Raw genomic sequence first — 144179 nt, forward strand, 5'->3', positions numbered from 1 at the left:
CAGCGAGCTCACTGGTGTTAGCGAGCGCAGTGTCTTCCGGATTAAGCTCGACGTTACGTGCAAAATGGTACGTGCATGATGAGTTGTGTAACCATTACATGAATAATTGAATGTATCATTCACCCAGCAACCTGGGTCCACACGTCAGTAAATCACGTCACAATATTATTAAAAATTGCTCTCGAGTTCCCAAAGATGCGACTCGCGTTTCCTGCAGCGAAACGCGAGCAAACGCGAGCCGACGCGGACTGCGCTGGTGAAATCGAAACCGAAACACCCGTCGAAGCGGTCGGACTACATGGCGCAGTAGCACATGTGCATAGGCTCCGCCCACGTAGCCTTGGCCGTGCTGCCACAGAAAGTTGTCTCGCCGGGTATAGGCCCTTTATGATCCACTCGCGGCTGTTTCGTTAGCTCCACCAACGCCTCCTCTAGGAAGATGCCTGCCACATGAGAAAAAAAAAAAAACAGCTGCCACACCCTTTCTCTTCTTCATTTTGAAAATGTTCTCGGTCGCCAGCGTCACCTGTGGCGGAGGGTGCAACAACGCAACATTTTGCATAGCCTCGAAAATAGTGGTGCACAGTTGCAGGTCTCAAACAACTCTCGACTGACACGCCCCTATGGGCCGCTGACGAAAAACGCTAAGCCGGTACCGTCCGTCGCCGTGATGATAGTGTCGGTCGCGAGCGCCACCGCGCGGAGCTTGTTTAAAACAGAAGGCAGGCCAACTTCGCTGGGAGCGCGAGCCATTTCTCAGGCATCTTTCTAGAGGAGGCGTTGGCACCAAATATACTGAATTTGGTATCACGCGACGTGAATAGAGGACGAAGGTAATCGACACATCCAAACATAATATTCATGACACGGAAGTCATGTGCGGCATCGTTTACCTCCACCTCGTAACGTAGTGTTGATTTTAAAGTTGGCTAACCTCCCTGTCCTTCCTCATTTATTCCTCCTCCTCCTCCTCTGATTTTAAAGTGACATATCAAGATTTCTCAATAGTGCTTCGCATATCATCGATTCTCTCTGTACTTAAGATCTGGCAGTCTTCTTCAACGTTTTTTTTTTGCGCCTATAGAATTAATTTCCAACAAAATTGCATGCCTACTAGCTTAACAATTATCAACTAAAATTTTGTAATAATAAATATGGTAATAATACAGCCCCGTCACTCCCATAGGACATGTGAAGGGGGCCTATAGAAATGTTACATTGTGTTATACAAACACAGAGCACGTAAGAAAGAAAGAACAACTGACAAGACTACCGGCGTCGTTTACAAAATCCCATGCACCGAAGGCCCTTCTCCGTAAATTGGCGAGACAAAAAAACGTATCGGAACGACTCTGACAACGCGCCAAGGATGTCCTGAAGCTGGAGGAAGAGTGCAGAGCAATCGCCAAATATTGCGAGACGTTCGACAAGATAAGTGTCAACCATACAACCATCGTGGAAAGAGGGACTAACTGGAGTGGAGAGTACTACTGAGTCGTGGCATATACAGAGAATGGCCCAAAACATTTAGTGTTCCCTCGGTACCCTTACCCAGTGTATGACTCTGCTCAAATGCAAAACATCGTTAACCGCCGCGCAGTGCTTTCAAGACGCCGCTGCAGCATTCCCGTGGTCCCCCTCTCGGAAGAACCAAGTCGGTTCCGATGCGTCCGGTTTTTACGTGGTTTCACGTATTTTACATTCGTTGGAGTTAAAATATTTTTTTCTCAGTTCACCTACCTTCTGTCTAATGCCTACATTTAAAGGCTCCCTTTGCTCAGTCCCAGAATAATCAAAGCGAGCCGGGGCTTGAGGGGGCAGGTGCTCGCTCGCCCTCAAAACACGTTTTCCGAGTGGCACGTGAAGCCCTTTCTTGGACTATGTCTCCAAGTGCAGGGATCGTTGAACACATTCGAGTATTTCGGTGACGGGACCGCAAGCAGCACGCGCAAGTTCTTGGGGCCTTGTGTTATTTGTATACCTTTCGGGGAGGCTGAGATTACAAAGGAACACTTGACTTCTTAATTCAAAAATTCTCCACCATTGTAACTTCTTGCCTATTCGATAACAATATAGCCCAAAAATAGGCACATAGCCAAAGAGGAAGTTTCAACGCCCCCTCGAACAAAAAGTAGCCCAATTTGGCTATTATTAGCTTGATCTGGTAACGCTGGACATGACTTTTTTTTTTTTCGATTTTCGTAATTCCTTTCTCAACTCGTGCAATGTAGCCTGCATTGACTTCGAGGTTTTCGCACAGCGTTCTGTCGTCATTGATTATTTTAACAAACTGAAAAAATTACTAGTTGTAATAAAAATAAAATTTAAATTTGGCTCAATTGCTATTGAAAGTGTTGTGCATGGCATTGGAAACTACTTTCAAAGGTTAGATTTGGGCACGACTTGACAACACCCTCGCCATCGCTACTTTCAATCCAACGCGAGCCGGTCCGGTTTGTATCCGCTTTCCGCGAGCCACAAAATCTACGAACGCGCGCTTGGCGCGAGCGTTCTTGAGAAAGAAGAAATGATCCTTTGAGTCGCGTCGCTCGTTTTTGTACTCCTGCTGCTGCAGCCTTCGCCTGTGTCAATGGACGAAAACTCTTTTTTGAACGATACCAACCTGTCATCGCTGCACACTTCTGAACCACAAGCAACGTCGACAGTTCTCCCTGAACAACGGTAAAGTGACCACTGAAAGTACACCTTGCGTTTAGACTGTCGTCAGCCACCCATTGTGTAAAGCCTGAAACTGTTATGTAACTGTGCCGAAAAGCGTTAACAAGCAGATTGTCTTTAAAATACGTCCTGGAAAGTGTAAACGAGAGGTCATGCTTCTTATAACACTGTGTGGTAAAACCTGAGTTAGGTCGTTTAGAGGAGAGATGTGTGAAAGTCCCAAGCGGTAAACGTCAGTGCACTCTCTTGCAGTGATGCTTATGCGGGTGACACCTCACAATTTTTCACGAGTATGAAAGGGACTGAGACGCTAGGGTTCATATATACCGCTACACATTTTTACAACTACAGGGGTAACGTTCAGCACGTCAGCCTGGCACTGTCAATATCAAACCAGTTGCTTATATTGCTGCAGTGGACTAGAGCTTGCTGTGCTCGCCGCTGTCCCGTTCGCTTTCTGGGTTCCCGATTATCTCGCTTTAGTGAATAAAAATAGGCCGATATTTAACTCCCAAAAATGCAGGGCATGTTTTCTCGCTTCGCACGGCAGCAGGGTCATATTTGTGCGCTACTTTTGAATAATGGTCTTCGGTGATGCCTTTGAATGTTGACCGACTCTTCCCCGCATGTTTAACTCACCCCGGCACACAGAAACGCTTCTTGACTCACCGCCGCCTTCAATGCAGCGCAAACGCGCTGCCTTGAGGTGATGACAAGACGTTCAAGTCAAGGAGCACTTCTGAATACACGGGTTAGGCTTATAATTAGCCCGGCACGGGCGACCAAGCCAGCGTCTTCCTTGGTTAGGGCCGTGTGCTCAGATTTGGGTGCACGTTAAAGAACCCCAGGTGGTCTAAATTTCCGGAGCCCTCCACTACGGCGTCTCTCATAATCATATAGTGGTTTTGGGACGTTAAACCCCACATATCAATCAGCGTCTTCCTTGGTAGGGCGAAAGAGTGAAACCGGACTTACTGTCCATTGAGTAAAATACACAATGGAAATTTTCCCCTGTTGTGATCGCAATTTGTAATCGTGCTTATGTTAGGCTCACTCCATCAGCATGCTACATATTTTGAGCCAAATGTAGCCTCTAATTTGATCTGCTTAGGTAGGCCACTCAAGGCAGTAGTGCCTGTTGTCGGAAGGTACAAGCAAATATATGCAATTCAGAGGGTGGCTTGCTAGGCTTGTTGGTTTTGCATCTTAGAACGGTTACAGGTGTGTGATACGAGGATAGAGTTAACTAGAAACAAGACCGAGGGCTGTCTTTGTTTCTTCACTCTGTCCCTTGCCTTTGTTTCTTCACTGTGTTCCTGTCTGTGTGTGCTCTAACCCTTTCAGATGCTTTGTACACAATTGGGTACATTACTTGTTTGTGCTAGTTGTGTCAACTAGGGGCTAAGAAAATGCAAGATACACTGAGGTATAGGTGAAATTAACCTCCTCCTTAATAAACATATCTTCATTTAACTGTAGTTTTTGCCGTATTATTGCATATAACTTTTTTGAAGGCACTATCATAGTCGATGAGTCGTGTTCTTGTCTGTGTGCGTAACCTTTGTAAGATAAGTGCAGTGATTAAATCGCCATGCCAATTGTGCCAAGAGGCGAGGCCTGTTACATTCTGGCAAAAATATCAGCACTGAGTATGTGCCAATGCATGTCTTTTGTAGTCTTTCACAGAAAAAGCGTCTGGCACCTAAAATTCATATTTTAAACATTCCTTTGCGAACTGCAAGCACCTTTGGCGTCTGTCTGCGTATCTATAATCTATCTAGCCGCTTACGTCCAAGTGCTCTCGTGATCACCTCCATCGCTTGGCGTGAACTAAAACTGGTATCGGTGGGTAAGCTTGGTCGAGGAATATTATGCTCTGGTTAAGACATGAAGAATATTCAATCCCGTCGCGTATGTTGTCAAACACCTCCGGGCAGACAGGAGCACCCGCGGCTGGGTATGTGTCACTGGTATGTGCCACAGGAGATTGACACTTGGTATCTACCCAGAAACGACAAAAGCACACATGGGCAATTTCAAAGCCTGAGTGTTAAGAAAAAGCTGACAAATTTAAAGAATGAATGTCAGGGTCCCAGCATGAATCGAATACCAGCACTCTGCGTGGCAATCGAGTATCCTACCACAGAGGCACGCCAGGTCTCAGAACTACTTTTCAAATAAATCATAATGTTCATAAAATGTCAATTGCTGTTGCAGTGTAGGCTATTCAGTTTTATAAACGTTTCATATGCCCTCATTATACAGCCGTCATGTCGCGCTAGCGTCAATTGTAGTCAGGTGCCATGTGCTGAAGTTGATTTATGTAGCAATGTCTAGGGCTACCACCTTTGCGAGCTCCAGCGCTTCATGTCAGGTTATCGCTTCTGGTGTTGCTAGTACTCATGTTCCTATTGGCATCGCTGTGCATGTGGGAAGAACTGGTTATATACATGTGCATGTGTGTAGAACTTGTCCTATATAAACGTTGGTAACTGTTCAACATATGTCTGTGCATGCAGCATTCATACATATATTTAGCATGATTTCATGACGTGTTGCTCAATAAAAAACTGAAACACTGTGCCTTTCCCTCTGCATGATTCGCATAATGTTGATTGCCAAGGTACGTGGGATATGTTGAATTTTTCAAGTAACCACTGTAATTTTGAGTGGTCATGCAAGCAGACAGGTGAGAGCTACGTTGTTGAAGAAATCCTAAAGGGCAATAACCGCATTCTCAGATTATTTGATTGAGTGTATAATGATGAGTAAATGAGTTGTCATCTCTTATGGATTGAGCTTCACATAATATTCATACGTAGTTACCATTCACGCTCTGATACTGCCTTCTGCAAGCAACTTGCTCAGCTACAAGACAATGCTCACAGCATCTCGTAGATGGTGACCTAAGCATCCTAGCGCATGCCCTGATGTAAATTGAGCTGACATTATTTTAAGGATAAAGAGTGCTCGGGGAGCATTTGCTTTGCACAAATAGCTCGCAGCATACAAAACCATGTGCGCTTGCAGCTTTGCATGACAGTTTTGATAAAAGAGCAAATGTTTCTGGCTTGTAGTGACCAAGGAGATGATGGTGCCTTGGATGTGAGAGATGTGAGCTGAAGTTGCCATGTATTGAGAGAGTCATGCAGTATTAATATTGGCGTTGTGTCTATACATGGAAGCTTTATTTCAGCAGTCTACAAAATTTACATGGTTCAGTCGGCTGAAGTGGGGTACGAGGAGCCGTCCAGATGCACCCATGCTAAACAAATTCAAGTACTTCATAATGTGTAAATAAAGTTTTCTACTGTTACAATACCACACTGCAAATATACATTAGGTCAGTGAAATAGCTTGCAATTTCTATGGAGTCGCACAGAAGTAATACTAGTGTAGTGGAGCACACGCACCAACGCGTATGCGCCTTCGGAAGATAACGAAAAGCCCCGTGCTCTGATTAAGCGACAGCCTGTGCCGCCTTTGCCAGACTTGCCGTACGGCCATTTTTTTGTTGCAACCTTTTTGCAACTTCTCTGCTCGAATAAACATCATCACACTTGGTGGAGGCTGCTGAGATCCCCAAGCAGACCTGGAACTACGCTTTTGCAAGTTGGCCGAGAGACCACCGTGAAACACAGTCGCCAACCAGCCCAGCCAGCACCATCGGCTGCCTCGGCGCTACCCGCCAATGGGACCCACCAATCTTCAGCGGCAGTGGTGAGCAAGACGTCAAAGACTGGTGCTCCTTGTACGAACGCGTAAGTGCCAGCAACAAGTGGGACGACAACTCTAAGCTCGCCTACGTTATCTTTTACTTGGAAGACGTAGCTAAGCTTTGGTATACCAACCGCCATCGCCAACTGGTCCTCCTTTAAGACCCTCGTGATTGAAGCGTTCGGCCGACCAGAGGTCCGCAAGCTCCGCGCTGACCAGCGTCTACACCACCGAGCCCAGCAACCTGGCGAGACGTTTACTAGTTACATTGAGGATGTGCTCGACCTCTGCAGGCGTGTTAACCTATCTATGCCTGAAGAAGAGAAAATTCGGCAGATTCTCAAGGGCATAGAGGATGGCGCATTCCAGATGTTGCTAGTGAAAAGTTGCTTGCCCGACCACGGTGGCAATCCTCGTAAGCCTGTGCCAGAGCTTCGATGAATTGCGCCGTCAGCGTTCCATCGCCCGACAGAGTGTCCCACCACCAGATTCGATCTCGGCCGTCGCACTCGCAAATGCCAACGTTCGCCAAGAAAGTCTGCCCAACCAGATCAAAGACTTCATCAGAGAGGAAGTCGCCCGACAGCTCTCCCTGCTGCCGTATAGCGACGTGCCCACCGCAAGCCTGCCTTCGACACTTCAGCAGGCCATGCACTGAAATTTGCAATGTCCTCCCTACAGTGCCGGCCCCTTACCCATGCACTTCAGTAGCACCTGATCTCTCAACTGTCGGCTACGCACCACCTGTGCCATCTTCATCTCTCAGCTACGCAGTTGTAGTCGCGCGGCCCCCACCGCATACAGTCTCCTTATCGGCTCCACCTCCTCCGGCCTTGCCTTCGGTATACAGGCCCCCACCTCGCTTTTTCCGTCCTTCTAATGAGTGGCGCACCCGTGACAGCCGTCCTATCTGGTTCGCGTGTGGAATCGCTGGCCACGTTGCACGCTGCTGCCGCGCCGTCCCACACCTGCGTGCGCTTCCTTTGGAACTCCTACCTACGCGTCGCAGCAGGCCAGCGTGTCTGCATATGAACAGAGGCACTCCGACTCGGATCGTCGCACATCAACTGCTCGTTTCCCATCCCCTCGTCGCCGATCGCTATTGCCTATGCGTTGTCGACCACCTCTTGAAGAGGGAAACTAATCAGTGCTTTTCCGGAGGCAAGAACTGCAACTTAAGCGCAATTATCAAGGCCTCCATTTTCGCCGCAAAATGTTGTTGATGTCGATGTAGAGGGAGTCGCCACACTAGCGTTTATTGATACTGGGGCCGCCGTTTCTGTGATGAACGCAAAATTTTGTCGCAAACTGAAGAAAGTGACCACATCTCTTTGTGGCATGGTACTGTCAACGGCTAGCACGCAACGCATTCATCTCTCAGCTGTGTGTACGGCGCGCGTCATCATCCAAGACATTTTGTATATGGTCCAATTTTTTGTTCTACCATCTTGCTCTCATGGCCTGATCCTGGGTTGGGATTTCTTATCACGTCATGAAGCTATCATCGATTGTTCCCATGCGGAAGTGTCCCTTGTGCCAATATGTGAATTTCTATTGCCCGACCGTTCTCCTCTGCTCTGCAAACTCATCGCTGACTACATCACCTTGCCCCCGGAAGCTTCAGTCCCTATTAGCCTTTCATGTGTAGCACAACTTGACGCCACGGTGATGTTCATGCCATCTCCGGTTTTTACTGAACGCAAGGGCATCGTTCTCCCATTTGCCATTCTTACAATTGTGTCTGGTTTAACTGTAATGCTGGTTACCAACCACCGCAACTAACCCATTGGCTTACTCCGTGGTGAAACCTTGGGATATATACAACCTGTCTACCGTATCGATGATATTATTCTTCCCGACGAAACCCCATGTCACATTGCCACAATCACTCATGCGTCTGAGTCATCAAGTTCGTTAGCCTTTGACAATGCTATTGACGCAGACCTTCCCCCCTCGCATCGCCGCCAACTTGTTGCTCTCCTTAACAAGTTTCGCTCTTCTTTCGACTTTCAAGAACCTGCTTTGGGCCGCACCATGACTGTCACTCATACTATTGACACCGGCTCACATTCGCCTCTGCGACAGCGTGCTTACCGTGTTTCCGCCGAAGAGCGCCGCGTCATTACGGAGCAAGTAGATCACATGCTTAACGTGGAGTCATACAGCCTTCTCAAACCGCTTGGTCATCACCTGTGGTTCTAGTAAAGAAAAAAGATAACACAATTCGATTTTGCATGGACTATCTCTGCTTAAACAAGATTACGAAGAAAGATGCCTACCCGCTACCATCAATAGACGATGCTCTTGACTGTTTACAAGGCACCGAGTACTTTACATCATTGGATCTGCGTTCTGGGTATTGGCAGGTGCCAATGGCTGAATGTGATCACCCTAAAACAGCCTTTGTAACGCCGGATGGCCTATATGAGTTTAAAGTCATGCCATTTGGGCTCTGTAACGCGCCTGCGACATTTGAGCACATGATCGATACCATCTTGCGCCGCGCTCACAAGTGGAAAACTTGCTTGTGTTACGTGGACGACATCGTAGTCTTTTCATCTGATTTCCCGACACATCTTGGTCGTCTCCAAGAGATTCTGACGGGTCCAACTTCTGCAGGCCTACAACTTAACAAAGAAGTGCCACTTCACAGCACGAAAACTAACCATCTTGGGACATATCATCACAAGAGATGGTGTTCTTCTGGATCCTGATAAGCTTCGAGCTGTCGCTGACTTCCCAATGCCCACATCACTGAAAGCCCTAAGAAGTTTCATTGGTCTCTGCTCCTACTTTCGTTGCTTCGTGCGCAACTTTGCGTCCATCATTGCACCTCTGACAAGTCTGCTTTCCAACAGCAAAGGTATATCTGCATGGTCACCAGCATGTGACGACGCATTTCGCCAGCTGCGCCACCTGCTGACCACACCACCTATTCTTCACCACTGCGGCCCCACTGCTGCCACAGAAATTCACACCAATGCAAGTGGCGTTGGTCTTGGTGCAGTTTTGGCACAACAAAAGGCACCCAAACCGATTACGTAGTCGCTTATGCAAGTCACGCTCTCAAGAAGGCTGAATTGAATTACTCCGTGACAGAGAAGGAGTGTTTGGCCATAATCTGGGCGCTGACGAAGTTACGGCCGTCCTTTCGACGTGGTCACAGACCACCACGCTCTATGTTGGCTGTCCACCTTGAAAGACCCGTCCGGACGCCTGGGGCGTTGGGCACTTCGATTGCTGGAATACGACATCCGTGTTGTATATCGTTCCGGTCGCAAGCATGCGGATGCCGATGCACTTTCCCGATCGCCATTAGCACCAGATGTGGCTTCTTTGTCACCCCTTTTTACCACCTTGACACCACTGACATGCTTTCAGAGCAGCGTAAAGACCCATACCTTGCCTTGTTAGTCGACTACCTTACCGATCCGTCTGCTGTCCCTTCCACGAGAGGGCTACGCCGGCAAGCAGCCCACTTTTCCTTACGAGACAACATTCTGTACCGCCGCAACTACATGCCTGGTGGTCGGAAGGGGCTCCTTGCTGTCCCAACTCATATGCGCTCTGACATCTGCATGAATTTCCATGCAGATCCCCAAAGTGCTCACGCAGGTGTCCTGAAAACCTACGAAAGGCTGCGCCAACGATATAACTGGCGAGGAATGTATCGCTTTGTGCAGAAATACGTTCAGTCTTGCACAACTTGCCAACAAAACAAGACACCTCAACGGCACTTTACTGGCACGTTACAGCCGCTCCCATGCCCGTCTTGTCCATTCGACCGCGTGGGTATTGACTTCTATGGCCCCCTCCCATATAGTGGCTCTGGAAATCGGTCTATTATTGTCAGCGTCGATCATCTGACACGCTACGCTGAGACTGCAGCTCTACCGGCAGCGACCGCCCACGAAGTTGCACTCTCCATTCTCCACAGCTTCATTCTACGCCATGGTGCTCAGCGGGAATTACTCAGTGATAGGGGTCGAGTGTTCCTGTCGGAGGTCATCCAAGCTATCCTCGCTGAATGCAACATCATCCACCCGAAATCTACCGCATACCATCCACAGACAAATGGTCTCACTGAGCGCTTCAACCGCACACTTGGCGACATGCTGAGGATGTACACCTCCTCCGACCACACTAACTGGGACGCTGTATTACCTTTTGTTATCTTCGCTTATAACACCGCGACGCAAGCGACTACCGGTTTTTCCCAGTTCCTTCTGATGTACGGCCGCGAACCTCCTTACCCACTCGACCCTATACTTCCGTACCGCCCTGATGCAACTGAGTGCTCCCCGCTTTCGGAAGTCGTCAGATATGCTGAAGACTGCCGTCAGTTGGCTCGGTCTTTGGCAAGTGAGGCTCAAGGTCTACAAAAGACTCGACATGACAACGTTCACCACATAGCTCCTACGTTTCGTGCTGGCTCCCTTGTGTGGCTTTGGGTGCCCCCGCATGTTCCTGGCCTGTCTGGTACCATGGTCCGTACCGTGTCATTGACGCGACCTCCCCGGTGAATTACATCATCGAGCCACTAACACAATCACCAGATTTGCGTCGTCGAGGGCGCGAGACCGTACACGTCTACCGTTTCAAGCCCTACTACGACCCCCTCATTGTGCCTACTCCCTGAATCGCCAGGATGGCTACTCTTCACCCCGGGGGGTATTGTAGTGGAGCATACGCACCAACGCGTATGCACCTTCGGAAGATAACGAAAAGCCCCGTGCTCTGATTGCGCGAGAGCCTGTGCCGCCTTTGCCAGACTTGCCATACGGCCATTTTTTTGTTGCAACCTCGTTGCGACTTCTCTGCTCGAATAAACATCATCACACTAGGTGCGGTTGCATGTTTTCGTAGGATGGCAGTCTTACTTGAATGATTGCAATGATTAGGGAGTGTATGTACTTAAACAGACCATATCGTTTTAGCTAAGTTGTTTAACAAAAGTTTCCAGCACTCTAATGGACTTCTATAAATGTTGAGTCAGGGTGCTTAGGCATAATGCCAAACGTTGGTCAGAATTTATTGCCGATTCTGAAGTAAAAAACGAGCAATAAAGCAGGCTAATGTCTTTGGGAATATCATCAAAAATTGCTATCCATCTGTGGATGATGCCACGTGTTTCAATGACCACCTAGGATTTCTCTGAGAATGCATCACATCGCTATATTCTGGTATCTCTGCTGTGCTACTCAACAGAGGGAAAACCTCTTGTTGAAATAACTTGTCCAAGCTAATTATGGAGTCTCCATTACAGTAGATTTCAGGCATAAAGCACCAGTTAGTTATTGCTATGTATTTAATTAACTGCCCATGAACCAGGATTCTTGTTAATCTGCCAATTAAGGAAAACAGCGAGCACTTCACCTCAAACAAAAGGCTTGGGTTGTACTGGAGCCAGGCATCAATAAACTTTTTTTTGTTAGTTATAAACATGCACAGAAAATTTATGCCGCCTGCCCTTTTATTGCTAGTGCTGCACTTACAGTGTTGGGGAAAGGCTCAATGAATTATCGAGCTTTTAAGCTCTGAGAAAGGCTGGTTAAACTTCAAAAGAGCAGTAATTGTCTTTTGCGATATTGTATTGAAAAGTACTTGCATGTGTGCATACTAATATATAAATTTTATTTAAGAGGCTACAACTGCATTAGCTTAGACACTAAATATTCACGTTTGGAAATGTTAGACTGATAACTGCTTCAAAAAGCGGAATTGCTGCCTCAGTGTGAGGTTCTAGCAGCTTTGGAAGCTACACTACTATGGCTTTGGTCGATTGCATCACTGCAAATTCAAGAATCATTTCATACAACCATCTAAATTTGAGGTTCACACCTAAAAAGCAGGTATCAGAAAGGAAATGGAATGCAAAAGAACTCTGGAGAAGTAGAAGCAGTAGAATATTGTGAGGTTATAGAAATATAATAAGACTGCATGTAGTTAACTTCTGTCGTGGCAGATTTTTATGCTTACAAGCCAACCCCACGTTCATTAAGAGGTTCATAGAGCATCAAGGGCAATAGTTGCTGCAGTTTCGTGTGTTTGCAAAATTTTAAGTGAGCCTTATCCTTTGTGTGCAAAATGTTACAGGAGTGTTAATACTCATGTCCTGTGCCAAATGACAGCATCAGGTGTTACTATGCACTAGTTAAAAGAGATAATGCAGGCACATTAGTTTGGTACTTGGATATTCTTTCTTTCAGCTAGAAGGTGAACCTTAGGCAGGTGTGCTTACACCACCAAAATCCATTTGGTCTCTTTGGGTCATTCTGTCAAAATGTCATAGCACCGAATCGCCCTGCATGTGTTTTGGAAGTTGGAATCTTCTAAGCTAACTCTAGCAACCCGTACTTCGCTAGTTTTCCTCCCTGAAACTGCCTTCTCCTGCTGTCATTACTGTATTGTAGGATTCGCCGTTCACGCCCAGCATGCACCGACATTGCCACGGACCTCTTTCGCAAAACCAGGGATGACGACTCATCTCTGGGCATCTTAGCCAGCAATGATTGTCTAGGTAGGACTGCGCTTTCTGCTTTTATCTCCTTGATTTGTTCGTCGCCCTCTTTCCCTCATTTGTACCAAGGCACACCTTGGAAATTTTCACATTATCGGTAAGCATGCATGGAATACATAGGCAGACGAGAAAATGATTACTTGCTAATAAGTTTGACAAGGTCATATATTTGATGTAATACTTGTCCTTTGACGATTCCACAAAAGTATTATCAGGTGAGAATCTTACTGTTAATAGAGAGTACTGACCCGAAATTCTGAAGGTGAAATAACTTGTGGAAAAGGTCTAATAAGAATTTTGCTGTTAACAAACACTTAAAGGAGTACTGACACAAAATTTTGAAGACGAGATAACTTGCAGAACAGATTTGTGTTGACACACATGAATGACCTACAAAATATCAACGGCTATAATAGCTTAGAACAGATTTAAAATGAAATTCGCTATTCATGTCATCCAAAAGCACACGAAGCGCCTCACCTCACGACAGTGACAGAAACTAAGTTTTAATATAAACACCCACCAGCATTATTAGTCTGCGCCGGCTACCGTGATCCTTGCCAGCTCTCTCTTATAACAGATCTTTGCAATGAAAAGATGGGGTAGCTTCTTTATGGAGTTATACAGAAGTATGAAAGCTTGGAGCTTCTTGCCTCAGCAGTGCATTTTTTAAGGGTCACACATATTTACAACATCTTTGAAGAAATAGCACCACCCAGTGTACCTTAGTTGAAAAGTAGTCAAAGAGGGGCTCGTGCGAACGGGGTTTTTTGTGCACGCACGGCCAATATATGAAAACTATTCTGGGCCCTGCTTTGAAAAGAAACTGGGACTGCGTGCTGTAAAACAATCTCCAGGTAATTGACCGTCGTGTGCTCAAGCAAGCAAGTTTTCCAGCCATGTAAAGTGTCATTATCTACTTATTCCGACAGAAAAAATTAGATGTAAAATTATGTCATCACTTCTTTCTAAAAAAAGAAAACTTGCTTCATTTATATATGCGTTTAGTGTACTCGTGGCATGCTCATAGTGTTAAAAAGTTTGGATTTAAGGTTTAGGATAAGCACCTAGCAAACATGGTTTTAGCAACATTGTGTAATATTTCTTAGAAAGATATTGGTAGACAATGCTACATCAAAAGGAGAGTGAGTCGGCTTAGAAGATGTGAGATGGGCCTAGAAAGTCAGAGGAACATATAAAATTTTCCTTAAAAAAAAAGAAGCATTTTTACTGCATTGGCATGGTTCGCTATTGCTGATGGCTAACACTTTCTAGCATTTGAGATAAAGTGCTGTTTTGTATTTAAAAAAACATGATGAAGTATTTGTGACCACCGGTTCCTAAGGCTCCTTGGCAGTGCCCTTACTTTAATAGTCAGCTTACAGAAAGCACCGTGATTATAGTCAGCAATAAAGGCTTTTTATTTAGTTATCTTTTAAACTATCATAGTCATTTATGTATATAAAAAAGAAACCACGTGGGGTTACTTCAGACTGCTAGCCTAGTCAAGGAGGTTATGAGGCACCTTCTAAATTAGGATTCAAAAATTCTTACCCCGGCCTGTAATGCAATGAATGTATTAATGCAAACTTTGCTTCATTGCAAAAAGAGAATGGCGCGAGAATAGTTAGTGTTGTGAAATCTGAACTGAACGGAAAGAAAAAAAAAAGAAACAGAACAACACATTCTCTTTTCGTGTCGAAGAGTTAATGTGTGGGGTGTTAAACTAGTTCTTTTTGCAAAGTGTGAATGGGGAACCTGTCGAGTGTTTTCATACTGTTCTGTGTAGCGAAACGTTATGCTGTCACTGCTTGCCACTGGGCTGCTAGGCTTTCTTTTTTAAACAACTTTCTTGAGAACTGATTTTAGGTTATGTCAATGCTTCCTTGTGTTGGATTGGGTGTGCCTGCTCGAGGGATTCCTGGGAGGTTGGATGTTCTAAGGAGACATTAAAGTGCAATTTCTGTCAACAGAAATTTGAGTGCATTTTTTTTTCATGCATTTTCAGATTTCAGCCTTCTCGGTACATCGGCAAGGTCGCCAGCTGCTGAACAGGCCGTGATGGAGGTGACTTGTGTTTTTGTTAGTTTTTAATAGTTGCGTAGGTCATAAAATGAGGCGGCAATAAATTTTTTTCATAGTGTCTGTAAAATGTTCATGCCATCATGATGCACATTTTGACTCCTATGCTGTTTGAAGCTATGTAAATAGTGTTATTTATTTTACTGTATGCTTCTAGATACTATCGCCAAAAAATCCTAATCATACAGCAAAGCGTGCAGTTTAATAGGAGGAAAGCAAGTCTAGTGCTGCTCTATGAATGCCTAATTATATTAATTACAATTCGTGAAAATGTTTCATTAACAGCAGTCTGAGGTTCAAAAATGACATTGTGTTTATTATTGCTAATAAAACTCATCTCTGTGATTTTGCTTTGCATGTTCTAATTTCGTAGGACATTATACAAAGTGATCAAAATGGAATTTATGATTTTCTCAAAATTAGCCACTGAACAGTAATTAAAACAATCTGTTAATAAGTTGCATGGTTAGGGGCATACAGAGTGATATAATTGTCATTGCTGTAGGCCCAATGAACTAACATTGAGTGGTGAACTTCTTAGTGACTGCATCTAGTGGGCATGTTTGTATTTTAAAGTCAGAGGCCATTATGTTTCCACACAGTTTTACTTGGAAGGATTCTTTTAGCATGCATGTCTGTGCTCCAAGATATCTGGCTGCAAAGATTAATAGGAGTTTGCATGATTAGGCATGAAAGACAGTGAGGGTCCATGCACGATTCCTCCCTAATGTGACATGCAGTCATTCCTTGACATTCTCAGCCAGTAGTAGAAAGTTAACTGCTGTCTTCTTTTACTATGCCTTCGACTCCTCAGATTAAATGGTGGACGAAACAGCTGTGGGGCATTTGGGAGGAGCTTTGTGCCGATCATCACTTTCTCGATTGCGAAATCATGCGAGCCACTGTTAAACTTTGCAGCCAGAGATCTTTGACCATGGACATGCTAGAAGAATTCTCCCAAGGGAAACTGTTCAGAAACATAGCTGTTTTCAACTTTTCAGTACAGGCATGCCTGCTGACTGCATATTTTACAAAGTTCATCATTTAATCTTAGTTTATTTGACAGCTGGCAGAGATAATCATCATCTCGGTCTGTGTCCTCATGGATACACGGCTTACTTGAAAAAGTTTTTTTCATGTTCCTTAAAGTTCTCTATTTCGAGATCATAATTTTGATCACACTGTATGGGCAAGCAAGACGGTATAAGTACACCTAGCGTGTACTTGGAGCAAAATCAATCAAAAGAAAGCAATGAGGTGCATGCCATTTTTCGATAGTCAAGGAGTCAATAGGATCAGTGATGCCTTGTAATAGTGGCTGGGCTCTAGGCGCAGGTCTCCAACTACCTGGCATAAGGTGGCTGGTCACCACCATGAGTTAACAGCTTGGTCTACGAATGAAGTCCATTCAAGTTAATCCAGCTGGCTTTGCAGGACGACGGGACTTTTAGCACCACAGTGGGTTGGTGGGCTAGTTAGTGTTATTTTATAGTGATATCTTTAGGGTTACACGTCTACCTAAGACAGATAGGATGACAACACTTTCACCTGTCATCTGTCTTATGCTGTAGTTTTGCGCCACAAAAGCACCGTGGAAGTTTGGCAAACAGAAATACAGTCATCAGCAAGCTTAAAGGAGCACTGACGTCCAATTTCAAGATTGAGAGATCGAGATGTGCCCATCATTCGATTACATGGTATGCATAGGTCTTCTTGGCCAAGTTTGAATGGTGTCTGTTGCGTCAAGCTATTTTATTTTGATGTCAAACAGCGTAGAAAAACTAAGGAGAAAAAACGAAAAATAGACTGCCATGCGACATCGACACTAGTACTATGTGTTGGGTGTGATGCATTCCGCAATTACCATCCTGAGTGATGATACGCTAGTAACGATGACGTCGACAATCTCTGAGTGTGTTTGGAGCCGACTCCCAGCCATGCTTTCACTAGTGGCGCTCGTTGCTGTGTTGAAGCTTGCATGCGATTCATCGTGTCGCATCGACTGATTTGCGCTGTGCTCCACTGCATGTGAGTAGGACCATCCAGAGTGACAATACGTGCCAGAATGTCGGGGAACCGCTGCGTAGTGTAAACCTGCGTGTCGAGGTGCAGAAAAAGCGGGAATAGCGTGGCGTTTCATGCCTTTCCAAGCCACGAACCTCAACGCAGCCAGTGGGTTGACTTCGTACGCGCTGGTGGACAGAGGGACTGAGTGCCTAAGAAAAACAGCCACATTCGCTCGCTTCACTTTGCGCCGAGCTGCTACTGGGTAAATCATGTGTTGGGGAACCAGTTTTGTTTCACTGGCAGTACGAGGCCTCTTCTCGAGGCCGGGGCTATTCCTACCGTGTGCCCTGCTGAAGCTGAAAGAATTAAATCACTCGCCAAATGTTTGCGACATGAGGTGCATAGTTGGTGTTCCTTAGCTCGTACAGTACGGCTGGGACTGATAAATGCATTGCATCTAACGCAGAGCTTGTCAAGCAAGGATCGTCGCAAATCGCGGTGATACCCAATTCCAGATCGCTGTCATTGTCACTTGCCAGTGTTGACGACGGCGAGGACGACGATGTTGGCAACAGAGGCATGTCTATGCCTTCAGAGACACAGCTGGACTGACTGTACATGCGCTCCTAGCAGACGGAACGCTAGTGTGACGTCACCATTTCTTGTGAAAGTGGCATCAGCTGTGCAGTGGCCTCGACGTGGCCGCGAGGTAGCGCTGCCAGCAGTATAATTTGGCGGGCTTTGCACCCATTTTGAACAATGTTCTATAGCGAATATATTAATCATTATTACAGATACTCATTCATCACTCAGATGCATTTTAGGTCGCGAATCGCTACTAGGGGGTTGATAGCTACTCGTTGACGCAAAAATCTTGACATGAGCAAATTTGATGTCAATGTTCCTTTAACACGAATGCTTCAACGCGTGACATGGACTACCTTGACTGATGCCAGCTGCGAAGTGCTAGGCGCTGTTGCCAAGTTGACACTTCGGTATGCTTGGATAGTATGTCTGCATGCATGGGTAACATCTCAGGAAGAGAACCCAAAGCTACGCGGAACTAGCATCAATCAAACTATAGTTTAGACCACTTTTGACGTAACCACCTATAGGGGAGAACTGGTTACAATGTGGTCTTTTTCAACTCCCATTCACCCTCCCATAAAACCTAATGTATATGCATACCATTTATTGGGCAGTCCCCCAAGATGAGATGCCGATTATAATGCAGTTGCCAGAAAATATTTGTGACAATCGCGGTAACGAGCGCGCGTCTGAAAGGAGGGGCTCTGGGTACACCTCTGGAGAGCGAGCGACGAGGTTGTTTTGGAGGAGGGACGATGGAGTGAACGAACGAAGGCCGGAGGGAAGAAAAAGAAAAGGAAAAAATGCCTTGACACGCTGTGCGGGCTCGGGGAGGAGGATGGTTTCCTCGGCGACAGATAAGCTATATTGCTAGCATGGCTCTGGCCGCATGCAGCTCGAAATGGCACATGCGATGCTGTCCCTATCAACTGCGCTTGATAGTTTAATGTCGGGAAATGGCTCGTTGTAATCTTGCTTGCTACAGATATCACGTTTGCTGCCTCGTACGTAAGTTTAAAACCTTTTACAGATTAACGACGTGAACTTTGTCTCTTTGTCGTCGTTCTGTTCTCGCGCTATAACTATCGTCATGTATTTTGAGTGTTCGTGTTAAGCTTGCTGACAACTTTTCATGCAGGTGTGTTGTCTACTTTGCACTCGTGTGTTTTTGTTTTTGCTCAGAGTTTATTCATTCACCACGATAGAGGATGCGTAAGAACGCTTGGGGTATAGCATCGTTTAGTAGTGGAGAGCAAGCATGTACTAGCTGGGCCAAATATTGGAAAGAGTGCGAGTGATCTGGCTGTGTGGTATTCTGAGGGGATTAGAATAGCAGACAAAGGGTGGACACATATGGTGGAGTACAGCACTCGTCTACATCATGCCTCTTATCCTATCTCCTGTTGTGCTGTATCATGAGCTGTTTGAAGCTGGTTGCAGCCATCAAAATGCAGGGAAAAGTGAAAAGAAGAGAAGCCAAGTCATTTTATGCTCATGTTGCTTTTATGAAATAGCTGGCTGACTGCTTTTCTGAATAATGGATTGGTCAGTGTGAGTACAATACTGGTGGATTGTGATGCAAAAATTTATGGCAAAGTAATGCATGTAATGATGTTTGCAGTTGGTGACATAGCGTAATTTTGACTCAAACCCTTATATGAGATCCAACATTAATGTTAGCGATCAGATTTGTTGTAACATGATATGGCAGTCACAAGCAGTTGCTCATTAGTGCGTGCATTTAAAAAATCATTTAAATCTGTGAATTATGCTGCTTCAGCATGTATTTTCTTTCTAGCTTTCTTTTTAAATGTAACATTGGAGTTCAACATTGAGAAAAGCTCATCTCTTGTGCATAGTGCTAAGGGCAAAATAATGGGTTGATTTTCAGTGATATTGGATAGAATTGTGGCATAATTTCACATTCACTTTATGCTTTATAGGAGGCACCTTTGATGAGTTCAAGCGCATACCTGAAGGAACGCTTTGATGTATCTGATGCAGGTGAGTGGTGAAGTTGTGGAAATGAAATGACTACAAAGTGCTGATGGTGCAAACATGGTAGATCCCAAGTAGATGTTTTACTGTAATAGTGACATATGTAAATAGCCTCTTCGGATTTGACATAAAAGAGTTGGCTTCACTAATTTGTAATTAATTACCATGGCCGCTGGATAAAAAGAAGGCGTGGCCTGTAGCGTCGCAGTTAATGGTCAAGCGCGTCTATGCCAAGTTGACAGTTGCGGCCGCTTTTTTGGTAAGGGCGCTGACACTCCACCCATTAAAGCGGACGATACTTCGCATTACAGTGGGATTGCGTGAAGATTTGTGCGCGTCCATGTGCTTTTTCATTCTTTATTTGTATGTGATCGTGTGTGGGGGGGGGTAGGTTGCCTCATGTTTCCTGCGCTCGAGTACGATTCCTTGGTGTGCGCGTGTGTGCAGACTGGTTTTTCAGTGGTGTGGCGCCGCAAAGCTGTTGTGTGCCGCTGAGCATCTCGAACGCGAAAAAGATGCTACAGAGAAGTACAACTTATTCCCCTGGGATCTACAGTGTTGAGAAGCATATTGGGGTGTGTATTATTCATAACAGAGCACTTATTTTTATCACATGCGAGGGCTGTTGCTGCCGCTGCCTCCGGACGACAGCATCAGATCACTGTGCCAACTTCTCCCTTCCCTGGCGCGCACAATGAAACAAGAAAACAAGAATCAAAAGGCGTCCAGGGCATGCCCTTTCTCTCTAAACGTGACAGCCCACACAGATCGGGAGAAGTCGAGACATCGAAGCGGGGACTCTTTTGGGGGCAGCCGTTTTTGCAGACAAATTAGCGAGACGAAGCCCCTTCCCCAGGCTGTCGCCATGTCACCGTGCAATTACTTGAAATGTTTGGGAAACCGAGAAGGATCTAAACTAAAGGTGACGGAGGGTAGGATGGTTGGTGAACTCAGCCAAGAAGTTGTGATCTTTGAGCAGTTCAAGTGAGTTGTGTAGTGCGGTCAGTTGATATTGAAGAATCGAGTGATGCTGCCATGGAATTACTGTTTTGAAGATTGTCGCCGGGACAACGCTCCAAGTCGGAGTTGGTTTCATTGTTTCGATGAAGAGAAATATTCGAGAAATGTTTCTCCTATAGAGGAGAAGAGTTTCTCCTAGAGGGTAGTGTTGACGTCGGAGAGGGAGAGAGGTGAATCAAGTTCAAGATGCCGCTTCGGCGGCACGGAACAGGCCTCACCTTCTTTATTCAGCGGCCATGGAATCACACTCAAACCTCAATTTAGAGGATCTGAATATAATGAAGTATCGGTTATAACAAAGTAAGTGAACGGTCTTGCAATAAATGTAGTGGTAGAGTATACATTTATAACAAATTTTTGGTTATAATGAACTTATTTTCATGTAAAATACAACTCTAGTTATAATGAGGTTTGAGTGTATGCCTTCACAACTTGTTACTGCTGAAGGTTTCCAGAACTTGCTAGCATAAGAAGCAGTTTCATTACTTCCAAAGCTGTGCTGTTCTTTGCCCTGCAACATGGCTGCAAATGTCTTGAAAACATGTCATTCTACTAAATTCTGCCTATTCGCATCGAGAACTCCTTGAGGAGAGACAGGGTTGCCAGGTTTGGCTACTTTGCGCCAATTCGGCTACCTTTCTTTAGGCCGGTGGTGGAAGGAAAATTGTCTACTTGACTCCTTTTTGGCTATTTTCTCGTCCCCTAATCTTTAGCATAATTATCAATATCTGGTCACGTCGCAGCCTGTAGTGTTCGAGTACGGTGACAAAATGCGGTAGTCAAAGCGTCCTTCTAGCTCCAAAAATAGAATTTCGCACTTTGAATAAAAATGGCAGGGTGCAGTGGCCTAAACGGGAGTGAGGGTCAACGGTCGATTATTACATTACATATGGAAACTACACATTTACAACCTCTTAGTGAAGCAGGCCTCGCACACACAAATACAGAAAAAAACGCGTTTGAGTGGCTCTTTGCTGAGAACGATTGCATGTGGTCTTGTTTTGCGGATTACTCATTGCTGAAAGCAGCTTTAAACCACAATTTCAAGGGAACAGGAATCGACAGCAATCCACACCCAGGGCTCTGTGCACTCATTGACATGAGAGATCGGATATTCGATAGTTCTCAAGTGAGCACTGAATGCAGCGTATATTTACGTTTTCACGGATACGCTTCTTAGTCATGTAAATAATAGTGTGGAACTCGTTTTCACAGATGTGCGCCTACTTTTGACTATTTTTACTGCTGTTGGCTCAAGTTGGCTGCATTTTGCCGAGTTTTTCCAATTTCGCGTTGATTTTTTGTCTTTTCAACATGGCAATTATGACAAGCAATCATTTGACATCAGTAGTCTGTTGTATGTAGGCTTATCAGTGTGTAACTCGGGTAATGCATTTTTCAATTGATGCCATGTAGTGCCATGCCCAACACAAACGAAACCCTTATATATTTTTTTACTACTCTTTAGATGTTATACAGACAGTGTGTAATCAATGTGTGCATAATATACAATCAGGTGTCTGTTACGTAATGGATTTTTTATTATTTATCTACTATAATTTTGCTCATTGGCACTGTCATTTCAGATATTGAGGCTCAGGCTGCCCTAGGTTTCGAGGAAAGCTTCACAGGTGAGTTTCAGGTTATTTATAGGTGCATTATTATTTATATTCATAAACTATCAATTTCCTATTAGTTTCTTATATTACATTCGTGTGACAAGTGTGGGTGGCTGATATCTTAAGTTTTCATGAAGAGGATGAAGTGGATTTGACGGGTCCACGTAATGTGTTTGATGTATAATTGGTGGCCCGTTGTGGTTGAAGGCATTTGGACTACTAGGTAGTCTGAAGAAGGGACAAAATGACCATACATAAGATGTGACCAGCAAAAGCTGTAGGGGGCCAAATGGAAGTACAGGGCCTGTCAAAAGCTCCCAAGTCACTGTGCCGTGTACTCTAGTTAAACAAAACCTGTAGGAACTTGCAGAATATCTTCAATTCAACAGGAGTTCCATTTACTGAGAAATTAACAAGGGTGCAGAATGTTAGTAATAAACCAATAGAAGATAGTTCTTTCATTTTAGTGGCAATTCCACATTAAGAGGTTTCCGTTTACTGTATTCCTATGGCAGTGTGGCCTGGGAACTTTTGACCCTCCCCTTGTTCTCAAGGATTGCAAATAGCCTTCATCCAGAGGGGAGCATAAGCATATGATGGTGATGCACCATCCAACAGGCAGGATTTCATCCTTGATCAATAGTACTTTATTTCCGCTACCAGGAGCACCAGCATGCCCTTAAAGTGCTACTACGTAACACGAAATTTTTCACTTATCGCTTTTTTTTTGCTCGTCAAATGATAGGCCAAGCTGCCGAGAGCTTAGGAAATGTACCAGTAAGCTTGAGTGTGCTCTGAAAAAGTAATTAAAGCATGCCTTTAAAAGCTAGTTCCAGTTCCTACTGTACCCTGACGTCACGACATAGTATGAGCAGTGCCACCTGCTATTAGTATGTGCGTTTGCAAGTTTTTGTGTCGTATCCTCGTCCGCGCATCTGCTTCGTCTGCTCATGTGGAAACTGTTGCAGGAGGGGGACACAACAAGGGGATGGCATCTCAGTTGTGCCCCTTTGTTCTTCATCGACAATCTGAAGTCAGTCAGCAACGGCATGTTGCACATGTACGCGTCCACAATGAAGTGCAGTGAACAGAGTAAACTCCGCTTGGTTGGCGTTCAGTGTCCGCCTGGGCTGCGACAAACGAAGTCTACCCACGCTTGTCTCAGTGCTGGATCGGATGGGAATCGGTAGAACTTGCACCTATTGTCTCTTGTTTCACTGGCGCAAGGCTTCATCATGAAAAACTTATTCACGCAAGACTTACTTATACTAGTGCCATGACGAGAAATTCAAAATCAAAGGATTCCGTTACCCTTTGACAAGCGTATATCTTGTATTCGTGTGCACATACACTATTCCAGACTCTGCTAGCTCGCTTCACAGGTACGCTGTATGACAGCGATGGCACGATCGCAAGGCGTGAACAGGCGATCGAGAAGGTGACGTGTAAGCTGTCATTTTCTGTATTTTGGAGCTTGACGTCATCTCATCTAGGCAGACTACTGCGTGAAGTCATCGGGATTTGTAGTACTGTAGTCTGACATCAAGTTAGCGTTGATTTCGATTTGCAAGCGGTGAGAAAGTGGACTTTATATTATAATAAACTATCTTATCAGCATTTACTAAGCAACTCACTCGCTCAGAGCCTTGGTATATAGGAGATCTGTATGGCTCAGTAAACTTACCTGAGAAAAAAGGTGTCAGTACCCTTTAACTGCCTGAGTCATGTGTATGTTGTACCCGAACCTAAATACTGAGCAGTTGTAGTCGTGAAAGCACAATGCCTTAGATATTCAGTTGTTGACTAGAACTAGTGCATGGTATTGAAGATATGTATCCTAAGAACAATATATCTCTACAGGGGTACATCAACGCGTGATGTCACCGGCGCATGTACAATCCCGCTAGTGCCTCAGCATGGTACAGTGGTGCGGTGCTTGGAGCAAGTTTTTTTTTTGTTTTTGAAGCTTAAAGTTCATTTTAAATGGCAAGATTAGCTGTGGTATGTGTCGAAGAACATCTAAGGGTGTAGTAAACTGCGTGACGAAATATTTGCCTCATTGGCTGATTGTTTATCTTGGAGAAGCAAACGCATGTAGCGGCCTGTGCAAGGAACAGCAGCATTGTCTTTGAAAATGCACATTATGGCATGCAGTGTGCGTTGAAATGAAGTGAAGTGAAATGAACTTTATTTGGTCCTGGAGAACTGGTCAGACGTCCCCCTAAGAGGTGTCTGCCGCAGTTGCTGGCCGCGTCCACGCCGGTACTGGAAGACCGTGGCCCTCCGCCCGTTCGCAGGCCTCCTGGACTGCCGAGTATTGGACTGAGAGTTCGGGGCATTTAAGAGCCCTCTCCCAGTCTTATTCTGTGCTGAACTTTGCGCCCGGTAACAACGGGCACTGCCAGAGCATGTGAGCGAGTGTGCAGTTAAGTGCGTCACAACTAGGGCATCCTTGAGGTATGTCATCAGCAAAGTGGCTGAATGTGCTATGAGATGGGAATGAACCTGCCTATAGCATCCGAAGAACCGACAAGTGTGGCCGAGTGAGCTTGGAATGCGGAAGCGGGTACCTCCGCCTAGACAACTGATAATGGGACGTCACTTCGTTAAAGGTGCCAAGTGAATCTTTAAAGTTATCCGTGAACCCATATCCGTACCCGCCCGGACTGCCGCGGCACGTGATTTCTCGCGCACGGTTATGGGCAAGTTCGTTGGCGTTGGGAAGAGTCGGATGCACCTCTGAGCCCATGTGAGCCGGAAACCAGGTGATTGTGTGGTGGCCTACTACAACCCTGGAATTCAGAATAGCGGCAGCCTTCTTAGAGATTACCCCCCCGAGGCAAACGCCCGGGCGGCAGCCCTGGAGTCAGTAAATATCTCTATACGCGAAGAGTCCGTCATCTGCTCTGCTACAAAGGCAGACGCTTTCGTCACGGAAGCTCAGTTGAGTACGTGACCGCGATGATCAACGACCACAGCTGCAAAACAATCGGAGCGGCCATAGTGCGCCGCATCGACGAAAGCTACACTACCCGTGTACTTAGCCACGAAATCAAGGAGAGACTTGGCCCGTGCCTTTCGCTGGCCAACATTGTACTGTGGATGAACGTTACGCGGGAAGGGTGCCACCTCGTACGTGCCCTTCATTGTTTGTGATAAGAAGATCTTCTGTTCCTCCCCTGCCGTACGATGATATCCCAGCGACTGTAGGAGACGCTGCCCTGCTTTCGTGGAGGAGAGTCGCGCGACTTGAGCTAGTGTTTGTGCCTCCGTCACCTCCGTGAGGGTGTTGTGCATGCCCAGACTCATGAGTCGGTCCATGCTGGTGCTCATAGGTAGGCCTAGTACCCTTTTGATGCTTTTACGCAATAAAGTGTCGAGTTTATCCTCCTCGCGTTTAGACCAATTTAGCGAGGATGCCATGTAATTAATGTGGCTCATCAAGAATGAATGGAAGAGCCGAAGGAGATTGCTCTCCCTCAGCCCTCCCCTGCAGCTTGAAACCCTCAATATTAGTCTGAGCATGTTCTCTGTTTTGGAGGTGATGCGAGCCAAAACCTGCGAATTTCTGCCATTACATTCAAGAAGGAAGCCTAGCACCCGAATACAATTGACTCTTTGAATCGACTGCCCATCCCGTGTGGTTATAGTAATCTGCACCCGATCAAGCGGTGACTCGTTCCTTCTTCCGGGTCGAACTGGTCGATATAGAAGCAACTCCGATTTAGAGGCGGATAGCTGGAGCCCTGTACCCTGCAGAAAACGTTCTGTGATTGACAAAGTAGATTGGAGTGCCTGCTCCACTGTAGCATCCGAGCCGCCCGTGCACCAGACTGTAATGTCGTCGGCATATAAGGCATGGTTGGTATTGGCTGCAGTGGAGAGGCGCTCCGAGAGGCCTTTCATGGCTATGTTAAACAGAAGGGGTGAAATCACCGCTCCCTGTGGCGTGCCCCTCGCATCCAGGGTGAAGGCCTCTGATTTTAATCCGCCAATCTTTGTGGTGGCTTTGCAGTCCCTGAGGAAGGCGCGAACATAGGCGTGGAACTTGGGACCTAATCCCATGCGCTCTACCTGCTCCAGTATAAACTGATGTGAAATCGTATCGAAGGCCTTGGCGAGATCAAGGGCCAATATTCCTCGAACATCTCGGGTGTGTCGATCGATAATTTGCCTCTTAATCAGCAGCATCACATCCTGGGTGGAGAGACCAGGCCGGAAACCTGGATACTCTGTTTTGTACTGCGTGCTCCATCACCTTCCCCACGCAAGATGTGAGGGAAATGGGCGGAGGTTCTCCATGGCGAGCACCTTGCCCGGCTTGGGAATGAGTATTACAGAGGCGGTACGCCAGGTCTCAGGTATGCGACCTTCTGCCCAGAGGATATTGACCTCCTCGGTTAACTTAGCGATTGACTTTCCGTCGAGATTGCGCAGCAACCTGTTTGTAACGCAGTCTGGACCAGGGGCGGAGTGGCTATTAGGCGCATGAAGCACCTCTTCGATCTCAAGGTTCGTAAAGGGCGAGTCTATTTCCTCGAGCGGCCTTCCCTGGTAGACCGGGTAATCCCAGTCCCGGGAGGGGCCAAGTGGAAGGTATCGCTCTGCCAAATCCCTGAGTAAAGTGGTGTCAGTGACTCCACTGCTCCGCTGTGCTTGAACTAAGCGGTCGATTGCCAACTTCTGGTTACTTTTGGAGTTTGTCTGATCGAGTAGTACCTTCAACAGGTTCCATTTACCTCCGGTGCGCATCTGCCCATCTACTTTTGAGCAAACCTCGTTCCATTGCTGCCTAGAAAGCTCCTGACAAGATTCTTCAATATCTTTATTGAGGAGAGCTATGCGTTTGCGGAGCCTCCTATTTAGCTTTTGTGTGCGCCATCTCTCAACCAGCGATTTTTTTGCCTCCAATAAATGCGCAAGACGCGAGTCCATCGTATCTACCTGTAAGTTGGCTTGGACAGTCTTGGTGGCGAGGAGCTCATCCTTTGCGAGTCGAGAAAAGAGTTTGTCTAACGTGGCATATTCTGTCTCATCAGCTTTCCGGCGCTTCTTGAACTCGTCCCAGTCCGTCACCCTGTACTTTTTAGGTGGAGCCGCCCGGGTTTTTTGCGTGACTGCGAGGATGAAGTGATCACTACCCAGGCTTTCCTGCAAAATAAACCAATTAACTTTCTCCGCATTTCTGATGAATGCCTGATCCTAAGTGGTGTCTCTGGAAACGGAATTGCCCAACTAGGTTGGGAACTGTGGGTCCGTGACCAGCTCCAAGGAACAGTCCGTCATAGCTTTAACAAGGTTTTTCCCTTTAACAGTGGCCTTTGGATAACCCCAGGCTGGGTGAGGTGCGGTCACCGATAGCTACGAGCGGTGACTTGCCGGCAAGGGTAGCCGCCTTTGCGACCACCGAGGAGAACGCCTGCTTGTGATTTCGAGGGCTGCTGTAAACATTCAGTACGAATATGCTGCACTTAAGCCGATTCTTCGGAATAACTTCAATCACCTGAGCTTCCAAAGTAGAGTTGCCAAGCGCAAGCGTGTGCTCTAAAAACGCACATTTGTTAGAAACCAAGACAGCCAGACCACGTTGACCCTCCCCCGTAAACGATATAGATCGATAGCCGGGCAAGGCAACCGCCACGTCAATGGTTTCTTGTAAAGCAATCACATGTGGCTGAACTGCCAATGAAGCAATGTAATGCTGGAGGGAGGCCTTACGCTTCCTGAACCACGCGCAGTTCCGCTGCCAAACGACGAACTCAGTTGCGTTGGGAGCCATGGCTGCTGCTACTGGTTTGCCGACTTAACGGCACGCCCATATCGACGGGAGCCTGATCCATTGGCGTACCGGGGCACGCAGAGGGAAAAAGTGAAACAGGCATCACCGGGACAAAATAGTTCCCGCCTGGAGCGAGTTTGCTTTTGATCATGGCAACTTTACATCCTACGAGGTCAAAGCATTCCGCCTGCCGTGCTACCGCCTTTTGTAAATCTTTGATTGCTCCTAAGACGTTCAAGTCGAAAGCCACCATGAATATCGATGCGCTTTGTTTGAAAAAACATTACCACTTATTGTGGGTTGGTGGCAGTAACAGGTTGCCGATAGAACTTCATGATTCGACATTTCAGTCAAGGTAAAAATGCATTTGACGCGATCATCTGTGGTAGGGTACATCTCAGTGTTTGCGCTGTGTGCAGAAAAAAAAGTGCATGATCTCTGGGCTTAAAGATACGACTACACATGAGTTATAAGGTGTTTAGCATTGCCGAAGCTGCATATACGCTTTGCCATGGCGAATGCGCAAACTGAATAAAAGTATAACCCGTATTATCCGAGACTTTACTTGTCTTAAAGTAAACAGCAGGAATTCTCGTTTCACATATACTTTGTACCTTTGCGGCTTGATCTTTATGAACTGACTATGCGCACTAGAAGTTTGCATATCGGGTCTAAGTGAGCATTGCGAGTATAGAAATACGTTGTAGGCATAGGATGCAGCGAGGTAACTGTGCCAGAGGTTACATATATAATGATGTTATTGGTTTAAAATTGCATAAATTTTCAGTGGGTTACGAAGAACACCCGCGAGAACTTCATTTTAATTTTCACGAAGATTTGTTAACCTCAGCATAGTGCTCGCCAGAAAGTTTCGTTTTATTTTTTTGTAATTCATCTACGATAAGAATTTCGCGCAGTGAATGATTGTGACAGGTTCTGTAAATAAAGCCAGTCGGGCTAGCTGTGAATGTTATTCTCTGGAGAAAAAAAGAGGTGAGCGTTTCATTTGGGGGACTCTTATTGTGAGTGAAGTGTGCTAGTGAGGGGATTTTCTAATTTTGTGCGGCAAGATGGACTACTGAAAATGTGTTACCTGCGCCAGTGCGGCAATTGAAAAACAAGAAAAACACAAGAAAATCGCAGAAAGATCCGGAGCGACTGCATCGAAGAAGGAGGAAAAGGAACAATCATGCTGGGGCTTGGAAGAACGCGGCTAGGGTGCGGCGTGCGAGCTCATCGAGTGCAGGTACCGAGTTGTCAAGGCATCCACCTAGCCAGCGACGGCAATCACGGGGTCCTGGTGACCATTCAACCACCACTGAGGCTATTGGCTAGTGGCTAGTTCCTGGCACAGCCTGGTTCTGGTGTTCGAGCTGAAGACAGCGCCACAGATTACGTCGTCTACCGGGAGCGGGAGCGAGTGGTTGGGCTACGGGCTCGAGCTTATGCACTCCCACCATGGCAGCTTCACCGCTGGACTGTTGAAGGGCGTGAACTGCTGGTGACCCGTATCTATCTCCTTGCGCGTCTGGACTCCAACTCAAGAACTCGAGAGACTGTTTAGACTTGTAGATGTTTCACCTCATTAATGAGAACTGCCGGTGTTTGTTAGTTTTATCTTTTACTGATCTTATCTTTTACTGATCTAGTTTATCTTTTACTGACGTAACTTTGTTGACTATTCTGTGTAACCTCTGTGTCACGTGCTAAACAGCTTTGCTGGTCGTCTACCTTCACAGAGTGCAATAGGTTCTAAATTTTTTTGTACTCTTTTTGAAAATTGTGTAAACAAAGGATGATTTCTGCTTGATAAAAGCCTCAATGTGCACTTTACTTGTATCAAAGTGTTTGTGTTGGCTGAGATAGCTTGTGACAAGTTTGTACATACAGTGCTTTGGTTCTTCTCGAACTCGTACTTGTAGATGCTGTTGCAGAGATAATTGAACATGACGAGCAGCAGTTCAACAGGGAGCATCTTCTGGATGTGAGTATTGTAACGGCATGTTGTTTATTCTAAATGTGCCCACGTGCATGATGAAAAGTGTTTATGAAATTTTTACGTAGGTTTGTGCGAATGGTAAATTTTACATTTGAATCGAATAGTGATTTGATTGAATAGTCCCAAGTCGAATTCGAATGCAGTTAAACCTGGGTATAACGAAATTTGCAAATTCCTGAAAAAATTGTTATAAAAAGGATTCCGTTGTATGTAGGTTTGGTACCAAGATTCGGAAAATAAATGAACAAATTTAACGAAAGGGGAACTGAAGGCAGAGCTAACCCAAAGCATTTTGTGGTAAACGACTGCATAATTATTGCCATAGAAATTACGTGCACACTCTCGGCAAGTTTCTGTCGCCGCCGCCTTGTTTCGGAAGGAGTTCAAATTGAGAATATGCCCCCACATCGTAACTTTTATGAGCGGGTACAAGCGCGCTAGCGGCGCTGAAGCATAGATCAAATGAGCCGGCCCATTTCGCTCGCCTGGAGGGTGCATGCATTCAATATCCCCCCACGTGTTAGAACTGCCGTCGAATGCTCAAACAGAAAGGAAACTACCCGTACTGAACGAGCATGAAAAAATTCTGGGGGGAGTCGCTCGAGTAGCAATGGTGAACTTTAGTTTCAAGGGTGTGGTCGCTATAGCTGACGCAGGTGACAACTCGGCAAGCATCGGTGCGCTTTCTAGGCGAAGAGACTGTGTGAAAAGAACACTTTTTCCTGGAGCAGCCGTATTTGCTTACACCAGCGTTTTGTAGAAGTTCTGCGATATCAGATCCAAAAGAGTTGGCCGCGGGCCTTACTTCATTCAACATTACAATTCCTTGCTCTTGCATTTATTGCATTGCATGCAACGTGCTGTCGTATTGTTGCCAGAGCTAATCGTGAAGGCTACAACTCCTCAAAATCATGGCGCAAACAGAAATTCGGGATGAGTCTACCTCTGAAGATCCACCATTGTCATCATGGTTTTGGAGAGTTTCCATCAATGTCTAATTTGACATCCCCTCGGTAAGGACGACATGGTTGTCCGCATAAAAAAAAAATGGGCACGGCACCGAAAACTGAGCGAACGACATGGATACCGGGGAAAACTATTTGGTAAAGCCATTCCATATCTAGTGCGGCCCCACATTTGTGACGCTAACTAAAAACTTGGCACTGCCAACGCAAAAGTTGGTTTATTGTTTGTTTGTTTGGAGGGGGAGGGCTCATCAGCGTGTGCACCTGCGGCGGCAAGATCAATGGAAACACCAGGTGATGGGGGTGCTGGCCCGCCTGCCTGCCCTTGGCACACCCGTGCGCAATAATGAGCGCTCGCTCTTGCCTGGGAGTCGCGGGGGCCACTAGTGCGCTGCCGCCGCTTCGCGCTTTGTCGGCGGTGGGGCAACCGCGGATGTGCTGAAATCAACAAAATCCGGGGCGAAATTTCTAGATTGTCTGTGTAGAAAAATCGTTACATCAAGGCTGCCTCTCAGCATTACTATGTTACATAGAGGTCGCAGATACATGTGCTTCTATGAAGTGACAGCGGGGAATAGTAAAACTTCGTTATATCGAAGAATTCATTATATGGAGGCTTGTTATAAGCAAGTTTAACTGTAGTATATATATATCACATACTATGAAGAAAGATGTCAATGCATGTCATTCTTTTAGGTTCAAAGGGAAATGGAAGCAATTTCGAATAGTATCAGGATTTGACTTTTGTTTGAACGCAAGTTACAACCTGTGAAAAATAGTATGTTGCATTTTAATATTCGCTATACTTTGGGTGTATAAGTCGGTATGATGGTATTCATAAAAATTAGGAATCAATCAGAGGGTAATCGGGCTTTCAGGCAGCATGGATTTTTTTTTGTACAGCTGTATTCACAGTATAGCACCCTTTTACTGCAGTGAAACCACCTTCACAGGGGCTTATATGAGGTTTATGTTTATGTATTCATTTGAAATCGGTTTAAATTTCGGCAAATATAAGTTCGTGTTGAAGTGAATTCCAATACTGTATTCATTCTAATATTTGAAGGGCTCAAATATTTGCACATGTGTACTCTCAAGGTATTAAGTTAATTAAGAAGCACATCTCACATGGCATTGTAATGGTTCATGGGCTTCTTGGTGGGTATCGTGACCGTCTAACCAATCTTCAGGCCTATGAAGAACATCCATCCTGCGAAAATGAACAGCTTGGCGAAATTAGCCGGCCTTCGTGGATGTCCAGCGGTGAAGATGACCGCATCACGATTAGTGCGTACCTGCAAAGTCGGTCAGCACCAATGGATCCTGTAGAGGTAAGTACCAAAAATATTGAGCTATAGTAAATGGGAGAGGTTCATTCTTTTGCCCACTTTTCCATGTTACATGTTATTTTACATGTTATTTACCTGTAATTTTTAAAGAAGGGTATCAAAACAAACTAGTACTATATATTTTGCCATTCACTTGTGTGCGAAAACTTAAATTGGCTTTAGCAAATGTTTGTGCAATATACTGAGGCACTATTGTGAAAAGTATGCAAACAAAAGCTTGTTAGTATAGTTAGTGTGTGTGTGCGTGCGTGTGCGCGCTACTACGAGACCCTGTGGCATCTCGTGGTGGTGCATGGTCGCCTAGGTGCCCAAGAAAACTGTGGTTTGAAACGAATGTCAATAATTATAAGCCAAAATATTTGGGAATCTGCATGTCTAATCCTTATTGAAGCAGGGTAACTTAAAATTGGGCGGCTTCATTTCTTTTTATGACCCTTTTAATGGCGCCCGTCGTATTTGTTACCAGTATAGCGGCTCTGGATTGATACGAAGGCACCACTCGATGGGCTTGTTGCAGAAGAGCTTGTTGCCGCTGGCAATGTAATTGTGGATAGCAGCCACAAAGTTTTGAATGTAGGTGGTCCAGTGTGTTTGTGGCTCTATTCATTTTCATGCAATTATGATTGTTAATGCAGTTGTTAGAACTCTGCTGCTTAATTTCTGTGAAGCATTTGCTCTTTTTTATTGTATATTTGGGAAATGCAGCATCTACTGAAAGTAATAAGACAATAATTATAATTCACCAGGGCCAGGGGAAGTATTCAAATTTATAAAATTTCCCAAATCACAAAAATTTCAAAAATTGTAGTACGGTTGTGCTACATCAACTTTGTTACCACTGTCTTATTAGTATTGCTTAGCCCTTTACATGCAAGCCACGTCCGTACATATTGTCACAAAGTGACAGCATTTCTTCCTCCTCCTTTATTATAAGTACTTATACACTGTAAGACAGAAAAGGCTTATTTGGGACGTCTTTCTGCTGCACAGCAATAATTACCTGCGTGCAAGCTTTCCTAGTGTTATGCAGCATGCCCGGCATTTCCCGGTCATGAACGGCATGTGGCTATTGGCGTGACATAGCAATACTGATAGGAAAGATGTAAGCACACAATTTTTAAAAAGAGAAACGTAAGCAATCCAGATTGCTATTGTCACATAGTCATGACGTTGGCCGGTAAACAGAGAATCGGATTACAGCAGTACACACTGGCACTGATAGCGGCGAACTGAGCGTTGGCTGTCGATCAACTGACAAGCGATGACGCGTGTCGGCATTCCTACATGTGCCCTCGAATATTCCAGCGCTATCGCTAGTAGCCACGCAAGCCCCGGAAGAATCTGAAATGTTCCCGTTGTGCACGTAATCACATCAGAAGGTCCTACAGTTATCTCAATTGTTCTTTAGTGTCAATTGGCTGCACAAGTCAGCGCTTGCTTGCACATGTAATAGGGTGATGAAAAAACTTGAAAGAGGAGTGGGGCACTATTATCAATGATTGCGAGATGACGATTCTGTGGTGGAAAGATGTCCCTAATACTCCTGTTTACCTTACAGTGTAGTGTTCTTTTTCAGCATTGTGTATGCAGTTGTGCCTGTCGCGGTACTGAACTAGAGTCGTCGGTTACTGGGTGGCAGGGGCATTGATGTGATTAGTATCTGTGCCAGTTGCGCCTAGAGATGAAACCTGCCACATCCGGCTATATTTCTGCGAAAATGTCATAATTTGTGCCTAGCATGTGCCAAGATGACATTTTTGCTGTTTTTCAGAGAAAAGGAAGACTGAATGTGCTTGCAAACTGTATTTAAGTTGCACTGTAATTTATAAAGGTCATTTGGGCATACTAGTGAGTGCTATGTGGTTGAAGTAGTTGTTAGGTGCAACCCTCCCAAACTATTCGGGTTGGCCCATTCAGCATGGCATTTTCTAAAACTGCTAAGCTATACAGCGAGATTAGATTGTTAAGCTCTGTGGAAAAGCTTCCAATTTATGTGAACCAAATTACAGGCCAAGCTGTTAGATTGATTCTATGAGCTACTGTAAGCAGTATGGGTATATGGTTGAATAGACAATTTCGTTATAACATTAAAAAAATAGCTCCAGTTGCTGTAATGCGATTGCTTAAATGTTCATACAGACTTTTTTCATGCATTATTTAATACATTCACCAGAATGTAACAAGAATTTCACATGCTGCAGTGTGGGCAATGGCATTTGACTCGGAAAGCATGGTCACCCAGTACACCCGGCATCTTGCTTCTTTCTGTTAATCGCATCAACAGTTCATGTTTTAGAACTTGTCGAAAATTATTAAATATGAAGCCTCCCATTACGGCAATTTTCATGGAATATAAATATAAATTGGATGTAGAGGACTAATTATTGAACCTTCAATTCAGTAATTCACTCATGAACAGGAATTCTAGCAATTTTCTCCGTAAAGTACCCCCAGCAAACACTTCATTATTTCACTTATTGGGACTGCAACCATCATTGCCACAGTTTTAGCAGGCTAGTATACAATGCATGAAAAATAGAAGATAATGCCAAACAAAATATTTGTATATGTTCCTGCAGAAGTGACCAAAGATCAGGTAGATAGTTATGAACAGAATAATATACCGAGAAAAAGACCACTAGAGGTACAAAAGTCTGGTTTAGTTTTAGACAAAGCATTTATTATATGGCCATCCCGCAGCTAAGGCCGTAGTTGTTCTAAAAGCACAAACATCATAAGAGTTCTAGATAATAAAAAATGCATGGAAAATGTACAGTGTTTGCACTTCCAGTACTGCAACTGAAGCATCGGAGAAAGCCCTATTCATTTACAGATATGAAATGGATTCTGGAAAAATGTTAGGTGGCCTGAGTCCGCACCAAAGAAACTTAGGACTGTCACCAAAAAAAAAAAAGGAGAGAGAGAAAGAGAGATAATTTATTTGTTTTTTCTATTTGGAGTATTCCTAGACAGTATTCGTGTATCAATATGTAGTAAATCAGTTTTGTTAAAGATGCAGTGCAGCTGCTCTAGCCTAGGGATAAGTATTTGTATTCAGAAATATGCGCTTGATAATTGCTCCAAAAGGTTGTTGTGCTCCAAAGTGATGTTCTAGCTGCTCCAAAAGCTGTGCCAAAGTGGCTTCAGTTGATCACATAACCACAGGGGGGAAGAAGGGGGTGCTAGTCCTTCCCGAACTCATGTGGGAAACATCCTCATCCCTCCCAGCTGTGCTTACATTTACAGGCCTCACTAGCGCTGCTTGATTTGGTTTGAGACTTGCATAATAGTGCTGGCATGAATTTTATGCTAACGTCCATATTTTAAACGCAACAGTTGCAGATTTATTTTTTGTGTATCTCACTCTCAATGCAAAGTGTGGCTTTGAACACACATTAATAACTGTCAGTTACTACATAACTTTGCAACGATGCCTGACTGGTAGTGATCTGCAATTAAATGAAATGGGACCCACTGTGGTTGTTTAGCGCATAGGGTGGGAGAGCTTGGTTGTGAAGATAGCCCTTTCCTTTCTTTTCTTTTTTTGTGGTGGTGGATGGCACAGCTATTCTCAAAAGCACCTCCACTTGCTCAAGAAACCAAAAAGGAGTCTGCACCAGCACCAAACAAGCGAACTATTCGTGAACTTGTCGAACAACAGCTTGGAATGAGAAAGTCTACCTACAGGGAGCAGTGTGGCGGTAATTATATCCCATTAATTGTCAATTTTATTATTCATGTTCTCAAGTTTTAAAGAACTGACTTATTGTTGCAAACTTAATGCTTGCTCGATAACTCTTTTGCAGTAGGGTAGCTGTCAAAAAGAACTTTCGGGTGCTTGGGAAATGTGGATCACATTCAACGCAGCTTAAAGGGGTCATGACATGGTCACCTAACAATTTCGCGGTTTTTGGCAAAAAACGAAGGTAGAGAGCCAAGTATGCTTGCACACGTGTGAAAACTAGACTGTGAGAGATTATTTCAGTTCGAAATTGGCCGTAAAAGTCTTCGGCTGTAAACTCCGCCTTCCGCTGGCGACCGCCATTTTGCCTTGGCGTGCATGATGTCACAAACCGATAAAAGCAGTGCTGTCGTCTACGGCACCTTCGGCATGCGGTTAATGTGTTCACTGTGTTGTGAGCGTTACTTGCTGCGTGGCCAACAAGTGTTGCGAAATAGTAGTTGTACCATCGCCATGTCATCGGCATCATCATCAACTCACGATTCGGGCAACGATTCATCGAGCAGCACAAGCAGTGACGACGTTGTGTTCGCTGCGAGTTTGGTTTAGACCCCATTGCCACCAGCATGAGCGTTGAAGAAAGCGTCGAAGAAAGCGTCGAAGATGGGGCGAACGCATATGCCTACACTATTGTGGCAAATGCACTTGCCTCTTTCTTTTCCTTTGACGCTTTTCGTAAGCACCTCGAGGCTTAGCTTGGAGGACGTAACGGTGGGAAAACACGGTCGGCATAGTGTCCTGTCGCAGCCTCGGCTTTTTTACTGGTATACCGAATTCGCCGAGAAGACTCTGGTCATCATTGTAGCTGTCTGCCTTGAAGTGCGCCAAGCACATAACAGGCTCATCACTTGCGCACCGGTCCTTCCTGTGTGTGTTCATCTCACAAGCCTAGCGTTTGGTGAGCTCTTTAGGGAACTTGAAGAACGACGCAGTACTCTCGCTGCTCTGTACGCTCTGGCACCCCACAGCGCAGCATGGGCGACATGGTGGCATTGCTTCAACTGCTTCAAGTCATTGATTGATTTGTGGAGTTAAACGTCCCAAAACCACCATATGATTATGAGAGACGCCGTAGTGGAGGGCTCCGGAAATTTCGACCACCCGGGGTTCTTTAACGTCCACCAAAATCTGAGCACACGGGCCTACAACATTTCCGCCTCCATCGGAAATGCAGCCGCCGCAGCCGGGATTCGAACCTGCGACCTGCGGGTCAGTAGCTGAGTACCTTAGCCACTAGACCACCGCGGCGGGGCCTTTCAGTTCTAGTTGGACATTGAACAATGCTGAAACAACTCGATTGCAAGCGCAGCTGACCATGAAACACGATCGTCTTCCGTACTGCACACCATGCAGAAGCTCGCGGAGCAAGCGGTTTGTTACGTCACGGCTAGTGAGCGAATTGGTGTTGCCAGACCACTAGGCTGCTCGCTCGTTTATAAAAATATTCAATTATAAATTGATGGCACAACCGGATGCGCTGAAATTTTGCCAGCTTGTTTGTGAACCCACAAAGACCAGCCCACACAACACAGATTATGGTCGATAATTGGGTGTCATGACCCCTTTAAAGGGCCTGCTCGCATTTCTAAGCAAGACAGGTGTAGATTCCCGTCTTTAGAGCATCTGCTAATGTAGAGACTTTTGTGCGTGTCCTACACTGAACGAGACTTTGTGTGCAGTGACTCATGGACTATATCCCAATCACCCCTCATCATACCCCCCTCTTTCTTTCTCTTTTCCCCTTACTCCCATGGGCATTACCAGGCTAGAAACCCGCTTTCCAGACCGACTTCTCCTCCTCCTCATTAAACACCTTCTTCTTCTTCTTCTTTCTTGCTTGACCTTATCACCCAAGTAATACCCGTGTCACACGGGCATTTGGAAGGCCATCAAGCTGGTGGGTTATTGACTCGTCTGTCAAGTATGAGCTACCACACGGGGCCTTTCAAAGGCGATTGAGTCAATAGTCCAAGCACCCCAATACTCCGTTGAAAACTTCAGTGGCCATCGAGTGACGAAAGTGGCAACACGCAAACGTGCCTTCTTGTTCAGTGTGCTCGTACGCACAATGACAGAAAAAAAAAAAAGGATCTAGCCAGTGTTCTTTCAAAGCAGTATATGTGAGTGGTGTGAATGATTTAATAGAGTATTTTTGCCACTTGAAGAGTGTGAACTGCAATTACTCTCTACAACAATCATATGCTTCTTTTCAGTGTGCTATCTGGCTGTGTATTACTTGCCACAGTATCGCTGCTCAACGACTTAACAGCTAAATATAGCTTCATAACTACAGATAAAGAATGTGTTAAAATATTTAAATATCAATAGACATATTTGAGTTTTTAAGTGAACTTATATAATTTCATTATATATTGTATAGATATGAAAATAAAAATCTGCAGCGGTACATAATTTTTGCGAGAAATACCTCAACTACTCAACGGCCGTTTGACAGTGCCGTGTAGCAGCGCGACAGCTCCGAGACGATGGAGTTGTGCCGTTTTGACAGCCACCGACTAGATGGCCTTTCAAAAGGGCCTTTGCGACACAGACATAAGATGTCTATTGCACAAATCTTATTCTCTAATTTTTGTTTTCAATCTGTCCTTTGTCAGTGGTTGCAATGTATGTATTGCACATATGTGGTCACTATGCCCCAGTTTCTAGCCTTAAGAAAATTGCAACATGCAATTTTCCTAAGGCTAGAAAATTGCAACACATAATTTTTCTAAGGCTAGAAACTTTTGTCACTGTTTGTATTTGGGACCAATTGCATTGGCAACAGATATGAAAAAACTTGTTTGTATGTGTAATGCAGCTCGATGTAGCTCTGTTACTTGGTATGTTCGATAGCAGCACAAATTTATTGTACAGAAAGTGTCTTACATAAGAACAAGTGTACCACTGAACTAGCAGAGTGGTGTGCTTATGCATTTCTTGTGACTTTACTTTCCAGATGAGTCATGGGAGAGCAGCCTAACATCGGTGCAATCTGAGTCGGGCATAGACTATTCCCTGAAGGGCGCATCCGCGAGCAGGTCAAAGGGGCCAGCCAACCGACAGGCCGGCGCCACTCGTATCAGTCACGCGGGTTCCTCCAAGCAGGACTCTCAAATTTCTCACAAGGATGGTCAGTTCAAGCGCCCCTTCGATCCCGCTCCTCGTACACGAGCAGCTCAATTATCCACTGGATCCACTTTGCCTTCTACACCGAACTCCCAATCCTCCAGCCTGGGCTCCACGTGTTCATCGATGGCGTCACAAATTGCCCCACACGTGTTGGCATCTCGCAAAAAAGACAGGTCACAGCTTCCGGTCCGCAGCAATGTGCCACATCTTGGCAGCTCCGTAAACCAGAACGTTTCCTCACTCAAGTCCCCGTCGACGGTTCACCGTAAAGTGTCTCCCATTGTTTCTAAGATCAGTCGTGGCCCTCATAGTGTGAGCGGGGCTGTCCAGCGCTCTCAGTGTAGTGGCAATACCGAATTCAAGTTGCCAGGTGCGCCTCAGAAGCTGTCAGCAATCAGTAGTCCTGATCTAAGAACGCTAAAAAGTGGGGACGGAGACAAGCAATGCCTGGCAGCAAAGAGCATGTGTAGAAGCGACGAAAACCTTGCTTTCGAAAGAAACTATGAAGTGAAAAAGGACCTATTCTCGACCAGAGAAGTGTTCGGTGGTACCGGAAACTCCACCGAGAATCAATCCAGCCAGTTTTTTGGCGCAGCCAGTGGCCTCCATGGTTCATCTCATAGCCCGCTGCTTTCGAACCAGCACTCAAGTCCTGCACCGTTGGGTATGGGTCATATTTTTAACTCTGCCACGGTGGATGTGGTTAACAGATAACCAATGAAATGTGCAAGTTTCCCATCTTTGAAAACATGTATTCTGTAACGCACTCTGGAAACAGTATAATGCAGATGGTTCGTAGCATTTTTATATGGCTTGCATGTGTCTGTATAGGGCTGAAGCTGTGCATATCAGTAGTGGTTTCTTCAGCTGTTGGCTGAGCATAGGTTCTACACCTGGGGTGGGCAACCTGCGGCCCACGGGGCTGTTCAATGTGGCCCCCACCACGTCGCTCTCCCCCCTCTCCTTATCACTTATCTAAAAAGCAACATGGCTGTTTTTATCTCAAGTGGGCTTTTGCTGGTAACATACTATGTTTGTAAATTGCAAAATTGGGACAAGCGTGCTGAAAAAAAAAAGAAAAAACTTTCTATATTTCTATTCTAGAATTTTGTACATTTTTCTCAATTTGCTGAATATTATCTCTCTGCCTGCTAAGTTTTCACCCTACACCCCCCATTTTCCCGTGCGGCCCTTGTCTTGTTGGTTTAAGGAACTCGACCGTCTACCTCGAAAAATTGCCGACCCCTGTTCTAGACAATTCCAGGAAAAAAGAGAGAAAGAAAGCAACGTACTCAGATTTCGATTTGCGTGTATTTTTGTCATAACTCTTGGGCATCTCTTATGCAGGCTTGGTTTTTCCAAAGGGCTTTGTTCACCATTCAAGAGCTGAGCTTGGCACGCTTTGCGCTGGAGCACCACAGAACATTGCGCTTGCTTTGGTAAACCCAACGGGAGAAAGCCGCGGCTACCAAATTCGGCAGCTTCGCTCAAGTGTCGATGGTCGCACACCTAAGAATGCAGAGATGGTGAACGTTCAATTTCCAGGCCTGCACACTTTGGCCAGTGGAGGTTTTATGGAAATTGAGGTAAGATTTTCTGCGAGCCACGCTGTGGCTGATGTGGATTTGGGGTTTGTTGTTGTCATTGAATATCTAAGTGTCGTAGTTAATGCTTTGAATTGAAAGAACATCACAGAAAACAAAAAATCTGTTTGAACTGGTGCAGCAGCATTTTAAAATATCTGGGACAGCTTCGAACTGAAAATTCTTTCTATAAAATACAGCTAAACTTTTATATAAGAGACATGAGTGTGCCTTTGTCGAAATGGGGTTAGGTCAGAAAACACACACACGGTTCCTTACTTATTGGGACACCTCATATAAAGGACAAGAATTGCTGCCCAGTGCATGTCTTTTATAAAATAGTTCACTAATATGACCATCAGCAAATCTGTGTTTGCTTAGCGGCTGTCGCGTAGGCAAGCCAATTATATGTTCTGCACTTGCAAGTACACGTGCAATGGCTTGAAGCATTTGGTGGATGGTAAAATATTGTCTGATAAGCTGTAAAAATCATTATTGTCTGACATAGACTTGAAAACAACTGAAGGATGGGTTGCGGGCTACTATAGTCTGAAAAAGAATCTTGGCAAAAACTCAGTTCCTCCTATTCGTAAACATGTCAGGCACACAAAAGGGCTTTGCCGGAGTGGTCTGGATTAAATATCTTGCAGTTCAGAGAAGGGATGTTAAAATATTGCAGCAATAATGAAAAACAGCACTATAGAGAAACTTCATTCTTGTTTTTTACAAAATTTGCAGAAAATTAGGGTTTCAAAATAAAACAAAAATTGAAACCACCAAGCATACAGTTACACAATTCTGCAAATAAAAGAGATGTACTAGGGTCTTTCTATGCCAACTTGCCAAAAATTAATTTCTAGAAAATTGTCTCAGAAAATTAAACTCATATAGACATTAGTTCTAAAGTGCTTTCCCAAAATATTTTTAGTGGGAAAATTTTTTGTGCACATGAGGACTCTTCAAAATTAATGAAAGGATATAAAACCAGATGCAAAAAAATTTCCTATAATTCTGTAGTTTGACCATTTCGTGCATTGATTATTTACTGGCTTTTTTGTGTCTTTAGAGCAATGTGCGTTTATTGTAAGACAGTTCCTCATGATGGGTTCAAAATTTTCACTCTTTATAGCCTCGACAAAACTGAGTAAACTTGAGCGTTTTCGACAATTTTTCCACAAAATGCGGCCATCGATAGAATGCATAAATTATTTCTATCAAACTTTTCATAAAACATACTATTTACAAAAATTTCTGTTTTGTCTGTGTGTGGCACATAGGCTCTAAAATAAAATCCTGAACTTGACAAAAACACCAATGGTCTAAGTTGAGACGTCTGTAAGCACCCTAAGATGGTGCAAGCAAAAAAAAGTCGGAAGGAAAGCACATACGTTTGAGAATCGCAGGGAATTTGTTCACAGAAAGTTGAATCATAGTCATTTTTCATTTTAGTGTAGAAAAACATTTTTGAAGTTTACTCCCACCATTGCTAGGTTTCGCTATGGGAGTAATATAAGCCAACTGAATTTGCTGCATATAAGAGTCGTAGTGCATTTACAACAGATGGTTTAAAGTCCTTCTTGTTAGTACACAGTACTGTGTAATACAAATCGAGGTAATAATAAACAGAGGCAAATATATAACCGGAGGCTGGATTTATAGGCACTAAAAAGTGTGTTTCAGGCACTAAAGACAGGCAGGTAAAACAATGTTTTAGGTGCTCAAAATCAAAAATACAGTAGACTCCCAGTAAACGGAAATCTGTTAAATGAATCTGCTGCTTCAACAGAACTATTGCCTTTGCAATGCTTGGTTTCGGGCTTGTATTCTGCACCCATGTTCACCTCTCAGTAAACGGAACTTCCGCCAAATAAAACATATTTTTCCGGTCCCTACAGGTTCCGTTTACTGAGAGTCTACTGTATAGGCACAATAAGTTTTTATGCAAATGCAAATAATTTCGAGCAAATAAGTGCACGATCTCTATTTATGACTGAAAAAAAAAAAAATCATTTTTTGCTGTGCTGACACAAAGTCACCAATGTTTGAACGTAGATGTGCAATGGTCCCATGGAACTGCTTCATTATTTACGATCTGTTAGTTTAATTCAACAATTGCACGACTCACAGTGGTGTTCTTGGGTCGCTGTAGCTTACACGCGAGTCGCAGATATTCAAACAGGCACTAAGAAACAATACCTCAATACTGGTAATATTGATTTAAGAAAGTGCTGCTTATCCTGAACAAACAGCTGTAGAGTGGATGGTATGTTAGATAGATGACGGCTTGTAAATTTCAATCGTGACCCAATAGGTGTATTGTTGGACACTGTAATTCTGCATGGGATTTCCAGGGTAAGTAGTTTGTTTATGGAAACCTTATGAATCCTTGGAAGGAGTTAAAAGCGGCCCAGCATCGTGGAAAACATTGGCAAAGTCATCAATGAATCAATTTTTAAGACTGACATCGAAGTCTGCCACAGGGTGCCGCTAGGCATGTTGAGCTATAGAATATAATTGTTCAGTTTAACATGAGGTCCAAGCGTGCGTGATACTGTGCTTCAAAAAGCTAAAAAAACATGATTTTCTACGGCAGACATCGGTTTTACACAGCAGACCCCAGTGTTTGCAAGCACTTGTGCTCCGACCTGAAAGAGCCTTTGGGCCTGACTATTTCACAAAAAAATGAGAAGGGATGGCGTTTCGCTTGGACAAAGGGTGGCAAAATATTAGCAAGGAAATCTACATCGTCGCCAGCAATGCGCGTGACCTTGATAAAATAAACTATGCACTACCCAATGAATTTAGTAGCTAACCTTGTTCAATCAAGATGGGTGCTGATTATTTCGCTGCTTGTGATGTGGGTTTTTTGCACATGAAGTATGACAAGAGCTTGTCATTTATTCATGTAAACGCTCAATCAGCAAGGAATAAAGAAGAGGATATCCTTGCCCTTTTTGCCACGCTTCGTTTTGGGCGAGATGTATTCATGGTCACAGAAACGTGGTACAAAGACAGCAGTGATGTTCTTAAGGGCCCTGGCTACATAGGCTTCTTTATGAACCGACTATCAAAAATAGGAGGAGGCATCATGCTGATGGTTAAAAATGAGATTGACTGTCGCCTAGTTGCTCCTTACTCATGTGTGACATGTGATTATGAAATCGTGAGCGTCTGTTTCTTGACTTTTGTGTTCTCTGTCTTATACTGACCACCAAGGGGAAAGATGCTTAATTTCTTCTTATTCCTTGGTAACTTCCTGGAATGGATTAATAACAGTAAATGCAAGCTCATTTTAGCAGGCGACTTAAATGTAGATTTAGGCAGAGTTTCAGCGCAACAACAATAATTTTGCAGGATTTTGGAAATGAACTGGTTTCAAAACACTATAACTCTTCCTACACGTATTCATAGGGACTCATCTACTTTACTTGATGTATTCATTACTAACTTGGAAGAAAGCCATCTTGTGTCTGGTGTAATTACTGCCCCAATTAGTGACCATTTGCCGATATTTTTCGTGACAAGCAGTTGTTCTGTTTCTATACTCAGTATGCAACATGTAAGAACTATCAAAGATGTAAGCTCATATACTCTCGGTACGTTTTGTAACGAACTAATTATGATCCATTGGTCGGATGTTATGTGTGCAAAATGTCTTTGCACAGCTTATGAAATGTTCGTAAACAAATTCAAAGGTGCCTACGATAAGTCATTTCTTTTTAAAACACTTAAACCTTCCCATAAATGCAAAAAACCATGGGTTACAAAATACGCACGACGAATAAGCTTTATAATGTGTTAAATAATAGAAGTGAAGAAGTGTTTACACTTTTTAAGGCACAAAGAAACAAAGGGAATAGTCTTCTGCGCTCTGAAAGAAGGCCAGATCTTCCATTGAAAAGGCTGAAGGAATTTTTCAGCTGCAAAGAAAATGGAAATGCCGATCTTTTAGAAGTCATTTCAAATGGTCAAACCATTTCTGGAGCGTCCTTGGCAAACACATTTAATAATTATTTTACCTCTCTCTCAAGTGCTAACAGCCATAGCCCACAGTGTCTACAGTATCTAGGTGCCCCAATTCAAGATAGTGCTTTCTCGGTTCGAGCAAGCGCAAACGGAATCATATCTGTGTTTGTCACTAAAGAACAGCAAGTCTTGTGGTGCCAGTGGCTTCCAGTTTCGACCGGTGAAACAAGTTTTAAACATGATTGCGCCAAATTAGAACATGTTTTTAACCTTGTTTTCTCACACAGAATTTCCCAGAGGAATCACATAAGGCAAAGATGATTGTTTTACACAAAGGTGGTGATGCTATTGAACTTTCATATTGTAGACCATTATCCCTGCTTCCAGTATTTTCCAAATGCTTGGGAAACTGATACATAGTAAAGTGACTACTTTTATTGAAAAACATGAAATTATAACAGACAGACAGTTTGGGTTCAGAAAATGACTTTCTACAGAGGATGCTCTTTTGTCACTAAAAGAAATTATATTACAATCTTTCGAGCACAAAATGTGCACATTAGGCATATTTGTAGAATATTCAAAGGCATTCGATAACATTTATCATTGAACCTTGCTGAAAAAGCTAAGTCATTATGGTTTTTGTGGGGTGGTTATTGAACTACTCACTTCTTACCTAAAACATCACCAAAAACAGGTATGCATAAATCATCACGCCTCAGATTTCAAGGCATTAGGTGCCGGTGTTCCGCAGGGCAGCATTCAGGCTCCCTTTTGTTCTGCCTATATATAAATGACATAGTTAGAATTGATAATTCCATGTTATTCATAATATATGCAGATGACACTACTATACTCTTTACCGCGCGAAATGCTACTGATGCAATAATTGATGCCAATTGCACATTATCGATACTATTATCGTGGAGCTCAGACAATTCTTTTAAAATAAATGCTGTTAAAACAAAAGCTGACTTGTTTAGACGCAAAAATCGTAAAATAGAAGCTTAGATTTGCGTGTACTAACAAAATTCACATATAGAATTTGTGCCTTCTGTAAAAACGTCTTGCTGGTAAGATTTCGCGGGTGTGCGGTATCCTCAACAAATGCAGATACTGTTTGCCTAAAGATATTAAGCTTGTTACGTATAACAGCCTATTTGCATCGCATATTATGTAGTGCTACTTAGTCTGGGGTACGACGCCACTGACTAACATTAAGAATCTTCACGCAATCCAGAAGAAAGCAATTCGTGCGGTCATGAGCGCGCCATACAACGGTCACACTGAAGCATTTTTTATTGAGCTTAACTTAATTCTGCTTCCATCGTCATACGTAAAGACTCTGTCTAAGCGCTATCGCACTGGTGTCGCGAAAAACACTGGGGCCGCACCTCATGCATTTTGATCAAGCAGCTGTGTCTTGAGGGCTCTCTACGGTGACGCATCGGCCAACCGCTCGCACTTTGCTAACAGCAAACAGGGAGTCGGAATATCTGTGAGCAACTTTCAGACTAGCTAGTGCTTGTTCAATAAAAAAACAAAAACAAAAAAAAACAGCAATATTCTAACAGGCTGGTATATGTACGTACAGTGGCCTGTGAGTAAATTGATAATGAGCACATTTTTACAGGGGCATTACAGTAGAATCTCATTAATTTGAACACGCTTAATTCAAACTTCTGGTTAATGCGAACTCACGGTGAGATCCCGTCAAAGCTATGTGTATTCCAATGGGTGAAAACGCCCGGTAATTCGCAAGCACTTGCGGCGGTTAATTTGAACATACCGTGCTTTGAAAATGCTCTCAGCCCAATCTCGCGGCGGCACCTGCGACACCTTAACGCTGCGCGCAAAGAAAAGAAAAGGCTGCGGTGGAATGTTTGCTCTCTCTCAAATGCCTATCGGCGATGCACCCGTGTCACGCTTCTCCCTTTCTTGTCCCTGTCACGTAAAGACCCTCCTCCTTCCAATGCTGTGCGTACAGAGAGAGAGGAAAAAAACAAAAAGAAAGCTGTTGCTGGATTGAATGAATGTGTGGTTGAAGGAAAGGAAAAAGGCACCATCTTCTGCAGCCCTTGCTCCTTGTGGGAGCACGGTTCTTCTGCGCCTTAAGGGGGGGGGGGTCTCATACGCTGGTGCCATGCTTCCCCCTTTCTCGTATCTGCGAAGTAACCCTTCTCCTTTCGAAGATGCGCGTGAGGAGAGCAAAAAAAAAAAAAAAGCTGCCGTGAACTGTTGGTTTTTCTCAGATGCCGATCTGCTTCTCTCTGTGTAGACGCTTCTGCATTCCAGTCACGTACTGGCCATGCTGCGGCTGCGTAGCGGAGCCTCTGTTGTGTTCGTCGTCTTTAGAAAGTGTCGGCGCTGGACATTTCCGCGCGCAACATCTCTTACCAGAAGAATGCTGAAGCCGAAGTAGAAATGCTTTGCAAGCTGCATGCGAAATTGATTGACTTGCTGCAAAGCAAACGTGTGCAGACGCGCATCACCGATTACTTCAATTATTAACGGATGTCCTGTGATTTGTGAATAAATGTAAGTCTTCTGAAACTTCCCCTTCGTGTGTCAGCTCAATGTACATGTGCCACTGCATGGAGAGCCCTCCGTTCATTTAGCTTTCATTAATTCAAACTTCTTTGAATTTGTACAAATTTTCGGGCCCCTTCAAGTTTAAACTATCGAGATCCGACTGTACTTATACAGTGGTAGCTAGTGGCTCACAAAAACATATGATTATCACCAATTGATCTGATGTCAAGTGTGACTTCATTGTAATGAGGTTTCGTTGTGCAACGGCCAGTAGTGGTTATTAATGGTGACGCTGCCCCTTGTGTCTTACTACCCAGGGTTCCTTCCTCTCCATGACTCCTGGTTTAGTGGAAGCCGTGCTTGGCATTTTCCTCGGGGCTAGAGGTGGCCACAAAGCTCTGCACAGTGTCACTCTGGCCGCTCGAGTTGAGGAGCCATGTGTCACCCTGGAGCCAAGCCAAGACATCAACTTCGAAGGCCTGCACTTCGATGGTGAACAAAGCAGTGTGAAGAGCTGTGGCAGCTATAAAGTGACCATCATCAACAAAAGCTGCTGCGCTGTTCCCGTCGTAGTTTGCATACGCGGGGTGAGTTTTTAAAAATTTAGCGCAACGCTAGTCTTGCTGGCCTTTTTGCATGTTTTCATCAGTAGTTCATTGTTCATGCTATGCCTAACTAGCTAGGCCTAACAGGCTTTGCTTGCATAGGTTGGCAAAATAATTATAGCCGTGTAAGTAGTAAAATTTTTGGTGTGAAGTGAATTCAAATATTGAAGTGTGAGTGCGAATTTAATAAGATATATTTTTCTAGTATTTCTCAAATATTTCTAGAATATTTTTCCTAATACTTTGAAGCAAAATTGCAGAAAAAAATGTTGGAGAGGATTTCTAAGTATATTTTTATAAGATAGCAAAACGAAAGTGTTTTTTTTTTCCGACTAGGTTGATGGAGCGCTGGTAGTGTTGGTGCCTCATACTTGTCTTATGAAGAATGAGACAATGCTGAGGCAGCGTTGTATTCATGTACGTGATTTAGTCCAACCAAACTGTTGCCGACAACACTCTACACATGAAAGGTGATGCGATTACCTCAGCCTCTCCTCGTCTTTCAACTTCTGTGAAAGCCCTAATGAAGTGGCAGACAAGGCAAGATTGTGCTCCTTTTGAGTTGGGGAGTCCCATATCTGATTCCTAGACGTCGGTATCAAAGAACATCTGAAATTCTGAATGCTAAAAATGTCCGACACCTGATTCACTGATCTTCCTGCTCAAATTTCAGGCCCAAAGGAGCTTTAGTTGGGCCCCCACCTCTGCCGCATTTATCATCATGTTGGAACCAGTGTTTTTTTTTAGTCGATACATTTCTTGAGTCGATACAGGCAGCTTTGCCGCCATACGAGAGTGTGGCAGATTGAAGCATATTGAAAATGGGAAGGGGCCACTGTCAAATAATTGTCAATTGTATTTCTGGAGGGATTTGAATACATCAAATGGTAAAATTTCAGTGTAAATCGAATGGAATAGCAAACACTAATAAAAAAATATAGGAAATTTCAGACACCAACACACACCAAAAGTATAAACATAAGCCACCGTTTGTTGCTACTTTTACTTACTTACCAAAAGGACTTTTTTTTTTTTGGTCAAGTTGCTGCTTACGTTGCTGAAGTATAGTGGACTTACAATAAATGAAACTCGCTTAAATGAAAATGCCTCATTAATGGAGCTAAACGGACTCATATGGCTGGATTTTTGTGTTGCGCAGTAAAATTCATCGGTTAATCGAAACAGTGCTTATTGGTCACCTACCGTTAAATGGCACAAACTCTTTAACACAGCATAGACTTGCTCATGCCAAAGGTAGTCTCGCAACCATGGCAACACCTTGAGATTGAGACAAGCCAATCCAGTAGCCATTCTCGCTAATGGGGAGTTTTGACTCCCTCCCACGCCTAGCCGTGCGTGGCTTTGCCGTGTCTGGGGAAAAGGGGATCCTGAAGGTTGAGCCGATGCCGGGTGATTGGACCTTTAAGGCCCCCTGCAGAGGCAACACACCCCTTTGGCCCCGGCTTCACGTAGACGGCAGCCCTGGGCTGACCCACCCAGGGGAAATCGGCAGTCGCCTTTTCCTATCTCTCTCTTCCTACACCTTCGTCTTTATCTCTCACTTTTTATTTGTCCTGTCATCTTCTCTCTTCCATTTACTTCCGAATTTCCTGGCGGCGAGGGTTAACCCTGTGTAGCTACCCAACCTTGGGTAGTTATATTCGGTTATAGCGTCGATGCATGGCTGGCGTCTCCAAGTGTTCACTAGTCAACCTTGTAGTGTCCCCTTGTTGGGCTCGGTGGTGGGTGGCCACCATCGCCGCCGAACTTTATAGTATTTTTATGGCAAAAGCTTTTCCCCCCTTCCTGATCGCTCCCTAAAAAGGTGGCGCACCGAAGATACTTTCCTGCTTAACACACCAAAGCCGACATTCCCAAAGTACCATGTAATCCACAGTCAAAACGAAAAGAAGACAGTCTGAGCCATTTCACCTTTCTTCGTTTCCAAAACTCTCACAGAAGCAATAGGCCCAGGTTATAAAGTGACAAAGATGGGAAGTGGCGATCTTCTTCTGGAGGTTCGTGACAAAGCTCAGTATGAAAAGCTGTCTAAGCTTGTAGCCTTTGGGGAAACCCCTGTTTCGGTGGGCCCACACAGGTCCATGAACGCTGTTCGTGGCGTAATTTTTGATGATGATCTTACTGAGCTTTCTAAAAGTGAGCTGCTCGAAGGTTGGCAGGACCAGAACGTGGTCAAAGTCCAACGAATAACAATAAGGCGCAACAACAAACTAACCCCTACAAAACACGTAATAATTACATTCGGAACAAGTGACCTACCAGAATCAATAGAAACCGGCTATTGTAAGCTTCGTGTAAGACCATACATTCCCAACCCTCGTCGATGTTTCAGTGCCAACGTTTCGGTCATGGATCGCAGAGTTGCAGAGGGCGTGCCACTTGCGCAAAGTGCGCATCCATTCAACACATATCGGACAACTGCACCTCAGAAACAACTCATTGTTTGAACTGTGAAGGAGATCACGCTGCCTACTCACGATCATGCCCTGCATGGAAAAAAGAGAAACAAATAGTAGAACTTAAGGTTAAATTCAATCTCTCATTCCAAGAAGCACGGCAACGTTTCGCAATACACAACCTATCTTATCCCTCCTTTGCAGATGTGACGCGTCGGGGCGCCGCGCCACATGTCTTGGCACCCGCGAATGTCACACAGTGTGTGGCCGCGGTCGTGCCGCCAGCGCCCCCGGCTGGAGCAGCCTGTACTGCTCCGCCACCTGACAAACAGGGCCGGCAGACCCCAGTGTCTGCTGAACCTCGGACCACTGCAGGTGCAGTTAGGTTCGAAAGTTCAGTGAATGTGCCTGCCCAGCAGGCACCATCCACCACCTCACAAGAGGTGATGGATACAAGTCCCTTTCCTCTGGTGCCTCAGACGCCGAAGGATAGGATAGGCGCAACTCCTTGGAGCGTGCCAAAAAAGAAAAACCTCGAATCACAGGGCCCCCAAAAGGCCCTGTAAACTAACGCAACACCTCTGTACACACAGCACCACACTACATTAAAATGACACAAATACTACAGTGGAACGTCAGAGGACTGTTGAGAAACCTCGACGATATCCAGGAACTTTTACACAAACATACACCTAAGGTGCTGTGCGTACAAGAGACACACCTGAAACCTAAACACACCAACTTTTTACGTCACTACGTTATCTTTCGGAAAGACCGGAATGATGCCATTGTGCCATCCGGTAGTGTTGCCATTATAGTCAATCAAGGGATTGCATGCACACACCTACCACTACAAACATCCCTTGAGGCGGTGGCTGTTCGAGCAGTTCTTTTGAATAAGCTCGTCACCATCTGCTCTCTCTACATACCTCCACAACACCGTCTTGAAAAGCATGAATTTGAGTCCCTCATAAAGGACCTTCCAGAACCTTATATTCTCCTTGGAGATGTCAATGCACATAGCAATCTATGGGGTGATTCTCGCTGCGATGCTTGAGGTCGCCTGATTGAACAGCTTCTTTTTTCTTGCGGTGCGTGCCTGCTGAATCGGAAAGAGCCAACATATTACAACATTGCTAACAATACGTACTCAGCAATAGACCTCAGCATACCTAATATCCCCATCACTCCTGCCTCTACTTAAATGGGAAGTCATTAATGGTCCATATGGTAGTGACCATTTTCCTATCGTCATTAGCACATCAGTAACAAATACATGACCTGCACAAGTTCCCAAATGGCTCACCGACAAAGCCGATTGGGAAAAGTTTAAAAAAATGACTGTATTATCTTGGACTGACATGGCGGCATTGAGCATAGAGGATGCTGTATGCTACTTTACAACTTTCTTGGTTGATGCAGCAACAAAATGTATTCCCTAAACATGTGGACCGTCAAGCAAACGACGAGTCCCATGGTGGAATAATGAGCGCCGTGATGCTCGAAAAAAACAAAATAAGGCATGGAAGTTGCTTAGAGACTCGCCCACAGCCGAGAATCTTGTAAACTTTAAGAACGTCAAGTCGCAAGCAAGGAGGACGCGCCGACAGGCAAGAAGGGAAAGTTGGCACAAATTTTTATCAGGCATTAACTCATACACAGATGAGTCGAGAGTCTGGAGCATGGTTGGTAAGGTGGCAGGACGAAAAGCACATTCGCTTCCTCTAGTGAACACACAAGGGGAGAGTTTGGAAGACCAGGCAAACACTCTCGGAGCGCACTTTGAACAGGTCTCCAGCTCAACACACTATAGTGAAGCGTTCCGACGATACAAAACCGCAATAGAAAAACAGAAATTAGAGCGCAAGCCCACAACACATGAGGCATACAACGAACTTTTCTGTTTGGCGGAACTACAAGCCTCACTTATCTGCTGCAATAAATCTACCCCAGGCCCGGACCGTGTGGCATACGAAATGTTAAAACACCTGCCCACTGAAACCCAGAAAGCTCTCCTCTCTCTGTATAATGCGATATGGTCTTCTGGCGGGCTACCCTCAGCCTGGAAGGAAGCTATCATTATCCCAATTCTAAAATAAGGCAAGGACCCGGCCTCAGTTTCCAGCTACGGGTCAATAGCATTAACCAGCTGTATTTGCAAAGTCTTTGAAAAAATGATTAACAGGCGCCTGATGCACTTCCTTGAAATTAGTGGCCTACTTGACCCATACCAGTGTGGGTTTCGAGAGGCTCGGTCCACTACTGACCACCTTGTCCGTATCGAGGCACAAAATCGCGACGCTTTTGTTCATAAGTAATTTTTTCTTTCTGTGTTCCTCGATATGGAAAAGGCATATGACACTACGTGGCGCTTCGGCATATTGCAAGACCTGTCACATTTAGGTGTGCGGGGTAGAATGCTGACGGTTATCGAAAGCTACCTGTCGAACCGTACATTCCGTGTCCGAGTTGGCACTGTCTTATCTCGAGTATTTGTCCAAGAAACAGGAGTGCCACAAGGAGGTGTATTGAGCTGCACACTTTTCATAGTTAAAATTAATTCCTTGCACCTGTCTCTCCCACGAAATATTTTTTACTGCATATATGCCGATGATGTACAAATTGGTTACAAATCGTGCAGCATCTCAATGTGCCAACGTCAAGTTCAACTAGGGTTGAACAAGGTATCTCAATGGGCAAACGAGAATGGTTTTATACTCAACGCGCAAAAGAGCACTTGTGTCTTGTTCAGCCGAAAGAGGAGCCTCCATCTTGACCCCAACATTGACCTGCATGGTCAACCTCTGTCAGTGAAGACCGAGCACAAATTTCTTGGTCTCATATTATACACTAAGTTAACCTTCATCCCACACATCAAGTATTTAAGGGACAGGTGCTTAAAAACAATGAACATTTTGAAAGTGTTGTCACGCACTACATGGGGTAGTGACAGGAAATGTTTAATGAACTTATATGAAAGCCTCGTACGCACACGCCTAGATTATGGTGCTATAATCTATCAGTCGGCAACGCCATCAGCCTTGAAAATTCTCGACCCTGTCCACCATCTAGGCATTCGCCTCTCTACGGGTGCTTTCCGAACCAGCCCTGTGGAGAGCCTGTACGTGGATTCGAATGAATGGTCGCTCCACCTACAAAGATGTTCCCTGTCCTTTTTGTACTTTTTGAAGGTGAAGGCAGACAAGAAACACCCTTCCCATTTCACAATTAATGATTTGTCTTGTTCTGGCTTGTTTGAGAACCGTCCTTCGTTTAGGCAGCCCTATGCGCTCCGTGTAAGGAGCCTGGCCGAAGAAACAGGTCTGCCTCTTCTTGAACACAGTTTGATGGCTCCTGCAACATATCTGCCACCGTGGCAGTGGCAGCTTATAGACTGTGATGTCTCTTTTGTTGAAGTCACAAAGCACGCACCACTTGCACACATACATACATACTTCCTAGAACTACAACATAAATACACATACCCTGAGTTCTTTACCGATGCGTCAAAGTCAAACACTTCTTTGTCATATGCAGCGGTAGGCCAATCCTTTTCCGAGGCCGGCTTTCTTCATCCTGATGCAAGCATTTTCACAGGAGAAGCTTAGGCAATACTGGCGGTCGTAAAACACATTAAACAGATGAAATTACAAAAGGCGGTAATATACACAGATTCCCTAAGCGTGGTCAAAGCCCTGAAAACTCCTAAAAATACACAAGAACCCCGTGCTGGTGTCGCTTTACTCACTTCTGTGCACACTGTACACATCAAAACAGCATGTCGTTGTCTGCTGGGTTCCAGGGCACCGTGAGATACAAGGGAACGTTTTGGCCGACAATCTGGCTGCTTGCGCTTATGACACTACTGCCAATGCATCAACACCAGTCCTTGCACTTGACTTAAAACCTTTTCTAAAACGAAAGCTCTGGGGGTATTGGCAGAGCATGTGGGATAAACACACAGATAATAAACTCCATGCTATTAAGCCGCAACTAGGTTATTGGCCGCCACTATCAAAATCACGACACACAGAAGTAATACTAACAAGGCTTAGAACAGGACATACACATTCTACACATTCATTTCTTTTGTCTACCGGTGATCCACCATATTGTGAGAGATGTGGAGAGCCCCTTACGGTTCTCCACATTCTCGTCCAGTGCAATGAGCTAGATGCTCTAAGAAAAAAGCACTTTTTACTGCCCTACCGACAGCAGCTTCCTCTACACCCTGGTATGCTCATTGGTAGGGATCCGCTTTTTAAACTGCAAACACTTTTCACGTTTTTAAAAGATGTGCAAAGCTTTCACCCGATATTTCGAGGTCATCCGTCGCACCGAGGTCATCTGTCGAAGTCATCGTCATGATTTTATTACTTCCATGTTTTAACCCGCGTTTGAGCAAGGAATTTTAAGGCCCCTTTACAGCCACGCATCATATCATTGTTCATATCTGTAGTCAATTGAAATGGTGCTCTTTGGCCATCGATTGGCCCTTGCGCCATTAAAAACTACTCATCATCAGCCATTCTCGCTTGTGGCTAAAGGAGCCAAGTCGGCAAGTCAGTTGAGCGTTAAGCCTATTTGTGCGGCTAAGTGCGGTAGATCACGGGTGTTATTTCAGCCCGATGGAAAGGAAGTGGCTGCACCAAGCACTCTCGCTTCAAAAAAAGCTGCAAATTCTTCAGGAGCTCAATCGAAGCGGCCTGCCCAAGACGGAGGTGGCAAAAAAATACATCCCGAAATCGGCACTGTCGCGAATCTGGAAAGACGACCAAAAATATTGAAGGCACTGTTAAGAATGGGACCTTTACATCTAAATGGATGCGGATGCAGACGACGCCTTATGAACAACTAGAAAAATTTATTTTTCTGTGGTTCAAGCGTGCACGGAGTTCCAATTTGCCCATAAGCGGGCCAATTCTCGAGCAGAAAGCTCGAGAGATCACCATGCAAATGGATGTTAAGAACTTTGTCCTAAGCGACGGATGGCTCAGACGCTTCAAAACACACCATGGCCTAGTCATCAAAACAATCTCAGGTGAGAGTGGTGCAGACAACAGGGACATTTGCACCGACTGGCAACAGGGGCGGCTTGAGGAAATCTTGATAAGCTTTGAGCCACGAGATGTCTTCACCGTCGACGAGATGGGTCTTTTTTATAAGACGCTTCCATCAAACACTCTAACCTTTGAAAGCGAAGCCTCTAGCGGAGGGAAATGCAGTAAAGATCGCATCACTGTGCTGGTGAGTGTAAGCATAGCAGGAGATGAGAAAGAAAGCTTTTGGTAATAAGAAAATCAAGGCACACACGTTTCAAAGGCGTTCGACACCTTTCCATTGTGTACCATGGGAACGGAAGAGCGTAGAGAACCATGGCCATGTTCGAAAACTGGCTTTGGAAGGAAGACGCAAGACTTACGAGGCAAGGCAGGAAGGTTGTCTTCATCGTGGATAATTGCCCAATGCACGGTCAGGCTCAAGGACTCCAAGCCATCATTCTGGAGTTCTTGCCAGCCAATGCAACGGCAGTGATCCAGCCAATAAATCAAGGGGTTATTCAGAACATCAAAGTTCATAACCGCAGACAATTGCTCCATCAAATGCTGCTTAGAGCAGGCAGTGGGAAATGCTACAGCATAGATTTATTTTGGCTTGTGCCTGGGAGCAAGTGAAGGCAACAACAATACACAGATGCTTTCACAATGCTGGCTTTCAAGCGCAAGAAAGCAGTACCTGATGAAGAAGAAAGCCCTGCTGATTCCGACATTGAGACAGTAGTCAGTCAGGTCGGGTCCTCGGCCCCTTTCACGCTGCAGGACTACGAATCAATTGATGAAAACGTTTGTACCTGTCGTGAAGAGACTGTCGAGGAAATGATGCCGAAGTTCAAGATGAGGAGCAATCTTCCAGCGATGAATGTGATGACAATACTGCCAGTGTAGTGGTGGCACCAGACCGATCAGCTAAAGAGCCTGTTGAACTTTACAGCGCTATTATGAGCATGAGGCTTGTCCAGAATTTCTAGCTATTTTGTCAGGCATGGATGCGTACCTTGTGAAAAAACAACTCAAGCTAGTCAAACAAACCACTCTTTACTCCTTTTTTCTCTTACTCATCCTCATGAGTAAGGTGAGGTTTGTGCACTTTGAATAAAGTTCTTGGTTCACTAAAGTGTACTTTGCTTAAATGAAACTTCTGATAAATGGAACAGTTTTATGGATCTCCCTTGAGTTCTGTTTAAGAGGAACCGACCGTGCTACACTTGCAAAATGCGTTTCGTGAAAAAAAGGAGGTGAGCAGAAGTGAAGGAAAGTGCCAAACTTACTTTTGTTTACTTTACGTATCCCACTTTCCTCTGTACAGCTTTGTGCAGTTGAGGGTAAAGTGAAGTGACGCACGCAGGGCGAGGGAGTGTTCGCTGTGAGGTCCGAGGAAGTCGAGGCCAACAAGGACCAGGCACGTTTTTCCGTCATTCTTCCAAGCAAGGAGGAGCGCACTGCCACTTCGTTTATTGTGGATTGCTCTACACGTAGTGCCGACCGTGAGTATTCCCTCTTTGCAGGGCAGCTTATCAGTAATAGTGATGTTTTCCCTGGCCACTTGTGCCCGCTTTATGTTGTGTGGCGAAAATATGTGCTAGACTCAAACCTCATTATAACAAGATTGAATCTTGCTCCAAAGTAAGTTTGTTATACCCGAATTCGTTATAGATCCAAACACTATATCTATTGCAAGAATATTTTTCAGTTACTTCGTTATAACTGATATTTTGTTATATTTGGGTTCGTTATGTCAAGGTTGGAGTGTGTTCCGAATGCAGTGTTGTGTAACAATGCAAGACCTTAAACAGTTATCTGACTATACGAGGCTGTGTAAGAACTAAACCAGATGGTCAATGCTTGGCAAGACTTATCTATAAGCCAGATTCAGCACAAGCATGAAATGAAAATTTCAAGCCACACTTGATAGACCTTACAGCTTCCTCCGTGAAAGAAAACTCTTCAAATGTTCATTCTAGTAACAAGGCAGCGGTAAGGAGCTTTGCAGCCCTGCTGTTCATTATTCAAGAACGTTTCATAAGTGTCTCCTTCGACCTATTGGTGGTGGTTTGTGTTTTGTTGATTGATATGTGGGGTTTAACGTCCCAAAACCACCATATGATTATGAGAGATGCCGTAGTGAAGGGCTTCGGAAATTTCGACCACCTGGGGTTCTTTAACGTGCACCTAAATCTGAGCACACGGGCCTACAACATTTCCGCCTCCATCGGAAATGCAGCTGCCGCAGCCGGGATTCGACCCCGCAACCAAATAAAGTACGATAATGAAAAAGTACTGGGTCAGAGTGGGGATCGGACCCGGGTCGTTTGGGTGGCTAGTGGGTGTTTTACCACACAGTCATGCGTCTGCTTGTGAATACTGTAAATATACTAGCTTCCTCTGCTGGAAATGCAGTGAAAGTACCTAACTTTCATGCTTTGCAAACACATGTGTCCTGTATACATGTTTCACAATACAAAGAAAAAATATTAGGGGACCCCAAAGCTTTGCCTTAAGGAGTTGAACGTGATAGTGACATTCTGTTCTTTGTGCGTACTTCAAACACTTTGGGCATGAAACCTTTTCGAATTTGTTATGCACCCACTATGTTGCCTGGCTTTAAACCACGGAGCCATTATGTAATCAAATATTCTCACGGCCGTTGGCAATGGATGCTTGCTTGTACCACGCATTATTACTGCAATATTTCAGGTTACATTGTGAAGCATGTATACAGGATGCGTGTGTTTGCGAAGCATGAAAGCTACTTTCACTGCATTTCCAAGCAGAGGAAGTTCTTTTCGCTATTTTCACAAGCAGAGGCGTAGCCGTGTAGTAGAAGATCCGCTTGGCATGCAAACAACCCGAGTTCGTTCCCCACTTGGACTCAAACATCCCCGATTCTGTCACCACTCAGCTCTAGAATTTTTCTCAATCATTTATTTTATTTACATCGCTCTTGATTTTTACGTCTTGCATAAGATGATGATTTTTTTCCTCACAACCAACGATTCCGATGCCGGAATTTCTGCGAAACGAACTCTTTAATGCTATCCCGTTAATGTTGCAGTAATAATGCTTGATACAAGCGTACATTGCCATCAGGCGTTGGAACATGTGATTATCATAATGGCTTCGTAGTTTAAAGCCGGTCACTCACTACAAAAGGCACACTGTTACTGCACCTATTCCCTTTAAGGCAACGTAGCGGGTGCATTGCAAGTTCCAAAATATTTCATGCATTAAGTGGTTGCAGTATGCCCTAGGAACAGAATATCGTTTCGCATTCAACTCTTAAAGGCGAAGTTTAAAAATCCCCAAATTTATCCACTGAATCGGTGATTCCTTGCAATTATCATATTGCACTCTTGCTTTCTTTCTGCAGGCCTTGTTGTGCAGGCCAAGTTGGAGGTGCTCCTGGATGGATGCCTGCTCTCTCGCAGGCTTCTGGCAGGAGTTGGCCTTCGTGCATCTATCAAGCCACCATCGCTGACGCTGGAGCATGTCAACGCTTGCGAGGTATGGCTAGTTTGTTTGCCTGTTGCTTTTTTAATTGCCTATTTTGTCTTTGTTTTAGTAATCCTTGTTGTGACATACAGTGAAAGCTCGTTAATTTGAACTTCAATAATTCGAATTTATGGATAATTCGAACTGTAAGTTGTGGTCCGGCCAAGCTCTATACAAGCCTATGAATAAAAACCCCGTTAATTCGAACGCGACTAGGTTCCGCCGCGGATAATTCGAACTACGCGCCACCGCGCCGGCGGCTTGGCTAGTCACTCGATAGGGCGGCTGCCGAGTTACGAGGTGGCGTTAACAGGTAGCGAAGAGAAAAATGGAGAAACTGGCACAGAGCTCAGAGTGCAGAAAATAGCACCACTTACTCTTCACCCCCCTCCCCCCACAACTTTCTCTCGGCGGCTGCCTGCTTTCCTTCCTACGTAACCTCCAAGATTTTTTTTCTTTAAGCGCCAATCTCAAATCCTTTGAAAATCCTGCGTAGTTGTCGCTGTTAGACGACAGATGGCATGACCAGCACACGGCTAATCTAGTGCGTCGTAGCTTCGCCCAGCCTTCTCTGCTGTCTCGGGTGTGCGTTGTACACCTCGGTTGTTGATGCTGGGAGTAGCTTCCGACTGTCGCAATTCTTTGTGTTAATGTTAGGCCTCCGCTAACGCTTGTTGCCGTAGCGCCGGTAGTAGCTTTCTGTCTGTCGCGATTCTGCTGCTCCACTCGATGGCGTGTGCCCGCGGCAAATACTGTGCCAAAACACTTCCTTCCAGCAAACACAACAGCGGTTCTGCAGTTCATGGACCAGGGTATAATTAGAGATTTAAAATCATTTTATCGGCATCATATGTTGGAACGAATTATTTTGTGCAATAACTACCAAGTGACACTCCTAAGTGCACTACACATGCTTGTGCGTGCTTGGGAGTAAGTGACAATGCTTACGGTAGCAAATTGCTTTCGACACTGTGGCTTCAGCACCGAAGCTCTGCAAGCTGACGAGCCACCAGTGCTCGAACACGGCGTAACCGCCCCCATGGCGGACGTTTTGGAAGACGTCTGCTTTGTGGACTACGTCGATGTAGACTCAAGCGCAGTGGTGTGTGGTGCACTCACGGATGGCGACATACTATGTCAGGTGAGAAGTGCAGAACCTGTCGCTGCCAGTGACGACGATGAGGAGGAGGATGGAGCACCAATGCGGCCCTCTGCTGCAAAAGTCATGGCCAGATTGAATGCCGCCAGTCTTTTCTTAAGTTTTGAAGAAGGCAGAGAAGAGGCCTTCCGCCAAATTCGCACGTTAGAGCAAAAAGTGCTGGCTGTCGCCTTCGAGGAAAGAAGGCAGACCGCGATCACAGATTTTTTCAAAAAATAAATTATGCCCTACTCGCAGTGCACTATTGTTGTTCTTCACTTTCGTTAATTCGAACTGTGGCAGATTTTCCTTGCAGTTCATATTAACGAGCTTTTACTGTATCTTATCTTGCCCCTTCTGTGTTAGCTACGACTCTTTTATCACGCTTAATATTATGTGTTTTGTGGCACTTAATGCTGTGTCGAGTATCGCATTTCTGCATCATTGTTTGGTTTCTTAATTTTTTTCCTTTATATTGCTGCCGAAATGCTTTTAATGTTGCTGTATTTACATAAGTGTCTTGTGCAATTTTCTCATATTAAGACTTTAATATGAAGTCTTTTTTTTTTGCAATAAGTTGGAGGTATTCTTAAACGTGACCTCTGCAATGTCTGTCGGAGACAAGGCATGTAAATTTATGCAACATGTAGGGACAGTGAAGGAGGAGGAGGAAAGAACTTTATTCTGAGTCCGGCGAGTAGATGAGGTGGGTGATTGGCCCCGCCTAGGTTACGGCCAGGAGTCCTTGAAACAGTGGAAAAAAATTTTTACGTGCCAGTAAATTGCTCTTTCACAAGATCTCCACAGTTGTTGTGAAAAGGCTCTTGGTAAGCGAGAGAACGCGCAAAAAGAAAATGTGGGCAGCAGCGCCACACTGAAAGCCGTGACATTGTAGATTTCGACTTGGTCCATTTGAGCCTAAGCTGGTTCTTAATTGGTAAAAGTAGATTGGTAAGTGCATGAGTGAGAAAACCACAGCACTTTATTGAAAGGCAGCGAAAGCAGTGGATTTATAAAAGCATTATGGATTTTTTTTTTTAGCAAGAAGTAGTTAATCCCAATAAAGTTTGTGTTCTCTTCATGATCAACTTTAACTTTTTTTGTTCATACGAATTCGAGATGATACGAATATTTTACTGCTTTGTTTGAATTCGTATTATCAAGATTCTACTGTGTATGTTCATCTCGAATATTTGGAATTTTCGATAATTTAAATTCGAATCAAAGCAAATTGGAATATTTGCACAAGCCTACATTTTTTTGCATTTAAATATGGCATTCAGGCTGACCTTGCACATTTAATGCAGCCCTTGGAAGTGTGTTGTGGCAGAGGACAAACTAAAGTCTGGCTGAAAAATGATAGCCCTTGCCCTCTGGACCTGGAGTTGTCCGCCGGAGTGCTTTTCCATGTGAAACCTGGAAGGTTCAGGATTCATGCTGCGGACCACATGGAGCTGCACATCAGTGCCACAGAATCGGCTGAAAGAATTGGGGCTTGCAGCAGTGACAACAGGTGTGAAAGGTAAGTTAGCTTATCATATAAATCCAAATATCTGTTAATGTTAAGCTTTTAGGTCAAGTAGCTGCAGTGCAGTCAAGCACAGAACGTGCATTGTCTTATACAATAAAGACATATTAAAGGGAGATGCGGGTCGAAAAACGTGATTTTTCTTTAAGCATACCTATTTTTCCTCGCCAGTTTTAACAAGATTATAGTACCTTGTTTACTCGAAATAATGAATGCACTGTTCTTCTCGAAAAATCCGAGCAAAATCGGGGGTGCGTTTATTATGTAGGGCAAGTTTTAAAAAACTTTTTTTCGCTATGAGCAAAAAAGTGTGGTAATGCAAAAATAAAAAAAGTTAGGTCGCTCAGCTTTTTTGTTGCACTTCACTCATCTTCGGTGGTTGAAGGTGCTATCTTCTTCAAGCTGTTCCCGCGCCGCACATGCAAGCTTTAAAAGTGTTTTGCGGCTATCTTTTCTCGTAATCGTTAAACCACCACAGTTGTATCTACTGTGGTCTTGAGGGGTGCCCAGAAGCGTGCGCTAAGACGCCACGACGTACTTTGCCAACTTTGTGGCAACCTCGCCCAACGACCGGAACGACGTCATTGACATTGTTGTAGGCAACCAACATTGCAGCAAGCTACCACCAAAGCATCAAAACAAACCATAGATAACAAGATTGACGACAGAATACGGTGGCCGCCTTGCTTGCAATCGAAGTGAGAATCGGAAGCCATGTTGCTGAAATAGTCTCGATCTTTTCTGGGGGGGGGGACAGGTAATTTCTTTTTAGTTTTCCAGAAACCTGCGATGCGATGGCAATGAATGGCCCTTTGCGACTGCCATAGTGACAGCAAATTCTGTCGTCCTCCCCCGAAAATTTCGTGCATGTGGTTGGGCTTTTAAAGTTTCGTATTTTCAGGAAGTGACCATTGGTTGGCGCGAGAAGTTTCGCGACCTTCGCTTGCTGTGTGCTTGTCAGCTGCGATGCCTCTACACTTGCATGGTTCGTGAACCCTGCTGTGGCGCATAGATATTTAAAAAAAGACTGGGTACTTGCCGTGCACAGATAGAAAGTTTATACAGTGCGCAGCAGCGGGCGAAGAGGGGAAGGGAGTGAGCCGAGGTGGCCGAGGAAGGTCGGCATAATAATGAAAAAACGGAAGGGATCCAACGAGCAAAAAGAGGCGCCAGGTGTCAATTAGAAGGACTGCAGCGGACGAATGTAGGGAGTGCGTTTAGTACACAGGGAAAAGAAAAATTTAAATTTTGACTGAAGTTGGGGGTGCGTTTATTATGAGAGTGCGTTTGTTACTTGAATAAATACATTACTTCTACTGTTCTGAAAAAAAAAAAAGACTAATTCGAGACTCAACTGGAAATACTTTAAAATTGTGTCTAAAGAGCACAAGGTGACCGTTGAAAGGCCGAAAGTGGGCAGTCTTCGAGCACCTTGCCGCTGATAAAGCGTCGCCGCTCGACGTTGTCAATCGCATGAGACAGAGCCGAGCTTCACTCATCAAATAATGACCATTTCCCGTGCTGCTGCAGCAGAAGAAATAATAAGATCCACGTTTTTGCCGCGAATGCCAGGACTGGCTTTTAAATGGCATGGTGCGGATCAGGGACCGCTGTTTGCTGCTGCGCGCCTGTGTGTGCTTTGAAGCCTACTTGCAGAGTCATGTCTGGTTTAGCAGCGCAGCTGAACAACGCTATTCTCGTGTGTTTATCTCCTTTATGGATAAAGAAAGCCATAGCTCATGCACTAGCTGTGCTGTCAATGTGGAGGCTGTTGTGCCGACATGCTCGGTAAGAATGGGCTACGAGCAGCTGCTCCAATTTGCAGCAATTCTTGACGACATTGACGTTATGTACAACGGTATGTGGCACAAATGCGGCCACAAGCGCCACAATGGCATTGGCACTGTTGTATTCCTAGACTCTGGACTTTGTTTGTGCTGTCAGTCTGTCCTGGCATGCAGACATTGTCGAACTTACTAGGTATGCTTAGTAAGACCAACTGAAATCCCAGCCTTTGTGGTACTAGCACCACTTCAGAGTCTGAAATCGGGTCCTGGTTTGAATTCAATACTGCCTTGAAAACTTTTCAGAATATGGAGGAAAACAGTAAGCACAGTGGCACTGTGCACTGCATTAGGATTTAAACACTCACTGAAAGGCAGTTAAGCACATACTGAATTTATGCATTGCTGTACATATCATAGTTGAAATCAAGAAGAAATGGCAATGGGCCGGGCACGTCGCACATAAGCAAGATAACCGCTGGTCATTGAGGGTAACTGACTGGATTTCCAGAGAAGGCAAACGCATGAAGGTGCGACAGAAAGTTAGGTGAGCAGATGAGATAAAAAAGTTAGCAGGTATAACGTGGGAGCAGAAAGCACAAGACCAGGTTGATTAGCAGATCATGTAATAGACCTTTGCCCTGCAGTGGGCGTAGTCAGGTTGACGATGATGATGTACACTGAAGTACACATTGGCCGTTGCAAGGTGTAAGCTGTCATGATCGAACAGCACCGTTATGCCTGAAGCTATTGTCCCGTTCATCGATAGGAAATACGCTGCGAAGGTGCACAACACAGCTTAAATTAAAGGCAATAAACCTGCAAAATGGCACGAAGCGTTTACGGCTTCCCTGTCGTTCACTTTGCCTTTAGCGAAGCTTTGGCACGCTTGTTCGCGGCGCTGCGCAGTCGGCACACTCCAAAAGTAGTCTGAATATTGTATTTTCTTGCGTATAACCTGCCCCTGCACATAACCGGGACTTTCGACTTCGAAATGCGAGAGAGAGAAAAAAAAAAGTACCAGCGTATCGACGCAAGGCCACCTTCCTTGCGTTACTGTGAGGCGTGTTGTGAAGCCAACTTATGCACCAAAATACTCTTATAACTTGCACATCTGCTTAGCTGAAATTTTTTGTATGTATTGATCTGCGATGATAGGTTATCCGCGAGAAAATACTACGTTCACTCGGTGTGGGTCTGGTATGTCCAGGTTGGCAAGAGTTCAGTGCATGCTCTTGCTGGGCTGGAAAAATGAGTCATGGTGATCAGATCTTGCCAAATCTTGTGGTCTATAGATGAAATTACCTTATAACAAAATTCTGCAGCAACAAATTTTTTTGCGTGTCTCGTCAATTTCGTTGTAGCAAGAGTTGACTGTACCGTTTTGGCTTGAAGCAGTCAAAACTGGTTTCACTGTACAGGGTAATGATGCAATTTTCAAGGCACATAGCTCTGTAGAAAGCCTTGAAAAAAAAAATCTTTCCACTACTAAGCGCTCGTTTGCTTTGGTCATACTGTGCACAGTAAGGTTGGTCAAAAATTTGCCTGAATCTGTCCATCACACTGCGTTTTAGGCCAAGAGTTGCTTTGGGACATTAAAGCCCAAAATTTCATCAATCAATGATTAATTCTCATCGGGGCTGTTATGGAAGTATGGCGTATTTTTGACAGGAAATACATTGTTCCTGAAGGTACATGACTTCTAGGGGTTGGTCGCATATTATTGCTGGAATCCTGGATGTGTGACCGTGTCATAGGAACTTGGAGTGGGAAAGATATATGGGGCTTCTCGAAAGTTGTTATTTTTGCTTGAACTCTTCAGAACAAATAAATAAATACAGTATGAAACTTCTAAAAGGACAATCTAAGTCACGCATATACAGTGATTGATAGATCAATCGATATGTGGGGTTTAACGTCCCAAAACCACCATATGATTATGAGAGATGCCGTAGTGGAGGGCTTCGAAAATTTCGACCACCTGGGCCTCTTTAACATGCACACAAATTTGAGCATACGGGCCAACAGCATTTTCGCTTCCATAGAAAATGAAGCCGCCGCAGCCGAGATTTGATCCCGCAACATGCAGGCCAGCAGCCGAGTGCCTTAGCCACTAGACCACCGCGGGGAGGCATGTATATATGGTGGAACTTCGATTATACATCTCCCGGTTTCGCGATGACCCACATCTTTTGACGAATCGGTTCGGCCCCGGCAAAATTCTTGTAGAAGTAATGCATTAAGAACCATGGAAATATGACACAGTATTGCGCTGACCCTGCATCGTACAGCTTTTAGAGAAAAAAAAAACACCTTTACTCAAATCAAATGTCGACCAAATATCCACGAGGGCAAAATGTGAATTTGCGTTGTCTTAGGTTGACTGCTAGAAAAGTGGAGTGAGACAGGGCATCTTCTTAGAACGGAAAATTTAATATCCTGGAAGATGTGTCCTACATACGCCTCTATCGTTTGCGTACATATCTGGGGTCGTTACCTAGTCATGCTCTAGCCACACATAGTAGCTTCAGCCAATCAAAGAGCTGCTATTTTCACTTTTGGTTCGTGGAAACTTTTCTTGGTTGACACACAGCTGATCTGCCTTTGTTGCACTTGCTATCATGCATAAGGGCAGGACGTAGATGATTTCACCATGCAAAATTATTTTCACTTAAAGTCAGCGTTCGTAATAAGAGCGGGACACGACTAATTGCACTTTGCAAGGCAACAAATTACAAGGCGCGCAGCTTACTCGTGCACGAAGGCATTTTATGCAAGCTCATAGTCTGTCGCCATTATTTGATAGCAATGACGCTGTGTCTCGCTCTTCTGACAGCAGGCTGTTGGCAACGCGGTTTCGGTTTCGTTTTGACGTGCAGGCAATTCGTGGACTCTATTTATCGATATAAAGATCCGCATAGGATTCAATTTTTTTTTTAAGGTTGAGAATAAACGTTGGCTCGTATTTCCTTCAACTAATTAATGCGGCCATTAGCGGCCTCTGGCAAGAATAATTTCATCTACCTTTCTTCCAGTGGCACATGGTTGTGCCATGAACTTATTCAGGCAGTCTGAACCTCTTTTTTGGCAAGGCTGAGTATCACTGCCTATAAGCCTAGTTTTTCGATTACACGATGGTTTTGCGTGGTCTCCTGAAAGTTGTGTAATTTGGGTTCTAGTGTACAGCAGACTCGCGATAATTCAATCTGATAGTGCTCCATACTCTTGTGCAATTGAAACAGTTTTCAATTTTTTTGTTAGCCCAATACACTTGCATTATTTAAAGGCTGCTTTATGGAAACTGTCATATAGTCATTTTTTTCTTAATTTGTACTTTTTGCTTGTCCTTGCCAAGAAGTACTAGCTACCTTTGGTCCGTCTAGCCATACATTTGCAGTTATTATTGGCAGGTGGAAGAATAAGATATAGGAAGACAGCATAGCGATTAAGAGAACCAATATGGGTAGTCAATGTCCTACTTGACATTAAAAAAAACGCACGAAATGGACCTGATATGGTCATGTTATCAGACGGACCAATGACCACTGTTCCGTTTAGATGACCGAGAGGTAGTAATAGATGGGAAGGATGGCCGAAGACAACAGCGAATTAAGTTTGGTGAGGAAATTCGGGAATCACAGGCATGAAAACGGAATCGGCTTACCTCAAAAAGTAATGATTGGACAATCATTGGTAGAGACCCTCGTCCTTTAGTGTGAACATAAAATAGGAAGATGATGACTTTTGAAGCTGTCATAAGTAATGTTGATTGCCTGCTTACACTTGTCAAAGCATTCAGAAACAAGAGAAAAAGGAAAATAAAGAAAAAACTCTAGCAGTGCACAGGGTAATCGACCACTTTCTCTCTCTCTAATATGTTGATAGAGTCATGTATTTATGCTAGCATCTGTCGATTCAAACAAAGTGCTAGGGTTCCCTCAAATTTGAATCAGTATGCAGTATGACTCTAATTCAAGTTTTGTCTTTTATCCCAAGTTCTTTGGAAAGTGCAGTATGGTAGGATTTTTTCTCATAATGTAAATGAACGTTTCAGGCCATACTACAATATAGTTTACAGTATAGTGGGCTCATAAGATAAACAGAGTTCAATGAATTCACCCATGAGAAAGTTCACACTATTTAGAATCCCAGTGTCATACATCCTCTGGTTCTGAAGTGCATCTGTGCATTTGCAAGTGAAGTACATTCCTAGATATTTGAGTTGACGAAAAACGACTCATTCCAGAATATGCACACAGTCATGATGGCTGACTTAAAGATGCGCCAACATTGAAAACTAGAGCTGTCCGAACAGCAAAATTTTGAGTGTGAAGCGAATTTGAACATTGAAGTGTAAGTGTGAATTTAGTTTAATATTTTTCTAATAATGTGAAGTAAAGCTGTAAAAAATAAAATTTGGTGAGGATTCTTAGGCATATTTTTATGAGTTAACTACATGAAAGTGTTTCTTTTGGCTAGTTTGATGAAGCCCTGGCGGGTTGGTGTTTAATAGCTATGTTATCAAGAATGAGGTAATGCAGAGGCTGAACTCTATTTATGTACATGACTTGGTCCAACTAAATGTTGTTGATGACACTTCACACATGAGTGGCAAAGATGATATTTCCTCAGCCTCTCCTTTTTCAGCTTCTGTGGAAGCCCAACTATGTGGCAGAGAAGAAGAGTTCCGAATCTGCCTCAAAGACACCAATGTGTATATGTATATGTGTATATATATATATATATATATATATATATATATATATATATATATATATATATATGCCCCGCCGCGGTGGTCTAATGGCTAAGGTACTTGGCTGCTGACCCGCAGGTCGCAGGTTCGATTCCCGGCTGCAGCGGCTGCATTTCCGATGGAGGCGGAAATGTTGTAGGCCCGTGTGCTCAGATTTTGGTGCAGGTTAAAGAACCCCAGGTGGTCGAAATTTCCGGAGCCCTCCACTACGGCGTCTCTCATAATCATATGGTGGTGTGGCATACTTTTCTTCTTCTTCTGGCACGACACACTTGGGACATAAGCTAGTAGTGGGTAGTCTGCTGAGGAGAGGAAGAGGTAGCTGGAACAATGGCGGAGATGCATTAATAAACCGCGCTGTGTTTTCGGAACCGCGTTTCAGGGTGCTATATTTATTGGTGACCCGGACTACGAACGCGACCTTCCATGGAGCAGCGTAAGCATCTCGACAGCCTCAGCCCTGGTACCGCTGCCACTGCACCCGGCCATGTACCCTCTTCGGGTGCTGTTGGAGGTACTGCTACCATGACGCTACCACAGCTGTGGCTTGCCGATCCCTCCTTATGGTTCATTCAAGTCGAGAACAAGTTCCGCATTCATCGCATCACGTCAGAAGTTCGCAAGCATGAGCTCCTCGTTAAAGCGTTGCCGCCACAGGCAATGGCCGAAATACGCGACATTCTTGTGGGCCCGCCTGGTGACACTCCATATACGAGTCAAACAGGCTCTTCTTCACCGACTCGTTCCGCCTAAGCATCGGCGCATTCAGCAACTTCTGTGCAACGAAGAGCTCGGGGACCGCCGTCCCACACAGTTTCTACGTCACCTGCAGCCGCTGCTTGGGGACCTGCCGGACCGCTCGGAAACATCCATACTACGTGAGTTGTTTCTACAGCGTCTTCCACCTACCATGCGAATGGCTCTTGTCCCTGCTCAGGATAAGCCGCTGTCGGAGCTGGCAGAAATGGCCGATGACATGATGGACGTTACTCCGGCAGTCATAAGCGCTGCCCACACCTCTATTCCCGAAGGAGATTCCCTTCGAGAAATGGTAAAAGATTTCGCAGCTGAAGTCGCCAACTTGCGTCTGCAATTGCTGAGCATTCGCAACCTAAATGACCAGCCTCGTCCACATCGACCATCTCTCACGTCGGCTGCTCAGCAACGACCCCTCCACCAGCCCGAGCACTGCTTTTCACTGCAGAACACATGCTATTATCACCGGCGTTTTCGTGCCGCGGCTCGCAGATGTGTGCCACCTTGCTCATGGCGCATGGGAAACGCTCCGGCTGATCGTCAATAACAGCGGCGGGTGATCAAGGCCAAGCATCAAGCCGCCTCTTCCACATCACCGACAGAACCACAGGTCTGCGCTTGCTGGTGGACACTGGAGCGGAAGTCAGCATAATTCCAGCGTCCAAAACTGACCGGCGTCTTCGCGAGAAGTCAACTCCTTTACAAGCGATCAATTCTACGATCATCGCAACTTACGGACAGAAGTCTCTGACCCTTGATCTCGGTCTTAAGAGGAAACTGCAGTGGTTATTTTTGATAGCAGACGTACTTACGCAATCTTAGGCGCCGATTTCTTAAAGCATTTTCATCTGCTCGTGGATATGAACCTCTGTCACCTGGTGGATAGCTATACCGGCTTTTCGGTCAATGGTTTTCTGTCACGCGCTACGGCCCTAAACCCCACATTCGTGAAACCGTCCACATCACCACATACAGCTCTGCTCAACGAGTTTCCGGAGATTACAACGCAGTCTTCTATGAATAAGACCCCCAAGCACACTGTGACCCACTGCATCGTTACCACAGGCCAACCGGTTCACACAACTGCACTCCTATCTATGTTCCTTCACAGCTTCATCGTGCTGTTTTTGACACCCTCTACTCCATCTGCCATCCAGGCGTAAGAGCTACGCAACATCTGGTCACTGAACGCTATGTCTGGCCGTGCATACCCACTAACATTCGTGACTGGGTTCGCACTTGCAGACCATGTCAGCGTATCAAGGTGCAACGGCACACCAAGCCTCCATGGGGAAAATTCCCTCTCCCTGATTCACGTTTCGACACCATTCATTTGGACATTGTCGGACCATTACCTCCATGTCGGAGTGATATGTATTTGCTTACGTGTATTGACAGGTACACTAGGTGGCCTGAAACAGCTCCACTGCCTGAAATCACGGATGAAACAGTTGTTCGTACCTTTCTTGCTACCTGGGTTAGCCGTTTCGGTGTACCATCAACGGTGACTACTGATCGAGGCAGACAGTTTGAGTCGGCGCTTTTTACCTCTATCACATCTCTACCTACTGGGTTGTGCGCGTATTCGCACAACTGCTTATCATCCAGCATGAAATGGCTTAGTGGAGAGACTCCACCGTCATCTAAAAGCAGCACTCGCCTCGCAGCCTCACGCTGAAGATTGGGTATCACACCTCCCCATCGCGCTTCTCGGCCTGCGTTGAACACTTCGGCCAGAACTTGCCTGCTCTGTAGCCGAGATGGTTTATGGCTGCACACTCCGTTTGCCTGATGACCTCGTCAGCCCCGTTACTAGGCAGAGTGTTTCGATTCCATCTTCTTTCGTCCAGCGTCTGCGGATCTTCATGCAAAACTTGCGCCCATCACCAACTTCAGCTCACACTAAAAACGACGTTTTTCTGCCGGCAAACCTACAGACATCTTCACACGTTTTTGTTCGTGTCGATACGTCTCGCCGTGCTCTTCAGCCTCACTATGACGGTCCTTTCCCACTCATCATCCGTTCTGAAGATCATTTTACAATCTTGCGTAATGGGCATGAAGACACAGTCGGCATTGAAAGGATCAAGCCGGCACCCATTCTGACAAGCTCCGTCTGATCTTTTTTTTTTTCTTCAAATGCACACGGCCACTTGTCTGCAGGGAGGCCTATCTGTAGCATACTTTTCTGCTTCTTCTGGCACGACACACTTGGGACATAAGCTCGTTGTGGGTAGTCTGCTGAGGAGAGGAAGAAGTAGTTGGATTGATGGCGGAGATGCATTAATAAACCGCGCTGTGTTTTTGGAACCGCGTTTCAGAGTGCTATAGTGGTTTTGGGACGTTAAACCCTACATATCTATCTATCTATCTATACATTTGTATATACAGATATACAGTAGACTCTCAGTAAACGGAACCTGAAGGGACCGGGAAAATGTCTTCCATTTGACAGGAGTTCCATTTACTGAGAGGTGAACATGGGTGCAAGGTACAAGCCTGAAGCCAAGCATTGCAGAGGCAATAGTTCCATTTAACAGATTTCCGTTTACTGAGAGTGTACTGTGTGTGTGTGTGTGTGTGTACACACACACACACACACACATATATGCATGCAGGCATGGTGGCAGAAAGGTGGCCATAGCGTTTTTTCAAATAGTCAAGTAGATCTTCTGTGAGAATGGTAACAGCTGAAGCGTATATTTCGACATTTTCTGCCAAAGTCTGGCTGAAGCTTGAAATAAACGCTTCAGTTGTTACCATTCTCACAGAAGATCTGCTTGACGTTTTGAAAAAGCGCAAGGGCCACTTTTCTGCCACCATGCCTGCACATATATTTATATATATGTATATATATATATATATATATATATAGAGATATAACAGACAGTAATGCCAAGGAATGTACAGGGGAAGTTATTAACATTAATGGAATGTAAATAAGAAGAAAGAAAAGTGGATGAAAAAATTACCAACTGTAAGCTGTATATATATATAAATATATGTGCAGGCATGGTGGCAGAAAAGTGTATATATATATATATATATATATATATATATATATATATATATATATATATATGACGCTATGATAAATGGGAGACGTGGCCTGGCTCATACGCCATGTTTATTCCATCAAGCACTTCTTCCTCATCTACTTCTCCTAACCATCCCTGCCTTCTTACGTCACAGGATTCCCCCTCTCCCAGAAAGAAGTCACGCCAGACGAACAGAAACGAAAACTAAGCATGCGCGGCTTAGAAGTGAGCACTGTCAAAAAGAGAAGATCGTTCCATGTCCCAGGAAGTTTCCGTAAACACACTAGCTTCACAGGAGATGCAGCAGTCCGGTAAGACCTGGAGTTCTGGTGGGCGAGGCTGACTGTTGCGTACTGTAGAACACGCACACCTTGAACGTGGAAACTGCAGATGATGAAACTGTTTGTACTCTGGCAAGGAATGAACGTAGTGTGAAGGCTTTGGAGCACCAGCAGCCTGATTTGCATAGGCGTCGTGCTCTTTGCCTTGATTGGTACACATGCAGCGCCACCCGTTTGGATGTTTGTTGACCAAGGTTGTTGCGGTGATTTCCACGTCCTTTCGTAATACAGGGTGTTGGTTTGCGCCTTTTCCGTCGTCGTATGTCATGTTGTCTGAGTATTGATCTCTGCTTGAGAAAACTTACTCGACGTCCCTTGGGAAAATGTCTGGCATTCGATGCTTTCTTTGTCTCGAGTGAGACTTCTTGAATATGTTGTCGCTTCGGTTGAGTCGTTTGTAAACGTCTTTCTTGACGCCGTGTGTGTTTTTCCGAAGTCTCTAGTTATTCGTGTCGAATAACAAGATGCTTAACCTGGGCGATTTCATTGTTCTGACCTTGCTGATGTTGCGATAAGTGTTGAGGTGGCAGCCTTTTTGCAATAAGACAATGCTTTTCTTGGCGATGTGATGTAATGTTCAGTTGGTAGCTGTTGCAACGCTTTTCAGGCAGCGAAGTTGGTAGGACAGATTTGACTGGAGGAACATCAGAGGCTCCTGTGATAGCATTCATTACGTAGGTTTCTGGCACTTGGCAACCTGTAAGAGTTGGTTCCGGGCCTCCTGTGTTTGGGCTTTCAGATGGCTGTGCTCTCAATGGTGACACCGCAATAGGCGTGGTTTGGTCAGATTCTAGTTGGGAATGACTGTCTTTCTGTGCAATGAACGATGCGAGCTCTTCTGGCGTATGGAACTGAACTGTAGGTCCTGTGCTTGACTGAGTAAGCTCCGAGCTTCTCTGCTCTATTCCGACCATAGTGAACGTTTGAGACGCGAGGTGGGTGTTGTGAGCAACCGAAGATTCATGCGATAGAAAAGCAGGAGGTTGGTCAATGCGTGAAGGCTGCTTTTGACTGTGACGACTGAGTGCGGTTGTCTGTGGATGGTTTGAAGTTTTCGTTCGTCGTCGTCTTTTCTTGGTGTGGTAATGGCGCTGAGAAAATTGCGGGTGGTCATCTTCATTGAATGAGGAGACGCTGTCGGTAGTCCCAGCGTTATTTACGAGTGCATTGCAAGCATCATTTGTGTCAAGGAAAGCAGTAGATACATTTTCGTTTTTATCAACGAGACTTCCATTCAATGGTGACTCCATACTGTTTCGACTTTGGGTTGGCCCAGTTCCCGAGGATGACATCACCGCAAACATGGCTTGACGTGGTTCCGATTCCGTATGTTTGTTTCTTTGCGGGAGAATCGAGCTACGCGTTCCTGAAGTACAACGGCTTTCGGAATGGCAGTGGCTTGGCAAGGTATTTTCCCGATGCGCCAGGTCATCTACCATGAATACGGCGTCCTTATAAGGCAAGTGGTGAGTATTAGGAGTGCTTGAAGAACCGCGTCATGAAAACCCAGGTGGTGGACCACGTATGCGAGCCAAACAGTGAAGGACATCAGGTGGTTGAGCAACGTCTCGTGTCATATGCTGGAGCGATGACTTCGGAAATGCCGTCTTTCGTGCAGAAGGGAGGCCCGCTCGATGGTTTTGTTTTCCCCAAAATACGCATTGTCGTCTGTCACTGAACCCGTGTGCCACTTCTTCTTGTGCCAGTGGTCGAATCTTGTTGTGCGTTCGAATGGTTGAAGACTGCCTGCGCAATTGACGACTGAGTGCAATTGTCTGCGCATGGTGGGTTAAAATAGATTGATTGATATGTGGGGTTTAACGTCCCAAAACCACTATATGATTATGAGAGACGCCGTAGTGGAGGGCTCCGGAAATTTAGACCACCTGGGGTTCTTTAACGTGTACCCAAATCTGAGCACACAGGCCTACAACATTTCCGCCTCCATCGGAAGTGCAGCCGCCGCAGCCGGGATTCGAACCCGCGCCCTGCGGGTCAGCAGCCGAGTACCTTAGCCACTAGACCACCGCAACGGGGCGGTGGGTTAAAATCGAGTCTTCGTCGTAGTCGTCACTATATTCTTTAAACCAAACGATCATTTCTTGTTTGATCTTTTCCCATGACTCGTTGTTTTTAAATATATGGGTGAGGTAGAATTTGAAGGCCTCACCGGAGACGTAGTCGGTAAAGTTGGCGACCATCTCTCGTTCCGACCATGATGCAGCGGTAGCGTGGAGCTCGAACAGGTAGAACCAGTCCTGTACAGGTCCATCGTCCGCTGCTCCAGTGTACTTGGGGATGAAAAGGTCAGTCGATGATGCCGTTTATGATGCTCGTCAATGTGTACTGCTGGTGCTGGTTCGGCAGTTCAATTATGGTCAGGGTGTCTTGCGGAGAACCTTGTCGATGATGTGCGACTGATGAAGGGGCTGGCAGGTCTCCATCCTGTCGACTCGTGTGACGCTATGATGAATGGGAGACGTGGCCTGGCTCATACGCCATGTTTATTCCATCAAGCACTTCTTCCTCATCTACTTCTTCTAACCATCCCTGCCTTCTTACGTCATATATATATATATATATATATATATATAGATAGATAGATAGATAGATAGATAGATAGATAGATAGATAGATAGATAGATAGATAGATAGATAGCATTAATTGAGCCCCCATTTTTGCCACAGCTACCATCTCCAGGTTGGAACCAGTTTTTTCCTTATTCAATGTATTTGCGATCGTGGCAGAGCCTGAAAGGCAGCTTTGCCGCAATATGAGGGGTGAAGCTTGTTGAAAATCTCAAGTGGCTACTGTCAATGTGATGTTGACTCTATTTGTCTTAAAGAAATTCGAATAGTTTCAAATAGCAATATTCTAGTGTGAATCGAATGAAATCGCAAACACTATTGGAGAGAACTTTCGAATATTTTCACATCCTTATTGATTAAATCAGGTGGCCTTTGTCAACCTAATGATAAACCTGAAGCCAAATCTCCCACTTCTTGCAGCGTTCTGGAAGCCACTTTTACACCACAGGGCTTCAAGGTGGCCCTTGTGAACCTGGTGAGCTCCTTCAAACAGCATGCTGCATCAGATGCCACACCATTGGCCAGTGCTTTCTCTAAGCATGGTGCAACTGGAGGCTGCAAGAAGCTTAAGACCTTGGAGAGCAACTGCAGGTTCCTGTTGTGGGCAAACCTACACAACTTGGCCTCAAAGTAAGATATACCTTGCAGTAGGCTTGTGTGTCACATTTTTCGTATCCTTAGCTCAACTGATTGCCATATTAGCTGAAATTGAGCTTCTCTTTTCCTGTTTCTTTTTTTCCTTTTGCTTTAAGATATGCTTGCTGGTCATGAAACAACCAAGTTCTACAGTATGAAGTCATTGTTTCAATGGTGGTAGACATAGTTTTGTTGATACATGATGCATAGATCAATATAGGTTGTGCATTGTGCAAAAAGAGGTTCCAGTTAAAATTAATGACGTGAAATTTGGTCCTTGCACACTTTAAGGTTCGGTAACAATGCCTGAAAGACCAAATTTTTCATTACTGAAGTAGTCTGTAATGTCCTTCTCTAACTTGCTTTTTAAGGAGGACTTTTTAATCAGCATTCAGCAACGGTCAGCAACAGCTTTCGCGCTGTGCACCGTGACATGGCAAAAAAAAAAAAAACTGAAACCTTCACTGTTGAAGGGACTATCACCTCCTTTAAAAAATGAATGTAAAACAGGGTCATGCCTAAGGAACCACTAGCATTTTTTAGTAAAGATTAGTTTCCAAGCTTTGAATAAAATTGGCAAGCATGAAAAGCAGTGGCATGGTTTTGCATTTAATGTGAAGGAGTTTTCATTTTATAACAATGTACTATTTCTCTCTAGGAATCTGCTTTATACCTAATTCTGATGTACTGTAACTATGGTAAGGTTTACTGTAATTTCAATGGACAGGGTTCAACTGTATGTACTACATTTTTTAAAAAGCCTTTTGTGACCTGAAAGTGGCGTTGACACTGATTTTTCGATCATAATCGCTGTTATGTGGGCTAATCCTTGAGCATTTGCAAACAAGCTGGTGAAATTGTAGGGCATTTGATTGGGCACTTAGATTTTTATTTTTATGAATTCAAACTGCCTGAGAGTCTGACAACACTGTGCTCTTACAAGGCGGGACATAACCTTTTTAATGCGCATGAGTCTGCATTCTGCCTATTTTGCTGTGTGGTCAGGTGAGCACGCAGTTGAGCTATTTCAACTTCATTCAGCTTGTTGTCGAAATGGAACAATTCACAGTGGCCGAAACTGGTTGAACACAACACCTTCATTCTCCGCTGCACACGTCGCACATGCCATGGCAATATAGCAGTCACTGGTGGTGACAATGTCATAGCCGGAAACATCTAGGGCTTATATCGCACCGAAGTATTTTTTTACAGTCCGTTCTTCGTATATGTGTAAGTGCAACAGGCCCTTGCTTATCTTTATTTAATTAATACTATTTTTGCTGAAAATTGCATATTGTTGGAGGACACCATGTCGTGGCCCCTGGTGGTCACCGTCCGTAGCCCTTCAACTATTTTTTCGAACAGCACGTTCTCAGACAGAACGCAGCACACTGTCTTTCGGAAACCTGTAACGCCGATAATCATGGCATAGAATGATTCTCTACGTTTGCGAATTCCTAGATAAGCATGCACCAAATTTGATATTCACTCGCCAAAAAAATATGCATGCACGCCGCCAGTCTTGCCTTGTAAGACAACACCAGAAAACTTGGAATTCAACGGGCATTCAAATGTCCTACTTGTTTCAATTGTTTGATACATGCAGCCATAGACGGCAAGTGCTTCGTCCATAAACTTGAAACTTATGAACAACGTCGTGTCAGTGAGCATTTAAAGCTTCAAGTTATCTTCTATACAGCTATACGCATGTATTACACGCATGCGCACCTTTCATATTGTTTGTAATTTAACAGTATACGCGAAAAAACAGGCGATTGTCGGCGAACGAAGCAAGAATACTTACCCGTGAAAAGTGATGCCAGGTGTCTTCTTGGTGCGATTTGTGCAGCCATAAGCGACGCACGAAGTCACGGTGGCCTTGTAAAATCTTTAACTGCTTTACAAAAGCATGTCACAGTCTCCACAGGCCACTGCGAGGGCGGAGCCAGTGGAGTGACATGTCCATAGAGCCAATGGGGATAGCAATTTGGAAGCGACGGTAGCGCCATCTGGGTTCTGTAGGGAACCGTAAAAAGATTGCAAAATGACTATTTTACTAATAAAAGATTGCAAAATGACTATTTTACTAATAAGTGAAAAAGGTTTGTTACCTTCTACACATAAATAAATTTTTGAACCAAATGTAACCAAGAATATTGTTTGTATAATTTATAATTGCATATAAAATGAAATAGGTTTCAAAAGCACCAGGGTGTTTCGATATGCCGACTGGCCTTCCGCATAGCAGACAGCATCGTCGTCGTCTGCTTCTGCGTCGTGGCTGACCCCCGCTTGTTTTAGCAGCCCCCTTTCTCAATTTCTATCGTTTCCACATAGTACATTGCTGTAAACTGCGCAATTTAAGCTCTTAAGTATCTTGCATACTTACTTCAGTAAGTTGTGATGCCGCATACAGGCCGAGCGAAATGACAACCCTGGTCACACAAGCTTGCAATAATAAATCGTTTTATTGCAAGTCCATCGATCGATGTTTACACAAAATAAAGACCACATAAGTAACATTTTAGTACATACAGCAGTGAACAATATGCATGCATCAGCGTTCATGTGCAAAGAAGGTATACGTACTACGCATAGCCCCAACGCAGATGCCCGGAACACAGAAGCTGTCCAGCGCTGGCTGATATATCTATCGCACTGCATGAAAACCTTCGCTGCAGTAAGTAAAGGCATACCGCTTACGTCCCTGCACTTCTGTAGCTCAAGATTTCGCAACAACTCGTTGACAGTATTCGGTAAACTTTCTGTAATTGGTATCAACATAATTTCGTGCCTTTCACGAGCAGTGCGGCGAGACTGTTTGTTTCCTGGTCTGCACTGCCAACAAAATTGCGTCACTTTCCAATTTTCTACGCGTTCCCACTTTGCATGCTTCTGAATACCTGGAATTAAATGAGGAACGGTTTTTTATGCTTACCATTTGAAAGTCTTACAAATAAAACCGTCGAAAAAAAGGCTTCGTTCGGTTTCGTTTATCTACGCCGCCAGGTGCGCTGCCGTCGTTTCGATGGTGGTGACTCCTCACGCTGTGGCCGTCAAGCTCGCAACATGCCACGGGCTTGGCGGAGCTACAAAGCGCACTTAGTCGCCTGCTTCCGAGTCTTTCCTTTTCCAATATGGCGGCGACCCGCGTCACTTATGGGGGCGCTCCTCCACTCTAGAAGACATAGTATAGAACCTCCTTGGCACGAACATGCGCCATTTTCTCATGGTGCTACTAACTGCTTGAGGCAGTGAATAAGTTTCGTGCTACAGTAATTCGTGAAGCGAGTGTGGCGGTCGTTTGTTCGCTGTGAACTTCAAAAAGCTCCGCTATGGCTCAGGACAACAAGGATAACAGACCCGCTGCGGTCAACGGCGGTCGCCGAGTCACCGGCGTAGCCCTAACTCACGCACGAGCTCGTTGGTTGCCGACAACGTTACTGAGAACAGCTGTGTTTTGCAGCCTCATCAGTTAGAGGACGGCAAGTAAAAATCAGAAGTGAAGCTACAAGAGATATGATTCTTTGTAGTGACAGAACGGAAGCGCAGTCTTATCGCGAAACACGATGATGCCACGGTTCCCCCTGCCTGAGGAAAGGGCCTTGAACTGCGCGACAGGTCGTCAGAGTTCAGTACTTCGCACGTCGACTAACAAGAGAAAGTCAATCTGTTCGCGGTGAACGTGCTCGCTGCCCCCGCAATGGAGGCTACTGGCAACAAGTAGATTGCTTTTAACAATGTGTTCGCAACGTTGTCGCGGTCTCCTCTCGAAACTGTAGCAGTCTTACGTGAAAGAGAACACCTCGGCACTCGTATAGCCTCGAAATTGATGAGAAAGGGAGCAACTTTCGCTCGCGACATTTACTGGTAACTCATTCTGGACAAGCCGAAAAACATCGCCGTGTTATTCGATAGATCGCGGATCATGCGCGCCCATTCGTCGCACATCACCGTCAGTACAGTCACCGAACTGATAAGCGGCCTAGCGGGAGACGAGCACATGGCGACAACTTGCTACAGGACTAGAAAAAACAACACGCTCCTGCAAACAATCAGTCCTGTTACATTGCCAGTGCATATTAACTAACTAAAAGTATGTGTTCTATGACATTTTTCACTCCGGAACGGCGAAATAAAGTTTTAACAGCATTATTCTCGAAGCACAGATTTTGACCACTTTTTTGCTTGTTCGGTAAAAGTGGGCCTAGGACAGCTAGAGCTATAATTGTTTTTGCACAGTGTAGGTAAATGTGCACTAAAAACAACGCTGAGAGCTTATTTTAATGGGCAGCTTAATTTTTATTTTAATATAAAATTTTTGTATTTGGTTACATGCAATGAACTTTACTGTGCTGTAATTCAAGAGGTACTCATTCAATTTTTGATCAGCTTGCAGCGTATCACTCCTTAAGCTTTTTAGTATCCATATATATGTTAGTGACTATGTGATTCTAAGTACATACATTTTTACGGTTAAGAATGTTAGAATTTCTTGTTTTCTTGATTTTCTCAAAATGGCAATTTTGTACACTCTGCATAAAAATCACTGCAATATATCACAAACTATTACAGATAGCAGAATATATTCTTTTTTTTTGCAGCATGAAGCCATATGTATGGAGCACACAACATTGGAAGCAGATTTTGATTTCTCTTGATGCAAGTTTTTAAAATTAGTATTTTGTGGGACCACACAACAGCCACATTCATAGCTGTGAGTTTTAGTGTACTTTAATGTAAAAAATAATGACCCAATCAAAAAAGTGCTTCCTATGTTGTGTAGCTTGTGCTTTCTAGTGTTGATCCCTATGTTATTTGTAAATTTCGGACTGGTGGTTATTTTTCTATTGTAGTAGGAACAATATATATTGTTATCCTAATTAAATAATGAACTAATAAAGCTATAGAAAAAAAACTACATATTTAGAATATGGAGAACAAACTGCATAATCCTGCCAACTTTTGTCATGTTTGGTTCAAAAATAAATGAGGGAGCCCTAAAACCCATGTCCCCCCCTTAAAGCGATCCAGCCACCCGTTTGATGCCTTGAAATCATTGATGCCGAGGCACAACACCACCGCTTCTCTGCTTCTTCGATGATTTTCAGCTTTTCACCAAGCGATATCGCTGTGCGCTTTCGTGACATCTCACGTAGCCGTGCGATACAATCGCGAACAACATGTGCACTTCAAGAAAAAAGAAAGCCATGGCGCCCTAGCTGACTCTCCTGAGGTATTAAACTGGCCCCTTTCGAAAGCTGGGAGCAGGAGAGAAGTTCGCATTTCAGAGGCATGTTATTGGACTCTTGCGAAGCCCTTTTTGATTGGCTTTCGTGGTGAAGCCGCCGTATTATGTGGCACATACCATGTGGCTGGCATTCGGCGCCAACACCCTCTCGGTGCCCAGCGCCGCTGTTCGTATGCACTGTTTGCCTTGGTGTCGTGCACGAAGGCGCTGCGCATAGCTGTCGGCACTGGCGGGCCAGCGCCTTCTCTTTCCTCAGTCTCCGCTGCCTCTCGGAGTGCATTGCGTGTCCTATGGTTCTGTGTTCGAGGAAGCGCGCGCATCTTCGATAGTGGGTACGCCATATTGTACGGGGAGGTGACGTGCTCGAGAAGACGCTCATGGAGCTGTGTCCACGGGTTGTGGATGCATGACAGACAGTTATGCGCATTGTTGTACAAGCTCCCGTAACGGGAGCGATGCATTCATTTATTAAGGGTGATTGTTGATAGCAGACGGCAGCTGCACTGCTGAAGGTACGAGGCATCGTTTTGAGATGCTCTTTTACGTAAGTCCTAATAATGAAGCATTAAATCAGATTACATTACATTACATCCTAATGATGCCCCCCCCCCTCCCAACTAAGATGCTACACAGTAGGTTAGCCTTCCCTAGACAAAATTCTTCGGACGCCATTGCGCAACGAAAGTGGAAGAGAGATGGCCGTTCAAAAAGGGTAAAAAAATAGGGAAAACTGCAACCGTGCCCCTTTACGCGACTTTCACCGCTGCTAATAAGGTGGAAGGAAGACGAACGAACGACAGTTGAAAGCCGGAATAGACTGTTTTTCAAAGCCCTCGGCATGCGAAGGGTTGCTCCTGCTGGTGCGGCAAAAGACACCCGTGGCACTTCCCTTTTTTTTTTGCCATTTTGTCCCCTCGCTTCACGTGGATCGTCATGATATACGAGTTTGGCGTAAAATGACGTCAGATAATTAAGGTTTTTAATGCATTGCGTCTATGGGGATTTTGCCGGAACGAGACAAATCTGTCGTAAAATGCGGGTCCTCGTGAAACCGGGGACGTAAAACCGGGGTTCTACTGTACTTCCATTTTGCTCCCTGTGTCAGTGCATATTTGTACTACACTGTCCCTAATGACAGACAACACAGTCTTTCTATTTTTACTGTGTTTCTCTTTATCATCTGCAGGGTAAAGAGTCTCAAGATTAGGAATCCAAATGCTGTTTCTATAAAGATGGAGGTCTCAGTGGGGAAACCGTACCACGAGCTTTTCCAAGTGAGTGTAGTGCCACGTTCATTATTGGGGCATGGTCAGGCATGCCTCTCTTCAGTTTCCTGCCGGCTAACCTGACCTGAATTTTTTCATCTGTTCTACGATCTTACGGGTGTTTCTGCGATCTTTATGAAACGCTTGTTGTAGTGACAAGCTTGGGTCCATTCTACGATCCTGTAAATGTTAGAACTTGTGTTCCTGAGAAAGCTTAAAAGTGTTAAAGGTAGAGATGAGGGCTGCAGGTGAGGAAAAAAAAGCACACAATAAAGAAAACGTGGTCATATCTGCGTTCTTCTCTTGTGTCCGCACAATATACCACCTACCAAAGGAATACTTCCTTTGAATAAGTTACGCGAACTGCTTCTTAAAGCAGGTAAAATCGGTGGAAATGAGCTTGCCCAAGATCGCTCTGTGGCCTAAAAAAGTTTAGCTTGGTTAAGAGCAAAGCAAGGGATGCGATAGCGAAGAATAGTATTGCTATATGAAGTAAGGCTTGTGGCTAATGCTTTTAGATCTGATCTCGCGAAACTCGGCAAACGCCAGTTTAAGGGAATACAGCCACTCTTGGAGCAGGAGCAGTTTTCATATTTTTTTAACAGAAAAGCAATGGTTGAGAGTACCACAAGTTTGAGAGCAGTAGTTTGGTGCCTGTTGAGATAGCGTGTGCACCAGTGACCGCGTCTTTCAAGCAAGCGCAGCCCTGCTCTTGTACCCTGGCGTCCTTACGTGCTCCTTGCCTAAAAAAAGGTGAGACGTTTTCTCTCTGCCTCATGAGTGACTGCTGATTGACAGCAAGTGTCACATGCTCCCAGGTAGAACATACGATGTGCAGGGTGATGTTTTCAGTTTGAACTTTATACAGTCAATCCTGGATATATCAAACTCGGATATGTAGAATTATTGGCTATATCGAACAGTTGAAAAATCCCCATTTCCCATGCAAAAGTATGGAACTGGTGCACTCGTGTATCGAACTCCCACACAACAGTACATTCGCTATATCGAACGCTACGCTGCGCTGAAGCCCAGAAAGTCTATTTTTCTTAGCAAATATTGATCAATTTTACGCCATGTTCTAACAAGTTGTGAATGGTGTTATTTAATCGCGCTGATCTGATTCGTCGCCTGGCACTTGCGAGTACATCAGTACGTTTGATGTGCGATCTGCAGGTCTAAGCGTGTGGGCATAGTGTTTTCCAAAAGACCGATTGTTGGGAGCACTGAAAGAGAATGCAAAGTGACTCGATGATCTCGGTGCAATGTTCGTATGTGGTTCGCATTCTCTTCTTTGTTTGTTAGTGCACAATGACAGACGAGCCTGAAAAGCATGGCCTTCGAGATGTGCAATCCTGTGATGTATTTTTTTTAGTGTTTTCGCTTTCAGAATGTGTATCTCTGAGGCTATGCTTGTTTTTTATCATTTCGCATCAAAGCTGCTACAAGCAGCGGCTGCCAGCTACAAAGTTAGTGTGATATGGATATCGCCAACATGTCTACGAGAACTCCGACGAACTCGGCATTGCGTCTTCTGCGCCTTGTGGCCTTCTCGCCTCGTTCCTGATAAATCCTTACTCGGGAGTTGAACTGAACGTTGACCCACACGTAGCGATGAAAATTGTGACTGGCGCTTGGAGCGATGTAAAAAAAAAACACTGCCGTAAACGTTCCTTGTGGGTCAGGTGACGTCTTTGGGTGCGTCATGACCGCTGACAACGGCGTACGATGCCTCAGTCAATTCTGTGAACTTATCAGTGTTTCCGGGCACCATCTCGGACAGTAGCAACTTCCTTGGTACAGATGACAACGTTTCTGACTGCATCGAGGCTGACATTTTGGCTCCCGTTGCCGGTGCCGCAGAAGTGTAGCCGTGCGGTTACGAATGTGCCAATGCTTTCGTTTCCGCTGCTAACCAAGCTTCTGTCGTGCCACAAAACTTGCATCGACGTTCTGCGTCAATCAACTTTGTGACCCAAGGGGCTAAGTTCGCTTATTTGACAAGCTTCAGTGATATTAAGAATGACTTGAACTTGACGGCATGCAAGAAGCAAGACGAGTTAACGTACTAAATAAAGTGGGGTAACCTGCAGTTCGCACCTTGTTTTTGAGCAAATCGTTGTGTTCACTCTTGTAACGATTTGTGAGGCCTGAAATTCTTCAATTTAGGCCTTAAATATGTATATTTGTATTTCAAATTCTACGTATGTCGAACTATTTTGTGATCCCCTTGAGTTCGATATATCTGAGATCGACTGTATGCGATTGATTGAGTGTCTATAATTGCTACCTCTGTGAAAATGTATTTTACTTTTGTTTTTATTTGCTCTGCATTCCAGCCTACGAGTATGACCACCATACTCGTAGGCGGCAAGTAATGATAGCTCTCCGTTATATGTTCTTGTACACTGATTCTTTTTGCATTGCCCTTGTGCACGATCGTTGTTTCTCCCAGGTGGAAATGCAAACCGAAGATGGTAAACACGCGTCATCCACTTTGCACTTGGACACCAACGCTACCGTGGACATCTATGTATCCAATGCCAAATGCAGCAGACTGCTGGCAATGGGACGGAGTTTCATCGAGTCAAGGCTGGTCATCAAGAGCTACAGCGGTAGTCACACGGACATCAAGAACGTGAGTTACCCTAGCATGTGGTGGCAGAATAATTCTGTTTAGCCAACATCACGCAAAGCTAGTAGGAAGTCCCTGCAGTACTCGCATATTCCTCTTTGTGCGTGTATTTTCAGCATAGTGAGATAGCGCTTCGAGAAGCAAATGTAGTCATGTTTTCGTGAATATAAAGTTTTTTCTTGCTACCAGCCATGTTGTCTTAGTGGCCAAGGGGCTGAGCTGCTAAGCCATGATGTTATGAGTTCGATTCGCAGCCATGGTGGCTGGATTTAACATTTTTCATTAATAATGTGAATAGCAGACCACTCGGGCATTAAAGTTGAGCTAGTGAACCCTTTAAAGATCAGATGTTTTTGAAATTGGCACAGCTATAGCTAACTCTTTCGTTACCACGCCTACTCAAATCAATCACCGGTGATTGACGCATTTCAGTCATCGATTTTGGCATGTTAAACTTCTTTCTCATGCACCCAGCATTTTCTAGTAGTTAGTTTAGCCACTCAACTTTAAGAATTTTTTTCTTTCCGACTTGGGCAACATAGCGATTTTTTTTTACAGAGTTTTGGGTGAACTAATGTGCATGTGTAGTTGACAAAATGCACTAGATTGGCGAGCTTGACAGAAGTGCATGCCCCTCGTGATTATGCTACGGTAACATCGAAGTTCTCTAATGAAAAGAAACTTTGCAAGCCAAATATTGAATTGATGTGCTAGCTTTGCAATTTGACCAAGTTGAGCAGTAAAAATTGTCGGAAATTTATGCCAGCTAATCAATAGAAAGCTGTTGCTAGAAGTCGGGGAAAATTAGTTATACTAAAAAATATTTCCCAAGGTCCGCTGCATATATTAAGTGTGCAGGTGGCTCTCACAGCCAGTTTCCAGCCACTTTGGTTCTGCTTGTATCGTTATATCAGACACAGGGTCACATCTAGTTTTTGCTGCTATTACGCAGTTGTCATGCACGTATGGGTGCGCATCAGCTCTGCAAAACACATGCGCTGCTTGAAGCTGTCTTGCGACCCCACCTAAATTGAGTGAGAACGAGCTGAGATTTCGTGGATGACAGCACCTCAGCTTCAAGTTTTATGGCGACGATGTTTTGCGTCAAATAGTCGTTCATGGGTTTGTTTTGTTTACATCCTCAAGTTATCTCCTCCGCCGCAAGTGCATATAGCTTCTGAGTTTTGTGCATAATCTTATAGTTACTCAGGTTACACGCGTCGTCCGTGCTTAGCTATGCCACGGTGTGGTGGCGACGGCTGCAGAGATTCTTCTAACAACAAGAAGGCCCCTGGAGCACATCTTTGCCCTGACTACAGAGCAGTGTGAAACGTTTTAGAACTGCGCACGATATTGTCCTTTTTTTTTTTTTCGTTACAAAATGCGCATAGATGCAAAGGAATATGCTTGAATGCATATATTGGAACGCCAACCTATGCGGAGTGAGGTGGCTCATGAAAAGAGGTGATGCTAGATGAAATAGCGAAGTTCATTGGACATCTCATTTATAGAGGGATTGTTCACATCATGGGTATCCATCTATATTGGAGTACGTGGAGACTCTTAGCGCAAGGCAGTGAAAATTTACTGAGAAGAGTGTACGAGTACATTTGTGTCTCACGAAAAACCATGCAATGCTTCACCGCATGGCATGAGCAATGAAGCAGCACCTCGGTTCTGAATTTCTTTGTCTATGTGAAGGAAAACATTTTGTACCACATTATTTTTATACTGTTCCTGAGTCATTTATTTACAAAACGTATATTCTGAATTTTCGTTGTTTTGAATATTTTTGCATATACATATAGTGCTTCTTAATACACTGTTTACCAGTTGGTGACGAAAAATTTCACACTTTTCACATTTTTATTCATTCTAAAATAACATATATTTTTTGGAAAGAGCATTTCATTCTGCAAAGTTTAGTATGCTGCAATGCGTTCTGCAGTACTTTTTAAACTGGCAAAAACGATCTTCCCGGGACATGAAAAGCAACCATTCTCGCGCGGTAACGAAAGAGTTGATGCGCTTTTTGGTATGCAATTTCAGTAAAAATTTAGGGCTTGGAAGAGTTTTGGCATTCTAAATATCAGATGTTATCATACATTGGCTCTATGTGGCTTGTTGCGGTCTTATAAGAGTGTCATCCTTATTGCTGATGTCTGTTATATCTCATCTGATGTTATCATTCTCTCACAACAGCCTGCCTTTCTTTTATTTTACCTTTTTTTATTTTGCAACTCGTTTATAGGAATTATTGGTTATAACAATGAAATATTCGTGGCACTCAGTATAGTTATATGGGGGGCTCGATTGTACTGAAAATCAAGGCCTATAGAAATGTGCAGCCGTTTGTCAAAATCATCACTTGAGAGTCAACTTATAGAACATTTGATTTCACTGCATTCACATTAATAGGTCTGCCTATTTACTCACAATACTTTACAGACTCATTGAAGGCCGTTTTGTCAGAGGGGTAACAGTTGCCACAGAGCAGAATAAGCTTAACATCGAAGAAAAAGAAGTTAAAAACAAAGGTTGCAAATAGCGCAGTCAGAAGTTGATACAATATTAGGTATCAACAAGCTGTGAAGGCATTCTGTGTTCACTACCTTTGCGAAAGAGAAAATTTAATGGTTGATTTTTTAGACTTGACCTAATTAAGCCAACAGACAATGAAGCCAGTGATGTATATTAGTTTAATTAAGTGTACTACTTGTGGAGATTCACATTCAAAAAGGGACATTAACAAACATATTTAAATAAAGTAATAATATATATCTACTTTAAAGTGAAAAATCCTTATGTTTTGGGTCCAACTCTGACCCTTCCTCATGGGTGCTATAGCACCAGGGATGAACAGTTTTATAACGCCTTCTTCTTGAGAATGGGGGGGTTACACTTGTCTTGACTGAAGTGTTGGTCAATTATGTTTGTTTAGATTTTATTTCCTGCTTTTTGTCCTTTTTTTTTCCAGGTGGCACTGTATGCACTTGAAGGCGAGCTTAAGGTGGAGTTGCGCGACACATGTTGCCTCGAGAAAACACGCCACCTGGTGGACATGGGCGTTCCGCAAGCGCCAGGCACTGTGGCGACCTACAGTTTCACTATTGTCAACAGTGGTGACTGGGATGCGTTTGTCTACCTTGCCACCGATGGCAGCCCACTCTTGGGCTCCCCAAAAGGTGATAGATGATTAGTGGTACCAGATAAATGGAGACTAAATACAGCACATTTTCTTCTATTGTACAGCTGCAACCATTCAAGTGTTGTAAATTTAAAATGCACTCGAACCTATCTTGCATTTTACACACCCAATGCGACGCTTTCAAAGCTGCACAAGAAGTTGGCTCAGCGAAATATATAGCTCCATGTGTCTTATTGGTGGCTTTAGTTGTGATTGTTTATGTGAGCTTAGCAAGGGTCTGTGTATCAGTCATCGCGACTGGCAGCAAATTCAATAAAAAGGAACCAAGAACAGCTGTGCGCTAAGTAATGTGGAAAAACTAATTGATGGCCATGCAACAGAGCTCATTTCTATTGCACAAAACACCTTCGTTCAATATCTAGCCAGATAAAGAAATGGCATTTCAGGTGTTCAAAGCATTGAGCTATTTGTTGGTGCGAACACTTTTACTGCAAAAAAGTCACACTGGTCATCAGCTATAGTGTTGTAGCTGATGTTCCAAACAGGGCAGACAAAACTAACTTCAAGGGGGTCGCACTAGCGGTCTTTTCAGATAAATAAAAAATTACGAGCTTGTTTCTCTCAGACTGTATCAGAAATAAAAACATTTATTTTCATCCATTTCTTTTCATGGAACTGTGTCAGCGGGGGACACCTCTTGCATTCGTGAAGTAGCATGGCAGCCCCCTTTTAATAATTCTGCGAGTTGCCGGCTTCACTGCATGACAGACAGCTGTTTTTGCTATACAGTCGAGCCCACATATAACGGCCCCACTTAAAACGAACTTTCGCTTAAAATGAACAATATACCGTGAAAATATACATTGGTTCAATGGCACAAAATCGCACTTAAAACGAACGTCTCCGAGCGCCGCTGATCAGTTACAGCGAACGGAGTCAGCGGTCTGCTGAATTCACGGGAAACCGATTTCGACCATTGATCAGGCATCGGCGAGGTGCCCATACATTCTTATTGTTAAACGCCGACCCTGACTCCGCGCCCCTCTAGTTGCCGCTCTCCCCGACCGCTTTTGTTACGCACCCCTTCGTCCTTTGTCCCCCCCTCCCCTCCCCGCTACTCTGAGCATTCCCCATCGCCAGACGAAGCCCATGGTTTCACACTGCCACCGATCTTTCGAAGACCGATCTACAACGTTTTTGATCGCTGGTACTGTCGACGTCGCCGGCCTGCAGTGACAAGACCATTTGCCAACATTGTCGGCCACCGACTGTATCCGATAGCCTGCGTCTAGTGCACGTGCGTACGCTACCCCACCGATTCTGATAATTTCCAATTCGTTTTGTGTTTAGGACGTGTTCTCGCTCACTTCGCACTCGGCTCAGCACGCGTACGCTACCCTACGGACTCTGATAATTTGCAATTTGTTTTGTGTTTAGGACTTGTTTTTGCTCACTTCGCACTCAACTCAGCATGCCTTCCGCGCGTGCGCGGAAGCGCTAAAACGGCTGTTAATTTGCGGGGAACGAATCGCGAAATATCGATGTTCGTGAGGCCACGCAAACCCGCTGGCGCAACAAAACGATTTTTGACCATGGCCACCGATTCTTCGAACACCGCCGTGCGTACTGATTCAGGCAACCATGCACTCTTTCCAAGTTTTTCTACGTGCGAGATTTGCGGACCTTTCAAGCAAGCTACCCAACCTGCCTCCTTCCCGTGTGTTTTGGTTTTCAAGGTCGCCCTCCCCCCGCATCCTCCCATTTCTTTATCGCAACTCCATGCCCTTCTCTTGCAAGTCTGCTCTCCGCTCTTGATCACAACCCCTTTGCGCATCTCCACCGCTCCGCGACGCCCGCCACGCTGGCTCGAATAAGTTTCGTTTTCTGACTGGAAAGGGGCCCAGAGCTGTTCCACGCGTTTTGACATGTGTGCGCGCTCTTTGCTCGCTCTTGGTGTGCGTGTGTGGTCATGATGGCCGACGGGAAGACTAGCACGCTTTTTCCTGCCGCTCAAGAAAACATCGAAAGTGTGACCGCTTGGCTTGAGCGTAATCCGCACGTTAGATGCCGCATTGCGGAGCGCTTGCTCATAACTGTTGACCACCTGGCAGCCAACTTGCCGCTTCGGGCGTCCCGGTATTCAGCTGTAGAGATGGTGAATATTTCTTGGGCGGCAATGACAACTACATTCGCGAGAAGCTGTTTTCGCGAGGCCGACTTCGTTGACGTCGGACCCGATGCCGAGCCTGAAGCTCGCGAACAGGACCACTTCGGCGGCGATTTGTGGCAGCGCGTCGTCGACTCCGACCTGGAAGAGCGGGTGGGACATCTGTTGCGATGGTTTAATTACTGCCGATGATGATGCTGACACTGCGGAACCGTGCACGGATTAGGGCATTGTGAAAGTACGTGGCGAGAGCGATTTGGAGGAATTGAATTGCAAGAACGACGAAACTTTGGAGTGAGTGCCTCATGCAGCTTATGCCACGGGCCTTGGCGAACGAGCGCTCTGCCGTTTTAAATGAACTCGAGACTGCCCTTATCGCTTCTGCTATTTGAAACACGTGCATCATGGACTTTTGGGGGCATAAAAAGTTTGTGTTTTCACGTGCAACTTTTTTTAAAAGCTGTGTTTTATTTACTACGAACTTCGGGATACAGTGAACTGATGCCGCGTCAGGCTCAGGTTCGTTATAAGTGGGCTTGACCGTAACTATTTTTCTCCACGTGGTCCACTACATTTCGGTGAAACTTGTTGAAGCTAATCGGTTGACACAAAGTAACGCTGTGTGGCTTGTGATATAGATAAGTAAATCATATTTAAACCAGCTTGATAAGTGTGCATAGCACTGTGCTATACTGGCATAGTACTGCGCTCAATGCAAGGAAGAGCTAGTTTTTCTGGCGAAGTTATATATTAATTGGTATTGTTTTTATCAATAGAATGTTATATTGTCTGTATAACACTAATATATTAACATCCTGTTGTTGCTCTTTTTGTTTTTCACTTGCCACTGGTGTCTGCAACTGTTTCAGAGTCTCCGTGTAAAGGTGGCAAAGGCACCATTTCAGTGACTTCATCCTGCTTCGTGCTGCGCCGCATGAAATCCAAGGTGTGGGGCTTTCTGTGTTTTTATGGTTTTACGAGCGTAATAGGTTTACAGCGGAAAAATGTCCCAAAATGAAGCACTAAAATAGGCAACATTTCATAGCCTAGATTATGATTGATTTTTTCTGTGTCTGTATGTGTGTGTTTGTGAGGTGGAGAGTGGCATGCTGAGAGTTCGTGTTAAAAACGAAAATAGGGCAAGAGACAAGGTTCTGTTCCTGTTTCTTCAATACCTTGCTTTAGACCAAATGCAGCGAAATATAACTAGCACTTGTGAAGGTGCTAACATCCTTTGTAAAGTTATTTGCACCTCATGACGCATGTGTCTCGCACATAGGCCGCATTTTGGGTTCACAAATATCGAGTAGTAGGTGGCGTTGTGCTTGGGAGCATTTATTGCAACCGTCATCTACATGGTTAGTGTGTAATGCCGGGGGTGACACCTAGCGGCAAGCCTGGGTGGCGGCACAGGAGAGAAAAGTGGGTCTCTGTGGTGGGTGGTGGTTAAACGAACGGTTGTCTCTAGCGGCGTGGCACTGCGGGCCATCTGTGGTAAGCCCTCGTGGTAAGTCGAGCATTGACGAAGCCGCCTTGTGTATTTTCTTGCATTTGTTATACTGTTGAGTATTGTGTAATATTGTGTAAGGTTGTTATTTAGCATATTCATCACAATTCGGCTGACAATATTGTCAGTCTAAAAGCAGTTAAGGGGAGATGCCACTCGAAAACACTTTTTCTTTAATATTCATCCTAGAGCAATGAAACTTCAGCTGTTTATGGAACTTTTTATGCTGATTTGAAATATATCATCAGTTTTCTTGCAAGTTACACAGTTTTACCTCTGCAACATGACAAAGTGAAAACCTTAATCTTTTTCCCACCCCCCCTCTTTTCATCCCTAAACTTCTGGTATTTTTTACTATTCATAGTTCATAATGCTTCAAATAAAGTGTAGAGTGCAAATAACTAATTAGGAAGCACATACAACATATGTAATACGCGTGAAAAATAATAGACGTAAAATGTCTATATTTCACCTATCCTAGTAAAGGTTTTGGTCCGTAAGAAGGATGGCTCTGTGCGTTTTTGGGTGGACTACCGGGCGCTCAATAAGATCACACGCAAGGACGTGTACCCTATGCTACGCATTGACGACGCCCTTGATTGCCTACAAGGCGCGGAATTTTTTTCAAGCATGGACTTGCGTTCTGGGTACTGACAGATTCCCATGCATGAAGACGATAAGGAGAAAACGGCGTTCGCGACCCCCGATGGCCTATACGAATTCAACGTGATGCCTTTCGGGCTCTGCAACGCTCGCGCGACTTTTGAGCGCATGATAGGCACCGTGCTGCACGGCTTGAAATGGAAAAGTTGCCTTTGCTACCTGGACGACATTATTATCTTTTCGTCAACGTTTTCTGAGCACCTAGAACGATTGGATCAAGTTTTGATGTGCCTTGCCAGCGCCGGGCTCCAAATAAACACTAAGAAATGCTCTTTCGCTAGCAAATCTATCAAGGTCTTAGGACACGTCGTTAGCAAAGATGGCATTCGGCCCGACCCTGACAAGATTTCTGCAGTCCTTCACTTTCCGCGTCCCAAAAGATCAAAGGAGCTTCGCAGTTTTCTTGGCCTCGCCTCCTACTTTCGCCGGTTTATCCAGAACTTCGCCTCTATTGCTGCTCCATTACACCAGCTACTTACTCCCAACGTTCCCTTTATGTGGTCTCAAGAATGTCAAACGGCATTCGACCTGTTGAAGCGGGCCCTCACATCTGAACCTCTGCTCTGCCACTTTGACGAAGCTGCACCGACTATCCTCCGTACCGATGCTAGCGGCCTTGGTATAGGGGCAGTTCTTCTACAACGCGACAAGTCTTCCCTAGAGAAAGTTGTTGCATATGCCAGTCGCGTACTCACCCCTGCGGAAAAGAACTACACGATAACTGAGCAAGAGTGTTTGGCTGTGGTTTGGTCGGTGCAAAAGTTCCGTCCCTATCTCCATGGCCGTCACTTTTCAATCATTACGGACCACCATGCCTTATGCCGGCTTTCTACACTGAAGAACTTGTCTGGGCGCTTGGGTCAGTAGATACTACGCTTGCAGGAGTACGACTTTGACATAACTTACAAGTCAGGTAGAAAACATCAAGACGCCGACGCTTTATCTCGTTGCCTTCCACCTACCCATATCAGCGTTGATGAGAACTCAACCGCATCATCTACAAAAGTTCATACGCTTGCATCGATACGGCAACCCTTTTTGGACGACGAGCCAACATTTATCTCCCACCAGCAATCCGATCCATACTGCAGACGCATGATGGCCCACCTTTCGAGAGTTTCTAATCCACAAAACGTGCGACTTCGTTGTCAATTCCTGCTCTTTAAGCTGTACAATGGGGTTCTCTACCGCCACATTTACCACCCTGACGGTCAGCGCTGGGTTCCTGTACTGTCACGGTCTCTTCGACTTCAAGTGCTCGAAGCCTTCCACGATGACTTGGCTGCTGGTCACCTTGGTTTTAAAAAAACTCTTGACTGCATTCGACGTCGTTATTACTGGCCTGGCCTTTCTTCTAGTGTAGCGCGGTATGTCGGTTCCTGCTACCCATGCCAGCGTCGTAAACTCCCGACGTCTGCACCTGCGGGACCTCTACAGCCACTTTTGTGCCCTTCAATTCCGTTCGAGGTTGTAGGTGTCGACTTTTACGGGCCTCTCCCCGTAACATCTGCTGGCAAACGATGGATAGTGACTGTCGTGGACCACTTGACACGATACGCTGAGACGTGCTCTCTTATTACAGGCTCAGCTGTAGAAGTTGCAGACTTTATTCTTCACGCCATAATCCTGCATCATGGGGCTCCTCGTGTACGGCTTAGTGACCGTGGCAAAGTGTTCCTGTCACAAATGGTAAATGAAGTACTGCGCGCTTCTGGAACTACTCACAAGACAGCTTCGAGCTACCACCCTCAGGCAAATGGTCTCACAGAAATATTTCATCGAACCCTTGCTGACACGATAGCCGTGACGTCCAACCCGACCACAAAAACTGAAATACTCTTTTACCATTCCTGACCTTCGCCTACAACACCGCCGTTCAGCGAACAACTTGCTACTCACCGTTTTACCTCGTGTACGGACGCACCCCGACTACCTTTCTCGACGTCTCTTTCTTTAACAGCCATGGCGATTCATGTCAGTCTTCTAGCGAAGAATACATTTCCCGCCTGGCCCAGTCTCGCCATCAGGCTCGCATCAATACTGAAGCGAGACAGCACGAGCGGAAGATCATCTGTGACGCACCCCATCGCGTTGTGTCTTTCCAACCTGGTGACGAGGTGCTGCTTTTAACACCAACTCGCACTCCTGGTCTCTATGACAAATTCCAACCACGCTTCATCGGGCCATACATAGTTTTAGAACAGACATGCCGGTCAGTTATCGTGTGACACCACTTGTCGCCCCAACAGACCGCCGTTACCGCAGCACCGAGATTGTCCACATCTCTCGCATGAAACCTTTCACGCGATGTTCCCCGTCACTTTGACTTACGGCGGCCAAGATGTCTGCTTCTAAGTGGGGGAAATTAGTGTGGGCGTTTGTTACATGCATCGTTCTCATCCCTGCATAATCATAATCACCATCATCCGCTAGCCTCTTCCTCATGGCCACTCTGTGTCATCATCATCGTCATCGTCTGTGTACTGGCTCTGCCCGTTTGTTTTGCGAGGTCTCTCCTCAATTAAACGCTGTCCCAACCAGGACTACCAAGACTTCATAATACATACAATTTTTAATATACAATAAATTGAAATTTAAGCTAGATAATTGCATTTGTCATACTTTGGAAAAAATTTGGGCAAAATTTCATGCAGATCCGAGCACTAGAAGTGCCCGAAAAAGGAGGGGCACATTAGAAAAAATGCAGAAATTTGGGTTTTGAGAAAAACGAGTTCTAAAGTCAAAATTCGGTTTTTATTTATGAAAGATATTATTAAATCGGATGGAATTTGCACACCAAAAAGAACAATCCTTCTTGTAGTGGTCACTGTGACTACAATATTCCAGCACCATGAGTTTGTCCCTCTCTGCGTTTTTGAGCCGACTCCTCACAGACATTTTGCTCACAGACAGGGCCATGAAACGCTTGCCAAACTTCCGCTTCATCTGGCAGAGCCTGGTGCCAACTGCAAGCTAAGAAGAAGTTCGACAGGACTGCGAAATCCAAACTAAGTTCAGTGTCATGCCATTTTGCAGCCATGCTTGTGGCACTTACTGTCGTACATAATGGCAATGTCGTCCCTGCTAAGTTCTCTCACTGCGAGCTCTTTCGACCTCTCCAGATTGGTGCTGACGTCATCCATTGCCGCATCACGAACTATCACAACTTTCCGGCAGACAGTGGTGAATGACTCTGATGCATTGGCTTTTGCAAGCCAACAACTGCCGCAAATCGGACCAGCTGCTCGTAGCCTATTCCTAGAGAGCGCACCGCACAACGGCTTTCACTTGCGAGCAATGCCTTTTTTCATTCATAATGGAGATAATTACACGAAAAAAGCATTGTTCAGCTGCGCTGCTAGACAAGACATGGACCCCGCAAATAGGTTTCCCAGCACATACAGGCGCGCAGCGACCAATGGCGGTCCCCGATTCGTACCATATGATAAGCCAGTCGCAGCACTCAAAAAACGCGCAGAAGAGTGATTCTTTTTATTATTTCTTGCTCTGCATCACCGAGAGAAACTGTTATTTGAAAAGTGAGGCTGGACTGTTCGACTCATGCGATCAACAATGGCTAGCGGCGGCGCATTATCGGCGGCAAGATGCTCGAAGACTGCACACTTTCGACCTTTTAACAGGCACCTTGTGCTCTTTAGATGAAATTTTAAAGCATTTCCAGTTAAGTCTGGACCTGTATTATTTTTTTTCATAATAGTAGAGGTACTAATCTAATGTCATACTACTGCAGCCTAAGGCTCCATCTTGCTAGCCGACCTGACGGATCCTTGAGATTTGCCAGCCAGTATAGAACCTGTATTATTTTTTCATAACAGTAGAGGTACTAATCTTATCAAAACAGGCGAAAATAAAAATCGGTAATTTAAAAAAAACTCGTTTTTCGACCTGCATCTTCCCTTAAATAAATGTGTGTTGTTTGGTTCGTTCCGACCGTGTCTACTGTGTTCGTTCACTTTAAGAGCCTGGTGCTCTTTCTCATTTTGAGACTCACACTGGTGTCCAACGTGGAGCTCTTGGAGCGTCAGACGACAGTTTTCACAGTTCGATGCAACCTTTTGTTTGAGCCGGGGTAGAGTAGGCCTAGGGTCAGTTTTGCTAGCATCGGCAATGTGCTTTGTTGAGAGCGAGGAAATTGGTTGTTGTGACGTGTTTGAACTTGTCAGCCCATTGAGGTTCTTTTTTTTTGCTCGCAGGCATTTTTTTGTGTTGTTGTTGGTTTCTAAGGACGCTGTTCATTTGGTACGAGGGCCATGTGGTCTGCGTCCTGGGGTGAGCAGAGCTTAGAGCACGTGAATTGTAGGCAAAGCCCGAAGCGAGTGAGTACGGAAGCCTCGTGGGTTGTCTGATTTTTCGTTAATAGCTTCGAAAGTCGGGCGTCTGTCCGTCTTGTCTTGCAGCTCGACGCTGGGGGGTCGTGACATTGTCCGGAATGGTGGACGCCGATCGCTCGGTAAGCTTCTGTGTGCCGCGAACGAGTACGGCCACTTTATAGAGTGGACGTCTCCTTGCGGCTGCCTCTTCTGCGCCTAGGCTGGGTGCTGGGTAGATGGCGGTGGTTGTCAAGTGACTCATTAGGCCTAAGGCTCTGCGCAGCCGCCTGGTGCACCTGGCACATCTAGGTGGATCGTGGCGTCGAGGTGTTGCACTTTGCTTTCCTCACTTTTATTTATCTTACAATGCACGAGTTAAGAAAACAACCTTTGTTTTATTTTAGCTGGGCGTCTCTGGCACCACTGATGTATTAGCTCGCAGTACTGACCATCATACCTTGCGGGTGAGGAGCCCGAAGCTCGCTCCCCTATGCCGTACTGCATTGTTCCGTCAAGTGTTTTGAGTCCGGAGTGAAGTAACCTGCGGCTGGCTGGCTGTCTTCTGGACATCTGTCTTTACCGTTGGCCAGGAATGCGGTTGCGAGATCAGGTAATGGCATGCCTGGGGCCTGCGCAACTGCCTGCAGTTCGATGCCCTCGTAACTGCTGGTCGCAACCAGAAGACGTGTCGGCGCCAGTGACGATTTCTATAGCCGACGGCAATGTTGCCGTTGCGGGACACTGAGGTGTAGTCGTCGAGCAGGACTGTGCAGCAGTGTCGACCGGCAGCCGGGTCGTGGTGCACGGACATTCTTCAGGGACATGTGTTATCTATTGTTAGAGCTTGTGTAGCTGATTTCTTTTCTGTCTTTTTTTTTTTTCTTTCGGGATATGGTTTCAATTAAGGTTGGGGAGATGTGGGGGTGCTAACACCCCCTGCAAAGTTGTTTGTGCCTCATGGTGTACGTGTCTCACACATGGGGCGCATTTTGTGTTCACAACTATCGAGCGGTAGGTGGCGTTGTGCTCGCGATAATTTATTGCCACTGTCATTATCATGGTTAGTGTGTAGTCCCGGTGGTGACACCTGGCAGAAAGCCTAGGTGGCGGCACAGGAGACAGAAGCGGGTCTCTTTGGCGGGTGGTGGTTGGCAGGAATGGTTGTCTCTAGTGGTGGGTCTGCCACGTACAGGCGGCACTGCGGGCCATCTGTAGTGGGCCCTCGTGGTAAGTCGAGCGTTGGCGAAGGTGCCTTGTGTGGGTTCTTGTGTTTATGTTGTTGAGTGTTGTGTAATATTGTGTAAGGTTGTTTTATGGCGTATTGATCACAATTCATGTATTAATTTGGCTGACGACATTGTCAATCTAAGAGTAGGTAAATAAATGGGTGTTGTTAGGTTCATACCAACCGCGTGAAAATTTTAATGCGTAGTTTGGCTTCACAGCATTATGTGATAATAATGCTAAAAATGGGGCTTCAGACTGATACGTGGGAATCTTTCTCTGTTTTTCCAATTTTTTATTTTTATATGGCTTGTAGGGGCCAGTGTGGGCTATATGAAGGTGTTGGTTATGTGTGAGAAAATATGGTATATTATAAGCATAGACAACATAAATGTTTTTGGGGAAAACAAGAACTCTTTTCATCCACTTGCCTACTTTATCTGTTAAAAAAATCAGGGTCTTGTACAGCTCTTTTTCTGTGCTCTGATAGGGCATTTTAACGATGTGTTATAGAAGGTTAAGTCTGCCTGTGTTTTTATACATGAACAAACAAGTTTGGATTGTTGTAATTGATCACTCATGTTGCCGTGCCTGAATTAATGGTCCAACTATTCTAGCGGAAAAACTCCAAATATACTAGCTGCACTTTCCCTAAAGGTTGCATGCATGAATGCCACGACATATGTTAACAGGGAGCTGTGCAAACATGCACGACAGCAGTTAATGGTTCAATCATTGTATCCGAAGTTTCAGGTTACGGTCGTAACCATGATTGTACCCCTACAGCTTCAGTTGCCTTGTGCTGCTGAGTAAACGAACATCATAATTTCAAAAGTAATAAAAAAAAAGGTATTGGTTGCACAGACATAAATTGGGCTGCGAGTGCGAAGTCCTTTCTTCCTAGGACTTCCCCTGAACTGCGGTTCCTAGAATGCCGTACCCAAACTAGGGTGGCTTACCCTAGCACCCAAACCTGCTGACGGATCGGTCAATGCATAGCACGGACTTCTTTCTGCATCGAGGGCATGCGAGAGCCTGCCGCGCCAACTGTTCTCTCCCGTTTTCTGCATTCGCGTCGTAATGCACACCTGCTTGATTTTGAAAGTTCATGCTTCACTTTTTAGTCTGTCGCATTTTTATTGTTAACTTGCGATGGGCTGTAACAATTATGTATGCAGTGAAATTAAATTCATTATTATAAGGTTTGCCAAAGTAAACTGGAGCGATGCCGCCGCCAAGCTTTTCAGTGTGGAGTTCTTCAGTGTGTAACGTTCACCACGGGAGAAAGCAGAAGAGTGCACGCTTACTAGTGCAGGTAAACCTTCTTTTAATGAACCTCCATATAGTGAAGTTTTTCTATTTTCAGCCATTACTCCATAGAAGCAAAGTAACAGCAGGAGACAACCTTGATATAACGAATTTTCACCTCAGACAACCTAGGAATTTCACCCCGAATTTCGGAACTTTGGTACCAGCATGCATTTTCCGCCGACGTAGCGCGAAACGTTGGCGGCTTGCTCGTGGCCCCAACAACTTCCAGGTGAAATAAAACACTCACTATAGCATGCAAATGTGCGCGAGGCGGGCAGGCGGGCCTGCACCCCATCAGTCGGCATTGCCGTCATTCTTGCCGCCACGGGTGCATGCGCAGATGCGCTCTCCCCCTCCGAACCAAATAAATTTAAAAAACTTACGCTGGCAGTGCCATGCTTATAGTTAGTGTCACATACTCTATGGGGCCGGGCTAAATATAAGGGGTGCTTTACCGAATATTTCACGGTATCCGTGTCGTTCGCTCTTCATTTTCAACGCTGTGCGCGCGTGCATGGTTTCACTGCGCGCGCATAGTGTGGTCCTCAACCAAGTTCAGCTGTGGGGGTTTTTTTATTGTCATTATTATTTTAATGTGGACAGCCGTGTCATCCCTACCAAGGGTATGTCAGATTAGGCACTGATGGAAACTCTCCGAGACCGAGGTGACAACTATGCGTCTTTGGAGGTCGACTCATCACGCGTTTCCGTTTGCGGTTCGAGTTCCAAGGACTGTAGCCTTCGCAATTAGCCAATTAGCTCTGGCAACAACACAACGACGCATTGAATGCAATGCAATGAATGCGAGAGCAATAAATGGTAATGGTATAAGAAGTAAGGCTGGCAGCCAACCCTTCTGGATCTGATGTCGCAGAAATTCTACAATGCACTGGTTTAAGCAGTTAGGGCCGCTCCAGGAAGAAGTGCTTTTTCCCTTGAAATCGTGGCGCAAACAGAAACACGTGACGAGTCAACCTTTGAAGATTCGTGCTTGTCACCGTGGTATTGGAGGGTTTCCATCTGTGCCTAATCTGAAATCCCGTCAGCAGTGACGACACGATTGTCTGCATTAAAAAAAAAAGGAAAAAATAATGTGTGCACAGAGTGAAACTAAGAGCGAACGACATGGATACTGCGGAAAACTATTAGGTAAAGCTCCCTTGCTATCCAGTGCAGCCCCACATATGTAATGCTAACTAAAAACGTGGCATTGCCAACTCAAAAGCAGTTCTTTTTTTTTTTTTTTTTAAAGGGGGAGCTTATACCCGCATGCCCCTGCGGCGGCAAGAATGGCGGCAACGCCAACTCGTGGGGCGCAGGCCCGCCTGCCCGCCTCGCGCACACCGGTGCGCAATATGAGCGCACGCTCTTGCCTAACAGTCGTCGGGGCCACGAGTACGGCGGGGCAACCGTAAATGTGCTAAAATGACATTATCTGGGGCGAAATGCCTAGGTTGTCTGTGGGGAAAATTCGTGATATCAAGGTTATTTTCCACCATTACTTTGTTACATAGAGGTTGCAAATACATGTGCTTCGATGGAGTACGGTGGGGAATAAAAAACCTTTGTTATATCAAGGAATTCCTTATATGGAGGTTCGTTATGAGCAGGTTTAGCCTTGCTTGTAATGCGAACGAGCAAAATGTAAATCAGCCACAACCTTTCTCATTACTTACGGAGCAACACGATTGTGTGCAAGCCCCGCACTGGTAGCCTTGGCTCCACTTCCAAAACAGGTTGCCTCCGAAAATAGCTCTATTCATTCTAATATTTCTCATAGTTGTTCCTTACCAATGAGCATTTTTTGTTGTGTGTGTTTTGCTGTAAATAAGGTTCTGTGTAAATTGCATTGGGCAAGACATTAATTATGCAGACGGTGTCATTGACCTACGAGTTTGGAGCCATCGACGCACAGCTGTGTGCTGGAGGGCAAGTTGGCACACTATCTGTCATCCGGGTGCTGTTTGGCTTTGAAGCACTTCGGCAAGCAGCCAAAAGGCAAGTCTTTTATTTATAATTCCCAAGACATCTTTAGCATAGTTTCTGGGTTAAAAAATGCTGTAGCAACAGCCTGATTGCCTAACGAGAAACAGTTGGCGCACAAAGAAAGTAGACCAGTGCACTTTCTTCAAGACCAGCATGTTGGCTTTGATTATATGCTGGTATATTATCATTGGTTAGTGTTTGCCAGTGTTATGATGGCTAAATCATGGTACGTGTCAGATAATAATGGCTAAGTGGTGGCTCTCGTCACGACGCCCTTGATCATTTTACTGAGGGTTAGTCAGGGGCAAGCTTCATGCAAGTAATCTGAAAAATTGAAAATTTTTCAAAAGATATACGAGACGTTCTATAAATCAAATCATAATTTATATCTCATGTGGTTACAGTTCACCGGTGCACTTCGATTTCTGTCCGGCAATCGAATCTTACTCTGGGAATGCTGTCCTGAACATTTACTGATGCAGATGGCACTGTTCAACACCTGATCAATCAAATGGGGCCGGGTTCATGCGTATAATGTACAAGTGAGCTCATTCCTTTAAAAGGACACTCACCAGGTTTGACAAGTTTGAGCTGGCGAGTGCAATGCATACATGTAGCGTTCGCGATCACGTCTGCCAAAATTTGTAGCACTTGGCGTCGCGGAAATGGGTCGAAATTTCAAGTTGAACGTCGCTTTCCTTTCCTTTCTCGAGCAAGTGCCTGGAGAATGAGAGCAGGACGTACACGTAGGAATCGCCCTATGTTGACGGTGGTGCTGTGGCATTGGTCATCTACGTAGAGAAATGTGCTCCGATGTGGCCAATAGTAGCATGTGACATGGTGAAATTTATTTCATGGGAAATGTGTAGATTGTGTAATTTGTTGCATGAATAAAACTTGATAAAATAATGAAACACAAAAAGGGAATAGCCCGTCTTGTTTATTTTCAATTAATTTTTTTTTTGCCGTGAGTTGCAACGAGATGCGGGGCTAATATGCCTGTGTTTCACATGCGCTCATGTCCCCGCAGTTAGCGCATGGAGCAGACGTCAGCCCTGGAAAAGAAATTAGTGGTCCTACGCGTTCGAGCACTCTATATTTTCATCTATTCTGGTGGGTTAAACCAGCGTCTCCAAACGAGTGCGCACCGAGGCAATCCATCCCAGAGAAACAAGCACTAGACTGAAAAACAGCACTGGTCAACAAAACAACTTCGCTCGAGTCCTCGTGGGTTGGGCTTGCTCGTAAATGTCATGCACACGTGATGTTTGTTAGGATACTGGAGAGGATAGGGAAGAGAGTGGGCTTGTAAAGGCTACGTGGGGCGAGTGGCAAAGGTTTCTAGCTCGATTCCTTGCATAATGCTTTCGCCTCGGCATAATGTTCATCAGACACACAACTACTGCCATAGTCTAACTAAAGTTTGTTATGGGGCCTGGTGAGTGGTCCTTCAATGGCCAATGCTGGCGATCTTTGACCATGTCATAGTAATGGTGTTTTTATGTTCCTGAGACACTCTTGTCACAAGCCCATTAGCTGGAATGCTTTGGAAATTCAAAAAAGTCGCAGCTTTGCTGCAAAGGCACAGCAATGAAAGCGACAGCAACAAGTTGTAAAGTCACACGCAGAATGGCAAGCAGATCTAAACGTGCCTCGCATTTCTCATGCACCAAACTTACTCACAGGTACAGATGAACGCGAATAAGCGTCTTAGTTGTTACTTTGCTGTGTCTGAAAAGCACACCCTTTTAGCAAACAGAGACTGTGCAACGATTGCAGTGACATTCGTGCACCCGGTAACTACAACAGAATCGTTCTGGTAAAGGCCCAAGGCCAGCCAAAATGTACAATTGTCCTCATTGCGAAATAAGCGCATGCGTGAGCGTCCACCCTGCCCCCTCCCTGTGGGGCAAAGTACACATGGGAGACAAGAGCATTTGCCGCCTCATCGTGACGCTGTGGCGACGCGCGCTCATTGCACCATCTTTGCTGGTAATGCTGAAAGTGCGATTGTTTCCCCGAGATGCCGTTACCAGCGGTAAGTGGTAGATATAAATAGCTTGCCGTTAGAACTTTGAAGGAGTTGCTCCTTCATGGCTCAGTGGCTAACGTCTAGCACTCACAATTCAGAGGTCCTGCGTTTGATTCCACAAGCCGGAATCTTTTTCTGGATAATTTTTCTTTCTTGCATTTTCATATAAATAGACACGTATTATACAGTGAGTGATGGCGATGCCGACGCCGGCGGCAAAATCCAGCTGAGAGTGTTCATATAATTGTTATTGCACTAAGGCGCAATACTGAAACCGAAACGCAACTGAGCGTCAGGTCTACGTATGACGTACTATTTGGTAAAAATTGGAAGGCGTATACTGGTCCTGCTGGCGTGGGGTGTGAAAACTGAAAGAAGACCAGTGAGGCACCAGCCAAAGGCTACAGGGAAAGGAAGTAAGTTTTTTTTTATGCCAAGCACCGTTGCCATCCCCTTGTGGCCAGCACAATAAATGCTGCAGCAGTCACAGTAGCAATGCCATCAGCTGCGTCACTTTCGTTGGCATGCCAAACATGACGTCACAAAGACAATGTTATCAGTAATTATGGCAAGCCAAGTAAGCGTTTCAAGGCAATCTTTATGATTTATTTGCAAACAATCAGTACACCTCTCAAGCCTGTAATTTGGCATGAATTATGGAAATGGAAAAGTGTAAAGGAACGTACCCAGCGAATTTAATTGAGATTTATTGATCTCGAAAAATCGCTGGAGTTTACCTTTAACTGTTATTGCTATAGATTAGGAATAGCAGTACAAATGCAAGATGGCATGTGTGTCTTTGTGTGTAAATAGTTTTTAAAAGTCTAGTTAAGAATCGAGTTGAAACATGAACTTGGCATTGTAGGGCATTTTCCAAGCCTTCAGGAGGCAAACTACAGCCATCGGAAATGATGTTGCCCTTCCTCGGGTCTTTTGAGAATGAGGGCGAAGTAGAGGGTAAGTACTCTACATCTTGAATCATAGTTAACATTAACATCGCTCTTCGTTGCTGAGAAACTTGTCTGGCCTCTCTGTAAATTTTTTTCTTCTTTTATGGTAATTTTTACTGAAACTGTGTCTGACTAGGTCTTGCTGCATAGGAATCAAAATCTAGGCGAGTTCATGCATGTGCAAGGAACGCCATTGTATATTTATTGCAGTCAAACTAAGTACGCATGACATCAAAATGGAAATGAAAACATGCTAAATAAATATATTCTACACGGAAATTAAATTTAAATGCATATATTGGTTTTAGAAAACTTGCAATCGAGTTTATGCCTTCTGATTAATTGACATGGTGTTCATTTGATGGTTCATTTAATATTGCATGACCAACGCTTAATTACTGAATGTTGAGTTGTGCCATTTTAACGCTTCATCTTGCTGTCAATGTTGTCGTATGGGATCATTGTTATGGCGATGGGGCAGCCAAAGCATACACTAAGCCTAAACACGTGTCCAATTTTCTTTTGCTTCGTAGAAGACATTTTCGTTAGAACATTGTTAGGCTGTGAGCAAACAAATGCTTATTCACTTGGCTGTTGCCTGTATTGTCCTGGGTCTTGCGTATTCAGTTTTATAGCAGGCAGTAGGGTACTATTTATATTTAAGCATGGCCAACCGAAAATTCGTCTACTTATCTACTGGTAATAATTCATTATCTTTGTTCATTAAATCGGCTTCAGCTTTAACATCAAGGTGGTGCTTTCAGTAAAATGTCTGATTTGGCCTGACAGTCAGACTGAACTGCACGTTGTTCCTGACAGTTTATGTACTTGAGTAAGAAAAACTTCTGGACTTGGAATGAAAAACCCATACGGTGACTATTTTAAATGGAATTTCTCGTGCCTATAGCCCACCTTGGGGGAAAAGACTGCGTCGTGTTATACCTCAATGAGTATTATTAAAAAAAAAACTTGTGGTTGTGCACCAGCCATCACCATGCACACATTAAGACAATGCATATAAAGAAACCGGCCATATTGGCTTGCCTGTTCTTTGCATTGAGGGCTGATTAGTAGTTATGGCGCTCAGCTGCTGACCCGAAAGTTGGGTCTTCGATCCTGGCAGGTGAAATGCTAGAGCCCGTGTGCTGTGCCATTTGAGTCCACCTATATGGTATGCCTCATAACCAGTTTTGGCTCATAAGATCTCTGAAATTATTATTGCTGTTACTGCTTACCACCAGCAAGATTACGAGCCCCTGTGCGCTTAGTCGTTATGATCATTGTCATCTCAGCACGGAGCATGCACAGCCTTGCTGCATGTGCTCCAACCTTTAGTCATTCTTGTCTGTCATGCATTCTCGAGCCACTTAATCTCAGCATGAACACCGTTAATTTAATGAGCTCACAATCATTCTATGTCTTTTTTTTTGCTTGCTAACACCAGAGTTGACTGTATCCGGAAGCGTGGTGGAGCAGGTCTTTATGAAAACAGTCTCCCAGGCAGTCGTCGCGGTCATCGCCAGCAGTGGTGCCGCAGAAGCACTGATACAGTCATCTACTGCGGCATCGCTCGCACCTCTCGAGGACCTGTGAGTTGCTTTTTCCTACCAAAAGGCTCCTTATACTCATGACTTTCTGTTTACAGTCGATCTCAGATATATCAAACGATCTTGAAAAGTGTTTTGAGGCCTGTGCTGCTTTGATTTAAGCTTTTAATATACATATTCTTTATTTCGAGTTGTCAAGATTTCAAACTATCTTGCAATACTCTTCGAGTTGGATATATCTAGAACGCATAGTCTGTGAAAGAAGTACTTTAGCATTGCAGCAGTGCATTGCATCAGAGACTGCCCGGTTCATTTTCGCAAGAAACAGCTAAAATGTCACAATATACTGCTATGTAGAGTGTAACATTGTTACAACATATCTGCTTGCAACAGACATTCTGAAACTGCAAATTAACATTGCTACGCCGACATTCCTATTTGTTCCACTTATTGTGCTTCATTTACTACACATTCTGGCGTAACAGACATTAGGATATAATTGACAAAAATGTGAGGCTAGCAAGATGGTCAGGACATCTTTACAACGTACTTTCCAATAACAGAAATCCCAAATTCAATAACTTCCATCTTCAAACATCGCTTTGCATACTTTCAGGACGAGAACGGTCCACCACGAATAGTGGCCACCAATATCCGATCTATTAATGATCAGTTCTGTCTAGCGATGGTAAAGAAAAATCAGCACTCAGTGTCAATTGCCTGCCAATTGTGTTTTTTTTTTTTTTTTGTTGCGGGCTTTGTCATTATTAGCTCCAGCTAATCGCGAAGTCTATGGACTAGCGAACGCGCAGCGGGTCGAGAGGTGCAAGACGGCAAAGCACTTGACGAGTCGACCTCCGAAGATCTGTCGTCCAGCGGGGTCACGGACGGACAGCTTTGACCTCCGAAGATCTGTAGATCTGTCGTCCAGCGGGGTCATGGACAGCTTCCACCAGCGCTAACCTGACACCTCCTCCATAGCAACAAAGCGATTCTTCGCATCAAAAAAAAATATTGCAAAGCTGAACGTCATCAGGGGGCCACACGGTGCGCTCATTTAGTCAACGCATGCTCGAATGCCATCGAAAACAGAGAGCTGACGACATGGATACCACACAATACTGTTTGGAGAAGGGCTCTGCGGTGCGAACTCGAAGCATGATAGCGTGGAGGAAAATTTTTATTAGCATCATCTGTTGTCAGTTTAACAAAGTGCGGTTCATAGACTTCGGCAGCAACCGAAAGGTGTTGCTGCCTATGCAAAAGCAGTAGTTGTTTTTTGTTTTAATGGAGGGACGAGGGCACATTCGGGCATGTGCGGCGGCAAGAACTGCAGCAAAACCAGGTCAAGTAGGCTCGAGAGATGCTGGCCAGTCTCGCATACACCTGCGTGCACTAACAAGCGATTGCTCTTGCCTTGCTGTTGCCGGGGCTTCGTGTTTCGTCGTTGGCAAGGCAACCGTAGAAGTTGCATGGTTGATCAAAAATGACAATATTTGTGACGTAGGTCCTAGATTGCTGGCGGTGATAATTCATTACTTATATATCAAGAGTGTCTCCCACTGGAACTTTGTTACATATGGCGAATTCCACTGATTGATCCGGAGCGGCCGCCGAAGTTCTGGAGCGAGCACTCAAACTGTGCCAAGCCAGATCTGCGAGTGGAACATGTGAATGCCCTGTGTGAGGTCACTCCGGAAGTTGTTTATGCATACGTCACAAAACCGGTACTGGAAGCTTTTTCGAAGTAAGCAATAATCTTCGGCCTTATACACTGTTGGCCAGGAAACGTTTCCTTACAAACCATTTCATATAGCACGTATGCCTCATCGTCCTCACTGCTGCTGCTGCTAGCAGAACTAGTCCTCTCGCTGTCGCTCAAAGCGAGACGGCTATCAGCAGTAGCACATCCAGCGGAGTCAAACGAAACTATTTTAACAATGTGGACAAGTGGACAGGGTGTCTAGACACAGCCTAAAAAAAAATGCTGTAAACAACCTAGCTGACCGGCTCTACCGGAAATGACTGCAACGCATTCTCGGAGCTCTGGTGAAATCCGTCTCTTCAATATGGATCACGCAGAACACTCCGTCGCGGAGTGGGTTGCTCCAAATCTGCCAGTGGAAAACGCAACTTTGCTCTGAATCTACCAGTAGAATGCAGATTCTCGGCTGCAAATCAAAAAAACTTGCTCCCGCTTTAACATTGGAATTCACCAATAGAGGTTGCAATTGTATGTGCTTTTATGAAGTAACAAAGGGGAATAAAATTAGTTGGTAATATCTGGGAATTCATTGTGTAGAGGTTTGTTATAGGTAGGTTTATCTTTATAATCTAATTGCAGTACTGATTACGCTGTGCATGTAAGTGGTCCTTTCAGCACATGATAATATGTTGTTTCTTGCAGGACCTTCTTGAACAGACCCAGCCTGTCTGAACTTGCAGAGTAAAGCATTTCGCTGGTGCCCTGTGCAGGCCTGTGCAGGCCTGTGCCTTGCAATCTGAATTGGCCTTGTTAACAAAAATATGTTCATACTCATTCAGCCAATTGACAACCAATTAAACCAAATATGGTTCTCTGGTGCTTTTCTTCAATACTTCAATGGTCGTTGTAAAGAGTGTGTATGTATGTAGCAAATGTAAGGTTCGAATTTTTGTACCCGGTAAACGTAAATACCTGTTTAGTTGTTGTGTAGGTAAGAAAGCAATTGGCAACAAGTGAAAGTTGGATCACATGTAGTATTTAAGAAATAAACGTAAATAAAAAATCAGAGTTTTGATTAACCATATAACGCTAGTGGTTGTTCAAATGCTGAGCACCATTCCTAACTGCTTGCTGCTGTAAAATTGGAATGCAAGCATAAATATGAGAATATTTTACATTTAGTATCTTCGGTTGTCTTAGCGTCTTTGGCTATCGCACAACTGTATCACAGGTTGTAAGTTTAGAATGTTTTGATTTTAGAATGATCATGATTTTAATCAAGTGAGGTGATGTTGTGGGCATTCTCTTGCACACTCAAAGAACAAAAGAAAAAGAAACCTGCTTACAAAAGTACGTCTTACTGTGTCTTGGGATACTAATATTTATATTCTCAAAACTTAGTTCAGCAATAAGTGCTGGGAGTTCCCAATTCCAACTGCCTCGTTTTAGTGACAGCCACTGTATGGAGAGGAGGTACTCAAAGGCTGACAGTGTTAAAGGAAAAAGTATAGTGTATGTGAGCTTGGATTCTACTTTTATGTTCATTATTTTTAATGTTATTGACAATATCCTTAAAAACCTTGTGCAAGGGTGCTACTTAGGGGCGGATACAATTATTGACACAGCTGTAGTTTGAAACTGCCAATGTTGCATGCATTGCTCCTGGCACGGTCAAGGTGTCCACAAAGGAGCGAAGTGGGGCTAGGAAATGCAAAGTGAGCGTGATTGCACTATCGTGTTCTCTTCTTGAAGCTTAAATATCTTTAAAGTTTTTTTTCAGCGGTATGTAGAAGAACAATATCTCAATATTTGTTTATATTTTGTTAGCGGTATGAGCAGTTCTCTGTGGGTGTGCCCTGTAATTAATGGTGACTATTTAAAAAAAGATTTTGGGAAATCAAGCATGGGTTTTTTTGTTATCACTGTCCCTGGATTTTTAAAGGAATGCTGACATAATTTTTCAGCATCGTGAAAGGGACAATTTTGTTTTCTTGGCATAGGGCGGCAAAACTTCGCTCATGGGATAAGTTTTGAGCTTTGGACTCACTGGGACTCAGACCTGCGAAACTTTTTATGAGCCAGACTCACTCGTACTCACACTCACAGAAATTTTCTTCTGCTGGACTCACTCGGACTCAAACTCACCAAAACATTACTCACCCGTGCTCACTCAGACTCATGGCTCGATCTCAGTCTGAGCGATTCCGAGTGAGTTGACTCGTGAGTTCGTCAGCCTAGAATTGGCTTATTAAGCCAGGGTGACAATGCTTTTTAACACCTATATCTCGCGTAATCGCTGTTCTTCTTGGTGCCGATTAGCATAGTAGCTTCAAAAACGAGTTCCAAGTGCTTCCAAACCAGTAACGCCATTTTTCTTGCAAAAGATAACAGCGTAAGTTGTAATAATCAAGAAATTTTCTGGAAGAGTTGCTGGAGGGAGGTCAAGGCACCCCTCTACGTAATTCACGCCTCTAATTAACAAATACTGAAACGCCATATGAACAACACACTGCTTTGGAGTACCTGTGAGTAGATGCAGGTATAAATGTAAATCCAGGTGAGGCTTACAGTAATGCTGAAGATGACTAGATACAACCTAAGTCGGCAAAAGAACTTGGAATTCACTCAGTCTCACTTGAGAAATATAATTTGCGCTTTGGACTCGCTCGGACTCAGACTTGCAAAAATTTTCTGGAGCCAGACTCACTCAGATGTACACTCAGGAAAATTTTCAACTGGACTCACTCGGACGCAGACTTGCGAAAACATTATTCACTCAGAGTGTCGGCTCGATCGGAATCTGAGCCTGAGTGAGGGGCCTCGGGAGTGAGTTTGCAGACCTATGCAAGGAATTGTGCACTGTTAATGCTCTGCACACGCCGGAGTTGGGCAAACATGTGTAACTTATTCTACTTCGATAATGAAATTTGCACCGCCTAGCATATGTGCAGCCAGCCCTACTGCAATGGACATTATCACGAGTCAACACAGTTCTATGGTATTGCAAACTATGCGGCCTGCATGCAGCCTAAAATCATAAAAATAGTTGTTTACGTGCACCGTATGTGACTAGAAGCAGATGACAGAGCTGCTGCTAGTATGTTGCGAATTTCCATTTCCCCGTAATGTCAGACTGTGTCATCAAGGCGTTGTGAAATGATCTCTTCATATCGAAACGGAAAATGTCGTCTCAGGATAGGGGTATTAAAAACATAATGCATTCTTAGACACCATGTTAATCTTTTCAGGGTTCTCAACACCTGTGTTTTTATTTTGAACAATCTGAAAATATTTGAATTCCGTCTCAGTTCTCTTTTATTGGCTACTTGCCATTGTTTTAGTGGATGTCATGTTTCTCTGTAATGTAGTTGTTGCTTGAAGCAAACCAGTTCATGTATAGGCGTTTTTATGTATTAACAACATACATTTGCTCTGTTTATGTATGTGCATTTCTACCTGCTCTCAATGCGCACAATCTTATTTACCTGTACTTCCATTCCACTTTCTCGTGCAAATGTATGCATTTTGGGTGCTTGGTTAATTACTTTTCTTGTGTTCTCTTCTATCTTGCGTTTTCCTTCTACACAAATCTTGCTGTATATAGTGTAAAGCTAGTTTTACGTGTCTTTTCAAACATGTGGTGTATTTATGTAACCTTCCTGAATGCACAGCAATTATGCTGCTAAGTTCATAACTTCAGTACGACTGCACAATGAGAGAGACATGGACAAGAGCGAAGAAACACCCAGCGTGAACTTTCAACCAAATTTATGTCTTGTTCATGTCTTTTTTGATGGTCAGTCATATGGAAGCTATATTACTAACTTGCCCAAAATATTGATAGAAATAAAGGCTGTTAAGGTCACAGTATAAATGTATTTTTTTATCTTTTTTAAGAACTGGGTGCACTTTGTTTTATATACTGTATATAGTTTTTTTATAAATGAGAAGTTTTTGTAATAAAATTTGGTGAGCCTTCTTGCATGTTTCTTTGATCCTTATTAACAAAACAACTGTGCTAGTGACCCAGAGGTCGTGGGTTCAATTCCAGTCATGGCAGTCTCATTTCGATGGGTGCGGAATGCTGGAGGCTCGTGTATTGTACAATATTTGCACGCATTGGAGGACGGCTGATTGGTAAATGTTTCAGAGTCTTCCAATGCAGCGTGCCTAAGCATCGTATCTATATGCTTTCGCCACATGAAACCCCAGGTAGTATTATGAAGAAAACGAGGAAAATAGAAAGGCTGTTAATCCAAGTCATGTCATGTGCCATGGTCACCGATGCACATATTATTCTCAGTACGAACCGCAGACATGTGAAAAAATACCTTCAACAGAGAGTCCACCTTTCCAGCTAAGCAAATAGGGCAGGTGAGTAGAAGTACTGCTTGAGAATCCAGTCTCAAATCTAATTCGCTCTTTAGTTTGGTTGTAAAATAAATGATCACTACTAGTAAACATCTGAATATTATTCTGAGAGTATGTACATACCATGGAAAAGATTGCCAAAAAAGTCACTACTTCACTTATGAAGTAGTGACTTGTTTTTTATATAATGATTATCAAAGTAAGTGTTACACCTTAGAATGTAATAATTAGTTATATTAGCAATTCTTTTTTTATATATAGGCCAGTCAAAAACTGTTCATCTCTTTTCATGGCTCTTTCTCAAAGAAAGCTTCATGCAGAAGTGTATACCTAATAATATTGGCTTAATGCAGAAGTGTCATACTAAACCCTAAAAATATTCTCAGACGTATTGTGCAGCACAGCCTACAGGCAATGGCAGCCATGCAGAAGAAAATTTGTAGGCCTGTGTTGCCACTAGAACATAGTGCCACCGAAGCCACTTGGCTGTGAATGGGAAAGGCATAGGTGCAAAGATAAATCCTTTTAAACATGCACAACTTCCAAGTTTTGTTCACCACTGCAATCAGTCAGATTATGGATCTAGTTACACTTGATCATCTTGTGCTGTAGTGAACCACAGCGTGTTCCATCAGTGTGTACACAGTGTGCACAAGCCTCTCGGAGGGCAAGTTTGCTTGTGACCCAATGTAGTCAACATCCAACCGGTCAACCATCCCATCCAGATATCCACACTGCTGTTACACAAGCATGATATCGTGAGGGCATTCTACCCAGACATGTACACATTACAGAAAATAAGTAACCGATTACAATTACTTCATTTAAAATGTAACCGGTTACAATGGTCATGTGCAGCTCTAGAAAAGTAAATGAGGAATTACAGATATATAGTTGATTACTTTAGCTTTACCTTTCTTCAAGATTTAACACGAATTTACTTACACTGTTGTGGTGGCCCAACTGCACCAATTCGCTACAATGCCATATCTATGCGCTTTGCTGTGCACATTAGAGATGCCTTTTTTTTTTCTTTTTTTTCCAGATCTTTCATGTGGCATAGCTGCATCCTGTGAAAAGTCTTTGTGCTGCTCGTGCGACTTAACTTCAAAAAAGAAAAGGGAAACACACTTGCAGTGTAAAGCAAAATGTTTGAGAGTTTTTGGTTGAGAAACCATTCGTGCACTAAGAAGGTATATTCTTCTCAAGACCTGACCAGACGTACCCATCGCAGTGCATCAGCGCGAGCAATTTGGACAGGGTGCCCCACTCTCTCTCTATGGAAAGAGACCCTCTCCCTTTATAGAGAAAGGGCAGGGCCCAGCGTCGAAGTGCCCCACACTAAATGCTGCTACGAGTATGTGTGGTCAGGGCTTCCCCGCCTGCTCAGTGCATACTGGAATTTAACTACTGTTACATTGATTCAGCTCCACGTAATCGGGTTTGGGCACCAATCACCAAGGACTCAGAGGGGGGGGGGGGGAAACGAACAGGCTGATCTGATCAGGCCACCTGCGCTCTCTCTTCCCAAGCTATTTCCCTGTCAGACAATTCGGCCCTTTAGTTCAAAGACATTACCAATTACTACAAGGACGAGTACTGGCACTATCTGGACCCTTGTAAAGGACTGCATCGCGCTGACGAGCGCCTCCTTTTAAAACCGTTTACCTATACTGTACTGTGCCCAGTGGTGCTAAAACATTTCAATTCATCCTTTGATGGCACATGTCGGTTCTGTGGAGAGGTGGCTGACACCTTCCATATAGTCTGGGTGTGTTAATCAAGTACGTCTATCCCTCCCAACCCCACGAGAGAGGGCTGGAAGGTGGCCCTGTTCGGCTGTCGGGACCTGAATGCCCAAAAGGCCCTGGTTCAACGAACGCGGGCGGCGTTGTTTGCCAACGGATCTCCGAAATAGGGGTTCCACCTGGGGGTGCTCTGAGGGGAGGAGGTGAATGATGCCCCAACCCAATCGCCTCTCTAACCTTTTGATGGTTATTAAATGTTTACCACCACCACCCCAGGCTAAGCTCAGTGGCAGTATGTCAGTGTTGCTTAACACTCTTTAGCATTCTGCTTATAGCATTTTTTCGTTGTGATGCAATAGAAGCTATTAAAACACCACTATAGACAGTCTAGAGATCATTTAGTCGAGTGCAGAATAGCTGGTTAGTTTTGGTTATCTACCAATGAAAAATTAATGATGGGCTGGAGCACCTTAGAGTCGCGGTATTTTAAGGTAGGTATGTAATAAACTTTATTAAGGATCCAACGAGGAATCACTGGCCCGGGCTTGTCCTCCAGGAGCCGTCATCCGCGGAGCATCATGTGATGTCCTCTGCGATAGCACTGGCTGGTTGGACAGCCCAGATTTGGTCCACTTCAAGTGGGCCGAGAAGGGCGGCTTGCCACCGCTCAGCCAGTCGTCATGGGGTACACTCACGCTCGTCTGAGTGGTGGTGGGGAACACCGCACTCGCACTCCCAAAGTATATGCGCCATGTCGGCTGTCTCGTGCCCGAACCACGGACAGCCGGGTGACAGGGGGAGTGAGGGACACAGTCTATGCAGGTGTCGGGGATTCTCAAATGTGTCTGTCTGCAGACGCCTCAGATCAGACGCTTGAGACCTCTTTAGCTTCATGGGGGGGGGGGGGGGGTGGAGGTAACGTCGTCGCGTTTTTCTATAATGGTTGAGGATCTCGTGGAAAGTGACCATGATGTCCTTGCTGTCCTGTAAGGCCTCGGGGGTCTGTTATTGTCGTCGCAGAGGTATTATGTCCTCCGACCTCGTGTGCCTTGCTGTGTCGCACATCGGCGGACCTTTCGTCGCGGCAGGTTAGCCGTCTCGCGACGAAGTGGGCGCGCTCGTTGTGGTTCGACGGGAGGTCAGATCATTGGTCGCTGCCAAGCTCTCCCACGTGCGCGGCGAACCACTTGAGAGACTTGGCAGCAATCGCGCCAGACTTGAATCTACGGCTCTGGCTTTTAGCATGTCCGCCGCCTCGACAGAGACCCACCCCTTCGTAAAGTTCCGGACTGCCGTCTTGGCGTCACTGGCGATAAGTGTGCCCGCGTTTCCACCATGAATTATTGTGAGGGCTATCGCCATTTCTTCTGCCGCCTCAGATGATGGGAGCCTCACAGATCCCGTTACCAGAGTTCTTTTCCTCGTGTCGACCACCGCCATGGAGAAGGCAGGTGTCGATTGGCGCTGTTGTTGCTCTCGTTCGTGCTGCTGTTGTCCTCGGTCGGGCCGGGGGTATTTAGCAGCGTCGACAAAAGGGACACCTTCTCGGCTGCCGTGGTATTTCTTGGCTGCCGTGGTATCGACATATTTCTCGGCACCTTCTCGGCTGCCGTGGTATCGACATCGTGCACTGGGTGCATGTTTCTGGGCATATTCTCTGTGAGTATAGCATTCTCGACCGCTGGCAATAGCGCGTCCTTCAGTCGCCGCATCCCGTGGCAACGAATCTCGAGGGAGTCGAGGATGGTTCTTCTGGTCTTGGTGCCCGACAGTCTCTCGAGCTGCGCTGTCCTCTGAGCGTCAATTGTTCTGTTTTACGCGCTCATCAAAGACACAACCACACGAGACGCTAGCTAGCAAGGGACTGTTTATTGATGGCTGCCGCGCCGCGCGCACGCCCTCTCTCAAGGTGGCCAGGTGAGGTGAGATCATCCCGATTTATTAAGCGGTGGCCCGCCTGGTACATCCTCCTTTTTCTTTAGGTGATGTAGTCGGCAAAGCGCGTCGGTGCTCTACGTGGCCTAGTTGATCTTCTGAGACTCGAGTCGGCTGCTTCTTGTGCCTGGCAAGTGACCTTATGCTGGGACGGGACCACGTCGGGGTCCCTTGATGGTTGACTTGCAATGGGTGGTGCACGTGCAGCTGACTGGTTCAGTAGAGCATCCGATGCAGGCGCCTGTTGTGACGGATGTCGTTCCTTTCGTGATGCGGATGCTGTTGTCAAATCGGGCGCTGTATCTGATGTTGAATGTTGTCTATGCTGTATAGGCGACGGGATTGTCGGTGCGACATCCTTGTCATCCAGTGGGTCTAAGTGTTCGGGCGTCCTTTTTAGATGCTGACGATTCCTTCGATAACGCCGGCCTTCATCTGTACAGACTATGTAAGATCTAGGGCCAGCAAGTTTCTCTACTCGGGCTTTCGGAAACCACCCCTTGTCGTTTCTTATTCTGACGACGTCCCCTTCGGAGAGAGGTGTGAGAGGTATGCCTTTGCAGTGATCCTGTGGATGTTTCCGCACTGACGATGTCGAAGCCGATGAGAAGTCTGGAAGTCGTCCCCGAAGCATCCGTCCCATAAGGAGCTGACTTGGTGTGCGTCCGTCTATCAGGGGCGAGATTCGATAATTGAGCAGTGCAACCCAAAACTCCTCGCCAGCGTACTCACTTTTCTTCAAGAGGCGCTTTACGACCTGTACCCCTTTCTCAGCTAGACCATTGGCCCTGGGGAAGTGTGGACTGGATATGGTATGAGTAAAATCGTATTTTACTGCAAACTGTCTAAACTCTCGCGATGTGAACTGTGGTCCTCCATCGGTACAGACTTCAATGGGTATACCGTGGCGAGCAAACATGGTCCCTAGTGTGTCCACTACGACCTGACTTGTTGACTGAGGCAACTGTTCCACTTCTGGGTAGTTGGAGTAGGCACAGTACGCAACCAGGTAACGCTTGCCCCCATGGTCAAATAGGTCGACACCAATTCGCTGCCACGGCCGCGTTGGGATTTCCCTCGATAACAGTGGCTCTGAAGGTTGCCGGTAGGCAAAGTGCTGACATGTGGCACACTTGCTAATGAGTGACTTGATGTCAGCATTCATCCCAGGCCAGTACATCAGAAGGCGTGCTCTGGCTTTGCACTTGCTCATTCCCAAATGGCCTTCATGAAGACGTTGCAGCATGGATCGCCTCAGACTCTTTGGGGATTACCACCCTGCTGCCCCGCAAGAGCACTCCATCAACAAATGACAGTTCTGACAGACATGGAGCTAGTTCGCCTGAGACTGGTCGTCCTTCCTGGAGTGCCTCCACCACTTGCTTGAGGTATGGGTCCGCCAGGATTGCAGAGGTCAGTTCAGTCTTCGTGTTCTCACTTACGATGCTGGCTAGCACGCGAGTCGCATGGATGCATACGTCTTGTTCGCTTTCTCCGTCACTCGGTTGGGTTCCTGGAATTCGGGACAGCGTGTCCGCCACTAGCAGATGCTTCCCAGGAACATACTGCAATTTGATATCAAAAGGCATTAGCCTCAAGAAATAGCGCTGCAATCGTGGCGGCATTTCACTCAGGTTCTTTTGTGAAATAGCAAGCAAAGGTCGGTGGTCTGTTTCGACTGTCACTGATAACCCCAGTACGAACTCCCGGAAACGCTCACAAGCAAACGTCACGGCCAGCGCTTCCTTTTCAATTTGGGCATATTTTGTTTCAGCCTTTGAGAGCACCCTTGAAGCATAACCCACTGGGCGCCAATCTTGGTCATGGAGTTGAAGAAGAGCAGCACCTACTGCAAAGCTTGATGCATCAGCTGAGAGTTTCGTTTGCTTCAATGGGTCAAAAACTGCGATCACTGGAGCCGATGTCAAAGCCTTAATAAGATCTTTCCATTCTTTGTCATGGTGAACTTCCCATATGAATTCAACATCATTCTTTATCAATGACCTAAGGGCGTCAGTTCTTTTTGAGAGATTAGGTATGAATTTGCCAAAGTAATTCATAATACCTAAAAACCTTTGAACTTCCTGTTTACTCGACGGCTTTTGCATGTTGGCAACGCATTCAATGAGACTAGCATCGGGTTTTATTCCTTCTTTGCTGATACAATCTCCCAGGAATTTAACTTCGGCCTTCGCGAACAGACACTTTTCTTTGTTCAGTGTCAGGCCAGCCTTTCTCGCTGCCATCAGTGCTGCACGCAGGCGTTGATCATGCTGCTCTTTTGATGCACCCCAAATTAAAATATCATCGACATATACGCGTGTGCCCGGCAGGTTTTCAAACACTTCCGTCATTGCCTTCTGAAATACTTCGGGGGCGGACGCGATACCAAATGGCAGGCGCAAAAATCGGTATCTTCCGAACGGCGTGCTAAAGGTGCAGATCTTTGAAGTGTCTTCGTCTAAGGGGATCTGGTGAAACCCGCTATTGGCATCAAGCTTGGTGAACATCACCGCTCCTGCCAGCTCTGCTTCTATTTCTTCACGTGAGGGTAGCTGATAATGCTCGCGTTTAAGGCTTCGATTAATGTACCGCGGGTCTAGGCATATTCGCATGCGGCCATTCTTCTTCATAATAAGAACAAGTGGACTCACCCAGTCTGACGGCTCTTCCATTTTGCATATGATGCCCTGCGAGACCATCCGGGCCAACTCCTGCTTAAGTGGCGCTCGCAGTGCGTGTGGCACTTTCCTCGGCGGCATGATCGTGGGGCGCGCATCATCCTTCATTGCCAGCGAATATGGTCTACGGATGCAGCCCAGACCGTGGAATAACTCCGGGAACTCGGTGACCCAGTCGGTGCTAACGTCACTTCTTGAAGATACATCGTGAACGCGGGAAATCAGCCCGAAACGTTCTGCTGCATTCAATCCGAGTAGGACTTGCTTGCCTCTCTTGACCACAAAAAAACTGATATTCTCTTGCTGCTCTCCTAGACGTGGTGGTGGTGGTGAAAAACATTTATTTACAAAAGAGAGGTGTAGGACCTCTGTAGAGGCCCCTACAGACTAGGTGGAGTCTCCTAGACGTAGTGGCAGACTGATAACGCCCAAATGATGTATTTTGCTTCCTTCGTAGTTAGTAAGTACTGTGGTCGATGGCCGCACCATGGTCGGCAAACGCATCCTGCGAAAGTACGAGTACGGCAATATGTTCGCTTGCGCTCCTGTATCCACTTTCAGTTCTGTCGGGTGCCCGGCAAGGTCCCCTGCCACCGTCCAATCCTGATTTTTGGACACGTTTCTGATTTGTACCGTGAGAACTTGAATGTCTTCATCGGTAGCGTCCGAGGACTCCTCCAGTGCATCTTCTGTTGCAGCGACGCCTAACTCATGAACGCCGCGTCTACTCCTGCAGCAAGCTGCAAAATGGTTTCTTTTGTTGCACAGCGTGCACGTTTTTCCAAACGCTGGGCAGCGTCTTGGTCCGTGAATCTTGCCACAGTAGCCACAGCGTCGACGTTGTCCGCTCGTACGAGACTGTCCGGCAGCGTTTGCAATTTTTTCGACTCTCTGCACTTTCGCTTCGCTTTCAAGAGCCCGGTTCTGCGTTGCTGCCAGTTCCGCGGCTTTGCAGATTTCTACAGCTGATTCTAGGGTTAAGTCCTTCTCCTGAAGCAGGCGTGCACGTAGCTTCTTGTCGACGATACCGCACACTATCTGGTCCCTCACCATCGAGTCCCTAAGTTCGCCAAAATTACAAGTCTGTGCTTTCAACTGAATATCGCGCAAAAACTGTTCGAAAGGTTCACCATCCTGTTGTTGCCGACTGCGCAGAACGTACCTCTCGAATGTCTCGTTGCACCGAGGCGTGCAGTAGTCTTCGAAGGCTTTGACGATCGAGTCATAGTCCTCTCGTTGTTCTGCTGATAGAGGTAGGGTGTTAAACACTTCAATTGCCTCTGGGCCCGCGACGTGTAGAAAGATGGCAGCCTTCTGTGCTGGCGTCCGTTTCTTGTTGGTCTCAGTAGCTTTGAAGTAGAGTTCGATTCGCTGGCGGAACTTTTTCCAGTTGTCGGCCGGAGTATTTGTCAGTACAAGTGGCTCGGGTGGTGGTAGGCAGTCCATCTTCAGCGCAGGGTTCGACTGTTACACTTCTGACACCATGTTCTGTTTTACGCGCTCATCAAAGACACAACCACACGAGACGCTAGCTAGCAAGGGACTGTTTATTGATGGCTGCCGCGCCGCGCGCACGCCCTCTCTCAAGGTGGCCAGGTGAGGTGAGATCATCCCGATTTATTAAGCGGTGGCCCGCCTGGATTTCGGCGAGCGTGCTGTGCACGCCCAGCTCAAAGAGCCTGCAGTTGGCTGTGTATTGAGCTACGCCTCATGCAGCTTTGTAAGCCCTGCGGATGATCGTGTCCCGTTTGTTGCTTTCGCTTCTACTCCAATTGACGTAAGCAGCAACGTACGTGATGTGGCTTAAGGCATATGCCTCTATTAGTCCCACTACATGGTGCTCTTTCATTCCTTTCCTCTTGTTCGTGATTCTTCGTATCAGGTTCGTGGCGGCTGTCACTTTCTTCTGCAGCCGGCTGACCAACGCGGTATTTTAATGCGCAAGCATTTCTTAGCGTGTATCTGAGCAAATCTGAAACGCAATATATTAATGATTTGTATTTAATGACGAGGGTTGGACGTTAACCACTATGTTTGGGAAAAGACTCGTAGACAATAAAAATCGACATTGGCCTCGAACGTTTACAAACATTTGTTTACAAACATGTTTGCAAACAATTAGTGAAGTTGTGACACTAATTATTATGCAAATGTGGTAGATTGGTAGCCTTAGTGTCGACAAGGAACAACTTAAAATAAAAGACTAGTAATTCGATTTTTAAAGAAGGTTCTCGTCAGATCACCTTGAAAGCTTACTTTTTCACATTACTGGCATGTGTCCAAGGAAGCTTGCGGTGGGGCCGCCGAGAAGAAAAAAATTAAAACCAGTTACACGCCTTCGCAATATAGGTAAACAGGGAAGCTGACAAGCAAGAGGCACCACCTCCTGAACGCAGAGCAAGTTTTTTTTTTTTCTCTCATATTTCTTTTCTTAAATTTTTTATGTTGCCCCCTCTCGCCCTACTCTCCTCCTAAGCATCTTTTTCACCTCTTGCTACGCTATGCTTAGGGACGTGCAATTGTTTCGGTACTAATATCTGTACTCGAGTAGTGCATATTAGAAATACCAAGTACATTTTGAATATGAATATTTTTCTAATGGGCAGCGATGAAAAGGCTTCATAGTAGCCAAACCTCAGAACAGAGAGAGAGAGAGAGCTGTAGCTCCTTGTTTTGGTCATTGAATTGCCAAGATGCATGCAACCCGTGATTAATATGCAGACTATGCTGTTAGCATAGTCTGCATATTAATCATATGCATATTAAATTGCAAAAGAAATGCTGTTAGGATGGTGTCCTTGCTTGGAACTTCGGCGTCGCCGAACTGACAGAGTAATCTTCACGTTAAGCCTCTGGTTTCACTGTGTTCTTCATGATGATGTTTGCTCGTGAGTTATCTTTAAAATTTATGTATCGATTTCATTTCAAAGCCGCTTACAAAGCTCCACCTTGGAACACTGTAGTCACTCCCGTGTTTTAACCTGAAGTTACAAGAGAGAAAAATACGAGATGTGGAAAGGCCGAGAGGTTAATTGCAAAGCAAGCATCTGGTTGGCTACCCTGCACTAGGGGAAGGTCAAGGGGAGACAGGAACGTAAGGAAGAGGGAATCAGAGAACGAGAAAGGGCTGTGGAAACGCACACAATGCAGTGTCATTGCAGTTGCAAAATATTTACAGCTGCTGCTCCGTGCCCCCTACCGGGCTGCAAAATTACGTTCCTTCTTCGCCTTTGGACCACTACCACCAAATATTTACGACTATAGGTGCTACTGTATGTATACAAGCTTGCCTCGGTGGTCGCATTTCCATGGAGGTGAAATGGGAGAGGTCCGTGTACCGTGCGAAGTCAGTGCACGCCAAAGGACCCCTAAACCACCTTCGATATTTTTGAGACATTTCAAGTGAACGCGCTCATCGTGGGCAGACTGCCGTTGCGATCAACGATGCCACAAGTATAGTGTACTAAATTTTAGTACACTATACCACAAGTGGCTGTGCTACAAGTCGCCGACGCGCCATAAATCCGAAAAAAAAAAAAAAAACGCCAGGCCCGCGCGGAAGGTGCAGCACAGTCACAGCGAAAGCTAGAAGAGCGGCTTTCCAGAACCTTTAAAACACTCATTGGGCAACTACTGCAAGCACACTTGCTTGATACCCACTAGGGCATTAATATTTTTTTTTTTGGTAGTAGGCCGGCATTCGCTAGGCTATTTTTAGTCATTCTTCTGAGAAGCGTCGTATCAGCTAAACACTGGCAATGAATTTTGTGCCAGTTGTCCATGCATCGGCTGACGCGGATGAGGAATTATGGCTGAAATGGGTATGCACCACAGTTAATAAGGAAACAGGAACAAGCTTTTGTGATGGCTTGGAGCATCAGGCGACCCACTCGTTACGCTATTCGCATTGTGCGACGACTGGTTGTTCTTTCGCTGTTTCAGAACGCGTTATAAGTCGTATTAACGCGATTTCTGTCCCGACATCAAACCTGCCTAAGGCAAGTTTGACAACAAGTCACAAGCACTGATGTAGCTTGGTGGTAAAATACGGGGCTGGTATCCAGCGGACCCGTGTTTGAGCCCCACTGTGCCATTGGTGCTAGGTTTTAGGGGCAAAGCTTTTTATGGCGTGGCTTGTGCGTCCTTCGTTGTAGTGCTTAACCACCGGTGGCACTTATTTGAAAGAGCGGTCCTCAAAATGCCCGCTGGATGGTAGCATATATGATGAAAAGACGGAAATTCGAAATCTAGGTGGGAGCCGACAGAAGGAAACAACGTAGTGGGATAATCAGGGTTAACAGTGGAAGTGCCTCAGACTGGCTGGCCGATGTTTCGATAGGAGGACTTGTCTTTTTCAAAAGCGCCGTGGTATCCTTGGCGTGTTAGTTTTAAAGGAGTTAGTGGACACGCGCCACCACCAGGAGATGACGTCACCACTAACTCCTTCAAAACTAACATGCCAAGAACGACACGGCGCTTTTGAAAAAGATAGGTCCTCCTGTCGAAACGTTGGCCAGCCAGTCTGAGGCACTTCCACTGTTAACCATGATTATCCCACTATGATGAAAAGATGGGATATGGCTGCACTTGAAGTGTCCACTAGATAGATGGACGGACGGACGAACATACAGATGAACGGACGGACTGATGGACAGACAGACAGAGGGGGTGGACGCACGGAAGGACAGACAGACGAAAGAACGGACGGATGCATGGACGGGCGGAAGCACGGATAGACTGACGAACGCTTCGCCCCACCAATCGTGATTCACTCTGTGGATATACTGATTTTTTTTTTCAAATTTCGCGTGATGTGGTTACGGACACCGGCGGCGGCGGACAACCGCGCGTGACCCGAGTTGTAACCTCATAACAGCTTTTGATGTAAAACAACCACTCCCTCCTCTTCGGGCCTTCCCGGCACGTGTTGTCCGCGTGCGACGCCTCTCGGCAGCACACGGCCGCCCAGCCAAGCACAGATCGTACCTGTAGAGTTCCTAGAATATACTTACTCTAGGCACTATAGTACCTGCATGCCACGTGAGAGGGAGGAGGGCTGGGTGATTCTTTAGGAAGAGACGGAAAGATAAGAAAATGAGGTCTGAACTGCACGATAACTGTCCCTCATATGAAGAGAGAGCCGATACACTCGTGGAGGAACGGGGTCTGAAGGGACCGTAATTAAAGAGTGAAGAAAGTAAGGAAAAAGAGAAAAAATATGGGGGGAGTGAAAAAATACGGAGTATCCCTCCCCCATAACTTCTCTTGGTCAAGGAGGAAAAAAAAAAACTCGCGAGATGGGAGGAAAAACACTCGTTGGGGCGCTCGGCGAAAGGGCAAAGGGGCTTTGAGAGAAGATGTCAGTGGGGGGTAGCAACACCGAGTAAAGTAATTTAGTCGGTGTTTGGAAAATGCGCAGCTGCGGTGAGGGGAACGCGTTGTGGCGTGCTCGTACGGACACTCGTGTGGATGGCGTCACACACGTCAGTCAAAAAAGCTGCATCGCATCAAAAATTCTTACGGCTCTGTGTTCGTTTTACACTCGCTCACAACTTCCCCACCGCAACTGAATTTCGACCTCTGGGTGGTTTAGGGGCGCTTTTAAAAAACAACCGACGGTCGAAATTTGCGGAGCGAAATTGCGAGTTCCTAACGAGCTGGCAGTTGAGCTCTCGTACGCTACCAAAGAATATGTCTGCCGTCCGAGGCATCAAATCTACGACCCCGACTGTGTTCTTTGAACCGCGGCAATTTTTTTTTCCAGACTACAGACCTTTGCAGTAAAATTGGGCGAGGTTCAAGCAACATTCAGATGCAAATATTTTCTTTTCGTGAACCTTAACATCTAGCGGACATCCGCAAAAATTTCTAGCCATATTATAGATTACGCTCGCAATATAGCAGTGGTGGCATCAAGCGGGCACAACAGCTCATGCGAAGTGTTTGTCGAGGAATAACGACAAAATATAAACACGCGTTCATGTTATAAACACATCAATTCGCAATTAAGCACAACACATTTAGGTATAACTAGGGCTTGTATGTCACATAATCCGAAGGATTAAACGGGGGCTCGACAAAACACCTGGCAGCAGAAAGGTCAACGTGCCGAATGACCCGATTTCTTCGCTGGGGAAGTTACAGCAAGTTTTTCATTGGTGTGCATGCCGACACTTCGAAACGTAGCAACCGCCAGCAGTCGCAAAGTACGGTAAAAAAGCTGAACACGGTAAAGAGCGAACACGGTAGTGTCAATCACCTTGATGTACATTTTTTTTTTCAAATAGAATAACGAGGTTTTCTTGCGCTATAGAGTGCGCTCCTCTTGCAGCAGTTCGTGAGATAGCGCGTTATAGCGCATATACAGGCGCACGTCTTTATGCGGCAATATCTTCGGCCGGCGTGTCCGCTCGCTTGGGCCTGTGGTACTTGACCATCTTGAGCAGCCCGTACTCGAGCGTCACGTCGGTGAGGATGACGTCAGTGACGTCATTAGCCACCTGCGAGTGCAGATCGCGAACCCCGAGCACCAGCTGACTCCAGGGCGCTGTGGGAGTCATCGTGTACTCCAGAGAACGGCCAACCCAGCCATTGTACTTGGCGTCGCTGAAGACCTTCAGCACGAGTGTGTGCACTAGGGTGAGTGCCTCGACGTCCTTCGAGCTGTCCAGTGCCATCTTGACGAGGAGCACGGTGCCGGTGCAGAGGCGTGCCTGCAGCTCGTTTGCGGTGCCCAGGCACTTGAAGCGGCCTTCTAGCATGATGGCCATGCGGTCTGACATGACGACGGCGTCGCTCACGCTGTGCGTCACGACCAGGACGGCCGACTTCACCAGGACACGCAACAGGGCCACTGTGCGGTAGATCTTGCGCTTGGACATCAGGTCAAGCCCCGTGGCTGGGTCGTCCATCAGCACCACGGGGGGCAGCCCGATGATGGCGATAGCCACGGCCAACTTGCGGCGCGTCACGGCGCTGTGTATAGCGAGCAAAGCAATGAGGAATCGAACTCGGCCTGTGTTATATCACAAAAAGCAATGGGCATGAACCCGCGTAATGAGGACTCACTCGATTAAAATAACAGCTGCTTGACGACATCTATGAGTGTTTTACTACCGTCACAAAAAGATAAGCTCTCGATTGGACCATATATGAGAAAGGTCAAGTTGTGAGCGGTCTCCTACTCTACTTTGCTATGCAGCCTCACCCCATTTCGTGCGCTTTCTACTGCGCAAGAACTTGTAGATGAAAAACGCGATATCTTAATATTCTCGACGCTTAGTCCTGCCATTACCCGCATGTGACAAGAAGAAATTACGGCGACAAGGAGATTGAAGCCCCTCGTTTGTGTTTTGTAGTTTAAGCGCCCTTTGAAGGCCAACTCCGATTATTTTTTCACCAATGTCAGTGTTATAGGGTTACAGCTGTGAGCCCTGCTCTGTCCTATAAGAGAGAGCTGGTAGGCAAGGCCAGACACTGTGCCTGCGTCTTGTGCACAGAGAAAGAGAAAAATAGTTATATTAGATGTGAAGCAGCTCTGACTAGCCTGTGTAACACTGTCCCTCCAGCGGCACAGTGCTCCCCTAGCCGCAGGTGTTGGGCGTTGCCAAGTTGGTCACACCTTCCCTCGTAGAGCGCGCGCGTTGACGACACTTTCTCCCTGGCCTGTAGCCGCTTGCCACGTGTCATCTATTCTTGCTTCACCGCTCTCAATGTTCGAGTGCACATCGAGTGGAAACGCTCATTCGACTCGTTTATCTGCCATGAAACACGAAACCCAGCCTGCTTCCCGTGTCTTCGTGTTTGAAAGAAACGTTTGCTCGAGTAAAGGCTACACCGAGTTCCGCTTAATCCGTTCTTTCAGAACCCGCGTCGACGTTCATTTCATCCGGGTCAACGGCGTGCACACCGCTGCTACTTCGCATTTCGTTATGATTCCCTTGGGGGAGATTGTTCATATTTTTAGGCTGTTTATGATTATGATGGGTTGTACTCTTTATCTATGGTTCCAATGGTTACAGCGACTCGCTGGGCCTGGTGAAGGTTCGTCACTTGGCTTCCCATTTCCAGTTCTGTCAGCCGCTTCGCCCATGAGCATCATCTGGGGAGTGTTGTTTAACAGAGGCGCGATGGAAGCCTCCGGGTGTAATGTGCCCCGATATGAAGTAGGCTCCAATGTTGAGCTGAGATGTTCAACAACCTCGAAAAATTAATTTTTAATTGGCAGAAAACCGCAATACCGAAACCTAGACAAGGGTGCTTCTAAGTATGACGTAATGCTTTGCCAGAACTTGCCTGGTTGTGCATAACACCACGAGATGGCACGGCTTATCGAGACCATCCAAGTTTGTACCTACGGTGATCGGCTAAAACACGTACGCTGTTATGGTGAATATATGGCGAATTGTGTGCAGCCCACAACGGAAAGCTCTTGCCACCCATCGCACGGCCACCAATAGGGAAAGGGAAATCGCACGCTCAACCAAGGAAGCGCCGGCCAAACCCACACAGTCCGTAGCAGACAAGCAAATGTTGCAGTGAGACATCAGTTCCATTACTTCCGCTTTGCGAAAATCAACGTCACACACGCAATGTTGCCATTAATTCTGGTAAACGAGAGGAGTGTTTGGAAGCAAACTGTACAAAATTAATTTGAAATGAATCAGCGAAACTTTCAGGCCCACAATTTGGTATTAATGGCGCAAAAATTGCGCCAATGATGGTACCCAGTGAATTTTATTGAGATCCAATGACCTCGATAAATCGCCGGAGTTGACTTTTAAATGATGCGGCTGTGGCTGTATGCGGTACTTATAGCTAAAAAAAAAAAGCTCACCTGCAAGACTCGGCTCTCTGGTCAGCGGAGTGCGTGAGGTTTAGCAGAAGGACAAGGTGCTCTAGGAGGCGGTCGACGTCCTGCGGCCGGATGCCCCTGATGTTTGCATACAGCTGCAGCGTCTGGCGCACAGTCAGGCAGCCAAGCACGCTGTCGTGCGCGGGGCAGACGCCGATACGTCGCTCCCACTGTACCAGATTCTGCAGTTGAACGTCCCCGATGAGGGCCGTTCCCGATGTGGGTAGCGTGCTGCCCGAGAGCACGTCGAGCAACGTAGACTTTCCGCACCCGCGCAGGCCGACAACCGCAAAAACCTCGCCAGGTTCAATGTGGAAGGTGAGGCCACGTAGCACGGCAATTGACTGGACTTGCTTGTTTAGGTCAAGTACCAGCAGTGCCGGCTTGTTCAGGTCGTGCATTGCGAGGGCCTTGTTGACGCGCCTGCGTCAAAAATATGTGTCCCTTACTGTCCTTGGTCGCACATATGCAATGTGTCACTTGAATTTCGCATGCAACTTCGACTTTCCCCAGAGGCACCAATGACACATTGGCCGCAGCTTCTCTTCTAATGTAACGAAGGTTATCATAGTTATAGAGGGGGCCATCACCCGCAAAACGGCGACTTCCACTGTAATGGGCAATGTGCAACATCCATTGCGCCCAATCACTACACCATATACCTTGCTTCGGATGCCACGTCCGCAGGCACATCCTTGAGTGGCGTTTGGCTTCCAGGTGCCATGGCGTCACCTACCCGGCCGGGTTCCCAGTAGCGAAAGTGGGTGTTCTCGTACAGCGCTAGCAGCAGGAGCAGGACACATCCTTCGGCTAGCATCACCAGCAGCTCAGCTAGAATACCATCTCTGGAGGAAGACGCACAGGATGGGCCGATTAGACGTGACTAAACGACTTGCAAGATGCTATATAGAGAGCTTTGTACATGATGAGCTTCGTTCATTCCTGTTGTGGTGTAGGGTAGCAGTATAGGGGAGACATAGAAATTGTCTCCCGATACTGCATTCCTAACTCTCCCGATTTGCCTTGGTGATTGACAAATTTTGACTAATTCTCCAGCTTGCACTGGAATAGCCATAATAAATCTTATGAAAAAAAAGCGCTAACTGAGACATTTAAAAATTTCAGATCGCGTATGAAATGTTCAAGTCATTTCCGACGCTGTACACTAGTGTCATGCGCAAAGATTAGCAAGGGACTATAGTTGCTGCGGCAGACACTGCGGATTTCGTCCCATAACACTTAATTTTTGCATGCATCGTGTAATTTGGAGTACCAGTATGATAGCCGATTTCTGCAAATTTTAGTGGCAATCGTTCGTTTATAACATCACTTCGGCTTCGAGAGAGCGTAAGTCAGTGCGTTTCTTCTATTCCGCCATACCTGTGGAACGAAAAGGACGGCAGCAAGTGGACGCTGGTCATGTTGGAGGCGTAGAAGCTGGCGCAGCAGTAGCGCAGGTTCGGAAGCAGCACCGCGCCATCGTCCAGGCTGTTGTGCACGTAGGCGCACACGTCGCGCACGTCGATGATGTCGCCGGTGCAGTATCTCTCCTCGGATGTCTTCTCTAAAGTCTTGATGAGAGCCCAAGTGGAGGAGAAAGGAGGCAGCAAGTACAGCTCCCAGAGAAGTGCGTCCCGCGGCGGGTTCATTGTGAACAGCTCTGAGCCCTGCTCTGATCCTATAAGAGACAGCTGGTAGGCAAGGCCGGACACCGTGCCTGCGTCATGTACATAGAGAAAGAGAAAAGTAATTATATTAGATGCGAAGCAGCTTTTTGACTAGCCTGTGTAACACTGTCCCTCCGTCCGCACCGCGCTCTCCTGGCTGCAGGTGTTGGGGCGGTGGCAAGTAGGTCACACCTTCCCTCTTAGTGCGCGCGTGTTAATGGCACTTTCTCCCTGGCCTGTCACTGCTTGCCGCGTGTCATCTTTGTCACTTCACCCTCTTTACCACTCTCAACGCTCGAGTGCACATCGAGAGGAAACGCTGTTTCGGATCGTTCATCTGCCATAAAACTTGCACCACACCCAACCCGCCTCCCGTGTCCATGCGTTTAAAAGAAACGTTTGCTCGAGTAAAGGCTACACAGAGTGCCGCTTAATCCGTTTTTTCAGCACCCGCGTCGACGTCTGTTTCAGCCGGGTCAACGGCGTGCGCACCGCTGCTGCTTCGCATTCCATTATGGTTCCCTTCGGGGAGATGGTCTATACTTTTAGGCTGTTTGTGATTATGATGGGTGGTACTCTTTATCCATGGTCCCAATGGCTACAGTGACTCGCGGGGCCTGCTCAAGGGTCGTCACTTGGCTTCCCATTTCCAGTTCCGTCAGCCGCTTCGCCCATGACCATCTCTGTGGAGTGTTGTTCAACAGAGGAGCGATGGCAGTCTCCGGGTGTAGTGGGCCCCGATATGAAATAGGCTCTGATGTCGGTGCTGCTTCGCACCACGTACATTGATTGCTGCACCTAAGAGGGTAGATTTTGGGTAACGTTTGGTCGTTACACAGAATGGGGAAGTGTGGGACGTGCCAACGTGCACAACACGTTGGCACGCTATCGTTACATCTCGGACTTCGAAACGCTGGGTCCGTGCTCGTGCTATGGAGTACGTGATTTTGTATGCTTGTTAGGAGTGACGAAGAAAAGGTCGCAAATTATATTTGTGTTACGACGGAATTCTTAGATGTCATATCAAATGCGAAAATTGACTGTCGGCGGTTTTGACTGGAGGGTTGCAAAAAATGATCATAATGCGATAACGTCACTGTGTCATGACGCCCTAGATCGCCATAATTTGTGATGTTATGACGTTACTTTGGCATCACATACCGTGGCGCCACTCGACGTCATCACATGGCATAGTCTAAGGTCAAAGGTGCGCCGATTCCGCGGGCACCGCTGACTTACTGAGGCACGAAACGGTTGCAATGGCTCGTACGCAGCATATACGGAGACAGGGGGGGGGGGGGATGAGAGGTTGGGGACTGGAAGGTTCGGTCTCTCTACGGGAGGCTTCATGGGGTCAAGGGTTCAGACACACACTCACGCTTCCTGGCGCCGTTCCGCGATAAGAGCGTGGCTTTGGTCCCTGTTCATTTACAATGGACTGTTGGTTATGTCTAGAAGCTATTTCACAGGGAGATATTAATGACGCCTTCCTTTTCCTTTCAGGCTCTTAAAATTTGGATCATGGGTCACTGACATAGGCCAGTGAAAAAGTTGGAGCCTATTCAAGATCACTCAAGGAATATAGTTTCCTCTGTGCACTCACCCGGACTCAGACCCACCAGCGTTTTACTCATCCGAACTCAAACACAGACCCATGGCTTCACTCGAGTTCGGATGAGCCTGAATGGAGTCGGCTCGGTAGTTTGTTAAAATTTATCATGGTGCCAATGCCCTTTGACGCAAATGTCTCACATTATCTGTTGTCTGCGTGATAGTGGTTTCAATGAAGGAGGACATACTTGTGAAACACGTGACTAATTAGATGTTTCTATGATTAACTTCCCGTGAAATGGTCTGCAAGGCGAGGTCACGGCACCCCTTCCACCCTAAATCATGTCTCTGGCAATAAATAACCAGGTGTCGCAAGAACACTCTTAAGGTTGGTGCACACCGGCGACTAGCCGCGGTCGCGCGACCATTTGCGACTGGCGACCAAACTGCGAGCGACGTTCACACCGGCAAGGATTCATGCGAGCGACCGGAAGTCGCAAACCCGGAGAGTCACGTACAGATCTCGTTATCAACGAGAACTTGGGCGACCGGCGACGATCAGCTGATCAGATACGGAGCCCGCTGTGTGCGACGCGCCTGTTTCCGACGGCTGTGTTTGCGTAGCGTTCTCCCGGCAGCATCATGGACTTCGAGTCTAGTGATGAAGAAGAGGTTGTGGCGTTTTAATCGCGTCGATGAGGAGCTCGGCCGAGTACTCAGAGCTGGCCGTGGTGGCATTCGCCTGATGCGAGGAAAAATCCATGGAGGAACGTACACGTGTCGTTGGTACCTCGCGGCAGTAGGCAAGCGCAATGAGATAAAAAAAAATAACGTACGGGGAGGCCGGATGTAAACAAAGTCTGACGTCACTTCTGGTCTTCGCTGATTGGTTCAACTGTTTTGCGACTGCAGTCGCGCGACCAAAAAATTGGTCAGGAAGCGACTGGCCCAAACAGTCGCTTTGCGACCGCTTGCGACCGTTCGCGACTGGTTGCGACCAGTCGCAAATGGTCGCGCGACCGCGACTAGTCGCCGGTGTGCACCAGCCTTTACGTTGACATATTTGGGAATAAGGTTGAGTGTAAATGCAAGTCAGTATAATACTGATAGAAATGCTGAATATTCAGTGGAAAATGCTCCTCAAACAGATGCGCAGAATATGTTAGGTTGGCAAAAACAATCTATGACGACATTGATAAAATCTTAAACATCGTAGCGACTGGTTTTCATAAAACAAATGTGCTTCTGCGAAAATCGAACCATTTCCGTCCCAGTTAGCCCTTGAATGCTTTCTCACGCCGCCGCTGTACAGCCCAGAGTTAAAGGTGGATCGACGTATTTGTGGAAATTGAAAAATAAATCGCGAATCTCGCTCTAGAGATCGTGATAACGATTCCACTGCGTCGGCGTCTTGGAGACTAACTTTAAAATATTTAATTTAGAAGTTGGACACTCACCTCTCTCTGCCATATATTTAGGATTTGGATGTGGATATGTGGATGAAAAATGCAGGCCCCGCCCCCACTGGGAAAATGAATCCTCTCTGCATGTGATACACAGAATACGAGCAAACTCATGTGTCATAGGGCCTGCACGTGTGCGTGTACACGAAACAAACATGCTTTGACGTGGTGTGAGATAATGTGGGAAGTGAAAAGTTAATACAAGAGGGGTGGCATAAGGGTGAAAAAAATTGGCAGCATATCCACGGAGTGAATGATGGAGAGTGGGGCGAAGCATTCTTCCGTCCATTTGTTCTTGCTTCCGTTCGTCTGTGTGACCGTCCATGCGTCCATTCGCCCATCCGTGCGTGCGTCTGTTCGTGCGTCCGTCCCTGCGTTCGTCCATGCATCCGCGCCTGCGTCCGTTCATGCATCCATCCATGCATCTGTCTGTGTGTCCGTTCGTCCATCTATTCAACCCTCCAAGTACCACTATCTCGCATCTTTTCATCATATGTTTCCCATATAGAAGCACCGCCATCCAGCGGACATTCCAAGGACTTAATGAGAGGTGGTACACGCACACTTTCTTACGGCTTGAGCTTCGGGTCGACTTCCCACCTTTAACCATCTCGAGTTCATGGTATATATCAGTTCATTGTATTCATGACACTGCGACTCAACGCCCGCTAAACCTTTCTGAAACTAAGGAGGTTACACCCAGCGAGTATAACGTAGCAACACTTTCTTGTCAGATAGTGCCCAATGTACATGCCAATGGCTGCTAATGGGGATCGCAGCGTGCGCGTTAACTAAAAGCCGAATGCTCCTGTCTCTCATCCCCCATTAGCAGCAATTGGCATGTACATTGAGCACAATTTTTATTGTTCAAGAACGCACAGAAAAGATCTCTCACTGGCACCACCTTGGAGGTCAAAATGTAACAATTGTTACACACTACGACTACGAGGGACGAACTTGTGCCGATATAAATAGCTTCGCCCCCTAAAAAGTTTCGCCTTCGAGGAAAGACCAGACGGTCATTGTTTTCCGGAACAGCGAAGCGCACGTACCGATTAGAGACGTGACGACGTTTACGAGGATGAATCCGGCCAGCCTGGAATCCATGAAGAAGGAGAACCAGTAGACGAACGCCAAGATGCTGTGCACGTAAGCCATGAAGATGCATACCGCCGCTGGCGCTGCGTCACAAGAGTGACCGATGTTCTCAACCTTCTGAGGCACTCGATCGGCAATACAGTGATGAATACCACGTGCCCTCTTTGCCAAAGCGTGTGCGCTCGCACAAACATCGCGCGTGCGACGATTTAACGCTGGTGAAATCGTGGCTACAAAGAGTTTGCAATGAGGTAGGTACAAATGAGAAGTATACGCTTGCGGTGTATACAGCAGCTTAATGCCACAGCTGTATACTTATGTTTTTATAGCAGCATTTATTTTTGTGGTGCCAACTGCATGACATAGTGTAATTATTTTCTGTGTCACAAATACTATGTGGAGTCACCTGCATCTCGGAGTTACCATACTCACTGATTGAAGGGGCACAATTTATGGATAAGTTTCGCGCATGTAGATAGAAAAAATAAACATCCAGTCGTTTGTGCCATGAAGCCACAAATTCGTACTGATTTGTCTGAAAGCTAAACCTCTTATAGTTGCCGGAAAATTCTCCGTGGACCGGGTGCGAACCCGGGACCAACTCCTGTCCGGTGGGTCGCTCTACCAATTGCGCCAACCGGGAAGCTAGCAATTGGCAACTCGAGGGTGAATTCATCGACAAATGGAAGCCCATGCATGGACACAGGGGTACTTCAAATCTACAGAGAACTCATTTGCATATTGCATATATACTTTCGTTTGTATCGTCTTCAGTGTGGTTCATATCGGCGAAATTCTTAACGTGTAGATCAGACCCAAAATCATCTTCAGAGACGTGAATCGTCGAGACACTACGTGGTAGTCTATAGCAATTGCGCATAACAGTCGTTGTACTAAAAAAAAGTATGGCGGCTCCTCTACTGCGGACCCTGAGAAGTGCGTAGCGCAGACATCCAGCTATTTCCGATCGTATACAGTTCCCCATGTTCCGTTTAGCAAAGCGTCAATGACGCCCATCTTTGAGGTATGTAGGGTACATAGTTGAGATACGCGTCTTCTGAAACGGGTTCCGTCAGATCGTTTGCCCCACCAGAGGTAGCAACACTGCGCCCGCAAAGCGCGGAGGGAGGAGGGAGGGGTGGGGTCATTCGCTTGCTCAGCGGTAGGCGGTGTTGATTTCTCTAGCACGTCGCCGGAGCCAGTCGCATGTCTCCAAAATGATTTTAGCGATCTTCAGTCAGTTATTCCGATTACTTCCTGGTTATTCCTGCCAGATTATTCTGTCAGATTATTTTAGACCTTGTTCATATTTAGCCCGATTTCAAGCATTCATAGTCTTACGAGTTATGACCTGTATGAAACGCTTTACTGTGAGCGATATCACTCCACATGTGACGTACAGATGGACTGTAAAGCGGGTCCCTCAAGTGATCCGCACTTAAAATGTGATCTGACGTTTCAGTGCGCGAGTGCTCTACATCGGTGTCGACGTACCAATGCTGGCGAACTGCGGGAAGCAGAACGTGATCGGTAAGAACATGAAGACGAGTGAGACGAGGGACATTAGCATGTCCCAGACGTAGTTGCCCATCCAGTACACCAGAGGGGGCACGCCAGACGTGAGCTGCATCGCCTTGGACTTGCTCACGCGGTCTTCGATGGCGAACAGCACGAAGCTGGCCGCCGTCACCGACATGGCTGCCGGCAGCAGCACGAAACGCATGAGGCGCTGCGACAGCACCAGCTGCAGCTCTTCGGCAACGTGGTAGCGGCGAAGTGTTCGCGAGTAGATGCTCTGATTCTGGCGCCGCATCGGCTGCAACATGGACAGCATCGATGCCTCGGGGTCGTCGGACGCCCATCGCAGCAGCGCCGTGCCCACGAGGTTCGCCGATGCAGACTGCGTGTGGTAGGCGTCGCCCTGGTACCAGGCGACCGCCCGACCGCTCGCACCGGTGGTGCCGCCGCGCCCATCTTCAGCCACGAACTGAGCTCCTGCGAGGGCGCCCTTAGGGGCCGACCTGTCCTGCTTGAGCTTTGCCATGTACTCGTTCATGCTGACCACTGTGCTAACGGTGAGCGACTTGGAGTGGACGTTCGGCAGGTAGATGGAGTCGGCCAGCTGCGACAGATATTGTCTCATTCGGGTTCGGAAGGCACGAAATGACGAAATTGTAAGAATGGATAAGAACATCAAGCCAACTCTAGCTGTTCACACATGGCGCTGATCCAGGTATACGCAAGGAAGTGGGGGGGGGGGGGGGGGGCGGATGCTTATGATAAAAAAAGATATTAAAATTTCTGTCGCGTTGCAGTGAGCATTCCAGCGCCATAGTATACGTGAATGTTGCGTGTCAAACGCTACACGGTGCTGCGTCCGCTCTCAAACTTCAGGATAGTGGAGGGGGATTCAGGATATTCGAACATCCACTTGTGATTTTTTAGATTCACATTTCGTACCGTGGTAATTCGCACAGAATAAAAGAGGCGTCGATTTAAATGCAACCGATTGTTACTCATTGGAAAGTAGCAATGAAAACGCAGCTTCCATTTATTGTAAGCTCCTTGTTTTTATAGGTGGTTACAAAGATTACAACTCAGAGGTATCTCGTTATGCGTTCGCCGACTAGAAGGCAAAAACAAAACCTGTTTTTTTTTCTTAATCGGATAAGTTTTTTCCACATAGCGTGGTTTCGCACCGCTTCCGGGATTATTTGGGACTGGCATTGCAAACATTCTGAAGATAACGTGATCGGCCCGCTATTACCAATCGGACGATTTCATGTGATGGCGTCATAAATTTGAGCTATTTCGGACGTTATGACGACGTCATAAGGGCAAGTCATCACATGGCTTTTGTGCCAAATACCATTTTCAGTGTTGAGACATGTAGGACTTTAGGCGCAATACCTTGGAGGATGCGCTGTCCCGTGCAAGTAGCACGTCCGTGCGCGGCTGCAGCTGCCCGAGGTCGTACACGAGGCGGTCGGCTGCGAAGTGCAGGTACTGCGGTTCTTGCGTGCTGGCCTCGAAACGGCACACGAGGAACATTAGGAACGAAGGCAGTAGCCAGCAGGCGAGTGGCGTGGACAGCGTCTGGCGCATGTAGTGCTGCCTCTTGAACAACATGGCGAAGAAGATCTGGGTGGTCCGGGGCTCGCCCGCTGCCATGTCGTAGAGCGCGTGCACGTGCTGCTCAATCTGCACCGACGACTCGTACGCCTCTGACTGCGGCTGCGTGATGCCTCCGACGTCCGCGGTGGCCATCACCATGTCGCCCTCGCTGTGCTCCATCTGCGTGCCCGCAGAGGCCATGTGCTGCTGCTTGTGGGCGCCTCCTCGGCCGTGGTTCAACGCGGCTGCGCGCCGCTTGCTCTCGAGGCTGCCGAAGTCCACCTCCATGATGACCCGCAGGAAGACGTCCGCGATGGTTATGACGCACACCTTGAACGACTCGACGGCGTAATCGGCCCTCCGGTTCTCGACGATCCGCAGTGCCTCCGACACAGGTGCGTGGGCTCCCTCTTCGCCCAGATTTATGACCGCAAAACGCCTGTGATCCTGCAGATGTATAAGAGATAAAAACAGGCGGGCTTTTCTCAAGCATTAGCAGGGGTCTCAAACTCGCCTCAGCTAGCGGGCCACAATCAGCGAATTTGGTTATGCAGCGTACGAGACATAGTGAAGGAGGTTGTCAAAGTGGAAAGGGGGAGGTAAACAAGATGCCAGCTGAAGCTGCCAGTTCACGCATTTCCATAGGCGTTGCGCAAGGATCCTTTTCAAAAGGGAGGGGGGAGGGGCGAAACTTAATTCGTCTCAGTGCTCGTCCTCCCTCCTGAAGCTGTCGGGGGCAAGCCGTCTCCCCCGAGCGTGCACCTAGGCGCACTTTCTACGTGCACACATATATAATTTCTGAAGGAGATTCGGCGTCAGGAGTCGACAAACATGTATGTCGATGCTGATTTCCAGAACTTGTGACTCAAGTCTGAACAATCCCTGGTAAGTATAAATTTTTGTTTTCGCGAATATGTTTCAACGCGTAGTGACTGATGGACGCATACAGTAACCTCAAGAAAAAAAATGCCTTGAGACCAGACCCGTGACTGTAGCTTAGCCAACCGCAGCGTTATTAATTGCAGCAACAGGCGAGTAAATAGTGCGAGTACCCCCAATTGCGATGCCGTGGGCCACTGGCGAAATTTTCGCAGGCCACGTGTTTGAGACCCCTGGAATAGCCCAGTGAACTGCGCAATTACATTTCATTCATGCAATGCTCCTGTGCGCAGCTCTTAACATGTTTACCGTCTTGCTTGCGATGTTTTTCCCCATTTACAAAACGTGAGCTCAACTCGCCCAACAAACCACACCTCCGCATTCTAATTGTATGCACTACCACGTGCCAGCCCCTACATATCAACGTCTTCTTGTTTACAAGCGTCCCGCTAATGAAACACACTAACTACATCGCCCTCATCATAGTCATTTTCTCGCTTTTGAGGTGTAAACAAGACGTCAGATTGGTTTTTAACTGGCCATCTTGCCAACCGAATTGCCATTTTCACTGAGCTCATCGCTCATTTATTTTCCCGTTTATTATAACCATTGAGGTACTGCGAGGAGACCAAGGAATGCCGGTATCTGCAGCTCATGTTATGTAACAAGGTGACTTGTCTTTGCTCTTCCGAGAACAAGTCCGCTTGTCGAAATGGATCCCACCTTTTATAAGTTCATTGCTCAACCATATTAGCGCTATAAGCGCGCTTCGAAGCAAGGGTGCAGCAGCGAATGTGATAGCAACATATTATAAAGTTGTACGAAGTTAGGCTTTGGCTATAGCTCTTTTGGATTCGATCACATGCAACTCTACAAACACGTGTAAAAAGTATACGGCTGCTCCCGTGACACTTTTCACGCAGTTTTTTCGTGGAGGGCACCTGCACGTAGAAGGGTATACGAGCCGCCCGCTGGTGCCTGCCGAGATAGCGAGATGGCGCGCGCGCCAGGGATGGGTGACCACGCATGTCAAGTCAAAGATCACAGTTGTGGCTCGAGCAACCCCCCTTCCCACTTTCTTGCTTATATAGTGGCAATATTGCTTCTTTCAATGTCCGTTAAATACGGGCGGAGCGTTTCCTCTCTGCTTGAGCATTCAACGGCCGGTCTAACAGGCGGAAAGATCTTATCGCATGCGCCACGACGGAGATTGGCGCATGCGATAATTAGAATAATTTGATTTCTGATTCATCCGCTTTCGTTGCCCCCGCTCTCACGCTATTATCCGCGGGTAGAACGTACGGTGCGCTGGGGATGTTATCAATTCGGACATGACGGCACGGACGGTTACGGCAAAAACCTGTCCAGCCTGTTCATATAAGTGTTACTGCATATAACAGCTGCGAATCCGGACGACTTGACAGGCGCATGGAATATTCCTTGCCTGAATCAGGCGGGCGTCCTTGGACGCCTCCTTGAGGGCGAGGACGAGACGGCTGGTCTGAAAGTTGGGCGCCTTGATGACGTGCAAGTTGTAGCCGCAGCCATAACGCCAGCGCAGGAAAGCGGGCGTGCCGAAGCACTTCAACCCGCCATGGCCCAGCATGGCGACTCGGTCGCCCAGCATGTCTACGTCATCGACATCCGATGACGTCATCACGATGCACGTAGTATGCTTGACGTTCTTCAACACTTCCCACACTTTGTAGCGGGAAGGTATATTCATGCCGTACACGGGCTCGTCAAGTATGAGCACCCTGTCGACAAAGAATAATCGATGTACACGATGGCGGAACATGGGAGAGGCCTTTGTCCTGCAGTGGACGTAGTCAGGCTGATAATGATGATGATGATGACGTTCGTAGCAATAGCATATTGCCAACACCATGGTTCGTAAACTTAGCATTTTCCTTGCTGCCAAACCTAATTATACGCTTTAAACCATAATGGCGCCACTCACTCCGCAAGTGAATCTGAAGAACAGTGTATATATATATATATATATATATATATATATATATATATATATATATATATATATATATATATATATATATATATATATATATATATATATATATATATATATATATATATATATATATATAGAGAGAGAGAGAGAGAGAGAGAGAGAGAGACGTTTTGAATGAGAAAAGCTCGCGTGCTCTTTTTCCACTAACCAGCTAACAAGAGAATAATCCTCACAAAAGGAGCCTCGGAAAAGTGTCGCGACTTCCGAAGAAATTCGAAAAGACTGAAATTTAATAAATTTTTTCTTATTTAAAATGTTTAACTATAACAAAAATCACCTAAACACCATGAACAGTTCAAAAATCACAAAATATTTCGTACCAAATAAAACGCTCAAGCATGAACAAGTGCGGTTGAACAAACACAGAGGGAACAGGCACGTGAACAGTACGGGCGATATATAGTCTTATTCAAACACCGCAGCGCACCTTGGTTTCGAAAGTATGGCAATGGCCAGGTCGAGTCGTCTCTTAGACGTTCGGTCCAGGTTGACTGTGAGCTCGGAGGAGCGCTCGGTCAGTTGCAGCATGTCTGCCACTTGCGTGGCTCGTCGAACCAGCGGCTGACCGATCATACCTGCGAGACCGCCAAAAAACAGCAGGTGCTCGAAAGCCGTCATGTCGTCGAAGAGCACAGAACTCTGGAGCATGACGCCCATGCGGGCGCGTGCACTCGCGGTTTGGCTGGCCACGTCGAAGCCCCCGACGATGACTTGACCGCCGCTGGGCTTTTGCATGCCGGTGACGATCCTCACAAGCGAAGATTTGCCCGATCCGCTGGGGCCGACCACCACAAGCACCTCGTTGAAGTACGCCTTGAAGCTGGTGTCGTGGAGCACGTTAGTGTGCTGTTGCTCGTATTCTAGCCTGTTAAAACAGAAAACGCGTCGCCATCAGCTGCTTTCGTTACCGAAATAGACGCTACATTTGAAATTTACTTAAAGAAGGGAAACGTGGAAATATGCTTATTTTGGGTGAACTTGTGCCTAAAAAAAAGACGGAAAATTGAGGAGTCCACCAGCATTGCGCAGGCAAGGGCCCCTTCGAGCAACGCACTTCTTTCATGAAGCCTGGCAAGCCAACCCACTTTCTCGTGCCCGCGCACGAGGCATGTGTGGCAACAGTGGTAGTTTACGTGTTTTTTTTTTTAGGGGCAAATCTTCTTAAAGCGGCACCCGTTCGTCCCTCGTATAGTAGTGCTTAACAAGTCTTACGCTTTCACCTGCAAGGTGGTGCCGGTAGCAGATTTCTCCTGTGCCGGTTGTTGAACAATGAAAAATTCGCAGCGTGTGCGCTAACTAAAAGCCGGATTCTCCTGTCTCTCATTCCCCATTAGCAGCCATTGGCATGTACATTAAGCGCTATCTGACAAGAAAGGATTGCTACGTTATTCTCGCTGGGCGTAACCTCTTTGCTTTTAGAAAGGTTTAGCGAGCGTTGGGCCGCAGTGCCATGAATGCAGTGAACTAGTATATACTAATGGCAATACTAACGGCAATACTCACGCTTTCCACCTGTCGGCTTTTCTACGAGCTATTCGTTTGTGGAATGATTTGCCAGATGATCTTGCGTCAGAACAAGACCACACAAAGTTCTATCATACTCTTAAAAATACTTATGCACCAGAAATTGCTCTGTCGCATCTTCGTAATCATCAGTGTTTATAGGACTGTTGCCGATGTTTTTGCGCTATTGCTAGGTTGTAGTTACTGTCATAATATTTTTTTTTTGTATTTCACCTTCACATACTGTAACTCACTTTTCCAGTATGTATTTTGCTTACATGTTCATAGGTTGAACTGCATTTTCTATTATATTCAATATTTGCCTATGTATGTGTAGATATATATGTATATATATTTTTCTAACATATTATCTGTACTGCCCCCTTAACACAATGCCCCTCAAGGGCTCTGTAAGGTACTGTAAATAAATAAATAAATAAATAAATAAATAAATAAATACCATGAGCTCGAGGTGGTTAAAGGTGGGAAGTAGACACGAAGCGCAAGCCGTAAGAAAGTGTGTGTGTGCCACCTCTCGTTTAGTCCTTGGAATGTCTGCTGGATGGCGGTGCTTCTATATGCGGAATATATGATGAAAAGATGCGAGATGGAGGTACTTGGCGTGTTGACTAGATGGACGAACGGACACACAGACAGATGCATGGACGGACGCATGGATGGCTGCATGGACGGATGGACGCATGAACGGACGCAAAGGTGGATGCATGGACAAACGCAGGGATGGACGCATGGATGGACGTGTGGACGCACGGACGGTCACACAGACGGACGCGTGGACGGACGGAAGCAAAAACGAATGGACGCATGGTTGCTTCGCCCCACTCTCCATCATTCACCCCGTGGATATGCTGCCATTTTTTCCTTACAAAGTCACGCAATGAAATCAAGTATATACTTACGCAACTTCCAGCTAATCATCGCTTCTCTATTCGAACTACCCCTGGGTAAGAGTTTTAAATGTGAGATAGCAGTTTTTGAGGCCGGCGGAATGCCTTCCGCATTTGGCCGATGCGTGTATCATGCGTTTGCTTGATCTAGTCATACTATTATTATATAGGACTCATATCTTTGTTTTTACCTTCAAAACCACGATATAGTTATGAAAGATGGTGTAAAGGACGACTTTAGAAATGTCGGTCTCCTGGGGTTTATTGAAGTGCACCAACATGGCACAGTACAAAAGCCTCCAGTGAAATGTGAGCTCCATGGCCAAGATTAAACCTGCGACTTTCGGGCCCTACTTGAGTTATAAGCAGCTAAGCTCTGCTCCACCGCAGCAGACTACTCGATCAATCGGCGCTTTTCATGACCTCTATATAGCGTCGTCTGTGTGCTCTATAGCCGAATTATAACAAATTCACTATTTGAAGCAAATGCGACACCACAGGCGGCTAGTGCCTGGTACTCATCGATAGAAAAAAATTGTCAGCATATCCACGAAGTGAATGATGGGGAGTGGGGCAACGCATTCGTCCGTCCATTCGTTCTTGCTTCCGTCCGTTCCTGCGTACGTCTGTGTAACCGTCCATGCGTCCATCCACCCGTCCGTGCGTGCGTCTGTTCGTGCGTCCGTCCCTGTGTTCATCCATGCATCCACGCCTGCGTCCGTTCATGCGTCCATCCATGCATCTGTCTGTGTGTCTGTTCGTCCATCTATTCAGCACTCCAAGTACCACCTCTCGCATCTTTTCATCATATATTCTCCATATAGAAGCACCGCCATCCAGCGGACATTCCAAGGACTGAACGAGAGGAGGCACATGCACACTTTTTTACGGTTTGCGCTTCGGGTTTACTTCCCACCTTTAACCACCTCGAGTTCATGATATATACTAGTTCACTGTATTCATGGCTATGCGGCCCAACGCTCGCTAAACCTTTCTAAAACCAAGGAGGTTACACCCAGCGAGCATAACGTAGCAACCCTTTCTTGTCAGATCGTGCTCAATGTACACGCCAATAGCTGCAAATGGGGATCGCAGCGTGCGCGTTACCTAAAGGCCGAATGCTCCTGTCTCTCATTCCCCCTTAGCAGCCATTAACATGTGCATTGAACACTATCTTTTATTGTTCAACAACGCACAGAAGAAATCTCTCACCGGAACCACCTTGGAGGTCAAAATCGTAAGGACCGCTATTTCGGGTATGTGCCACTGTAGGTTACGTTCTACGAGGGACGCACAAGCCACGCCATAAAGAGCTTCGCCCCTAAAAGGGAAAGCGTAACTATGGCGAGATGCAGAATACAGCGTTGACGAAGCAGACAGCATATGACCTGTCTATGTACACGACAGATAATTTTTTGTTCGCGCCAAATGCGAATGCTAAATGTGGCAAAGTAATGCTCACGTGTAATCCGTTACATGTAGGAAGAAGAATGAAGTTACAGCGATAGGTACTAAGTAAAGAAGTGATCGATAAATAGCGTAATCTAGTATAGGAAGAAAATTGTGTTACAGTGACCATGAATAAGTAAAGAAGTAGTCAATAAATGAATAAATACTGAGTGATTTACAATCCACAACATGTGACCGGGTGCGTATACGAGTCTGCTCACTAGCCAGAACTGTCATCATCTTCAGCTACGTTACGCCCACTACGGGGCTAAGCCATCTTCCATGTTTCACCAATTGATCTGGTCCTGTTATTGATGTGACCACGTTATACCCGCAAATTTCTGAATTTCGTCTGCCCACCTCTAAAGCTTTCTGCATTCCCCCCCCCCCCCCCCCGCAACTCGTGCGCTAGCCTTTTCTCGAAACCCAGTTGGGGTTATTCATAACAGTGGTTATCTTGTGCTATATCTTGTGGTATACATGCCCCGCCATGCTGTGCCAGAACGGTTACCTGTTGACAAATACCATCTCTTGCTTGTCTGGTGGGTAGGGCTCGAAGTGCAAGCCATCCGGAGTGACCGGGGCTATTTTCTGGAAGGCGCCCTGGCGACTGGGAAGCCAGTATGATGGGGAGATGGGGAACCAGAGACGCAACGGCGTCCCACGGGCCCATGACAGCACGTTGCCGAGGTACCAGATAGCGAGGCAATTAAATGCGCTGTACGCGAGCATAACCGTCCAAATGTCCAGCATAGTCACATTGTCCAGCTGGAGCACGTACTCGTGCACGGATGACAGTCTGTACCGTTCACCTGGTCAGGAGTATAAACCAATGTTTCTCATAAATCGTGTGCAAACATACCACAGTATAGAACCAGTGGATTAGGGTCGTAGGTAGAAATATTTTTCGGGGGGGGGGGGGACCACTTTGATTTGAAGGGGCGACAGGGCACGCAGATATGTTCGAGTGTCATTTTGTGCTCGATATTGCATGAAAAAAAAAAGGGGGGGGGGGGAGTCCCTGGCTACGCCACTACAGTACACATCAACGTTACGCGGACTGCCTGTTACTGTAAACGGTAACGGAATGAACTTGTGGGCGAAATGTATAATTCAGGCGCATCCTTCAGAAATATGTAGTATTTATTGGTAGGTATGTCGTGCAGTGAATAATATACAATAGCTTGGGCTATAGCCTGCAATTGCAACTTATTAGACGCGTTTTGTTAAATTCTGAAGCAGTGGCGTAGCCATAGGATGGAGCACAGAGCTCATGCTCCTCCTGCCACTCCTGACATTTTCATGGCGCAGAGAACCAAAAATTGCATTCGACCACATCTGCCTGCGTCGCCCCTCTTAAGATTATTGGGGTGCTTCCCCCCACCCCCTCTTTTCGAAACAAAACTGACTACGCCCTCGTTCTGAAGATATGTACTTAGCCCAGAACACGCTATCAAGTTCAGCACACAGCACACTATATAAAGAACACGGAACGCGGTATTAGCAAGGCAAAACGGAAGTGCACGCGGTACTGCGATGCGTTAACTTGTCGACCGAAGTAGTTTTTGTGGTGTATAAAAATTGGTAACACTTTTCGTGTAGTGTTCGTGCCATACTCGAGGCTCCTTACCGACTACGTCGGCGCATCCAATAATGCGGAAGCACCAGTGCAGCGCCATGCACGGCAGGAGCGAACTCGCGAGCTTGGTAGTGCGAGAGAGCATAATGTAGTGCGCGGATAGACCGTCGAAGTCTTCCAGCGCCAGCCAGGGCGCGGCGTATGCCGTAATCCA

General features: G+C 45.7%; 2 protein-coding genes across 7 annotated transcripts in view; one reads left to right on the forward strand and one right to left on the reverse strand.

Moving 5' to 3' along the window:
• Positions 1 to 2456: 2456 nt before the first annotated feature.
• LOC119172189 (uncharacterized) lies at positions 2457 to 111117 on the forward strand. 6 transcript variants are annotated; one of them, XM_075893275.1, is made up of 24 exons: positions 2457 to 2682; positions 12810 to 12916; positions 14925 to 14983; positions 19537 to 19597; positions 22198 to 22242; positions 29932 to 29993; positions 32164 to 32304; positions 35888 to 36023; positions 39021 to 39857; positions 40541 to 40779; positions 47592 to 47861; positions 56702 to 56840; positions 58724 to 58857; positions 61291 to 61505; positions 75196 to 75405; positions 81849 to 81936; positions 84383 to 84565; positions 87540 to 87747; positions 90747 to 90823; positions 100772 to 100911; positions 103797 to 103888; positions 105326 to 105395; positions 105446 to 105470; positions 107836 to 111117. In XM_075893275.1, the coding sequence occupies exons 1-24, from the start codon at positions 2591 to 2593 to the stop codon at positions 107863 to 107865; spliced, it is 3660 nt and encodes a 1219-aa protein (XP_075749390.1). In that variant the 5' UTR covers positions 2457 to 2590; the 3' UTR covers positions 107866 to 111117. The 6 variants fall into 6 exon arrangements, with proteins under 6 accessions (XP_075749390.1, XP_037279113.2, XP_075749389.1 ...); XM_037423216.2 differs by having other exon boundaries at positions 105326 to 105470; XM_075893274.1 differs by having other exon boundaries at positions 100787 to 100911; positions 105326 to 105470.
• Positions 111118 to 123487: 12370 nt separating this feature from the next.
• LOC119172776 (phospholipid-transporting ATPase ABCA3) overlaps positions 123488 to 144179 on the reverse strand; it is a 21945-nt gene continuing 1253 nt past the window's right edge. The window contains exons 2-13 of the mRNA XM_075893111.1: positions 144017 to 144179; positions 142898 to 143198; positions 138934 to 139391; positions 137939 to 138417; positions 135412 to 136062; positions 133996 to 134623; positions 132456 to 132584; positions 128103 to 128439; positions 127385 to 127567; positions 126705 to 127145; positions 125921 to 126051; positions 123488 to 124883 (exon numbers count right to left, since the gene is read on the reverse strand). The exon at positions 144017 to 144179 is cut by the window's right edge and continues 840 nt beyond it. Coding sequence (XP_075749226.1) covers positions 124246 to 124883; positions 125921 to 126051; positions 126705 to 127145; positions 127385 to 127567; positions 128103 to 128439; positions 132456 to 132584; positions 133996 to 134623; positions 135412 to 136062; positions 137939 to 138417; positions 138934 to 139391; positions 142898 to 143198; positions 144017 to 144179 — 4539 coding nt within the window. The 3' untranslated portion in view covers positions 123488 to 124245. The remainder of the gene's footprint in view (positions 124884 to 125920; positions 126052 to 126704; positions 127146 to 127384; positions 127568 to 128102; positions 128440 to 132455; positions 132585 to 133995; positions 134624 to 135411; positions 136063 to 137938; positions 138418 to 138933; positions 139392 to 142897; positions 143199 to 144016) is intronic.

The sequence above is a fragment of the Rhipicephalus microplus genome, chromosome 4, assembly GCF_043290135.1.
Source record: "Rhipicephalus microplus isolate Deutch F79 chromosome 4, USDA_Rmic, whole genome shotgun sequence".
In the NCBI taxonomy this organism is placed as follows: domain Eukaryota; kingdom Metazoa; phylum Arthropoda; class Arachnida; order Ixodida; family Ixodidae; genus Rhipicephalus; species Rhipicephalus microplus.

What these genes read in the sequence shown, in the direction of transcription:
- LOC119172189 (XM_037423216.2), top strand. Translation starts at nt 2,591, where the DNA reads ATGGACGAAAACTCTTTTTTGAACGATACCAACCTGTCATCGCTGCAC. An exon ending in ACAGTTCTCCCTGAACAACG is followed by an intron (nt 2,683 to 12,809) that starts GTAAAGTGACCA and finishes ACTGTATTGTAG; the next exon opens with GATTCGCCGTTCACGCCCAG. An exon ending in ACAGGGAGCATCTTCTGGAT is followed by an intron (nt 29,994 to 32,163) that starts GTGAGTATTGTA and finishes ACCAATCTTCAG; the next exon opens with GCCTATGAAGAACATCCATC.